General features: G+C 40.4%; 10 protein-coding genes across 20 annotated transcripts; 5 read left to right on the forward strand and 5 right to left on the reverse strand.

Annotated features, from left to right (window-relative positions):
- The first annotated feature begins 5067 nt into the window (after positions 1-5067).
- On the forward strand, positions 5068-8293 carry LOC131721842 (C-C motif chemokine 25-like). Its single transcript, XM_059014881.1, has 5 exons — positions 5068-5229; positions 6408-6519; positions 6945-7062; positions 7635-7734; positions 8015-8293. The coding sequence occupies exons 1-5, from the start codon at positions 5083-5085 to the stop codon at positions 8033-8035; spliced, it is 498 nt and encodes a 165-aa protein (XP_058870864.1). The 5' UTR covers positions 5068-5082; the 3' UTR covers positions 8036-8293.
- A 3891-nt stretch (positions 8294-12184) lies between these two features.
- LOC117401275 (DNA polymerase epsilon subunit 4) lies at positions 12185-27425 on the forward strand. Of its 4 annotated transcripts, none has more exons than XM_059014941.1 (5): positions 12185-12328; positions 25261-25513; positions 26496-26580; positions 26676-26717; positions 26975-27425. In XM_059014941.1, exons 2-5 carry the CDS (start codon positions 25262-25264, stop codon positions 26986-26988), a joined length of 393 nt encoding a protein of 130 aa, XP_058870924.1. In that variant the 5' UTR covers positions 12185-12328; position 25261; the 3' UTR covers positions 26989-27425. The 4 variants fall into 4 exon arrangements, 2 of the variants coding, with proteins under 2 accessions (XP_058870924.1, XP_058870923.1); XR_004661638.2 differs by lacking the exon at positions 12185-12328 and having other exon boundaries at positions 24672-25513; positions 26975-27056; positions 27245-27425; XR_004661639.2 differs by lacking the exon at positions 12185-12328 and having other exon boundaries at positions 24672-25513; positions 26975-27052; positions 27245-27425.
- Positions 17569-24649, reverse strand: LOC117966182 (serine/threonine-protein kinase NIM1-like). Of its 2 annotated transcripts, XM_059014939.1 has the most exons (6): positions 24264-24649; positions 22443-22526; positions 21824-22129; positions 21109-21377; positions 19834-20623; positions 17569-19719 (listed from the first exon to the last, which is right to left on the reverse strand). In XM_059014939.1, exons 1-5 carry the CDS (start codon positions 24283-24285, stop codon positions 19874-19876), a joined length of 1431 nt encoding a protein of 476 aa, XP_058870922.1. In that variant the 5' UTR covers positions 24286-24649; the 3' UTR covers positions 17569-19719; positions 19834-19873. The 2 variants fall into 2 exon arrangements, with proteins under 2 accessions (XP_058870922.1, XP_058870921.1); XM_059014938.1 differs by having other exon boundaries at positions 17569-20623.
- A 189-nt stretch (positions 27426-27614) lies between the features above and the next one.
- Positions 27615-32963, reverse strand: LOC117962629 (growth hormone receptor-like). The gene is made up of 8 exons (XM_034911739.2): positions 32744-32963; positions 32066-32195; positions 31325-31497; positions 30889-31064; positions 30544-30709; positions 30339-30426; positions 29474-29543; positions 27615-29022 (listed from the first exon to the last, which is right to left on the reverse strand). Exons 1-8 carry the CDS (start codon positions 32814-32816, stop codon positions 28324-28326), a joined length of 1575 nt encoding a protein of 524 aa, XP_034767630.2. The 5' UTR covers positions 32817-32963; the 3' UTR covers positions 27615-28323.
- Positions 32959-42173, forward strand: LOC117401276 (uncharacterized). The gene is made up of 7 exons (XM_034911744.2): positions 32959-36586; positions 36850-36945; positions 37399-37544; positions 38072-38342; positions 39182-39363; positions 40161-40219; positions 41227-42173. The coding sequence occupies exons 1-7, from the start codon at positions 36520-36522 to the stop codon at positions 41375-41377; spliced, it is 972 nt and encodes a 323-aa protein (XP_034767635.1). The 5' UTR covers positions 32959-36519; the 3' UTR covers positions 41378-42173.
- Positions 42174-46690: 4517 nt separating this feature from the next.
- On the forward strand, positions 46691-50421 carry LOC117401277 (bone morphogenetic protein 2). The gene is made up of 5 exons (XM_034001842.3): positions 46691-47243; positions 47581-47717; positions 48576-48698; positions 49067-49262; positions 49591-50421. The coding sequence occupies exons 1-5, from the start codon at positions 46943-46945 to the stop codon at positions 50007-50009; spliced, it is 1176 nt and encodes a 391-aa protein (XP_033857733.3). The 5' UTR covers positions 46691-46942; the 3' UTR covers positions 50010-50421.
- A 610-nt stretch (positions 50422-51031) lies between these two features.
- LOC117966181 (excitatory amino acid transporter 1-like) lies at positions 51032-65311 on the reverse strand. Of its 3 annotated transcripts, none has more exons than XM_059015157.1 (10): positions 65249-65311; positions 59597-59857; positions 59245-59382; positions 58359-58566; positions 57641-57683; positions 57238-57557; positions 56240-56473; positions 55526-55720; positions 54980-55114; positions 51032-54459 (listed from the first exon to the last, which is right to left on the reverse strand). In XM_059015157.1, the coding sequence occupies exons 2-10, from the start codon at positions 59811-59813 to the stop codon at positions 54261-54263; spliced, it is 1689 nt and encodes a 562-aa protein (XP_058871140.1). In that variant the 5' UTR covers positions 59814-59857; positions 65249-65311; the 3' UTR covers positions 51032-54260. The 3 variants fall into 3 exon arrangements, with proteins under 3 accessions (XP_058871140.1, XP_034767627.2, XP_034767626.2); XM_034911736.2 differs by lacking the exon at positions 65249-65311 and adding an exon at positions 63722-64270; XM_034911735.2 differs by lacking the exon at positions 65249-65311 and adding an exon at positions 61646-61750.
- Positions 65312-70365: 5054 nt separating this feature from the next.
- Positions 70366-81045, forward strand: LOC131696452 (ran-binding protein 3-like). Of its 4 annotated transcripts, none has more exons than XR_009319937.1 (18): positions 70435-70524; positions 74740-74795; positions 74966-75002; positions 75109-75195; positions 75353-75424; positions 75699-75764; positions 76386-76478; positions 77295-77416; positions 77598-77714; positions 77838-77941; positions 78162-78237; positions 78614-78713; positions 78845-78972; positions 79125-79245; positions 79480-79622; positions 79801-79987; positions 80276-80376; positions 80548-81045. XR_009319937.1 is itself a non-coding variant. In XM_059014896.1 (18 exons), exons 1-17 carry the CDS (start codon positions 70497-70499, stop codon positions 80317-80319), a joined length of 1581 nt encoding a protein of 526 aa, XP_058870879.1. In that variant the 5' UTR covers positions 70435-70496; the 3' UTR covers positions 80320-80346; positions 80548-81045. The 4 variants fall into 4 exon arrangements, 3 of the variants coding, with proteins under 3 accessions (XP_058870880.1, XP_058870879.1, XP_058870878.1); XM_059014896.1 differs by having other exon boundaries at positions 80276-80346; XM_059014897.1 differs by having other exon boundaries at positions 70366-70446; positions 80276-81045.
- Positions 81046-83505: 2460 nt separating this feature from the next.
- LOC117962991 (calcyphosin-like protein) lies at positions 83506-87557 on the reverse strand. Of its 2 annotated transcripts, none has more exons than XM_059014898.1 (6): positions 87438-87557; positions 86367-86527; positions 85774-85951; positions 85057-85266; positions 84419-84532; positions 83506-83863 (listed from the first exon to the last, which is right to left on the reverse strand). In XM_059014898.1, exons 2-5 carry the CDS (start codon positions 86501-86503, stop codon positions 84431-84433), a joined length of 627 nt encoding a protein of 208 aa, XP_058870881.1. In that variant the 5' UTR covers positions 86504-86527; positions 87438-87557; the 3' UTR covers positions 83506-83863; positions 84419-84430. The 2 variants fall into 2 exon arrangements, with proteins under 2 accessions (XP_058870881.1, XP_058870882.1); XM_059014899.1 differs by lacking the exon at positions 83506-83863 and adding an exon at positions 84054-84310.
- A 24055-nt stretch (positions 87558-111612) lies between these two features.
- On the reverse strand, positions 111613-134479 carry LOC117966293 (neurturin-like). Its single transcript, XM_059015197.1, has 3 exons — positions 133148-134479; positions 118958-119234; positions 111613-116036 (listed from the first exon to the last, which is right to left on the reverse strand). Exons 2-3 carry the CDS (start codon positions 119205-119207, stop codon positions 115624-115626), a joined length of 663 nt encoding a protein of 220 aa, XP_058871180.1. The 5' UTR covers positions 119208-119234; positions 133148-134479; the 3' UTR covers positions 111613-115623.
- Positions 134480-142521: the final 8042 nt, after the last annotated feature.

Here is a 142521-nt window from a genome sequence, read left to right on the forward strand (position 1 = left end):
TGAGATCTGTCCTCTAAATCACTGCAGGAAAAGCAATAATAAAATAATAATAAAAAAAAAACATAACAAGAGATATCATGGATTTGCTGTGTTATCTGTTTGACAATGTGGGCAATAATACACCTACACTATCAGTGCACTAGAGCAGACATCATTGTTTCTTTAGTTATGTTTTTTTTTTCGTTATAGTTATAGGTATGATTTTTTTATTTGTTATAGTTATTAGTTTAATTTGAGTTATAGTTATTATTACAGTTAACTAAACCGTTCTAATTGAAATAACATTTGGTCACAGCGGAGCTGTATGTATAGATAAAGATCCTACACACATTGAAAATGGTCTCAAATAAACACAGACTTTTATAGCATTCATTTACAGGTAAAAATAACATGCACAGAACAAAACTAGAGATAGTTGAACAGAACTAACTTGCAGTTATTATTGGGAGTCTGAGGTCCACCCCTCTCCTGCTTCAGGACAGCTGGACTCAGAGTTACTGGAAGGCAGGCGGGCCGCTTCGTCCTGCCGCGGAGACTTCAGCCGTCGGTCAGGGTATTGTGCACAATATTCATTAAGCAGGGGCGTAGCTAGGAATAGATTTTTACTGAGGCAAAAATCTAATTTTTGTCTGAAAAACACAACACCCCTGTTCATGAAGCCTAGAGATTATTATTAATTATTAACTAATTATTATTATTTAATTCTTAGCTGACGCCCTTATCCAGGGCAACTTACAATTGTTACAAGATATCACATTATTTTTACATACAATTACCCATTTATACAGTTGGGTTTTTACTGGAGCAATCTAGGTAAAGTACCTTGCTCAAGGGTACAGCAGCAGTGTCCCCACCGGGGATTGAACCCACGACCCTCCGGTCAAGAGTCCAGAGCCCTAACCACTACTCCACACTGCTGCCCAAATTAATGCAAAGTGACCCACCTTGGATGATGTTTGAAATTTCATGACACATATTTTTTTTAAACAAATCTCCCAGCAAAAACAACACCAACCTTGGTTTGCTGCTACTGAAGGTAATGCTGAGACTAGTGACACTGATGCTACTGCTGGGACTGGTAACACTGGTGCTGCTACTGCTGGAACTGGTGCTGTCACTGCTGGCAATAGAGTTTGCCAATCCTCCTATGGCCTGATCTATCTAAACACTGTAACACTTCCTCCAGGGACATGGCTCTGTGGACATATAGCAGGACAAGGCCGTTCAGTCTATGTTCACGCATACTTTTTTTGTTTGTTTGGGAAAATGGGGAAATGTGGCATTTCAAAATACTAGCTATACTACTATTATGGCTTCCGGTAGACTTTTGCGATATCATTTTGTAGTTTCTTTGATTGCATGATAAATAAAAAATCTAAATTATGTTCATATAGTTTTTTTTTGTTTTTTTTTCAATCCTAAAATTCTAGGTGATGCAAAACTTTTAGCCATAGCTGTAGGTCAAAGCACTGCATACCTGACCTGCATGTCCTAGGTTATTTAACCTGGAGAGTGACATTCTCTCCACTCTCAAAACCTTCCCTTCTGTGGTTAACAGCTAGCTGCCCACTTATCAAATCCTTTCTCGATAAAAGAAGGATTGCTCTGTGTTCACCACAACAGCAGCCAAGTCTTGTTATGATCTGCGCCGCACTTTCGTTTGCTTTATCAGATAAACATGCAAGTGTTCCGGTAAATTGAAGGCGCATTTTAAATTTATAGCCTTTTTGTTTCACGTCCGTAAACATTCTGCAAGTATCTAAAACAACAAAACACAAACCCGCAAAAGCAAACATGAAAACAAAACAAAGAACATTTTTTTTTCTGTTTTGACTTGAAAGCCTTATATTTCCAGAGAAGTGCAAGTGAAGCATACAGGAGCTGTCCGGGCAGGAGCTGTACACCTGAAACCAGTTTGGGGTCACCTCCAGGGGAAGCAAGCTGTCAAAATGAAATAGCGTCAGATAAAATGTGAGGAAAGCTCGCTCATGAAAAATGCGTATCAAAAATGATTGTTGTACAACTTCACATAAATCATTCCGGTTGCTGGGGTACGTTACAATTTGCCGAAAATACAACACAATAAGCGTTTGGTTTGGTCTTACTCCTTTATCTGTTACAGCAGGCTTATCTATTGTAAATAAACCACAGTCTCTTTTATTATTATTATTATTACTATGATAGCAAATTTCAATTTGAATGCGTCAGGTTGTGTTTAGAGATATATTCTTTATTCTTTATTTTTTTATTATTACATTTGACTGCAAAGATGATAATAATTTTGACATCCAACATCAGAATCGGGTTACAGATCTCAAGTGTGATAACTAGCATCAACATTCCATCCCACTTGTGCTGTTTAAACGGAGCCCAGATTCTGTTCAAGTCCTAGTTCCTCTTTTCTGTAAATGAAAGTACTGCCCTCAGACCCTTGGCTCGCTCTTTCATCTTTCATCAGGACTTTCATCTCCTAGTCTCTGAAGTTCCAGGAAAATGATTCCCTAAAGTATTTGTTTATTGGCTTTAATTGACAAGGTACAATTGGTGGTTTGGCTTTCCCTATGGTTCCATCCAAACAGCCCTGCTGGAAATAACCTCAAAAGTACTGACCCTTGTTACAATTTATTACTGTAAAAGCAAAGAAAAGTGAAGTAAAGCACAGTGATAGCAAAAAAACATAATTGTGGTAAAACTGTGAGCTTTGGGTAAATGGGAAAAGCATGGTAAACTGCTAGTCAATTTAGAGATTGCAATATACAGTGAGCATATGTTTTATAAGATCCTGTTACTGTCACTTCCTTGTAGTTCTGTTGCATTGTCCTGGGAAGATCCGGATAATTTCTTCAGGTTTCTTGTAGTTCTGTTGCATTGTCCTGGGATGATCCGGATAATTTCTTCAGGTTTCTTGTAGTTCTGTTGCATTGTCCTGGGAAGATCTTGAGAATTTCTTCAGGTTTCTTGTAGTTCTGTTGCATTGTCCTGGGAAGATCTGGAGAATTTCTTCAGGTTTCTTGTAGTTCTGTTGCATTGTCCTGGGAAGATCTGGAGAATTTCTTCAGGTTTCTTGTAGTTCTGTTGCATTGTCCTGGGAAGATCTGGAGAATTTCTTCAGGTTTCTTGTAGTTCTGTTGCATTGTCCTGGGAAGATCTGGAGAATTTCTTCAGGTTTCTTGTAGTTCTGTTGCATTGTCCTGGGAAGATCTGGAGAATTTCTTCAGGTTTCTTGTAGTTCTGTTGCATTGTCCTGGGAAGATCTGGAGAATTTCTTCAGGTTTCTTGTAGTTCTGTTGCATTGTCCTGGGAAGATCTTGAGAATTTCTTCAGGTTTCTTGTAGTTCTGTTGCATTGTCCTGGGAAGATCTGGAGAATTTCTTCAGGTTTCATGGAGTCTACCTGGAGCACAGGATATGGAAGGCTAAAGACATTTTGGTAAATACAAAAATTAGAGTCTATGAGACAACCATCGTTCCAGCTATGGGTCAGAATGCTGGAGCATGAGAAAATCTGATGAGCAAAAAATATTAAGTGTGGAAGAATACTGTGGAGAATACTTTTAAAATAAATAAACCTCCTGTTCCTTCTGTTCTACTTACCACTCGAGGCATGTCACTGGAATTCTGTTACAATGTTTGTATATATTGTGGATTACTTTGGAAGTGTGGGTTAAGCTTCATGTCTGGGTTTTTATATTTCCCATGGCTTTTTCTAACTTTGTTTTCAAGAGTTTCTTCATTGCATTGCACTAGGCGATAAACACTCATATAAAATATGTAACAAACAACTTTGGAATACCTTAGAGCAGGGGTCTCCAACCCTGGTCCTGGAGAGCTACTGGGTCTTCTGGTTTTCATTCAACCAAGCTCTCAGTTACTTAATTATTGACTTAATTAGTCACGATTAACAGGTGTTCCGGATCTTTAGCCATTGATGACATATACACCTATAAAACCTGAGGATTTGGGGCTCTCCGGGACCAGGTTTGGAGACCCCTGCTTTAGAGTCTTAGACCCTGCATCTACTCCAGCGTGCTTCCAGCACTCAGTACAGACTGGTTTTACATGGTAGCCTTGCAGCACAGGAATATAGAACCATTTCAAGTCCATAACAGCGACTCTCATGGAATAAAATTCACACCTGGTCATTCTGCATTGGAGATAAAGTTATAACTTTATACATGATTAACAGACGACTCAACAGAGTATGGAAAGATGCATGCTGGGAATAACAAGAAGAGACAGGAAAAGGAAGGAATCGATAAGAGTGCAAACAAAAGTATGCAATGTTATTATCAGAGAGAAAAAAATGAAATGGCAGCGTGGGACATGTAGCAAGAAGAACAGACCATCGCTGGACCAAGGAGATACTAGACTGGATCCCAAGAGATATAAAGCGACCAAGAAGAAGACCTCCAGGAAGATGGCAAGATGAAATTAGGAAACACGCTGGAGCAACGTGGATGAGGGACGTGGCAGACAGGCTTTTGTGGAAGAATCTTGGGGAGGCCTTCATCCAGCAGTGGATTGAAAAAAGGCTGAAGATGATGATGATGATGAAGATGATGATGATGATAATATATGATTATCTCTTCAGGGATAGATATTTAATAAGCAAGCTGTCAGGGTGGAGTAAAACAGGAAAGAAATGTCTCTGATCACCACAAACCAGTACGGGTGGCCCAACACATTTTTGCTGTATACACATATTATGTTTAAAAATACATGAGTTACTGTTTGGCAGCCCGTCTATGATCTAGCAGATGGATATTCAAAGCTGCAGTGTAATGTTTCATTTCTAACTGTTTATATATAAAAAATAAAAAAAAAACTTGTAAGTGCAGCTGCTGATGTTGTTTCTTACTAATTTTGCAACAATAATATTTAGTAAAAAGCTAACAAATCATTTTTTGGTGTGTGTGCGTGTGTGTGTGTGTGCGTGTGTGTGTGTGTGTGTGTGTGTGTGTGTGTGTGTGCGTGTGTGTGTGTGTGTGTGTGTGTGTGTGTGTGGATATAAACATGAAATCCAGGTGGGCTAACTGATAGTTTACCTGAGACAGATCACCATGGATACGGGGGTGGGGAAGTGATGGTGGGGGTGGAGAGAGCGGAGGTGAAGCTGTGCTTATATAATGGACTGGTGGAGCTTACAGAGTACTGCCACCGACTGACAGATAGACAAACCAGCTCACTACCAATCAGAGGCTTGTTGAAGCAGCATCCCCAGCTGAATATTGTAAGTATTTGTTATATTGCATGCTGTGCATTTCTTTATAAACTAAACCGCACTGAAATATGAAGCAATAGTCATTCACGTCTACAATACAAGCTAAAAATGACTCTGGTGTGATTAACACAGTAGCACATTGTTCACCACACAGCACCAATACTGAGAGTAGGCAATGCTGTAGTGCAGTATTCTGTACAGTGGAAATTACAGCTATGGACAAAAGTTTTGCATCACCCTGTGGAATGAACTAATTTTGCTTCATAAAGTCGAATTAAAATCTGCTGAATAATGTTAAGTTAACATATTGAATTACACACCGCTTTGTAGTTTTCCATATACTTTGAAATTGAAAAATGTGACATTTCAAAATCTAACATGAAATACTGTACTACTATTGTGGCTTCAGGTAGACTTTTGCAATATCATTTTGTGGTTTCTGTGATGCCATGATGTTAAATAAAAGATCTAAATTATGTTCATATATATATATATATATATATATATATATATATATATATATATATATATATATATATATATGGCCGTAGCTTTAGAGTGAGAACTAAGGGCTGGCACATTATTGTATTTATAAAGGAATATCTAGGTGTTTGACAGCTGCCTGTGATTGGTTATTAATGCACACATTCATAGCATTCACAGTCATAGTCACACTCCCAGTGCGTAGCAGTTGTAGCAGTTCACGTTTTATAATGAACTTTATGGTTAACTGTTATACAAGCATTTATCAATTACCCAAATGTGAAAATATGCTGTCTGCAAATGTTTGTGTTTGGAAGCAATCAGTGAATGCTATGTGTATACTGCACCAGCACTGCGGTATTGAGGTGAAGTGATTTAGCATATGGTCCATTCACTACTTTGAGTAGCGTTACCAAGTGCTGGAGGGCAGGGTACCTTATTTAAGTGCTGGAGGGCATGCAGTCATGTTGCCTGGCTTTAAACTACAGTACTGCCTTTTATTTAGCAACTTCAGAGTATATTTAGAGAAAGATGCAGGTTTTCTCCAGCTGTGTTTTCTTGAGAGCCTCTTTTTGTTACTCTAGTGCATGCTTCAAGGTAGTCAAGGTTCACAACAAATCTAAATCATTTTATTTTTATTTTTATTGCTATCTAGATAACGTTTACTGTTTCTGGGTTCTGAGTTTGCCTGTTTGGGTTCACAGTCCAACCGTGAAGCACCTGAGCCCTGGGAATCTCCCTCCAGCGCTGCAATGAAGTCCAGAGCTCTCTTCTTCTGCCTCCTCCTGGCATGCTTCTGTCTCAGCCTGGCGCAAGGTCAGTATCGCGAGAGCAGGCTGTGAAGCCACGTGAAATCAGAATATATACATTTCAGTACAAAGTCACGACACCACTTTTCACTTTGAGTAAAATAAAATAAAATTCTTAACCCAATTGAAGGATTCAGCTAATCAATATGTGTTCTGTATCCCTGTGAAAACTCTCTATATATGTATTATACAGCCCTAACAAAGCGTTCCTTATATAACAGTCCTTAAAGTATCTTCAATATGAACCGGAAATGCACACTTTTTAAATTGTTGACATACACCATCTATGTCAACAGTTTAAACAACTAACAATACACTATTATACTTTTTTTTTTCTTAAATAAATAAATAAAACAATTTAAGAACAGGTTTTTATAAAATCACAAAAAAAAGACGGAGGCGTAATATCTTGTTTTAATTCAATTTCCTCAGGTTCCTACGAGAACTGTTGCTTATCGTACGTCAAGAGTGTCAAACCGTCCGTGAAAAAGGCTGTTAGATCCTACAGGATGCAGGAAACTGACGGGGGCTGCAACATCCAAGCAATCGTGTAAGTATAAAAAGAGCACCCCCCACCTTTCCCTTTCTTATTCCTACCTGCTTTCGACTTTATTCACTTCAGCCTCTCTTACCTAGAGAACTTCCATATCTAGCTTTCACTGTATTTCTGGAGGCTCGTGGCTTGCTACCAGGAGGCTGCCGGTTCCCTGCCACTGACTCACTGTGTGTGTGACCATGAGCAAGTCACTTGTGCTCTGTCCTTTGGATGAGATGTAAAACTGAGGTCCTACTGCAAGTGACTCTGCAGCAGCAGTGGATGATGCATAGTTCACCCTCTAGTCTCTGTAAGTCGCTTTGGATAAAAGCGTCTGCTAAATGACTAAATAATAATTTCGCTGCCCTAGTTATTAGTTCTCTAAGTGCTTTATTTCCCCTGTCTACAGTAACTGTTTCCAGAGACTATTCCTAGTGACCCAGTAGGTTAACATAGAGCAGTGTTTTCTACTGAGGCTGGAGCAGGTTACTACAAAACACTTTATTGAAACCCTTTCTTTATTCACGTTTGCAGAGTTTAGAATCTTAAGTCTTTAAATTAATTAATAATGTGTTTCTTTTGACCAGGTTTAAGATGAGGAAAGGAAAGGTGTTTTGCGCCAATCCAGAAACATCTTGGGTGCAAATGTTGATGAAAAAACTCGATGCGAAAAACAACAAAGCTGAAGTACGTGCTTTTATACCACACAGGGCCCTAACGAAGTAGAGCGAAACTTTAAAAGCTATTTCTTTTATATAATATGGTAATCTGAGCTGTGAAAAACCTGCAGTTGTATTGTTTTTAAAAGTAGTAGAGGCAGAAAAGCTGTCCTCCCCTCACCTTATCAATGGCATTCAACTTTTAAAAGCTGATTGGAAGAATATGAGTTTTTACCCACCTCTGATTAAAACTGTTGCCGGAAGCTAATTTAATGCTTTATTGTTCTCTGTTTGTTCCGTGTATGCAGAACCCAAAGAAGTCTGACTGAATGGAACCCTTCCAGCCACTGGTTTCATAGCATGCAAGAAATGAGATCAGTCGTTTTCAAGCGTTCTGTATCAGCCTGTAACTGCCGGTAATTAACATGCTTGCAGTGATGCAGGCCCCCCAGGGCATGTTATCCTCCTTCTGTCCTGAGAAATGACATCACCGGGCTTCCACACTGCATCCTCTCTCTTGCTACACTGCCACAACCAAGCCAAAGAATCAGTCAACACTGGACAATCCTGATTGCTGTCACTAACTGCATACACACCGTTCCATAAAAAAAATGCTTATGTCCATTATGTAGCAATATTTTAATAATAATAATCTTTTTTTTCTTTAATGAAAATGTATAAGCAGAAATTGTGTGTTACGATTCGTGCAAATGCTTCTAATTATATAAAGATAATATAGACAGGATTGCATGACATCATATGTTTAATTTTTGTCAAATGTGGTAATTAAAGGCTAAATATGTGATACATGTGCATTTTGACTTCAAGCGCTCTGCCGCTAATGTAAATACAAGACCACTGAGAAATTGAGGAGAATTAAGATTTTTTCCCCTGGTACCCAAGCATTAAGCTTTAATCGAAGGAATGTATTTTTTTTATATCACGCTTTATTTTATCAATGGCTGCTATTCTATAACCAGTATGGGTTGGGGGGGGGGCACACATTGTTTTATATTGCTGAACTGAAATGTGAAATATACAATTGAAAAGAATGATGCATAGTTGTTCTGAAAACCATTATCATGCTATTTTTTATATCTTTTTGGATCGTCTGCTCTCGCATGTAATCTCCTTGTCCTTGTGGGGTTGTCTAATTTGGGAGGAGCGGGGTCCATTTTCATCAAAAGGGCTCCCAATGGAGACCAAGGATAAGGCAAAGCAAGTTGTAAATGTTTCCTGTGTGCCTGCGAGCCATGATTGTGCTCCTCTCGTTGTTTGTTATTTGTTTGTTTGTCCTTGTACAATTTTTAACGTCCTTGTTTAATCCCATACGCACTGTGAATGCATCTCTGTAATCGTAAAATGAAAATACATTTTGTTTTTTGGAAAAAAAAATGGTGTGACTTTATTTTTAGGGGGAGGGGAGGGATTTGAGGCTCCTTTGAAATGATTTCTTCTGATAAGACATGACACGACCGAAAATGGTTTGATTAAATTTGCCGGTACACAAAGGTGGTACTAAAAAGGTTTTACTCATTGCCCAAGATCAGTTACAGCTCAATACAACACCTGTAATGAATCTCCTCCCAGCGGCTGAGGAGTTCATAACACTGACATCAGCATGAGACCCGTTGAATGGTAAGATGTTCGTCTTTGAACCATGTGGTTTGTGGTTCACGTCCAGCCCTTGCATTTCCATTCAATTCAATGGGCTGAGATGCCAATTCATAACACACTTCGCTAACTGAGGGTAAGAACACTTAAACTATAACATGGAAGATAAAGACAGAACAATAACACTTATTGGAGCCACTCAGAAAGATTGAAACACCATAAATAACTCCAGTCCTTCGCGTTCCATTCGCTCCCACATTTTACTCAAGATCATACACGTCAAATCATATTGCAGCAGCAGTGAGGAAGCAATCCGCTTCTTCAGTATGACTGGATATGACATAGGTCAATAAACTGAGATCTGGCCGTGTGAACCCAATCCTTGCCAGGCAGTGCAGTGCAAGAGCGAACGCCCCAGAGCTGTGAAGAATTTAAATATCGGGACTTTCTTCCTATGCATCGGGACGCGGGACATTTGCTAGGAAATCAGGACTGTCTCGACCATATAGGGACTGCTGGCATGTATGTTAACCCCGAACAGGTTGGGCCGTCTTCAAAGACATGCTGAAAACGTACAGGCGTTTATTGGGGTTCAGTTTCTTACAAGCTAGCTGTCACGGGTGATCCCGAACCAGTTATTATGTGTAGTAAAACATTGGATCCCTTTGCATGGAGGATTTCAGTGGCTAGAGTTCACGGTTCATCGATTGATTCAGATTCAGTGGTATTAAGTCTGGCCACTGATGATGCAGAGCAGAGCAGATGCTGGGTGCCCGCTGATATGAAAAACAGTGAGTTTTGGCCTCCTACTGTGTTCTGGATGGATGGCATACCTCGTAAATGATCTCTATGTGAACAAAATGAAATGTATGAAAGAAACATGTACAGGTCCAGAATGATTGTGAAGGGTACAGAGCTAACTCTGAATCATCAAATGGGAAACAATTCTCTTGTTATGTGTGCCTGTGACAGGTGCAGAGGTGAATCACCCCTGGCAGGGCCCAAGCCATGTCCAGTCTGCAGTCACCTAGTCAAACACTGTCGAATCTTGTTTGAGTGTAAGGATGTTGAGGGGATATCTTTCTCTCACTTGAATGTACATCCAAGAGATGTAAAAGGAGTGGAATGCATGGATTGTGAACGCGGTCACCTTGTAAAATGGGCACATCTGGGCAAATTGGAATGTGAGGAAGGTGTCCCTATTAAGCGTGTACAAGTGTCTTGTAGGTACAAAGTCCGGACCATGGCAGCCCACACCTGTGCTGCGAGACGCTGGATTAAAGGGCCTGTGGTGGTGTTTGCAGAACCCACTCGAGCTGAACCTGACACAGACTTCGAAACCTGCTGGGAACGTGCGGATCTGCTGAACCTGACACAGACTTCGAAACCTGCTGGGAACGTGCGGATCTGCTGAACCTGACACAGACTTCGAAACCTGCTGGGAACGTGCGGATCTGCTGGACATGGACGGGATGATTTAAAAATGACATGTATTGATAAAATGATATGAAATGTAACCCGAAGTAGTGCTTAATAATCTTTAGTCTGTAAGAAATATTGTGAAAATACTGTGTATGCTTTCTGTGTAAAACCGTCTAGTAAGAAACCAGCACTGCCTGGTACACTACACTTGCTTTTAATAGTATAAACTGTTGTGACAACAAGGGTTAGAGGTTTCTTAAAAGTTAAAAAGAAAAAACCATAGGGACCTAAAAACAGCCAGTACACTGCCTTTTAAATAATAAAAAGAATGTGGTTAGGAAGTCTTAGTTGATAAAGAATAAAGAATACTTAAATCAAGCCCCGAGCTGAAAATAATGCAGAAAATAAGATGTTATATTTGAAATAACAATGAAAAGTAACTTTGAAAGCAAAAGATAGGTTTTAGAAAAGTAAACTCTATGTAACCTCTATTCCTGAACTTTTTATAAACCTGTCTTTGGAAAGACCGTTGCTTGGTACAGAGAGGTATTCCTGGCACAAGAGCAGGGATCCTCTTATCAATAAACTTATAGCGCTAAGGCCAGGATGGATGAGGAGAAATACCTTCTCGTCTTAGAGAGAGGGGGGTTAGGGTAGAAATGGACTTATTCCAATATATATTTAATTAGTTGCACTGGCAGAAAGAAGCACGTAAGACACAGGTGTAGAAATAGAGAAAGTTCTAGAAAACATTTATCAACGCTAAAATTGGCAAAAGGAGAGATGTCTCAAGCGAATTGGTTTTAGCCAGCTTGTGTGCAGCTAAGAAATAAGCAGTCATCTGAAGTTCAACTAAGTTCAGGCTACCAGGGACCCATAGGAGAAAGACACTACAGCCTTACAATTCAAATAGAAACAACTAGATTTTCCCTCAGGAGAAACTCTATACTAAAAAGACATGGAAGTTCCCTATAATACCTGCTAAACACACACCTGTAGAGAAAGAAGGAAACTAATTTGAAAAGATGATATGATATGAGGGAATATATTTTTAGAAGCCAGGCTCATGCAATCAATTATAACCATTATAACTATAACTGTTATATTATAATACAACTGTTGGTGTTGTATATATTCAAACAACACTCTTTTCTTTGTAATGCACATATATTAAAGTAGTGATTCAAGGTAGCAAGGATCTTGTGAACTCTGCTTCACCTAACTTTTCAGATGAAAGAGGGATTCAGAAATCAGTAGATGAGATCATGGGTTAGTGTGAAGAGTTGGTTGAATTTTTAGAGATTACTGTTTGCCAGAAAGATAAGAGCTGTCTAATAGATTGATGATTGGATTTAATTGGGGCTTCTCATTGCTTTCAATGGGACAAAAATCCTATAAAAACCCTAGGCAAATCATATTGAAACCACCACTCCACTACCACTTCTCCGCTTGGCAGGGTGACGTGGTCCTTCCTCTGCAGACTTCCGTATAGAGCTAATTGCTGTTTGATCAGAACCTAGAATTATCTGCCTTTTGAAGACAGTTCTTTTCTTTTGGTTCAAACCACATTTCCGTGTTACTGGAAGGTAAGGGAATATTTGATTATTATATCTCACATGTATTGAATGCATTGCTATAAAGTATGGAAACTATGTTTTAGTATTAAGAGGGTGATGTATTGAATGTGCTAAAATATAGCAGTGGGTGCTTGTAGGCTTTGTGCTTAGCTGGCCCGAGGGCTGCACATAATACATATAACTGTATTATTGTATTGAAGTATTAATGTTATGCTTGTAATACCTCTAGACTAGTTGTTATTACCTGCTGGGATTTTGGTGATATACGCAATTGACCAATCCATTATTAAAAAGCATTTTAATAAACCGAAGGAGCACTGAAGTCGCTCTGAGTCTGAGTGATTTTCCTGGTTAAACAAAGGTTTTATGGGCACACAGCTCGTCCAGTGCTCGAACATAAACCACTAGGAGTTTTAAACATCTCTGTCCTCCTCAACGTCTCCCCTGAGTTTAAGAGTGTGTACAGAGCAAATAATAAAATAAAAAGAGTACGTGAAAAGTGAAAACGTTACAGAGCAATCCAGATCTCAGCACAGCCTGTCTGTTCCTGTTCTTCCTATGATTGACAGTTTCCTACTGGCGGCAATTCATAAATTAACACTTTTGTTACTCAATCAGACTTTTAAAGAGGTTGGCAAGGCTTACTGATTTTGTGCGACTGCATGAGAAAACACAAAGGAGTATTTTAGCACCACTGTGCGATGTTGCAAAGACTGAGTCACTTTAATAAACCATGCCAACAAAGGAAAATAAAATAGAATTGACAGATCTGAACAGAATCGCATTGTTTATCCTAAAGACTATTCAAAACATCGGCTGCAGACCATTGCAACACCCCAGCATTTCTCATAATAAACGAGGAGTGCTGGTCACGGATGAAAAATATCTAATATAAACTCTGGAACATTAGTCAGATTTTGTCTGCAATATTATATTATATTACAAACGGATTCAGTGGGATAGTATCACTTGTGGAATTGTCACTGTGTGTCTCGGACCTGTTGTTTAATCAATGAAAACACTAAGCAGATTCAAACCAGCACTGTGTTTTTGCACTTGCATGTGATTCATAAGCCTTTGCTGCTTAGAGATTGCAAGAAGCTATTGCATTAATCATGTGGCCAAAAAGGGTACCAAATGATTATTAATCAGCCTTTTAAGTGCCTGATTCAAAAAAGCGTCAGGAGTGAGCCTGCCTGCATTCTGCAAATATAAGCCAGTGATTGTTTGGAGGCACAGACAGGTACAATGCTGGACTACCTCACCTAGGGTGTCAACAGATACTACTTAGGAGGCAAATCTCACCATCAGCGAGACGGAGGGCCAAATCTATACAAATCCCTCAAGTACAAAACCCCTCAAGTACAATCATATCTGACTTGTCCCTGACGTTGCTCCAGTCCAGTGAAACAGTCGCACTTAGTTTGCGTTGATGTACATACTGTGACAGGTCAGAGCTCCTGCACATTGTGGGGAATGTCTGTTTTGTGGCTCTTTTAAACAGCCACAGGTTTAATTGATTCATTGTTTTATTGAGCCAGGATCACCTGGCACTGATGTAATTAAGTACACCTGACTGTAATTAGCAGGCAGGTATTTAAACAGGTCTGGAAGGTGTGCCAGGTGTCTGTGTTAAGGCCTAAAAAAGAGACCTGGGTGCAAACCTTACGTAAAGTTCTGGCAATACTTGATACAGTATATGTATTGTGGTTGCCAGTAAACGGTTTAGCCATCTGGTTTTATCGGTTAAAAGCTTGTAAAAGTTTAGTTAGCACTCCTGGGTGGAGTTAGGCTTCTGTTTTGTTGATTTTGTTTTGTGAACCTCCCTGTTTTCCTCTCTATTTGTTGTGGCAGTCCAATACTTCTTTATACTCGAAAGACAGCGTGAACGGTCCCAAGAGGGGCAAAGAACGCCCCACTTTACACTCTTTGCAACCCAATGCAATCCACTATGAATAAAATGGAGGGGGGAAATCGTGTAAGGAATTATGCCTTGAAGCACTGAGGATTTATTTAATCAAAAGGATATCAAATAGGATTCAACATTAATCCCCGTGCACATCAACACAGCTCTTCAGTTCTGGTTGGCTGTGTTCCAAAAACAATTTCAGCATCTGCTTAGCCTAATGAAGCCTCAATAAAGGCTTCCCACAAATGCTGCAGTGTCCCACAACGACGTTGAAATATGATTTATTGCTGTCCGACTGTTTTATTATAGCTTGCTATGACCTTCTGGGCATTTAAGAGAGGTTTATAGTTCAATTTCTCGAAGGTCTAGCTGCAGTAGCTGGTGCTTTCCCCAGTTTCGCTCTGTGATCCAAACTGGCCTCCTGCACTGTGAAAAACAGCCCAGCAGTGACCTGCACCGCGTACCAGGGCTTGGTTTTTGAAGCAGAAGCAGAAACAGTTTATTTTTGCATTGGTAGCTGATGCCATGCACAGATCTGATTTAATACCACTGCCAAGCAGAGCATGTTTATGCTCACCCAGACAGCACTGGCTCTTTAGGATGCATGGGAATGTAATTAAGTACAACTAACTGGGCATGCATGCCCTGTAATTTTCCTGGCAGGCCTATGACATGTGATACAGTCGGTACTATAAATGTACAGTATGATGCCCATACTGATTACTTCTTCATGAAGTAGCATATTCTTAAAAGGTAAACAAGTTAAGATGCGTATTAATAATGCATTCTTCTTTTGCCAGCTACAGTAAACACCATAAGAAATGCTATCATTTATTGGGAGACCACAGGAATTTAAAAATGCATAAGATTTGCAAGCCTTGTGTTACAAAGCTGTGCTGAGCTCTGAAACACGCCTCCCATGTGGACAGGATGCTATGAAAGCACAGGTACACATTTGTCTTTCTTTGCATTCCAGCTGTGTTCATTCTGGCTAAGCAGGGGGAAGAAAAGCGAAATTGCGTGAGAGTTTTGCATTCTGTGTCTTTGCCAGTGCTTCATTCTTTGCTCGTTTGTCAGAAACACTTCCTAGCTTGCCTTTCGCTGGCTCCCACAACCTGAATCACATTTCTTAAATAGGTCATCCAGCCAGCATGCTGCCACTGCAGTTCTTATCTCCCATCTCCGTAAATACTCCCCTTGTTGAGACACTCAAGTTTACTTGGAAGAGGGAAACATATTGAGCAGGAACACTTGCTAACTATAGTGCAGTCCAAACTTGCACCCCCTTTGTCGTGCATCACGCTACAAACTTTAATGTCCTGTTTCCTAGGCAATCAGCCAGTAAAACCATTTATCAATAAACTCCCTCACCACGGCCAGACAAAATAAGTTCATAGAAGGAGAATAACAAGTATCTAGTGAAAGCATATGGTAATGCATAGTCATGCATGTTTTACGAACAAGCAATACTGTGGTTATTTTCACCTGGGAATGCACAGTACTGTTTGTACCTGGCACTGCAAAATAAGAAGTGACTAAACTTCAGGGGAATAAATATTTCATCCGTGATTGCGGATTTTATATCTGCTTGCTTTGTTGTTTACCTTTTCATGAAAAGTGTTTTTCTGATTACATGTTGTAGAATCTATCTACTGACGCATATGCCAGATCGGAAGAATTCTGAATCCATCCATGTGACAAACAAGCCAGCTGATACAGAGCAGCCCTGCTAGAATTACCAAGGGGTCCTGATCCTCTGCCCGCCTTGGAGGTGTAATGAATTCCCTTTATGGGGAATGGGTTTCAAACAAAGGGGTACATTTTCCAAACATCCATTAGCGCATTTTTTTTTTTTTTTTTCAGAAATGAAAACCAACTCCATTGAAGTTAGCAAATCAGATATAAACAATTTGGAGCACAGGAACTAGCTTTGACAACCTAGCCCAAGGGCTTTGAGGTTTGGGAATCCTGTCCTTTGCCCTGCAGCTCACAATCCAATGATCTACTGCCCACCATGCTTAGTTTCAGTGATAGTATATAATTACAAACGTAATCTTTACCGCAGGGTCGTAAAACAAATGATAGCGAAGGTGTCAAAGCTGTTCATTGCCCAGCACAGCATAAAAGACTATTGTGCCGCTCCTTAAGTAATCCTGAGATTTTTTTAAATTTCATTGCAGTTTTATTTTTATCTCATGCTGTACACCAATATTCTTAAGGGTTTTAAACCCTAACGAACACAGATTTACGACTTGATAAATAGACATCTGAAAATCCTTCACATGTAAATAGTGTTTATTCCACCAGCTACATAGCTCATATTTATATTTATTAATTTTGAGCCATAATAATCTCTTAATTTCCATGTGAGAATGCGGCTGGATTAGACCTGATTGGTAGAGAACATTATTATTATTATTATTATTATTATTATTATTATTATTATTATTATTATTAATCAGTCTTTTAGCAGACGCTGTTATCCAACGCAACTTACAGAGACTAAGGGGTGAATTATACATCACAGCTGCTGCTGCTGCAGAGTCATTTACAATAGGACCTCGGTTTTTTCCGTCTCATCCGAAAGATGGAGCACAAGGAGGTTAAGTGACTTTCTCAGGGTCACACACAGAGAGTCAGCGGCTGAGCTGGGATTAGAACCGGGGGCCTCCTGGTATCAAGCCCTTTTCTTTAACCACTAGACCACAGTGAGAACATTATATGATTATGTATGTGTCAGGCTGAATTGCTAAATTGATTGGCAATTTATCCTGGCCCATCTGTATTTCAGCACAGATCTTTGTGCTAGCAGTTAGTTCTGTTTTGGACTGCAGGGGGATGCTAGCTTTCTCTGCTACATAGAGCTATTTTGTAAGAAGCCTGTTCTGCAACCTTTGTTTTGTTGAATGATTGAAAAGTATTTTATTTTTTGATTGAATTAAATAAATGAAGTGCTGTTGTCGGAAGCTAGATTTAAGAGGGGGGTGGGGGGTGTGCTATCTGTGTCATAACAAGAATGGAAATGGCTGGGAACAAACGTCTTGGGGCACAAATGGAGACCAGATCATACTGCGGTATGAATGGGCCCCATGTGACAAAGTGCTGTATTATTGCAATTCAAATCATCCTGAAACCAAAAGTTACCTTTGGGCATAATCTTCCAGTTTATGAGCCATTCATTAATCTCACACTGTAATTTCTCTGTCAAGCGTTATCTCATTAACCTGTGCAACACTGTCCCAATGTTACAGACTCCAATGCATACTCAATAAACAGTCACTCCAGTAACAAAGCATAATACCTTCATGAATCATTCCTATCTTTTTTTTTTATCAGATTCACAGCTGCCTCAAGATAAAGGTGAGTTTATTAAAAAAGCTTTGCAAGCCCTGTCTCATCTCACACCAGTTTTGTTATTCACTGTTAAGGCAAGGTGTGCACACTGCATCCACAGCAAGAATGTTTTTTTTTTTTTTTTTCTGCTGGAAGTTCTATTGGAACCAGCTGAGGTTCTGAAGATTGTTGGAACCCTGTTGAAAATTCCATCTGAAAATCCCAGCATTCCGAATAGATAAGGCAGATTTCTCCAGCAATTAGATTCAATAAGGAGTGGAAGCAACAAGCAATTGGCTATACAATTTTACTGTAACTTTACAGTAGTTGACTGATTGTGTTCATCTGTCACACTGCCTGGCGAACACAATACTGCCTTGATTCTGCATTAATCTTAACCCAACTTTTTTTATCATACACTTCTATGCATTTGGTTATAATATGATAAACTCTAAGTCTTTTTATCCTTTCGAGTACAGTGTAACTATTAAGTTATTATGTATGTGTTTGAACTCCTTTTTGTGTTATCAGTATACTGTCTCTTAAAACCAGCATGTCACCAGATAAACCACTAGCAGTCATTGCTGGAATTATCAGCAGTAAATTATATATATAGATAAAGCAGCAAAAAAAAGTGTTGCAAAACGCAGATTGAAGTCTGTTGAAACACATTAAAGCGAGATTTATTTTCTTTTTGTTTTTAATGAAAATAGTAACTAGTAAAAACTTGCAAATACCTGTGAAGTATTTTTTTTTTTTATGGTACAGGATGTGCCAGGACGGGTTTCCATGATGTGCTGCCAAAGGTACAGCAATAGTAAAATAAAAGGGGGTTCTGCACTATCGCATGTAGGACCATTACAATTTATGACTCTAATTTCTCATGTGTAAGGTGGTAAAGTGTGGGTTGAGAATGAAACCAACGTAAGAGCCAGCGATTATGATAAGGGTTACTGGAAAAGGCGTTCATGGTGTATTGTTAACTTTTCAGTTATCTTCAAGAGGAAATGGCTTTAATATATATGTGATGTACTTATCTAACCTTAAACATCCGGTGAATATTCCTAGCAGTTTCACACGAGGTGTTCTGCTCCTGCCTTCCATTGTAATATAACTTGGAATCCACTGAAGAAAACTGGTAACACGGTTCCCCCTGCTGGTGACTTGATATTCCGCCTCAGTACTTTTCTCGTTCCAGATACTGTATTTAACAAGTGAAAAACAGGCCTGCTTCAGCACAATTGATATTGAATGCATTTGGAAATCGTGGTTCACTAAAGTCACATGTATAGAAAAAAAACCATATATATAAAAATCATATTGCACGTCACTCTTTGTTCTAAGTTATATACAAATAAACAAGTCCAGCAACAATTGTGGGACTATCTTACAATAAGACCCATGCTGTATCCATGTTGATAAAGGAAATCGTGTCTCTTTTATTAGATTGAAAAAAAAAACACAGAGAAAAACACAAACCAGAAAGACTAAAGATGTCTTCTCGTTAACATTTTAGTTTTTTTCTATTGGTCACTCAGTAAAGAAGCATTGCTATTTTGGCCGGCTATGTATTTACAGTATTGGCAAACAAAGAGAAAAAAACAGCATTTCTATTTACAATGAGAGAAAACCAAGGCTTTAAAATCCATGTTCTTCTTATTCGCATCATTATCACTCACTTATTTCTTGTTATGAAGGGCAACACTTTACATTAAGTGTCTCTGATTACTGTATGCTTATATAGCAGATACTTAGCAAATACATGTGGTACAATGTACTTAATGAGTAAATCATTTTGCATGATATAACCCTAACCCTAACCCTATTCCTAATCCCCCCTAACCCTAACCCCTTTCTGATACAATTGTGTACTTACATATATCGTACAAAAAGATTTACACTTTAAGTACATTGTAACTATGCATAAGAACATTGTAATTATGTGTAAGTACACATGTATTTTACTATGTGACTACTATGTAAATACACAGTAATTAGAGACACTTAATGTAAAGTGTTATCTTATGAAGATCTGTCTTCAACGCTATGAATTTCTAAACTGCAACTTCCAGGTAAGTATCACATCCTGTGCTGCAGGTCATGCTGATTAGAGGCAAGAACCCAGACAGCGAGGATGAAGCTGATTCAACTTAAGAACCTGTGAAAAAAAATTGTATTATTATAATTACTGGGATATGAACTTTATTATGCCTTGGCAAAACGTTCCTGATAAAATCTGCAAAATAAATGTTAAATAAATACATGCTATTACATTCTATTTATTCGCACGTGCAGCGTGCTGTAACGCGCATTCAGAGAATCACGCAGACGGTGGATGCAGTCAGCTTGTCCACTGCCAGGTTCTTGCTCCAGCCTTTCCTTGATCGGAAGTCGGGACACTCCGCAGCGAAGCCCACCGCCTCCACGAACCTCCTCTTCTGCACGCGGTACAGCAGGATGCGGTAGATACCGGTGATGGAGCTCTGGGAGTCTCTGAAGCCGTTGTTCTGGATGTGAGCGTCCGTGATCCCCAGCTCCAGCAGGGCGTTCTTCACCTCCTGCTCCTCCGTTTGCTTGGGCACGCAGTCTGCCAGGTGAGCCGGGGTGAGAAGGAAGGGCTGGTATGGCTGGGGGAACTCGATCCCCTTGAGCCAGGGGCTGGACATCACCTGAGCGATGGAGGAGCGGTCCACTGGCACGGGACGCAGGATGCCTTTGATCACCTGCTGGCACTGCTCCGGAACGTGGGCCGGGATGGTGTAGGAGCCCTGCAGGATGCAGCGTTTCAGCCTGCCCAGGTTGTCTGCATGGAAAGGCATGGTGGCAGTGACCATGAAGTAGAGGACTATGCCGAGTGCCCAGATGTCCACGTACCTCCCTAAGTAGCCCTTTTCCCGGAAGAGTTCAGGGGCCGCGTAAGGGGGGGAGCCGCAGAAGGTGTTGAGGAGGTCGTTGGGGCCGCAGGTCGTGCTGAAACCAAAATCTCCCACCTTGACGCAGTAGCTCGCAGTGTAGAGGATGTTCTCTGCTTTTAGGTCCCTGTGGATCACGTTGATGTCGTGCTGAAAACAGAAAGAATAAAGAAAATATATACAGGGTGATTAGACAGTAAGTTTAGCACATCAACGCACCATACCATTGATGTGATAAACTTACTTTCGAATGACCCTGTATTTGAACTATTTCAGAAACAGTTACAGTTTAGCCACAGAACAGTAAAAGTGGCAAAGTGAACATGAAAGAAAATCTCTTAAACGCTTCCCAATGTCCTTGAAAGATCAAGTCAAACTAGTATTTAAGACAACATGTAAGGAAAGACCATCCATCTATTATCCCTGTATAATACAATACGCACCAAAACGTTGTGTCTTCCCCATGCTAAATCACCTGTCTCTTAAGATTGTAATTGCCTGCTATTAACTTTGTCTGCTACTGCTGCTCTAAAAGATCCATGTTTCTTTCTACCACCCAACTCAGAGAGTACAGTCATGCAATAGGAAGCATCACCTTTCAACAGCCCCACCCCACCCCAGTCTCAGAAGCTCACCATGTGCTTGACTGCTGAGATGACTTGTGAAAAGACCAGCTTGCTCTCCAGGTCCGAGAGGCGCCCCCTGGTGCTGATCCTGGTGAAGAGCTCCCCGCCGCCCGCGTACTCCATGACAAGGTGCAGCCGGTTCAGAGTCTCCAGCACCTCGTACAGCCGGATGATGTTGGGGTGGGAGAGCTTCTCCATGCAGGCGATCTCGGAGTCAAACAGACTCTGGGACTTCTTATCCAGACGGGACTTATCCAAGATCTTGATAGCAACCTTTTCTGGGGTGAAAAGGAAGGCGAGTCGGTGTATGCATTCCTCATTAAATCATGCAGAAAACTACGCTGCCGGCACCCTATAGAATCAGCTAATCTCGCTTCATAAAGTCGAATGAAACCTGCTGAATAATGTTACGTTAACATATTGAATTACATACTGCGTTGTAGTTTTCCAGCTGCTTAACGAAAAACTGACAATTGAAAAATGTGACATTTCGAAACATGAAATACTGTACTACTATTATGGCATTGGGTAGACTTTTGCAATATCATTTTGTAGTGTCTTTGATTACATGATGTTAAACAAAAGATCTAAATTAGGTTCACATAGTTTTTCTTAAGATTCTTTTAGACACACATAAACACACACTCACACACACACACACACACACACACACACACACATACACACACACACACACACACACACACACACACACACAGCATACCCTTTATCAGCACGTGAATTCCCAGTTTGACCTGAGAGAAGTTCCCAGAGCCGATTTCTCCGCGGATCTGATAGAATCCCATTCGCCGGCCCAGCGTGATCTCCTCTACCACCTTCTCGTTGTGCACCATGTCAGAGGTCACCTTCTCGAAGGGGGTGAGCTTCACCTGCGGCTCCTCCCTCTCCTTATCCTGGTCCTTCCTGTCCTTGTGCTCCATCTCTTTCCTGCTTCGCCGCTCCTCCGTTTTCTTGCCTCGAGGAGACGGATCTCTGTTTCTCGTCCGCCCCCCTTTGGAGTCTTTGGTACCTGTTATCAGAGAACATTGTTATTTCGGGGGATCACAGAAGCAAACCTTTATATAACGGAACTGGTTGAGATTTGGTGGAGGAGCAGGCTAATTCTGTATCTTTTTATGTCGTTGAGACTTTGAATCTGGCTCGGCTGACAAGGAATATGAGTTTCCCCCAATTGACATGTCACAAAACCATTTCAGCTCATTTCACATTGAGAGTGTCCCCTTGGTTAAAAAAAAAAAAAAAACTGTACACTTAAATACTGATAGAACATACCATATTGTCAAAAAAACGACATTTGAATTAGAAAATACAGTCTTACTTACAGAGTACTTTTCTCCTCATCTGTTTCTGCATCCTGATCAGGGCAGTGTCGCTGAAAACCATTGCCTTCACCGTCTCCCCCTGAACTGAAGCAAGACAGAAATAAATATCTTCTAGTTTTATGATTTTCTTTAAAAAAGTTATATATTTGAAGACTAGGAGACTTCTACTGATCCATGGCCTGATGGAAAAATAATCTTGCACAGTCAGATCCAAACCTTGGAGAATGGCCAAAGGCTCTTTGAAGATTTTGTAAAGACTGCGATACAATGGATAACCATGCTATAAAACAGAGAGCTGTATAGAGAGCAGAACCTCAAGTCTCAGTGGTGTCTGGAGCAGCAGTGTTACAATGACAGGCTCAGGGATCACACCTGTGCTTGTCAGGTGTCTTATCAAGTGGTTTTATGCTTGTCTACCAGGAGGCTGAGTCTATCTAATCCCCTGAGCAGAGTGCCTACAGGGTCTAAATTAAGAAGCCATGGTTTACATTTGCATCCTTAGTCAAAAACAGAGAGGCACAACATTGAGATTAGCCTTCTTCCATGCTGCACGGTACTTAGTCATGTTCTTACAGTGAAAGCAGAACCAGAAGTAAAAAAAAAAAAAAAAAACAGAAAGGCTGTGGCGGTTCATGTTTCAAGTACAGTGCAACAGAAAAGAAAAGAGCTGTAGACAGGAATCAAATGATTATTTTCCATGAAGGGCATGTTGTCAGCTATCAATGGACAGAAACATGTTTCCACAATTGTCGTTTTTCATGCCGGATGAGAGTTCCGGCACTTTCCTTGCTCGTTCTGGTAGCTCTTCTTCAGCAATGTCGCAGGATCTTCAATCTGTATAGATCTGCAAAGTCACATAATTGCATCTCCACCAGATCTGATGCAGCAATCTGTTATTATGGCAGGCATCCAAGTTACACCAAGACTCAAGCAGATCAGTCCCTTATAACAGTTAGAGACTGACATCAAATTATTAAACCATAATTTTTTTTTTAAACACACTTTACCATACATCTGTGTTCTTTAAAATATGCTTGCTCTATGCGTTACCATGGTATACTGCAGTGAGCTTTTACAAAAGTGTATGTCCTTGAGATATTCCAATCCTGTACCCTGGCTCTCTTGCATAAAGCATTAAGCTGCAGGTTAATGCCGAGAAGCACCATTCCCTGACAATGTCATATTTGTCATACACTGATGATGAGTCATGGAGGTCCGATGATTTTTTTGCAAGCTCAACGTTTTTGGAGGTGATTGGTTTATCCTAATACAAATAAACATCTTCGGATAGTCTGATACTGAAGTAAGAAATGCTACATTGTAAAGGAGGATCCCACTGCAATGCACTTAGTGAATTTCTATACTTGTTATGTACTGTCCAGAGAGGAGTATTTTCAACGCAGTTTAATTAAACAGACAGTTTGACACTCCGAGGGTTCAGTTCATTCAAAGACACAGGCATGTTCTAACTATCGTGACACGTGCAATGTTAAGCGCATTGCCCTATTTTGAAGCGAGCGCAGTGTTCGCCCCCTATCATTGACGTATATAATCTTACAGCATGAACAAACATTTACCTGCTCCTGACCGCAACTTGTTACAAGCTGTTTGTTCCTGTCAGAAAACGTGTGCATCCCTGCAAAACGGGTTCACTGGGGTAATGTTTAGTTACAGTGTGACTAAGGCATGTCTGTATATCATTCATATTACTATATATATATAGGCTTTTTTCCCACCCAGTACTGGTAGATGGGTGAAAATGTGTTGAAACAATTAAATAATCTAACTGTAATTAGATCTAATAAAATAATTGTACACTACCTGCTATCTGTGGGCCTTTCATTCAGATGAGATCCAAAACTGAACAATCAGTTATGTCTGCTGTATGTACAATGTGATACAGGGCAACACTAAGCCTGTGTTCTGATACATAACCCTCAAGTCAATCCTATTAGCAGCAGTGTACAGATATTAATATCTTTTAGCCAAGGATTACAGTCCATAAGACAGCAGTTAGATCTGGAGGGCACAGTCCACTTTTCCTAATGTATGTTGAGCATGGTAATTTGTAACACCAGGAAAGCACGGTTTTTTTATGGCAATGCATACCAAACGACTTATATATTACACTGTATTGTAATTACACAAGTGTTCAGCAAATTAATTGAACACACAGGAAGGAAGCTGCTGCGCTCAATGTAAATGCTTCTAGAAAGAACTATGCCGAGCGGTTGTCACTCCATTGAGGCACCCGAGATTTGAGTGCAAGCTCAGTGTTACAGAGAGCTCAGTGCTGGCGAGGTCAGTCAGTCAAGTGCAGCTCATGGTCAACGTAAGTAATTGTAATGGGGTAATAATATCCCGTGCTTAATATTGCAATTCAACCTCTGATAAAGTCAGAGTACCTGAACTTTACAATGGTGCAAAGACCATTTCTTAAGCACTCAAGACCTCTGCTTTAAGCGGACACAGCTCCTTCTGATCGGTTAATGCAGGTTTCATATTAGTTTTAAAATGGTATATATATATATATATATATATATATATATATATATATAAATTAAAAAGTTTGTTGTTTCTCGCAGTATATAATGCAGCTTCAATGCTAATGCCTGAAAAGTACCGTTTACATCCCCCGCGCAAATAGATTGAGGAGGAGTTTTGCAGTCTGGGCGGGAGAAGACAACTTGCGCGTATTCCTGCAAGCAAGTTTCAAAGAATTTATAACGTAAGCGCCTGCATGACAACTGCGGGGTGCGTAGTTTACGTACTATCAAACCATCAGGATTATTTGTGTGTGTTGACTGCCTGTGTAAAGGATGGCGGCGGCAGGAGCAGCTCCGGCAGGTCCGGTCGAGTCAGAGCTGGACCGGAGTGGGACGGAGGAAGACCCCAGAGAAGCGGTGTCGGAAGAGGAAGGTTGTCCGCAGCAACAGGCCGGGGCTCCGAGCTCGGCCTCCCACAACCGCCTGGCGAAGCTGCCGCTGTCTCGGATAAAGACACTGATGAAGGCCGATCCAGATGTGACGCTGGCGAGTCAGGATTCAGTGTTTATCATCGCTAAAGCTACAGTAAGGGTTGTTTTGTTTTTTAAATAATGTAACGCACTGTAATATTGATAAACAAAACTAACGTTTACGTGACTCTGTCATCAAACGCATAACAACAAAAACATCAGTACTGTACTGTCTGCACTTACTGCTTGCATCCAAAACGCGGTGTTTTACTGTTATTTGTTAAGCGGTGTTTTTTGGCACTGTTATGTTGCTACTGTAGTACTTTAGTAACTGTGTTTTGTGACGCATTTTTCTCTATACATTATTACACAGCACGTTTGTCTATATAGTACGTGAAGCCTAATCATTTATGGTATACTGTTGGCAAGCTGCACAGTATTTTGGGATTTAAGAAGCAAGCAAGTCTTCTGAATTATTTGTTCAGATCAATGCATTTACTGTGTGCTTGTTTGCTAGTTGGTTGTTTTTGAGGGATGTATTTGGCATCCATGCACAGTTTATTAAAGTCTTTTTTTTATTATTTATCATTTTGATTTAGTAGAGGGATGGGAATAAAACACCCATTGCCTAGTAGTTTGATCCATTCCTGGTTTTACTTTTGAGTTCAATAAGACACACCTGAGCTTGTTCCCTATACGCTGTTTCTAATCAGACTTCTAGTAAAACCAGGAATGGGTGAAACTGCTATGCAGTAGGAGTCTTTGTATATAGACTTATGTGTTGTTCTCCACTTTTGACCTGTGAACCCTATTCATCCTCTCTTTTTACCACTCTGTTGATTCACTTCCAGTGCAACAGGTATTAAGACCCTGTTAAATTTGTGTTTTTTTACTAGTTAACATGAAAACAAAAAAAAAGTTTGAAAGAAATGAGGGTCTTGAAAGAATGTTGTATATGAAAATGTTCTTAGACTAGGTTAGCTACCCCTTAAAGATACCAACATTAGCAAGGCAGAAATGCAGTAAAAGTAGTACATCTCAAGTGATGCTTGCCTCATGTCCTAACAGTAAAACTGTGTTTGTATTTGTATTTACAGGAGTTGTTTGTTGAAACAATAGCCAAGGATGCTCTTGTTTATGCTCAGCAAGGCAAGAGGAAGACCCTGCAAAGGAAAGATCTAGGTAACCTTGCGTTCAATTTGCTTGATGCAAATACACGTGTTTTATCTTAATTATTAAAGGAATGAACTTTTCCGTGTTACATTTTGCTGTTTCAGATAATGCAATTGACGCTATTGACGAGTTTGCCTTTCTTGAAGGTAAGTTTCTTTTAAAAAAAAAAAAAAACAAAGCGCTTGTTTTTTAAATTGATTTCTGCAGGGATGGAAATGAGATTCCCTTTTCTAGTGTGATTGCAAGTTGGAACATTGTCTTCATTGCAAGTCAGAGGAGTGGGCTGAAAAATCATTAATCTGTCATAGGTACTCCCATGCAAAAATGAGAATTGGAATAGAATCATTGAAATTGTTTAACTGCAAGTTTTAATGTTGGGTATTCTGCTTTTATTTTATTTAAGGCACTTTGGACTGAAGTTTGGAAAACAATTCACAAAGAATGATGCGACTTTACCCCGAAGGAACCGTGGAATACATTTGCAAGTAGTTCATTTTTATAGTTTTGTACAAAGAAGGTTTTCTATGTAAAATGCTTTGTTTTGTGTGTATATATATCCCGAAGTGATTGTTTTTATAAACTTATGATTTATAAAGCACTCTTCCAGATTACAAACTAGTCGTCCGCCAGTATTGCACATGTTCAGTTTTCTGACCAAAATCATTATTTGCAGCATGAGGAAATCCTTCATTCATCTTCCCTGCTCAGCCCATAAAGACTTCTTTTGCAAAGTGCCTTCACTGCTGTATGTAGCTGACCCACCACATCAACATGACCGTTGCTCTCAGCTACTGGAAGTGTGTAAATGTCCACTCTTGTGTAATAAAACTGATATTTTGTTTTAAATATTGTAACATTTGTCATTTTTAGTTTTTTCATTTAAAAGTTCGAGTAATGCATAGAATTACTGCTCAGGCTTGGTGTGAATAAATGTAGGGGTGTATATTTAATAACCAACCAAATACACATTTATGTAGTGTAAGTAACTAAAATCATTTGTTTTATGAATCTTCTCAAAATACAGGAGCTGGTAGAGTGTTGAATCAAAAGAAATACTTCAGTCAATAATACAATACATCATTCTTTTATTTATTGACTCATTTCTATATACATTTCTATATTCTGAAGTGTTAGTAAAACATGATAGATACATAATTTGCATGCCACAGACAGTTTTCACTATGTCCACTCTTTAATTATTGTTTAAATTAAACACTTCTTGATTTTACACACATAACTACTACAGCTAACCCCACACTTCACTACAGTTCACAAAATTACATATTCCATAAGTCTACAGTGCTTGATAATGAATTCCAGATTTGCACAGGGATAAATAACTAAATATATTATACAGGTGAAATAATCTACATTATTGAATTTTGTGTTTGTTAAATTTTTTGCCTGTTTAGTCATAGTCAGTTCAGGGTAAAAAAAAAGAAAGAAAAAACATTACTTGCATTTCCAGTATCATGGATGAGTTTGCCTTATTACTGGTACACCCACTGCCAATTGGAAAATAAATATTTGCAGAATGATTGCAAAACGTACTGATGTGCTCCTCTGCTTTTCGGCTTGCACACTGACCTGATCGTCATGCCTCACTCTTGGGGGTTGCTTGCTCAGTATCTGAACTGACAATTTATGGGCAGAACTCTTGTGAAGGAATAGATCCATTTAGATTTCTCAATTAGGAACCACACAGAACTTTACAAACTCTACTCTTCAGTTATTTTGTCACAGTATGTGAGGTTATAGAGTAACGTAGTAGTTGACGTCGTTCTCTGGTAGCGTAATGCCTTCATGCGGCATGCCTTTCAGATATTCACTAGTGGCACAGCGTTGGCCCTGCCTCCCTGTGTGTGCATTACACTTGGCACAGCCTTGAATATAACCATTAGCAGCCACTGTGATGACTCCTCTTTGGGGTCTGATGTTGGCCACATAGGAATGAAAAGTAGTATTTCCACCGTCTTTGTAGAGTGCATTCGGGGAAGGTCCAGTCTTGAAGTTTTCTTTTCCAGTTTTGGTGAGCAGACAGGCGGAAGCGTACGTTGTGGTGCTGTGCTGGGAGATCTCCGCGCTCTTGATGGCCTCTGCTCCTAGACTTGTGCCCACCAGAAGCCCTGCTTTTGAAAGTAGTCCCGCGTCAAGAGACACGCTTTCGGTCTCGCTAGAAACCGAGTCGAGAGAGTCACGGATGAGGGATTTCCCGTTTTTTGGGCAGCAGTCTGTTTCAGCGCTGCCGATGCTCTCCCAGCCCGAGTCGCTGCCGTCGATGGAGCCGATGGTCAGGGGCCCCTTGGTGACGCTCTCTGGATCTCCCACCACCTTTGTGTCGTCTTGGAGGTCCAGCTCTGGGAAGTCTTCCCAGGGTTCCTCTTCAGGCTCCATTGTGCTGCTCACACTGAAGAAGCCAGAGAGTATGCCAAGCTCGGCTGGACTGCCGCTCTGTGCAGAGTTTCAGACGAGGAAATTAATTGAAATTGAGAAATTGTCTGTGATTAGCATTTTGGAAACCGATTATGAAACATACATGAAAACATGTACTAAATGGTGATACAGGGGTATTCAATAGGATACTGAAGCTATATATATATATATATATATATATATATATTTTTAAACCTTATTTAGTACTTGGCTTTTCAGGCATTATTTTTTTTAACCTTTCATTCCAGTGGGATTTATACAAGCCAATTCAGAAATCACTGAACAAATGGGATGAATAATCGTGTTTTGAATCAAAACACAAGTTTGAACCTTATCTGTAACTTGCCGTTTATACATTAGTCCAGTGACTTCTGATTCAGCCTGTATCGTATCAGGTTCACCTGTTTGCTCACTACCGGTCACCTGTTACCAGTCTCGAGCACAGGAAGCAGCCTCCGGTATTCTGTACCTGTAGCAGGTCTGTGTTAATCCCTGCAATCTTGGGAACAGGTATAGGAGGCAGCAGCATGGCTTTAATTCTGGAAGCACAAAACCAAACATAATGAACTAACAGCACCCCAGCATTTTTAACAAGGTCACTATTATTAGTCTTCCTGTACAGTGCTGCTCAGGGTGGTAAATTAACAAAGCACTGCAAATTCTGACAAGGCTCAATACGCCTAGCAGTAGTTTTAGAAGTCAATATGTGCTCTACATGTTTCTTTTTAAACCTCTGTACTATTTTAGGATTGACTATATGTTTCACAGACCCTGATTTAACACTACTGCCAGTCCAAGATTAGTGCTAATCGTGGTCTGTGAAACCAGCCACGAGTGTTTGACCTTCAGATACTGAATGCATCATTCACATTAGTTCTGCACTAGTATGTTTCTTGTACCAGGCCCTCACGGTACGGGCGGTTTTCCACCAGCTATTTCTCTGGAGCCGAGCAGGGCCAGGGGCGAGGTTAGTGATTTTCATCATCATGTCAGTATGTTGCTCGTTGGATCCAAATTACTGCTCTCTCCTCGAGAAGCGTTCTCCTCTTGGCGTAATTAGCCCGTTGCTGCATTTCATGTATACTCAGTAATATATGAAAACGAAGAACAACACAACCATAACCTCTGGATCTGCCATTCCTGACTCAAATACAACGCCTCTTAATACCCCATCATCTACACGCGACTCGCCACGTTCGTTGCGTGTGTCGTCAGCTGCACGACTCGGGCTCTGCAGTGGAAACAGCCAGGCTCCTCCTAAGCAGCCCTGGCTCTGCTCGGTTGGACAGCGGGAAAGAGGTATCGGAGAGCGTGTTGGGGGTCTCGCTACTTACCGAGCTGTACTGCAGAGAGTGTAAAGTAGAAAGAGGGACAGGGCCATGGTGAGAGGAGCGAGCATGACCCAAGCTAACGAGACCGCCTCTGAAAGAATTGAGAACAGGGTTATTATTTTATAAGTTGGTTTTTTTTTTTGCTGTGCTAGGCGGTGCTGCAGAAACTGTTACCACGCTGGCATGGTTTTACAGGCAGCGCGCTCACCGCTCGCAGGAGCTGATGGGTTCTTGCAGTCGAGAATAAACCCGAGGGTTTTGCTGAACTGGCTGAACTGCCCCTCGGACAGAGGCTTGCAGCGGACCTCCACTTCGTAGTAATGGAGAGTCTCCAGGGCGTAGAGCGGCAGCGAGTTCTGCGGCAACAGCTGGCTCTGTGGAAACAGAACACACTCTTAGTTTTAAGGAAAGGGTTGCATATTGATGTCAGACTGAGAGCTTTAGCTTGCAGCACAATATACTATGAGAAGTAAAGTTTGATAGTACCAGTGGGATACCATTTTTAATGTCAGGGTAACAGCATGACACAATCCAGTCTTTTCAAATGCCTTACCATTTTCCACTCGCTGTTGGAGGACCTATAGCGGAGCTGATACTGTAGGGATATCCAACCAGAGTCCACGTCTGCAGAGGGAGGCGGAGACCAGCTGATTATGACATCAGCGTAGTGGGTGGAGTCACTGCCATTCAGCAAGGTCCAGGTTAGTGACACCGGGGGGTCAGGTTGTACTATTGAACACAAAAATGGATCAGTCCATCAGTTCCATTATTCAATCATTGAAAACAGTTTTGCAGTCACCCTCTTAAAATTTTAAATTCGCCACAGAGTACCGTAGCTTTCAAATGACATGTTCTTAGTTTTACGCTTACCCTTTTTAAGAGATTTTTAAACGTACTGATTGAAAGGAAGTCTGTGTTAAGTTGCCAGTTGCCTGCCACTGGCACATATAATGCAGGCTAGGATCAGCCACAGTTTCTAAACGACTTACAGATATCAAGGAAATCAAAGTAGTGTGGCTGCGAGTTGACTGCTCCCCACTCTGTGTCGACACGAATCATGAAGCAGTATCCAGTCCAGACAGATGTGTACGTTTCGTTGAAGTAACAGCTGTTCTCTCCAGATGTGACATAATCTGGGCACTGCATTGGGTCCTGGCATCCTCTGAAGAACATAGCAGATGATCAAAGATGCACCGTATTAGTGAGTGAAGTTTTACAGATGTCCGGGAACAACGTGCATTCAACCAATAGGGAATTGTAGTCTTTTAAGGGATATCAAACTACAAAGAGTTGGAAAAACTCATGCCTGAAACTGTAATGATATAATTTAAAACACATATTGTAAAGCCAGAAATATTTGGCAAATCACACCCATAGAAAACTATTTTGCTCCAGAAATGCTGCCGCCCTGTTGCAATACACTGAGTATGTATTGTTAGTGGAATTTGATATTCGTGCCAAAAATGTTTGCATTGTTTTTTCATACGTGAAAAAAAGCTCCCAATATAATTATGGCTTTAGTATTCGCCGTGCCTCTGCAAAGTTTGATGGCACGTTGAACACAGTTGTAAGGCTAAGCCATTGAATTGCAAAATAGAACTGAATCCAGCGGGAATCCAACTCAGAATTGGAACAGTACCAGCTAATTGGAAGCAGATGAGGGGCATTGATGAGCATTGCCTGTTTGTAAAAGGTTTTTATGTTCCGAAAGAGTTAACACAGTTACTCACGATTTGGAGTAGAGAACCTTGAAGGCAGGGGTTCCAGTGAGGTTCCCATAAGCCCCCGGATCCCACCAACATGTGAAGGTCTCCTGCTCAGGCGACCGGCAGCCAGTGAAGAAAGGTCTGCCGTCACGACCTGAAATAACAAAAGCAGCATGTCTTCAAATACATAACAAGTAAATTGAGCGTCTCAGAAAAGAAAAAAAAAAAAAACAACGCTTCTTCCGCTAACCCATAGCGGCAAATGGCAACACAGTACATAATAATCGGAAATAAGGACCACATTACTTAAATCATTTGTTTCACTTTAGAGCAGCACTGAGTCATTTTCTGGTGAGAAGCATGTTGTGGTAATTGGGAGCACTCAGAAAATGGGGTTTGTTGAATAGAATCCATTTATATCTGATTGTGGTTGGCAGACAGGCTTTTTAGTGCTCTCGGCTGATTTATATGTTACTAGAACCAATTACATTTGCAACTTGGTGTATTAAGGGCTATTAATTATGCTAGTATTTGTCCATATACTTAAATATACCTATGCGTGTGTGTGTGTGTGTGTATATATACACACACACACACACACACACACACAGTAACAACAGTATAGACTGGCCCACTATCTCATATATGAGGCACGTATACCTGTTCTAAATGGGGGATCATATTATAAAGCGTTATACTTACTGTAGTTGGTGGATGCGGACAGACTGACCATTGCTGTAACCACCACAATGACCGCCGTGGTGCTCATGTTCATTGGTCAGCGAGGCTTTGCTTCTGAAGCTAATGTTTTTCCTGTTCTTGAGAAACAGATGAGACTGAATGCAAACAGAAGGGAGATCAGCATGGGGCGCTAAGACCTTTATGCTGTGGTCAGGAACTGACTTGTTCATCTTGGTAAAGAAAAGTTTTTACATGTGTCTGTGGAAACTCCCGGTGTACTGCTGTCTCTCTTATTGCAGCTAATAAAGGTAATTCCATTTAGGGGGTCTGATTTTCATGTGTTTGTTATTGTTTTTGGGTAAAAAACAACAACTTGGAATAGTGTGGCTAAAATCACTTCCCTTTAAGGTGTCATTGCTTGGTTTAAATAAATAGCGCCACCTGGTGGACGAGTCAAATGTGAATTTTAGTACAGTCCAGGCAGCATATATGATTGCGCTCACCTTTGTGTTTCTTTAGAATCCCGTTGATGAATGGCTCTGACTGTTTTTATTTCATGTGATAAAAAAAAAAATCGTAGTACCGGTTTTTATTTAATTTCAATAAAAAAAGAATATGCAGAAAATATATCATTATTTTTTGACATTGCGTGTAATATATCCTTATATGCCCATTCTTACATTCCCTGCATTATGAAAATGCTGAAATATGAATTAACGTACTACATTAACATTTGTATGTACACAATTGTATCTATAAAATCCAGTAAATTACATTAAGAATTCATAATCTTTCATATTTGAAAACATTCCCCTTTTTAATGTAAAACATGTTTACAAACAATTGCATATGAAAATACATGATGATATATTTATTACATTTTTTAAAAAAAATAATGGATGTGCAAAGTGCCATTTTTAACTATTACAAGAAAATCATTTTCTTAAATGTGTCTCGAATATGCACATCATAAGCAGCCCTAAAGTGGATAAAGACTTACCTTAGCTTGTAAAAGGATAGGTCTGCCTCTCTCCCTCCTGTCTCTCCCTATGAGATGTCAGCTCATCTGTGACAAATGGAGAATCTAGTCTATTGCAACTCTATCAGCTCACAGCTCAATGCAAAGGCTGTCCTGTTGCTAAGACGTTACCAGTTCTCTGCCTGCCTGGATATCTGTGTCTTTTGGTATGATGTCACTGGAGCTCTAAGCTCTCAATTTAGAAATGCTTTGTGCTCTGGTGTGCAATTTGCAAACTGTACTTTCTTGAGCTCCTATAAATTGGGTTTCACTACAAGCTGTGTCTCTCATCCAAAAAGATAAGGGATAAAGTGGCTTCACTCCAATCAAGACTTTAGTAAAACGATAAAGGCCTGGAGAATGCTCCAGTGCGTGGTTATGACCCTTGTACTGTTCTGTGCCCCGTGTTCTGTGGCAGTCTGTACACGAAGCAGGCTGTGAACTGCGCTGACCGCAGGTATTTTTATTTTACTCTAGTACAGCATGGGTCTTGTCTTTTGAAAACAATAAAAAAAATACTGGTGGTCTAGATGGCACTGGCTCTGGCTGCTGTGTTTTTGTTTAGTCTAGCCCTTATTAACTGTCTAGTAGTTGTTTTTCCGTTGTATCAAGCATTGTTTTGTACTCACATTTTGTCTTTAAAACATTTAAGCTAAAGTTTGTTCTCTTTCAGGCACAGTAGACAGAGGAAGACCAGTGGGAAATCGTTACAAGCGCAGCAAATAAAGACTTTTTAGTTTTTTGTTTGTTAGTTTTGTACCTCAGCTACGCTGGATGCATGCAAACTATCTAATCCTTTTACAGATTTCCCCAAATGTAGCACATGTTGAGTAAGTGTATCGACTCCACTGTTACAGGCAAGGCCAGAGCATGGCTGCAGTATTTCATTCTGAAGAAGCTGTTGTAATGAGATCTTCTGGGTTTGCATTGCCTGGCTGACCATTTCATTGCAAAGTCAACTGGCATTCACCCTATAGAATTAACTCATTTTGCTTTATAAAGTCAAATGTTGCGTTAACATATTGAATTGCATATTGCTTTGTAGTTTTCCATATACTGTACTGCCATTATGACTTTTGGTAGTAGATATCATTTTGTAGTTTCTTTGATTACATGATGTTAAATAAAAGATCAAAATTATGTTCATAGAGTTTTTTTTTTTTTAAGTTGTCTCAATTCTAAAATTCTAGGTGATGCAAAACTTTTGGCCAGAGCTGTATATGTAGGAAAGGAAACGTCCCCTTATCTTCGGCGCCGCTTGACCCAAAGTCAGACCAAAGCCCAGCATCCGGGGATAGGAACGGGTTTTGAAGCTCAAAGGTACATCCTTTGATCTGAGCTGCACAATCAATGTGAAAATGGGCGATTGTCAGAAACAGCCACAACAAGAGAGACTTCAAAGACAACAGACTTAATCCACAAAGGAAAACTATTGCAGTGTCTACCACTAGGAGTTTAGCAGGGATATACTTTGATAAATTAGGATTTATTATGAGATGCAGTACACAGCCACTTCAAGTGCAAATCTACAAAGGCACTGTATACATGACTACGATTTCACAACCATGAAATCTTTGGGGGGAAATAAATAAGATTTTTATCTATATGTACATCCAATACATGTGCCCGTTAAAATGTACTGTTTTCTAAAACATACTGTAGATACATTTTATTAAGATTAATTAACATAAGCAACATCTGATAACTTTGCTGAAGTTGCATTTACAGTGATCACAGTGGAAAGTTTAAAACCACCCTTTGTTATTGAATTTTAACCCACGTGTATCATTATTCTGTAACTATGTGGCTCGCAAAATCCGCTACTTTCATCCTTCTAACTTCTAAGCAGTCCTCCTTAGACTCTTTTAGACAGACGAGGAAAGATCCGAGCAACTCGCCCAAATCACTGCTGCATATTATTTTCAATACCCTGAAAGGACCAGCAAGTACACTACCTATTTTTACAACTTTTGCAACTAAATAGCTGTCTACTCTGCAATATGGATCTTAAAAGATAGAAACAGCATGCTACCTGCAGAACAAAAAGCTGGTTCTCATCTATAATAGTGCTGCAAGATTTATACAGAATGCAGATTACAAGGAAGGTACCCCATCCTCAAGGATTATATCCTGGTTAAATAAACACATTTGACATTTGAAAAAAAAAACATTGTCCTTACAAGTTTAAGATATTTAGTCAGTTGTTTTTTGGGTTTTTTTGCTGCAAGGCTTCAATAATCTTAAGCACTGGCCGGTTATCTAAACTTTATTCCTAAACTCTCAAGTAGGACAGCGTGAAATGAAAAGCCATTTGTTGCTGCGTTGAATAAACAAAAGGAGGATCGTTTTCTTTAACCCTGAACCCCAGCTGCTGCTGTTTACATTGGCCTGAATAGCTTTCGTTTCAAGTCCAGGTGCCAAATACTTTATCTCCCACATGAAAGATGATTAATGCAATGATTGCTGTGCCAAAGTGCCTTGACCCCCTTAAAACCGCCAGCGCTTAAGCTGCTTAAGCAGTTAATTAAGTTGAAGTGGGACTGTAAGCAAACAGAGTCAGGAGAATTCCCAGCCCAGGTGAGAACTTGATTCTTGGAGATTCCCTTTGAAGTGCAGCCCCCCTCCGAAACTCGATTAACCCTTTGGCTTTGAATCCCGCTGGTGTTTATCAGGCTTATCCAGTGGCATTTTGTGAGGAATATACAAGCCCAAGCAAGGCTGGACATAAATATCAGCAGCACTCAGGAGCTTTGCAATCACAGCGCAGCATCACTGGAACATGAGGAGCCTAGCAGTGAAGATGCTCTCTCCCTGCCTTGTCATTGCACTTTCCTTCAGCCTTGCCTGTAAGTACCACATGCTTTCAAATCATATCTAGCAATGTCTTTCACTGAATTACAGCGTACCATTACTGTGGAAATGTAGATAGAAGGTTTTTTTTTAGATCAAATAAATGCATGTTTGTGTATTAGTAATGTGGAATATTAAAATGACTTGTATAGTGACACAGATTGACGAGGCATATAGAGAAGTTGGAGATGTCCAGTAAGCCTGTAAACCCTGTGCTGCAGGGGTGTTTAATTATGGCTTTCTTTCCTGTGTGTTTTAGTTGCTGCGGTGCTCAACAGGCAAGGGGACCGGAGGAATCTCTTCACTGACAGAGGCTGCTGTAAGAGACACAGCCACTTCATTTATGTGGGCCAAGGTATGTTTAACAGCAGACAGCTAGGTGTGTTCTTTTTGAAGAAGACAATGCCTGAGCTATCATTGGCTTGCACAGTAGTGTTTGGCCCTGATGATATTTTCATATAAATAGTTTTTGTTCAAAAGAACCAACTTCCCAAGTTTCGGTATGTTTTTGTCGTGGGAAAGTGTTTGAAAACAAACAGCGGAGGTACTTGTAGGCTTTTGATACCATGGTAACTGCACTCGCTTATTTCTCTTTAAATCTTTAAATGTGTTTATGATGTAATGTACTGCATAGTTAATGATGTAAGAGTCTACTGTTCTGTTCTATTGAAACCTTCAGGCATCCTGGTATTGAGTCTATTCATCCATACAATGCAATGAAACATTAGCAAGGTTTATACCTTGTGTCGTGCTTTTGAGTGTGTTGCTACTCTGTACTGAATTTAATCTTTATTTTTCTCTCCAATAGATATCTCCGGCAGTCCTGTGAGTGTGGATGTCGGGGTGTGCAGGTCACACTGTGGGGGCTCCCAGAGAAACCACGCCCCCTATGGGTCAGGATATTCAGGATACTCCAAACACACATCTATGCTGGATTTCCTCAGGACCAAGAAGGTAAAGCAAAAAGAGTCACTTCCCCCTGATACCACTAGGTGGTGCTAATGCACATGCTGTCATGTCATTTTCCATCTTTTCAATAGTGCCCTCCAGAGGCTGTGGGATCAATTGTAATACAGTGAATTGCTAAGATTTTTGGAATTACTAAGACAGTTCTTGGAAGGCAGAAATTTATGACTAAGAAAAAACGCATTTATTTTTTCATAAAAAGTAGTAAAATGCTCTTAAAAATGCACATATGCATTTATATATGTGTCTGTGTCTACATTCATTGGGTATTAAAAACTGTAATAATTTTTGTGCCTCCTTCCTGCCCCCTTGTGGTGAAAATAATTGTTTCTTTCAACTCATCAGTAGTACTCAATCGTACCAGTCAGGTGGTGTTGTGGATTTCAGGAGGAAAAAAAAAAAAAAGCCTACAATGTTTTTTAATAATAATAAAACACATTCATGTTACGAAACTATAAATGATCAAAGTCTTACAAGTTCAACACTGAATACGCCTCTCTGTTTCTCTTCCCCAGCTGCGTGAACGCCCTGCCCCCGAGCTGTCCGCGGCTGCGGGTCTGGAGCCGTCCTGCCCGGCAGGGTCTGTGTGCGAGCCGACAGCAGTGCGAGTGGAGCGCGTCCTGCTGTTCGAGGGGCTGCGGGAGGTGGAGGTGATTGATGAGTGCCGGTGCGAGGCGAGTCCCGTGCAGTGCGTCCGCATGCCAGCTCTCAAGACCTTCTTCTTTGAGACGCCCTATGAAACCGTCATCGACACGGGCAAGTGCTCTAGCCCTGCCGTAACCACAGGTATGCGTCGCTGCAGACACCAAAGCAATTCTACCCTTATAAAAACAATACAGCATCGGCGGTGTGCTGTTACTTTGTGGTACGCTTTAAAAAGTGGTACGCCATGAACCAAATGATTTTACCTCAGAGAACAAGGAAACGCTCATCTGAACTGGGTACGATGTACTCAGTTTGGCTATTAAGCTGAGGGAACACGAAGCCACTTTGCAGCTTGGAAGTTCAGGAGACTGGGTTTCAGGCCACTGCACGGCACACCATGGGAGACTTGGGTTTTGATACAGCAAAGGTTGTCTCAAACTAGGTCTCCTGAAACCAGGTTTCAAGACACTGTACCTGAAAAACTGGCTTTGTGTTCCCTCAACTTTTTTTTTTTTTGACAATTCATTACATTTATGTGACCTTAACTGATGAGCAACAAATTGGGTTCTCTAAAATTATAAACCTATACGATTTTATGGTTTAACGACAGGTTGTCTTGTTCATAGTGATTTGTGCAGCCGTCAATCACAGCTCTGGCGATGTACCACTTTCTGGCCCTTCATATTGCAACATTACTGCTTCCAAAATAAAGCTGTACTTTTTTTTTTTTTTTTTTTTGTAAGGCCAGTTCATATAACCCTTAGCAAAACAATTGTAAATGAGCAATCTAAATTAACTATCAAAATAAAAACTATGCTTATTTGATGTCGTTCACAGCTTGTGTTTTCACATTCCAAATTCAGTATGTATGTCGCACTCAGTTTGACCTGCAAAACAAATGGTACTGTGCTATTTATTGGAATGACATTCTGACAGTACAACCTTGTTTTTTTTCTCTCTCATGGTTATTTTCTGATCAGACGGCTTCTCGTGTGTTCCCACGAAGTTCCAGTCTGTGCTGGTGGAAACCCCCAACAAGGTGGAGCTGGTGCAGGCAGTGGAGACGTGTGAGCTGAAGGAGAGGTGCTACAGGGTGCCCTATCTGGAATATTACTACGAGACTGTCTACAGCGCCAACGGAGTCAAGGAAGAGAAGCTCAAGGTGAGCTACGCTGCACATGGCCTCTGCTGCCTGGGTACCAAGCTGTGCGATGCCCTAGCAGGTCAAAAAAACCCAGGCGTCCGCCGAAACATTTGTCTTGCATGACCTGGGGTGGGAGATTTTAGGAGAAGCCACCCCCTGACACTGTGGAATCTCCCTGGATTACCGCAACCCCCTATTTGGGTTATACCAGGGTTATCCCAAAAATAGGGGGGGCAATGCAACCCAGGGATACAGGTCGATCAAATTAACCCCTTTGTTTCTTACAGGGGAGACTGATACAGCAAAGTTGCTACAAACGAGGTCTCCTGAAGCCAGGTTTCAAGCCACTGTTCCTGAAAAAGCGGCTTCATTTTTCCCTGTACAGCTATGTTGTCCTGTATATTTTATAACATCCACAGTGGGTCAACCAGTTCAACAGGAACTTTCCCTGCCATTTAAAAAGAATGAAGTGATTCCCTATAAATATGTTGCACTAGTATGACCATACAGAAAATAATTCCTTACTGTTAGTATCAAAAATAAGGATAACTTTTCATTATACCAGTACGCTATTTGTTACAGCATGTGATTAATCTGCTGCCTTGGGTGGCATCAGTAATTTTGCAAATTGCTGTATGTTTACCACACACAACATGTGCTAGGGAGTGTATTCACAAACAGACTCCTCAGAAACCAAACCAAAGCACTTAAAATGCTAACTAACTGGCCCCTAACTCCCCCAGCTGGGTGGGGTCTCTGCATATTCACCACATGCTGGGTCGTAATCGTCTCTTTGTTTTGTTAATTTTCTCCAGGAAATTGACGTGGGCAGATGCTTGGGAGCCTGTTCCCCAGGAAATCGCTGCCTGCTCAGGTAAGTACAGCTGGGGCAACATCCCCACCCTCCTCTCCACCTCACCCCTGCAAACCTGCCAGTTTACTTTAACACCCGAACCTCGTGTGTAAACCTCACAGGGAGGGTGCGAAGTGCTTTTCTAACAAGACCTTAGAGCCAGCTTGCACCACCTCATGTTTAAACGACACCCCTATATTAGACACGGCTTCTAAACACAGCTTTGAATTTTAGGGGTCGATGTTACACAAGGAAGCCTTTTGGGAGCTGTTAACTTGCAGCTGACACTTGGAAGCAATTGGCCACCATGTGCAGCAGTCAGGGATTGGAATACACATTAAAGGGGCTTTTTGTTGGTTAATAACCCTAGCACAGGTTTACAGCTGCCAGATTGATCCGTCCCTTTAAACACCTGCATACAATACATGGTCTTAACCCCCTTTGCTCATTGTGCAACTGTGCATGTACCACATTTCATATCCATGCTATACTTTTTAATGCATGCAGTTTTGGCAGGGTAACGTCTCATACCCCATAGAAGTGGATATAGTAATACTGGTGCAGCAACTAGAAAAAAAGCACCACCAACTAACACAACAAGCAGTTCATAGAGAAGTTTGTTCAAGTTTGACATTCAAATCATTCGCCAGTCACAGGTTAACTGTCTAGCTTTCTAAAATGTATTTTTTATAAGTGCCCCAGTGCTTGGTGAAGGATAGGGTTTATTTATTCTCACAGGATAGCGAATAGCCAAGGTATAGCATCCTATTGTATCCTGCAACCCTGGTCCAGGAGAGCCACAATCCTGCAGGTTTTCTGGGTATCATTAATGGCTAAAGACCTGGAAAAAAATGTTGACCAGTTTAAAAAAACATGTGGTTCAGTTAATTCATTCATAAGTCAGGTGGAATGAAAACCAGAAGACCCTGCGGCTCTCCAGGACCAGGGTTGTCCACCCCTGTCCCACAGTGTCCTGTTTTGTGGTTTTGAGGAGTCATTTTCCGTGTTTTCTTTCTCGTGTGCTCCAGGGATTCCCGTCACAGTGATCAGTGTCTGGTGTGGGCGGAGGGATCTTCCAGCTCCTGCTCGCCGCAGGAATACGAGAGCTACACTTTCCGCAGTCGGAATGGCCTCATCCGCACCGTGCTGGCCATCAGCTCCTGCAAGTGCCAGTCATGAAGACATCCACCCGCTCGGGGGGTTACAGCACAGCCTTCACCAGGACTCCTGCAGCAGCCGCTCAGCACATAGACAGCAACCAGAGAAGAAACTGCTGCCACTCAATTCTAAAGACTTTTAAGAACCATGCACACACGACACTGGCCTGTATATACATGTGATGTGTGGGAATGTGTAGGGGGGGTTCATCTTCAAAACGCTGTAGGAATCATGATTGCAGTCAAGGTGAAATGGAACAGCGTGGATGAAGGCGTGGATTGTTGTATGCTCTGTACAGGTGATCCATCAAAACGGGTTTCGAGTATAACTCAAACTCCTTTCATACGTGTATGCTGGGTATATATGTCAAGGGGAGCAGAGAACTGCAACGTGACGTATTACATGGCAAGAAACGCTGAAATTGGCTTTTTGAATAAGGTGCACGTTTATGTTCAGCCCACCAGGTGGTGCTGTGCTGCAGTTAATTATGGAATTGGGTGCTGTACCCGTCTGTTAAAATATGATTCGGTAAACTTCACTGACGCCGGGTGCCGTGGATCTGGTGCACGCATTTCCTTGGTTGTGCCTCTGTAATAATAAATAATACTGACAAAACTATTTAAAGTACAGTTTTGGGCAGAAACATTGAATACAATTTCAAGAGACGATCAGATTTCAGTAATGTAGCCTAAATCAGTTACACGCAGCGTAAGGACGTGCTTTCCCCGAACTAGAAGAATCTAGTTGTATAATATGTATAATATGGTGAAAAAGTAAAAAACAATATTTTGTAAATAAAATGTATTTGAAAATGGAATGACGTCTCCGTGATGGAATTTAGAATGTGTGAGTTATTGCGTTTTCGATTAAAAATAAAATAATTGCTAGGTTTTGACGAGAATAAGGGTTATTCCTGATGTGGTAAACATGTCTGAAAAACGACATTTACAAAATGTACACTCTATAATATTCTAGTGGCGTCTCTAATAAATAAGAGACATAGGGCTTGATTGTTAAAGCTATGCCAAAGTTTTATTAGGAGGAAAAACAACGTAAGGCTGAAGCGCCAAAGTCTGAGGGGTGTGTTTCTGCTTGAGTAGCTTTATAGGGAGGTTTTCCCAATTCTGCGACTTCTAATTCTTTGTCTGTTTGTGAATGAATATGTAACAACACCAAAAGAAACGTTTACAATTCTATAAGAAATGTTTCGACTGGTAATCTTTCTCAGTTTCTTCAATGTTAATGCATTCCTAAGTGAATGTTTTATTAGTGAAGGGATCTTCCACAGCAAACTACAGTGCACTTTACTGTCAAAATAGCCAAACAGAGAACTAACCTAGAAATGCAACTTATTTTTAATAAGAACATAAACACATAAGAAAGTTTACAAACGAGAGGAGGCCATTCAGCCCATCTTGCTCGTTTGGTTGTTAGTAGCTTATTGATCCCAGAATCTCATCAAACAGCTTCTTGAATGATCCCAGGGTGTCAGCTTCAACAACATTACTGGAATTAATGATGAACATTAATGATGAAGCACTGTACACTGCCGCTTTACCATTAAATAAAATCGTCCCAAAATGTTCAGTATTCATAAAAAAATATTCGGGACAGATTTACTGAGAGCAGAGCAGACTCCGGCAATGTTGGATGGGATAAAAACACAGGGTCCCGGATCACGGTGTCTGTTTTGCTGGTACCGAATCTGTTTTTATTAACGAATTTGAAAAATAAATAAATAAATAATAATAAAAGAATACAATCTCAAAGGGAGTTTTCTCTTCGTGATATATAGGTTTGAAAGGAGGTATGACTACAGTGTACAAAAACGAAATAAAAATAAAAGGTATTTTATTGAATTGAATAAAAAACAATAACACGTTTAGTGCAGTGTGTTTTGCTTTTCTTTCTACATAGCTGACGCTGAAGGTTAATTTTCCCTAGATAATAATCAATTACCACATTCCTGATTGATTGATTTCATTTTTCCTCATCGGCATACATTGAGGTGAACAGGGCGTGGCTTGTTTCGATGTGCAATTTAGCAGCTTGGAAAAGTTGAAAGGCAGGAGCTGGGTGTGATTCTAAGGGCGGCTTGCCAGGATTTAAAATGATGAAAATCACCCCAGTAAATCATCATCAATCAAAAACCAGAGAAGCTAATCTAATTAAACGGAGATATACAGCAACAATATGACACATGCAAATATATAAAGGCAGGTCTTGTGAACCCCTTAAATGCTGAAGAATAAAGATTTAGCGCTGCATTGTATTGCACTGAAACACTTTACACGCCCATTCAATATTATCAAAGACCTTGATCACTGCATACACTAAATAATCTATTCGTACTGATCAATCCGTAATAGTATGTATACCACTGGTAAATAATCAATGGGCTATACTGTTGTATTTCTAAGTCTAAGATCATCAATATTATATACCGAATGCTGTGTAACGCACATTTACAATCCCCAGTTAACGAAGCTGATAAAGTCGAATGTAAATGACATCAACTTGATGTTTATCTGGATTATTAAAAGATAACTCCGCTGCGGCCGATGAGATGTGGATGCTTTGGCAAACACTCCTCCCTTAATGACAGTGCATGCAGCTAGCGTTTATCCTTCTACTAATTGCATTAAGAGTTAACAAGCTTTGCCGCTCCCCAAAACTCCCTGCATTGAATAAACACGGTGCACATTTGGCTGCTGTTCTCCAATCCGTTTCTAACAGTTTCAGCTTCTATTTGCACTGCTTATCTGTGGCGTTGTTCTCATTAATTCTGAGATCGACGATAACACAAAGTCAACCCAACGGTACATCGGTGCAGAATCACTGTATGCAAGGCTGTAGTCATTGCTGTGTAAGGTAAACGGCAAGCCGTACTGTATGCGCATCGCTGTTGTGTATAAATAAACCATTTATGTGCATGCATGAGCCCTTACATTTTTTTTTCATGGTGCAGTTTCCAGTCCCAGATTTTTAGCTTCTGGCTCCACTCCCCTATGTCTAGCTCAGATGCTTTCATATTTTGTCACTAGCTTCCGTATTTCCATCGATCAAAAGTTGATCTGAATTATAGAAAAGCCGCAGAAGCGCATCGTGCTTTCTGCTTTACATCATTATGTTTCATGACTCGCGGTGACGTGTAATATGTTTTATGGATTGCTTTCCATATTGCTCTGTGTCATTATGATTCGTATGGAGAAGTACTGTTTTAATTTGGCTGTGTCTGGTTCCCATGTAGGAGTCGGGGTTTCATATGAAAAGGTGTGTTTTTAGTTGACTGCTATTATATAAATCAGGTTTCATTACATTATTCACAGGTTGATTAAGATCATACATAAAAGCACGACGTTTAAAGAAGCGTGATACATTTCTCAAGTAGACTTTGTGATTACAAAGATATTAGATAGCGTACTTAACCAAAAAGCGTCTGAATAAAATCTATAGCATCCCTTTATCTGCGCACCACGTTACTGGATCCTCAGCTGATGCCCTATCCTTGCACTATTGCACAGTCTTTGTAGATATAACTTGTTGTAATCCTAACTTGTTGCATCCTAGTTCATATTGTATTAACAGTATTATTTGCACTTACTGTAAACCACACTGTATTATATCTGAATCTTGCATTGTAACCCTGTACTGCCCTGTAACACCTGCAAGTCGACTTGGATAAAGGCATCTGCCAATTATTTATTTATATATATATATATATATATATATATATATATATATATATATATATATATATATATATATATATATATATATATTCTCCGAACACATTTACAGATCTCCATTTTAAATTAGAACACCGTATATTTTAAATATGTTTTGTGGTTGTAGCCTACCGAGGCTATTTTGTATTTATAGTCTAAAACTAGATAGTATTAGTTCTGATAGAAAGTTACAAATAGCTCTTTGGTGTGGGGAAACTCAAAGCTCGTTTCAAAGGGACAGTACCTGAACAAAAGAAAGCTATTAGGCTACTATAGGGATCTCATAACAAGTCTTTATTCTTCCTAACCGAGACTCGCTGAGGAACATTTTTATTGGTTTCAATTCAATGTATTGTTTTATTGCTGCAGACAATACCGAGTTAGAATTTTAATTTAATCATTCTTATTGCTCGTTATGAAAAATTGTTGTAGACCAATTGTAATTTTTCTTTTCATATTTTATTATTATTATTATTATTATTATTATTATTATTATTATTATTATTATTATTATTATTATTATTTATTTATTTATTTATTTATTTATTTATTTATTTATTTCTTAGCAGACGCCCTTATCCAGGGCGACTTACAATCGTAAGCAAATACATTTCAAGTGTTACAATACAAGTAATACAATAAGAGCAAGAAATACAATAACTTTTGTTCAAGCAAAGTACAAGTGTGACAAACCACAATTCAATAATACAGCAGATTAGTCAAATGAATGGATGACACCTATTTTAAACAGAATAGTTTCTATGGTTTTCACAGCCTAGTTTCGTCTTTTGCATATTTTTGTAATGCAACAACAATTATTTACCAATACCATAACAATTGTATTATTATTATTATTATTATTATTATTATTATTATTATTATTATTATTATTCTTTTAAAATAGCTGTTATTTCATTCAAATATTATTTCATTCAATTACACAGAGAATTGTGAGGGTCTGGAACCAACTCCCCAGTAATGTTGTTGAAGCTGACACCCTGGGATCCTTCAAGAAGCTGCTTGATGAGATTCTAGGATCAATAAGCTACTAACAACCAAACGAGCAAGATGGGCCGAATGGCCTCCTCACGTTTGTAAACTTTCTTATGTTCTTATATATATATATATATATGTTGTTTTAGTATGCAATGCTATGCACCCATGACACGCAGTCCTATTTACACAGTGACCATTTCTGCATCAAACCGAGGTCGCAGTGTATTTATAGAGACCTTCAGCCTAACTTTGTTTGACCAGCTGACCAATTCATTTATTAATAGCAACCTATATATTAGAAGGGCCTCTCTGCCGAGACAGTTAGCAGGTGATTTTCCGTATTTAATTCTTAAGGTAATTGGCATTCCTGTAAGACATTATTCTGTTATTTGTCAAGTTAATCGATCCATTAATAAGAAGTTCGCCTCCCGCGGAGCGTAAACTTCCCTCACTGAGATCTCAACAATGGGTCTTATTTTTCACGTTCGCTGTAGAGAAATGGTTCCAAAACCTCCCCTCCCGTTCCTAAAATCGCTCGTAATCGAATGTGTTGAAAACCAACGACTTTAACCCTGCAATTATAATAGGCCCATCCTTAGTTGCTTATTGGACAGTGCAATTATCTCTTACGGGGCCGAAGAGTCGGGTTTCACACCTTGTTAACGCCATATAATCTTTTCTTTACATTCGCTGATTACTGATTTGCATACACGAGTTAATGTCATCTTTACTGTTGTTGTCCTTGGGTCTCAGAGTTGTGGCTTAGATATAAAACAGAGTGGCCGGAGAGGCTTGCAAATCACTTCAAGTCTGGATTTCACGGGAGTATCACCAACATTAGACGGTTATTTTTGTAGGCACCATGTTTTCAGCGGTCTTGTTGTTGTCCTTTTCCTTGGTCAGCGTCTGTCTCACGAGGCCGTCCGCCAGTGTCTTGGAAAACGACTCTCTGCTGGCGCACGAGTCCGAAGAAGTAAGGTATGCGGCCATCAAGCGGCTACTGGAAGTGTTCGGCATGGAGGACCCGCCGCACTCCCCGGGGCTCATGAAGCAGCCGCCCCAGTACATGCTCGACCTCTACAACACCGTGGCTGATGTGGACGGAGTTACCAAGGACCCCGACCTGCTCGAAGGAAACACGGTCCGCAGTTTCTTCAATAAAAGTAAGATATGTTTCATTGGACAGTTTACACTTAAATAAGCAACCAAACAAACAAACCGAAGATAATTGTGTTATGGGTGCGTAAATCATACCTTGGATGTATTATTATTATTATTATTATTATTATTATTATTATTATTATTATTTATTTATTTATTTATTTATTTATTTATTTATTTATTTATTTATTTCTTAGCAGACGCCCTTATCGAGTTCTTATCTCTTACGGGGCATTTTCTTACAGGTATTATATAGATACCTGCAGGGAAATGTTTGACTGTTCTCCTGTCTTGGTGCGCATTTAATCACACTGGCCCCTGCTTTCGTTTTTTCTGTAGTTCACGATGAACAGGTTCAGTATCTCTTCAACCTCTCCACTGTGGCTAAGAAAGAGAAGGTTCTGACTGCGGAGCTCCACCTCTTCAAGATGAAACCCCGCGCGACAGCGACATTCAATAGACATCACTTTTGCCAGGTACAAAACTTACATCAATATACAGTACTGCCGTCTCAGGTACTTAAAACAAACCCAAAACACTTCTTTCAGTGTTCATTAAATGCAGTCATATTTATATGGATTCAACTATTACACTGTACTATGCTTTTTTTAGTTTAAAACATTTTGTTAAAAATATAATATGTGAGATTGTGCTGGGAAGATATGTTGGCTATTTTGAACCCATATATCAAGGAATAGAGTTTATTTTGTTTGCATTCCTATATTTGTGGGGACTTCTCATTTGAATCTCACTATATTTTTATTTACTATTTCTAAGTCCAGTCAGACAAAACTCCACACAGGGTGAAAGTCGACAACAAAATAAATATTTTGGCCATTTCATTATTTTTCTTTTTTTTTTTTTTTTTTTGAAAGACATATTTAGTTCTTAAAAACGTGTTTTAAAAAGTGGGGACCTCCCCACAACGTCTTTTTTTTTCAGGAGTTACCATCTTTGTGGGGACATTTTCTCAAATTTTGTCCGCACATTGATAGTAATACCTGACCCCCCCCAAACACACACATATTGTAGCTAATTATTTAAACAATACGTTTTCAGTTTATCAAGTACTTGTGTTCTTTTATATACCTATGTAACTGCAAAAAAAATGAATCTTATCCCAGTTGCATAGAATTTAAATGAGTTTAAATGACCTTTTTTGTGTTCATGTCCTATTATCAACAACCAGAGCACAGTGGGAGTGTGATTTAAGTATTCTCATTCCTTATCACATCCCAATTATGCTGAGCAGCGCTCATGAATAACACTATACCCAGGTGTCCTGGCTGCTGGATGTGTACTAGATGTTAATAAGAGCCTCTTTCCTTTGGTAGGTGAGTATCTATCAGGTCCTTGATGTGAACAGCATGAACACCTCCCAGGGCAGGAAGCTGCTGTCTTCCAGGCTCATCCCGATCCATTCCTCTGGGTGGGAAGTCTTCTCCATTACACAAGCGGTAAGCCCAGGATCCTTCCTATAATATTTACATTGACCCATAAGCCATTCCAGCTTGAATGTGAGCCCTTAGCTTCCAGCAAAACTCCTGGATGGGGTCTTGCTGTGTTCTCCCTCCCAATGTAGTAAGAGATGTTTCCATCTGTGTCCCACCCACCTTTTTGATAGGTGGTACATTCCACACATATATATTAAAATTATGTCTCCATCCTAAAATTCTAGGTGATTGCAAATTTTTGTCCATAGCTGTAGTTAATTATATCATTTTACCTGTTTCACCTGGAGTGGACGAGCCCTCCAGGACTGTGATTGATTGGACCCCTACGCTTGATCAAATCTAATTGGGAGTCCCCTGGCTTATTCCTGCAGGTGCGCTCGTGGGCTGTCGATGAGCACAGTAACCATGGCCTCTTGGTGAAGATACGCAACCTGGGGGGCAGCCAGGTGGAGCCCAGCCCGGTCCGCTTCGCCTCAGGCAGGGATCACCACCAGAGCAAGCAGCCCATGCTGGTGCTGTTCACTGACGATGGCCGCAGGACTGCTGCCCTGGAGAGCACTTTGAACGGTAAGAGAGCTTCAGCGTTTTACCAGACTTCAGTAGAAATATTACCAACAGATTATAAGATTGACATCCGTCCTTCAGATGAGACATACAGCCGAGGTCCTATCGCAAGTGACTCTGCAGCAGCAGTTGTGATGCATAGTTCACCCCCAAGTCTGTAAGTTGCTTTGGATAAAAGCGTCTGCTAAATGACTAATTAATAATTAAAATTAGAGCCCTGCTGTAATTGGAACCAATGATGATAGTTTTCTGTAGAAATAATAAGTGGTAAGTTATTGTATTTCTGAAATGTTTTGGCTCGGTTTTCTAACCCTTCTGTTTCCTTTGACAGATCTCAATAACGATGACCCAAGTGTCCCAAGCTCCCCCCAGGGACTGAAGCCTCCTAACTCCCGAAGCGTACGCTCCCTGGAATACTCTGAAGAGGACCGACTCCCCTGCCAGCGTGACCCTCTCTACGTGGACTTCGAGGAGATCGGCTGGTCCGGCTGGATAATCTCTCCCCGGGGTTACAATGCCTACCACTGCAAAGGTTCCTGCCCATTCCCCCTGGGTCAGAACATGAGACCGACCAACCATGCCACGGTGCAGTCCATTATCAACGCGCTCAAGCTGACCAAGGGCATCGAGACCCCCTGCTGCGTCCCAGACAAGCTCTTCTCAATCAACCTGCTCTATTTCGACGACGACGAGAACGTGGTGTTGAAACAGTACGACGACATGGTGGCCGGGAGCTGTGGCTGCCACTGAGACCTCACAGTACCTTTCAGTAGGTAGACAGGTCCCATACAGAGTCAAGCTGCAGTGAGAGGACAGTGAACTTGTAGAAACAACAGCAGGAGTTTCCAAACGCATAGTGACTGCTCCTTCATATCAATTCACTGCACTCCCTAAGGGGCGGAAAATATACATACACTTGCTGTGTATTTATTACATATTGCATATAAAATGGCCCATACATACATGAATGCACAGGGTTTTACCTTCACCTGTGTTCATAGAAGCCAATATCATATAGAAATATATGTATATGCAATGGACAATTGGCCATTGTGTGGCTAGCCAGATATTATGGCAATCAGCCCTTCAAAGCACATTGGAAGTGGAGAGCATAGCTAGCCTGTCAGGGCAGGATTGCAGTTTAAGTTATAATGTTAGAGGGCTGGGGGGGGGGGGGGTGGGGTGGGGGGCAGCTGTTTCCTGGTCGTGTTTTTTGTTGCTATGTAAGATATATGTAAATAGGTATTAAAATAATAATATATGATGGGATGGTGAGATATCCTTTTAAAATTCTGTAAATGTGTACATTTGTAAATGTAATGACTGGATATTTTTATGGTTAATAAAATAAGCCATAAGGAAACTGAATGCTGCTGTGTGTATATTCCTTCAAACTCAGGGGAAAGGGACACAGCCTTCATGAATGCATGACAGCAAATCTTTCTCGTACTTCTCAGCTGTGATAACTGGCATCTGTTGTGGTTTTGTGGTTTTTTTTTTGTCTACTTACACCTTGACTGGATGCAGGTGGAACATATGCTTTGCATGTTTCCTTAGCTACTCCCTTGAGCGAAATAGAAGCTCTGCCCTGGTGTTTTCTGTCTGTATGTGGTTCACATTAATGTCTCTATAAGTACCACTGCAGCCGCCCACAATAATCATCATTTTTTATAAAGCAGTGTCTTAATTGGTTTACTACATTCTTCTATAGCCGTCGTGTGCATTTTGACAGAAAGCAGGACTTGTTGAAAGTCCAGTTGGTTTACATCGGACAGCAATAAGTTCAAAGCCATTTATTGTCATTTATTTTCACTCCACATAGTAACATTGACACTTAATAATACAATTTAAAACTCAAAGTCATATAGACCCGTGTGGAACCCCAAAATAGTAAAACCAACAAAACAAATAGTCAATACCCTCCTCTAATGTCTAGCTTCAGAACACTTCTGAAACAAAGAAACCTTTTTTCAAAACATGCCAACTGGTTATAAACACAAATGTGCCACATATATCATGTATTTATTAAGCTTCCTCAAAACAGACAGCTCAGGTGTGGAGATCGGGAGAACCCAGGCAAGTGAACCTTGTAGATCCAAATCCTGAAGGTCTTTCAGCTCTAAACAGTAACCCTGGTGTGCAAGAGAGAACTACCATACTGCCTGCTACTGCAGACGAATTAAATCAGGAAGACATTTTAAAAAATGGTGTTTTTATAATCGAGGTGCAGCAGCCTTTGTTGCCATAGTTACAGAAACAGGTTCAATATTCTCATTCCATAAATGTATTTTAAAACAAATATGGATGTAATGTTCTCTGCTGGTTGCGCTTAACCCACGCTAAAGTGTCCCTTTTGATAAATAATTAATAAGGCAATTTACTACAATTTAAATGGGAAACGTTCGCATCAGGAATTTGAAATGTTGGTTTTGGTCACTGTAGATACTGGGTAGACAGTCACTGCATGCCACTGGCCATATTTAGCAGTTTGTTACAAAGTTGATATGTTTGTTTTCTATGATGTTATTTCCTCAGGGAGTGTATTGCTTTTACGCCCATAGCTAGTCTGCACAGGATGCAGCCCCTGTACTATGTATACTGTAGGAACCCCCACCCTACTGAGTAAATAAGTGGATTAGGAAAAATAATCCACTCATGACTAGGAGCATTGCCCATCAGCCTTCTTTATAGCCCACATAATCCCTTCATTAGTACAGGCTACCCTCGATTTCATTACTACATCCACGCACCCCCACACAACTAAACCACGAGTCTGCTTTGCAACACCTTGCCCAGTGTCTCCACAAACAAGCCCCATGTCACATCCTGGCTGCTAGTCATCCTTGTGCTGTGAAACTGAAAACAGTGACAGACGTTGCACATCACAAACAATCAACGACTGGTGAAATGCAATCACATGCTGACACGTGTAACTGCAATGCCATTTCACTCAAAATAAGTTAAACACTCACACAAATAAATAAATAAATAAATAAATAAATAAATAAATAACAGTAGTTTATATGTATGATTTTGGTCCTGTGCTGGTAGAAGGAAAATATTGAAAAAAAATGTGTAGTAATTTACTTTTTCAAAATCAAACAGATGTCTGTTCATCAATTAAATAATCAAACGGTTTGCAGATGACCCTGTAAACAGGATGCGGAGACGAGAAACCCAAAGCAGAGCATGTTTTAAGTTGCTAATCCTGGGACTGGAGAAATGACTTTTGTAGGTAAACAGCCCTCTTTATACAGCAGTAAGCATGCCATTTAAAAGAAGCCTAATTGATAAGCAGGTATATATGATCAACAGCAATACAAGCTGCCCTTGGTGCCTTAAATAGAACGCATCTACAACATGTCTTTGTGCTATATACAATGTATATAGATATATACACGTAGATATTCAACCATACATCCAAAACTACTTCAGGAAATTGTTACACAATACCAATACAAATCTATTAAAATTACTAAATAGGATCTGTCGAAAACACAAGTGCCGTCAATCATGCAATTCAGGAAAACATTGCAGGCCTGATAAGATAGGACTGCAGCATCGCCTTCGTCATGTAAGAGAAGGAACAAGGACATTCACTGAAACAATGACTCTAGTCTTAAACTTAGCGGTTCAAAAAAGCAAAACGCTCCTTTTAACAAAACCACTTCAAAGAGAGGCTCAAACCAGCACTTAAAGTAACAGATAAAAGGCTCTATTACTCTTCAGATAGAGGCAGAGCAGTAATGCACAGAATGCAACATTCAGCTTCAGTAATGCACAGAATGCAACATTCAGCTTCAAACACAGCATTGCAACCTCACTTCTGCAATGTAAAAGCAATAGATATATTTTTCTTAATGGAACAGAACAGTAATGAATTAGGAGTCATGTAACACTTCATTTTGAAGAGATCGTTTTAAAATATATCAAGGGCAATAGAATAAACTTTTTAGACACTACAGAAGTACAGTTTTTTTTTTCTATTACAGTAAACCATATAGAGTACATTGTAAAGAAAACATCTGAAAAACCACAGGAAGAAATCCAATGTATCAAGTAAAATTGTGTGATTTTAGTTAATTCTTCCCTCGGCTCAAAAAGTCAAATATTTTGGGTTTTATAAAGATATAAAGTGATGAACTAAAGCAGAAGTAATATATTCGTCCTCTTTTGCAGTGTTTTTGACAAAACAAACTGCTGCACACAAAATCATTACAATACCTTTGAATGTCCACTAGATGGCAAACTTGCTCTAACTTATTTTAACAGTGCGTCTACTACAGTAAAGAGATACTTCTAAATAGAAAAAAAAAACAAAATAATTCACCATGACCATGGCCAGGTACTCCATTGGTCTCACGGTAAATTCCCCCATTCGACCCTTGGAGCCTCTAACCACGGTCGAGGGAGTATCATTTTCATCACTTGTTTAAAACGCTATTGTCAGATGATTCTGGTATGTGCCGTCTAAACATCTCAGCAGTAAAAGCATTTTTTAAAATCAAGGCAGCCAAGCAAATATACAAAAAGGAACACTTTGAATATTTACGAGGTAGATCCACAATAATGATGTTTGTGTCGGGGTGCACTAGAAAGACCAGCGAATGAAACAGGGACAGAAACAGGACGGCAACGCCTGGATCCCATTTAAAACACAGCCCTTCCCTTTGCAGGAGGTTCATTTCCTTGAGTACAGCAAGGATATAAAAACACCGGACCAGGGACACTAGCTTGCAGGTTTCAATCCATTCCAGTCTCTTTCTACCCGGGTCCTTCGTTATGTTATTTAAGACGTTGAGAACGGATTTTAATTTTACTGCAGTTTTAAAATGCGTACGCAACAATGATTTTAATACTTAAGGACATGGAGCAGAATGATCAGCCACAGGCCAGCCCCTGTGGGGAATCCGGGATCTGTCGGACAGGCACAGTGTGTTGGCTGTTGTTCTGCTTGTTTCTGACAGGGGCTGGGTGTTGCTGCTCCCCGGAGACAGAGCATCACATCATGGTCTCGCTGTTGCGGTGTTTCTGGGTGTCGCTGTCCTGGCAGATCAGCTGGTAAGGCTTCTCGTTCTCCTCGATGACCGAGTTGCCGATCTCGATGTCCTGGGTCTGCAGTTCTTCCCGGGAGAGGTGCTCTACGATACCGGCTCCGAGCGAGTCCCCCAGGACGTTAGTGGTGGTCCTCAGGCGGTCCCTGCAGTCCCAATGGAAACACCTTCAGGGCTGAAGCACTTTATATTGTATTAATATATATTCATAATGCATATCACTGCTGTGCCTTCATTAGGGTCCTTTTGTGTGAAACAGGGAACTGTGTGAAACTAGCTGTTTTTTGATAGTGTAAAAATCGTCTGAATATGGATTAAGTTTGGTGAAAATAAACATGTTTAAAACAAGATTCTTGTTTTTTTTTTATAGTACCCAGCACAATTAACCCAGCAGTGTTAGAGGGCTTTGGTAAAAACACAGTGTGTCAGCTCTAAGTATTTTACACAGTATTGAACTGTTCCCTGCAAGCAGGATTCTAAGGAGCTTTTAAATAATTCAATCTATCTATTCGGGTTGGGTGCTATATACCTGGTAGGGAGAATATTTGCTGATGTAAAACTGCTGAAGTATTTAAAATCAAAAAGCTCACATGGGCATCCTTAACCTTTAAGAGTGTGTGTCGACCAGCAGCAAGCTGAGGCCACAGTGACATCACGAGAACTTACAGGAACCAATCCACCGCGAGGATCAGGGTGATGTCCTCAGTCGGCAGCCCCACCGATGTCAATACGATCACCATGGTTACCAGACCAGCTTGAGGGATCCCCGCGGCCCCAATGCTGGCTGCTGTTGCCGTGATACTAAAAGAAAAACAAACACAAGCACAGTCAGAACAATGCTCAGTCAGAATAACCCTTTTAAAAAAATCTGCTGAATGTAATACACTGGTGATGAAATGCACTAGACTCTCCCCACTGGAGGCTACGATATGAACAAAGCTTTAAAATTTAGCTTTTTTTCATCTAAAAACAACCGGCAATCTTTCCGGTGGCCTGATCAACTCGTAGAATATTTTTTCTGGTGATGTCATATTGAAGAGTGATGTCATATTGAAGAGCGATCGCCTCATTGGACGGTTGAGGGGGTACCCAGTAGAGCTACAGGCTACAGCTATGGCCAAAAGTTCTGTAATGTAACATTTCAAAATCTAACATGAAATACTGAAATACTATTGTGGCTTCCGGTAGACTTTTGCGATGCCTCCGGGTTACCTGATGGTTATGATCTGTCCGAAGTTGAGCTCCATGTGGTTGACCTGAGCGATGAAGATGGCGGCCACAGCCTCATAGAGCGCTGTGCCGTCCATGTTGATGGTCGCGCCCACGGGCAGGACGAACCTCGTCACGCGCTTGTCCACTTTGTTATTCTCCTCCAGGCAGCGGAAAGTGATGGGGAGCGTCGCTGAGCTGAAACACACAACAAACCCGAGTTTACAAGGGGCCCATCACTTCATTCGACAGATCGGACTGGTTAAAAGAGGGCTGAAAACAGCTTTTAAAAAGCCAGTGTCGAATGCACTCAGAAATGTGTCGTTTGGTGTGAGCCTCCAACGCATTTCAGGAACACGTTGGGTGTCACTTTTAGCAGTCTCCCTCCTGAAAGACAGAAAGTTTAAATGGAGTATTCCCAAATCTCACTCATTCGGACCCTCTGACCTCTCTGGCATCTCTGTGTACTGCAATGTGTTTAAATTATAAACAGTCGCTTGCACAAAAGGATCTCAATGAACAGTCTTATTTTCATCATTGCACGGACCTGTATGTCTCTCTGGGTACAAGACAAGAAAGAATCAAGTGTTTGCCGATAAGAAGCTGAATGAACTTCGAAATGAGTCGAGGAGTATACAGCTATGGCGAAAAGCTTTGCATCATCCTATAGAATGAACTAATCTTGCTTCATGAAGTCAAAGTTTAGGGCTGTTTTACCTTGATGATGTCCCCAGGGCAGTGATGAGGGCTTGCAGCAGCCCCCCGATGAACAGGTAGGGGTTCTTGCGCGTGACGATGAAGTAGAGCAGTGGAAGCACAAACAAGGCGTGGATCAGCAGCCCCACGATCACCGTGACGGTGTACATCCCCAGCTGCCCGCCCATCTGAGCCAAATCCTTCATCTCCAGGACCTTCCCAGAGATCAGGAACATGATCCCCACAGGAGCGTACCTGAGAGGGGCCATGCAAGGCACAACCACATCAAAAGCAATTCCACCGTTACAATCGCTGTAACTTTTAAACCTAAACTGTTTTTTTTTTTCACGGTCGTACAGGATGTACAGCTTTGGCCAAAAGTTTTGCATCACCTAGAATTTTAGGATTGAGACTTTGTTTAAAAAACCAAAAACTATATGAACAATATCTTTTGTTTGACATCAGGCAATCAAAGAAACTACAAAATGATATCGTAAAAGTCATAATAGCAGTACAGTAATATTTCCTGTTAGATTTCGAAATGACACATTTTTTTCAATTTCTGTATATGGAAAACTACAAAGCTGTATGTAATTCAACATGTTAACTTAACATTATTCAGCAGGTTTTCATTCGACTTTATGAAGTAAAACTAGTTCATTCTATAGGGTGATGCTAAACTTTTGTCCAGAGCTGTGCTTTGTTAAACCTTGTTTCAACCTAAATACCTGTTAACCAGGTAGAGCTCATTGAAATGTAACATCTCACTTGTTAACATTCTCCCACAAACAGCTTCATTCTGCTCAGTTGGGCCGTACGATCTTTAATTAACTCCTATGTTTTGAAACAGATAAAAAAAAAAACATCTGCTAACTTCTAACTTTACAAAACTACAACCAAACAAGTCAAATAATCCGTAGCAGGAGTTTCATAAGTAAAGAGTGGAAGGGAACGCTTTGAACGTACGTCCCAGCGGACTCTGCTGTTTCTAGGTAGATGATAAGCTGAAGAAGGCTTACCATATGATGATTGCCACCAGTCTCATAATGGCCTCATTGAGACAGTCAAAGAACTCCAGCAGCGCCTGGCCTTTCTGTTTCATTTTCCCAATTACCAGGCCGAAGCACATGGAGAACGCCACCAGCCCCAGCGCATTCACCCCATTGGAGGAGCCTGGCCCAGGCACCGCCTCCTCCATTGTGATGGTCTCCTGCAGGGTCTGGATGGCCTGGGTGACATTGGCCAGGATGGGTGACTCGGTGGCGTTTGTGGCATCGGTGAAATTCACGGCTGTCCTGACGTTCCTCTTGACAAGCCTCTTGATATACTGGGTCTTGTACTGAAACAGACACAGAGATATAGTTTAGCTTTCTTCTAGACGCGGCAAACTGGGGCTTCTGCAGACGTGTTTAAGATTCTTACCTGCTTGAAACAAGCTTCCACCAGGTTTGGAGGGAACATATTCCTGTAGGGGGAGACAGGGGATGTGGGACGAGGGACGGGGGACAGGTGGATGGGGACAGAAACATCGTCAAATAGCAGTCTGTGTTTACATTGTACTGTTAATATTTAATCTCTATAGCACCAAACGAATTAGCTGTAGCTTAAATAGGACTTTGCACATGTACTGCGCAACATTAAAACAAGTAAAGATTTATAACCAACCTGGGTTATTCTGTTCATCATTGTGATTTATATAGAGTGGCTGCTTTGAAACTCTGGAAACTCTGGCTATCCTTGGCAAAACCCCAAATGACCTTAATAAATTGTTAATTATCTGTAATAGTATTTCTAATCTTAGATCTCAGACTGTTCTAAGTGTTTCCGTTTCTAGTATTCATATTTGGAAAAAAAGGCATTCAGTTGACATCTATGTAGTTTTAAACATGTTTTTGTTTTGGCCGATGCTCCTAAATAATTTCTTGCAATTTGATGATCTTGTTTATATTAGTTGTGCTCATTTGAATTTATGTGTGTGTGGGGGAGGGTGTGTTTTTTTGTGTACTATATGCCACCTTCTTGACCAGGTCTCCCTTGAAAAATCTCGCAGCACTTTCCTGGTTAAATAAAGGTTAAATAAAGGGGTACATTGCGACTGCAAAGAACATGTCTTAAAAGAATGCACGAAGCCATTGCTGACCGGATGAGGTCCAGGAAGGCGTCCACAGCTTGGATCTGCTCTATCTTGCTCTCCGTCGGGACGGAGCTGTCCCTGTGCCCCCTGCCAGGCCGGATAATCATCACCATGACGATGCCAATGAACACGGCGATGAAGGTGGTCACCATGTAATAAACCACGGCTCGCACCCCCATCTTCCCCGACGCTCTGCTGTCCAGAGAAGACATCCCTGGAGGACAGACAGACAGTTTAACAGGGTCAAATGAGATGACCATCTACTTCAGGGTCCGGGTGGAGGTTTAACCTTTTAAGGTACAAGGGACATATGTGTCCCACAAATAAAAACGATGCCAACTTTCTTATTTTTGCAACGGGGCGCATGCGAAACAGGGTTTCAAATTTGGATCTGGTCATCCAAATTGTCCGTTTCCTCCTCGTGATGTTTGAGTCACTCTCAAATGCATTGTAAGAAGGAAAACGTTTCAACCACCACTCAATTCCTTGTGTACCTTAAGGGGTTCATTGATTCAATGAAACAGTTTAGAACAGGGCTGGAACAAAGACCAGGGCCAAGGGCCAACTTTGGCCATCCCTGAATTAGAGGAACCAGAAGTGTCCCATTAACATGACACCTAAAGGCAACTTTAAAATTCATATTAAATACAAGGTTTACTGCATTAAAAATGACACGCCTCTGTAGACAACTACATAGCTATAGCAATGTCATAAATTTAGATTGCACCCAGACTGTGCTTATGGCTTTATTAACTGCTTCTTGCAGCATAATGTGGGGATCCTATTCTCTATTCAGTTACTGAGATCCCGTCTCCACTTTCTCTCTGTGGTCTGCCCAGTGCCCAGCAACCCAATGACTTAAATAATGAGCCTATAATAATTCCGGCCTCACCGCTCACAAGACTGGAAACAATGAGAGGCAGGACCAGCATCTGCAGCATCCTCATCAGCAGCTCTCCGGGGAAGGAGAAATACTTAATCTCCCGCAGGGACATGTCGTACCGGCGCAGACCGAAGCCTAATATGATGCCTGAAAAAAATAAAATAAATAAATCAAACATAGTCCAGTTACTTCATTGATTTGTCATTGGTGATCCGATAAGGCTGTTGTGCCTGATACATGAATTTTTTTTTTTTTTTTTTTAAAGATTTTGTTTGGGGCTACAAATAAAGGTTCCTGACATTTCTTCTGCTCTTATGACGAGCTTTGTAACCACCACGAACGCCACACAGGCTCCCATTACCCAGCACGACGGCCGCCACAGTGAGGAGCACGAAGGCGTTCCTCTTGAGGAAGTTCCTGACGCTCTCTCTCGTGATGGAGCTCATCCTCTTCTGAGCTCGGGTCGCCTGCTTCTGCATGGCCTTCTGGAAGCGCTGCACACGGCTCTCAGGGATCCGGCACTTGTCTGCGTCTTCGTTCAGGAAAAGGCTGTTGGAGTGGGTCTGACTCTCGCTCATAATCAGATCCAGCACCTGGTCCAGCAGACACGACTCATGCGAGACTGAGGAGAGAGGAGCAGAGAGTCAGGGTTTTCAACAGAGGGTGGATTTATACAGCTCTGGCCAAAGGTTTTGCATCACCTAGAATTTTAGGATTGTGACACAATAAAATAACAAAACTATATGAACATAATTTAGATCTTTTTATTTAACATCATGGGTTTTGGGAATATCTTTGTTCAGGATAGCTTCATACAGTACCCATTATAATACATACGAGAGCCAGAGGCTTATAAAACAGATTACCAATATTCAGAGAATACCGTATTCCTTCGAATTTAAGATGCACTTTTTAACCATTTTTTGCTTCTCAAAAATAGCCTGCATTTTAAATTCATATTGACATCGCCAACAAAAGACGTGACTACCCGAGTACATAAAACACTAACGTGACTGACTGCCGAGAAAAAACGAAAAAGACTTCACTGCCTGATCTCGAATCATCCATGATATACAGGCAGCCATTTTCAAAGAAGAGTCATTCGCTTCCTGAGGAATTCAAAGACAAATTTTTACAATTTCAGTGTTTCTAACAAACAGTACCAGCTTAGACAGATCGGATATGATGATCAGACCCCCATATTTTTCGACATGCCAAGCAATACCACAAATTGGGAGAAAAACAGGTGTGAGTAATCTCGACTGGAAATGAGAAGCTACTGGAGGTTATTTTGATGTCGTAGTTAGTGGCGCACAGTCACATGCCGTCAAAAATTACGGCCTTTGTTAATTAAAAAAGCTTTGAAATTTGGTCGAGTTCTGGTGATTTTTTTGTGGTGACAAGACTAGGTTGTGAACTGACTTCTCTGCAACCCATGGAAATGATCTAGCTGATCACTGCTTCGAGCACCTCAATGCAAGAAAAGACACCATTTATAATAACTGCAGCGGCACTTGGAATCAAAAACCATTCCCAACCAATTATAAAATATTTCATGCAGCTCGATAGCTTATCTAGCACTGATGGGGGTCCAATTAAAAATTCAGTAAGGTACATTGTGTTCCTATAGGGGAGAAAAGGCACACTGACAGTCATTCGAAATTCTGTTTCATGCATTCAAGGATGGTATTAAATATGCATCAATATCTCAGCCACACACACGCTGGTGATATGGCAGAAAATGCGTTGAAAATGAATTCAAAACAGAACAAAATGTCGAGACCACCAAATTCATGTCACCTATGACCTGAGACAGGTTGTCGCCCAGGCTGTGGGAGCATAGTGGTTTGAGATGCCAGGTGGTGGCTGGCAAACACAGGCAGATGAGCGTTTCATTGTGACCCTTTGCAGATAACAAGCGTTGACCTGCCAGTGCTCCAAATGGGGTTCCTACCTGTTGGCAACAGGTGGCCTGTGAGGGTGTTCTCCAGCAATGTGGCTGGAACAGTATTTGGGTTACATTTAGCAGCTCTGCCATGATAGGTTAAGATGATGGTCTACAGTTTTCATACATTTATTTCTGACGGTCGGCTGTGCTTGTGATTCCAGTTCCTTTGAACCACTGAATGAGCGTTGAGCCATCCCCGAACCTGATTTAATGAATCAAAATGGGCTTAACAAAATTCCTTAAAAAAAATCCTTAAAACATCGATTGATAGATAGATAGATAGATAGATAGATAGATAGATAGATAGACAGATAGATAGGTAGAGAGATAGATAGATAGTATATAAATGATGTAGTCTGTGCCAGATTTTAATTAAATGATTCAATATCCACTGCACAAAATAGTGTCTTCATTAAGAAAGCTTACTACAGTGGTGCCAGCTCCCAAGCCCTGGGTACTCACCACTCATGGTCCCAGTTTCCTGTGCTCCCCAGTTCCCACTGAACTCTAATAATCCTGCAGTGGTTTCCTTCAGTCAGAGGGACTTGAGCCAAACTGAGACCTGGCGCCTCTGCTCAGCCCTGATAGCCCACCAGACATGAAAGGACTCTCGCATCGCCCTCCCCTGACCTTCAAGAGCACCATCCAATTCCTCTCCCGGAGAGCACACGCTGGGCACACGACAACAAAGTAACTGCCCAGACACCGCTGTGTCGTGTCCCCCCCCCCAAACATCCAGCTCTGCAGCCCTGCGGCTCACCCAGCACCTCCCGACTCTACCACACTGGAATAAGAAGTGTGCTGCTGTATATTTAATACAGCTATTCAGATAAAGAATATAGAGCCATTGAATGTGTTATTTCCCAGTTTTGGGCAGCATTGAATCAGGTTTTGTCTGGAAATTGGGCGCCATAGACTCACGCTACAAAGGACATATTGTGTGCAATATTTACCCACAGCGCTCAACCACAGCACTCAAGCATTTGAAATGTCCAGACGTTTTTCGGGACAGATCACGTGGGGAACAGCTTCAAAACATTTCTGATTAGGAATCGATAAGCAATATTAATTAAGGAAGATCAAAATCACGAATAGTGCTCTAAATCATTGTTAAAGAAGCCACTGACAGTCTAGACCGTTTTCACGAATATCAAAAATGAAATACTTCCTGCGTTAACGTTTTGCGAATGAGGTCTGTCATGTAAGCATTGGACACTGTCAGGGTCAAACACACCAAATCTCACAAATCTGCCAAATAGATGGAGGCAAGTCTGCTTCAGATACAGAACAACAGCCCCCATCAGTGAATCAGAGGGACAGTCTTCTGAACCCAGACAGCAAAGGAACTGAAACCGTCACCTTAGGAGGATTTTGCGGCGAGATGAAGGGGAATGAGGGATTACACAAAAAGCTGCAAGAGAAATTCCTACTGACCACAACAACAAAACAGCAGCCGTTCACAGAGGAGCTGCAACGCAGGGAAATCAATGCTCGCTTGATTATTTATTTTGATGTATTCATTTATCTCTGGTATTATTTGTAAAGGAAAGGGTACCACTACCAGTGAGCGAACCACAAGCATAGGAAGCATTCCACTTTACATTTTATGCACTAAGTACTATACAGTAAATTCAATTTAGTGACCTTTTTATGAGTTTATTGCACAAGAAGTATGAAAGACCTCTGTTTCAGACTACAGACAGGAATGGTTAACGGCAGAAATAGTACATGGCAAATCACAGATTAACACACACACACACACACACACACACACACACACACACACACACACACACACACACACACACACACACACACACACACACACACACACTCACACAATACAGCCCTGTAAATGTTCACAAACTGTAAAGGCAGGTAGTGCAGATGGCCAGGTATCCCAATCACAAACGCTACATAGGGACCTACTGTGCATTAAGCAGTGCGTAGCTCTCTGGGAATGAATAGGAACCCTGCTGGGTTGTTGACTGGAGGGAAGTCCCTCAGTGTGGGCTCCTCACTCTGTGACTAATGGTACAAGGACTGGTGAGGTGGCAATGTGCTGAACATTGCATTCCCAACACTTTAGATTGCTCAGGCGTTCTTTGGAGTTTGCTGTCTGTCAACATATGGTTGCACTGTTACAATAAGGGAATTAAGAAGTTATTTCACATGCAAGTTCACCTTAATAAAGCTGACTGTGGTAAAAGCATGGTAAAGTGTAATAAAGCACAGTAAAGCATGGAGAAGGCAAGCATGGTAAATAATAATAATAATAATAATAATAATAATAATAATAATAATAATAATAATCATCATCATCATCATCATCATCATCATCATGGCAAACCTTGGTAAATGCATAACTTAAGAAAGGGAAACTGCAAAATTAACGTGCAAATTATAGTAAACTGTCCAAAAAGGTTCAATTACATTATCAGCATTTCAATAGACAGCAGTTTACTTTTAGATCAATCACCGCAGCGTTACCTTGTTGGTTGAATAAAAATTTAAAAAAAGATTTTTGTATTTACTTACCGTCTCTGTATCAAAACGTTGCAGAAGCAGTCTGACAGGATCTGGTTTTGTTCTGTTTTTTTTTTTTTCTTAGAAAATTCTTCTCCAACTCCCCCAAAAACTCCCTGCCAGCTAAAAGGAAACGTCCAGTAATTGCTTATATTAATATTACAAATAAACTCTTTTTGATTTTTTTTGTATCTTTTTTTAAAGAAGATAAGTATTGCTCTCCCTCCTCTAACTGCGTTAGTACCCCAGCTCTCGACAGAAAACGCCTCGTAAAGGAAGGGCGCATGCGAAGGAAGAGGATTTGAAGAAACGCTTCTTCAGAATCTCCGCGCAGGGAAAGGACGGAGACACCCGCCGTTTATCCGCGTGCGCGCTGCAGACATACCAACAGCATAGCAATGAGCTGTGTTAACGCTGTTTCAATCGTGTAGGAGGTTAGCATGCGATAATGACGGGAGAACCGCCAGTGTGATACGAAGCAGCAATTTACAATTACATATTCAAATTCCCACTTCACTCTGGTCCATTACATATATGCGTGTATAGACTATATCAGTCTGTTTTCATAAATAAAATGCAGTTTGCCATTCATGAAACGACTGGCTAGACAAGCTTTATGAATACTATAGTTTATTAACAACATTTTCTTTTAATAAGAAGGAAAGCCGCCCTGTAGTAATATTAGGAACCCATTCATTTGATGCCACAATCAATTCAAACCCTTACACGACTTTTTTTGAACGCTATATAAAAGCTGCATCTCCCTGCTGCAAATCAGTTATAGTCAAGATAGCAAATCTGAGGCGATTGCATGGCAATTGACTCAACCAATTACTATACTTATTCTTGAATAAATAGTAATTCTAGAAAACTTTGCTGCAGCCTCTAGCTAGGTGGACACCTAGAATCAGAGCTGGCCTGGCCGCTCAGGATGGTACAACAACCGATTGACAGTGATGTGGCAGGTGTTTCTAATTTGATCTCCCGCTTACATTATGCCAACAGCATGGATGAACTGAGTGGGAAGTGAGCCGGGGGCCAGGAGGTGGGAGGCTCCATGTTCCATTCCCATTACCATGGCAACCTCAGGCACACATGTATTTTTTGCGTGGAATGGTTCAAGCCATGGCTTTGCCGTTAGTTCTCTGGGGGAAACGGTATTGCTTTTTCTATGTATATCTGCCCACGCATCCTCCTACAAATCTTCTCCAAATCGTGATTGACCGTGATCAATTTGCATAACAGGTTGGTACATTATCTCCCATTAAAGTTCTGAAAGCGTTTCCAACTGCGTTCCTCGAGAACAAAGACGCGTTGCGTTTCCGTCCAAGTTCACTAGAAGTTGGATTGGATTTTCCCAAGCAGTGTTATATTAAACATTAACACAACGTTAAAATGATGACCTGGCTCTAACTTTTCATACAGTTTTATAATGGGATAATATCCAGCATCTATATTAATAATCCAAACAGGTGCGCTCTGTGTATTAATCTGGCATATGTTGGTATTGATATTAACATCGCTACATGCATTACAAACCTGTAGAGGAAGCAAGCCTGCAATGTTGCAAGCTAACCAGTTGGAGGGTGGCATTATTCAGACTATTCCCATCCTGACCTGAGTTTGAATTTGTATTCAGTGTTTCCCATTCATTCCTCAGGCTGTGTATAAACTGTTAAAGTGATGTCGCTGTTTCTTAGCGACAGGTGTCTCTCCCACAGCAGGTGGCCTTTTAATGAAGCGTGCTGCGTGGGTACCTAACGAGGCACTGTCAATTAAACCCGCAGCCCTTCATTTAAGAGAACAAGACTGATTAACACAGAACACCCACACACAAAAACGCATTCACCAAACCTGCTGGATAATTGCATTTAATATGCTCTCCTCGTTCTGCCTGTCGATCTGCTAATCTCAGTCTATCTGTCTATATCGAATCCCTTAATCCCATGCTTTTACTATATGATTGTACAGTAGTTATCTATCACTCTGTCCATCTAAATGTCACCTTCATTGACACTGACTGCCTACGTGTTTATTTTCAACGCTCCTACTAATACCGAAATACCTGCCCCGTTCTGGATGAAGCTGCTCCTGATCCGCTCCACTGCACGGCACCGCTTGGTTAAGCGATACCCAGCAGAATGCACTGAGGGTCGGGCAAAGTTCTGTGCTGACAGTGGGAAGCCAGTTTCTGATAGAAGCTCGGAGCTCCACATGTTGCAATTGGCGCGCTGCATAGTTTATTGCCTGGCGGTATAGTTTGCGAGTCTGGCTGCCTACCAACGAATAAGACATTTGCTATTCGCTTGAACTAATGGCAAACCTGGGGCGCATGTTAATTAGGCTCAACAGTACCGGTATATGGTGAATGTCCATCAACAGCTCATGCTGTACAACGCCTAGTCTTAAGTTTAGTCATAAACATCATCTACTGTTCCTTAAGGGGTTTCTGGCATGCCCGAAATAACGATTCTGTAATTTTATTTATAGAATTGCATGCTGTAGCCTAAGACAATAAGCACAAGGGCAAAAGGGGAGGTGAGGGAGGAGGCACTAGCTGGGGTTATCAACAGTCATCTTCTTGTGCTAATTAGGCTGTGCAAACAACATCTTGCCATTGTGGCTTTTTTTAGACAATGGCTTTGCAGGCAGTCTGTAGGGGTGGAAAGACTGTGCAACTGGGTTTCAGGTCTGGGCGTTAGGCTACTGTCTGCTGTATCCCTTTGAACAAGTCGTTATAGAGCTAAATCGTATTACCTCATCTGACCACCAGGGGTCAGCAGTTCCCCCTAGAGATTTGTTACACAACATCTGTATTAACGGACACCCTGAGCAGAGCCAAAATCTGCGTTTACCAGCCAGTGAGTTCGGGTATTGAAGGATGGCCCTTGAATAAGCAGCCACATATCTGTGTGCACCGCAGAGTCAGGGCACTATACTTTTAACCCAGTTAGCCAGGACATCAACAGCACTGACGTCGTTGTATGTCACATGAGGCAGTGAAAAGAATACTTATATTGGCCAATAGTACTGTAGCAGCGTTTACAGCCTAATAAAATAAGCATCTACAATACCAGAATTAGCTTCCTATCTTGACTATCATTACCCTGTTGTGTGCATTAGTTTAGATAATCTATACAAGGTGGGTTTATTTAAGGCAGCGGTGTTCAGAACAGTCTATTTCAGATTAATCTTGGAATACAACTCCCCTCCACACTCAATTAAAAAAATATTAATTATGACAGCAAAAGGCCAAGGATAGGGTGAGTCTAAAGTGAGCCGCTGTTTGGTTTTCAATTTTTGAATGGCTGTAATTAGGCAGCTAACACCAAGATAAAAGAGACTCCATTAAGGTATTCAGTAGGGATCGCGTCTAATTAAATGTCTCCCTAATTAAAGACGCCACAGAGAAACTCTTCCGCTCCTTTCATTCCAGCTGTTCGTGTCTTGAAAAGGTGAGGAAGAGGGTTTAAATATGAAACGTCATTCCAGCAATAGATATGAAGACATTTAACCAATTCAAACCGCCTCTCGGAATTGGAAGCTCTTTCTTGTCCATTCCATTGTTGGCTTGACGGCTGACAGGATAAAGACTGTAATCACAGCAGCCTCATTCATTCATCTGACTACTTCAGGGATGTCATGTGATGAGTCTCTTCATGCCACTGTTCCCTGTGATTATACACCTGCTTGGGTAGGGCTGTGGGTGCCTAACACTGACTGTGTATCATTCTGAAGGCACTGCATGGCCAGGGGTCGTCCGACAGAGCCTATAAATATGCATTAGTAGCCCTATTCACCAAACTTGTGAGCTATTTAAAGAAAGTTTGAATAAAATATACAGTTTCATGAATATCAAACTGTATTTCATTCACAACAACAGACTGTGAATTTTTTACTAACCCATACAGTTATAACTTTGTGAACAGGGCCCTATACCACAAAACACTGATACAGGTAGATCATCTTCTTATAAATACACAGACAGACAGGCTCACAGACAGACAGTCAGAGCTCTGGTGTAATTGACCTGACGGTAGGTAAGGTTTATAAACACACACAGCCAGACAGGCAGACACACAGGCAGGCACCAGATTGCTGGTGTTACTGACCTTGTAATGATGCTGATGAACACAGACACCAAAAAGACAGTCAGGCAGAGAGATGGACAGACCCCTGGTATAATAATAATACACACCGGCACACCTGTGACCTTTCTGTTGATCCGCTCTGAAATCCTCCACCTCCCCCCCCCCCCCCCCCCCCCCGCCCCCCCGCCCCCCCACGCATAGTCTCCCTGATCCGACCAGCTTCAAAGGGAATTCTTCCAATAAAGAAACACACACACACACACACACACTCAAACTAGCACATTGGAGGAAAGGTCACTTTATTTTTTTAGGTGAGACATTTGACAAAGTACAGGAATATATATATATATATATATATATATATATATATATATATATATATATATATATATATATAGCCTTATTAATTATTTATCAAAAGGGACACTTTAGCGTGGGTTAGGCGCAACCAGCAGAGAACACTACATCCATATTTGTTTTAAAATACATTTATGGAATGAGAATATTGTACCTGTTGTCTCTGTAACTATGGCAACAAAGGCTGCTGCATCTCGATTATAAAAACACTATTTTTTTACATGTCTTCCTGATTTAATTCGTCTGCAGTAGCAGGCAGTATGGTAGTTCTCTCTTGCACACCAGGGTTACTGTTTAGAGCTGAAAGACCTTCAGGATTTGGATCTACAAGGTTCACTTGCCTGGGTTCTCCCGATCTCCACACCTGAGCTGTCTGTTTTGAGGAAGCTTAATAAATACATGAAAGCCAAGAATTTATTTAAACAAGAATCACTGAAGCACAAAACAAGAAGGTCAAGTAATAGATTCTCCAGGCTTTGATATTTGACCTGATTATTAGTTTAAAGGCAACGAGAGAAATGTCACTTTATCTGAAATGTAAATAATAAATTCGTAGATTTCTGTTTTTCAACTAGCATACCGTAAACAAAATAAAAAGAGGCCATTCGGACCATCCTATTACTACAACTATTACTACTAAGAAGAAGAAGAAGAAGAAGAAGAAGAAGAAGAAGAAGAAGAAGAAGAAGAAGAAGAAGAAGAAGGAACTCCACTATTCCAATACAGGATTATCAGTTTTAGCAGAATATGGATCTGCCGCATTTTGAAAGATCACTGTGTGAAGAGTTTTATTGCTGGTCTATGACCCCCATTGCACGTCGGATTGTGGGACTTTGTTATCTTTCCCAGAATAAAGTCCATTTAGCTGATTACAGTGTGATGTCATGTTCTCACGTTGCCGTCTCTCTTTGAATGTGATTAGCAGCTCAGAATCTGTGATCAGCACCTGCTCTGGCAGGGTTCCTTATACAGTGCCTGTTTTTTGGAAGTAATGTGAGAAGTGCGTCATCCTCACAGTGCATCTGTTCACTCTCACTTCATTCTTCAAGCTTGCGTTTTAAGTAACTATTGGGAATAAATACTTGAAATGAAAAATTTAAAATAAATAAATAAATAAAACATTCAGTTTTATGCTTAAACAGAATTGCTTTGTGTCTCTGTACAGGACTGCGATCAAGAGTCCCGTTGCGTTGTTGTGTTTTACCAGATTCATGCTTCTATGCCCCTATGCTTTAACATGACTAGCATTGCCATATCAGACATGGAATCACTGTGTGTGCGTGTGCGTATGTGCGTGTGCGTGTGCGTGTATGTGTGAATGGTTTTTCAGAGTTGTGTAGGCGGACACTGCCAAGTTCTTTCATTATGTAACCTACAGTAAGTCAGACCGTAGGTAAACAGCTACTGCATTATCCTTACAGTGGCTCCCAACAGGTTAGTTCCAGCCCGCCTAATGGTTGATGTAGGTATAATATGGAATGCTTCTGGGTTCATGGTTGCCAGCCAGGAGAAATCGGGTCGGTTCTTAATAGTAAACCACCAAGATGATGAAAGAGAACCCAATCTCTAGACATTTGTACCTGACCACCCTCATGTACTATACTATAGCGCCACCCTGAGGCATACTGAAGACGTTCAACTCCCTAACAGCGTTATTCCATATTCTTCCTTATAAATTACATTAATGATCTATTATTAAGTCAAACAGACACATTGTAACTTGACAGCAATTTCCGTTTCTGCAATATCCATCACTTAAAAGGAATGTGTATGGCATTCGTTAGCATTAGGGTTTGGATGACAGGCAACACAAGGATTTTAATTACAGGTACAGAAATACACTCCTAAAAGAGTATGCTGAACGAGGCGAGGCTTCCTGACAAAATCACCTTGCCTCTGTGAGGCGTTTGTGAAATTAAAAGCATGATAGTCCCGGTTGAAATTTATCAACCGGGTGCAAACGTAAAAACAAATTATAAAATAATTAGAAGTCAAATATCCAAAAAAAAAGCGAGAGACGAGGCTGGTGCGCTATGTACGCAGAACCCATTTAGAATGTAAATAATCAAAAATATAAGTTTGGATACCAGCGTCAAACTCAACTCTCACAAGCATGTTTACTGCCCTAACGACGCAGCAGTATTGATATTGATATTGATATTTGTGACACATGTTACGCAGGGTGTGTATACCGCCACAGCCAGTCCCTCTTGAAATAACACGCATGCGCGGCGCGGGGGGTTGTGGGGGGTGAGCGAGGAAGTAAAATGGCGGACCTGGCAAACGAAGGTAAGGACTCTCGGAGAAGTGACGAAAACAAAGCCAATTAATGGGGAGAAATGCATAACTTAACGTGTGATAACCGAGGTAGGGAGAGTGCGGCGCCCGGGGTTGGTGGGGAGGCGATTCCCAGGGCTAGAAAGAGCCAGAGCGGGCGATGGGAGGGAAGGATGCGGAGCCGAAGGTTCCCGGCCTTTCTAATCTCCTCCCGAAGAGGAGGAGGGGGGCCAAGCCGAGGCCCAGCCGAAAGGGAGCGGGACGAATTGGGTTCGTAAATCGAGCACATCAGCAGTGCCGCTGTGTGCGTTAACGAAAAGCGACGTACCTGGCTTGAAACATCTTCATGTTTTTGTTTTTTAGGGCTTGTGAGGTAAACCGCCCAGACACAGTACATGTTGAACGATTTACAATCGCACCGTGCCAGACAGCGAGGGCGAGGTGCCATGCATCATCACTGTCTGACTGCTACAATGCGCGTTGCGTTGGTGACACGCATTTTGAAATAACTATATACCGCTAATATTTCCATCAAACTGACGTTGACGTTTCGAGTCCAGATTCTCTAACCAGCCATCGTTAATAATAATAGAAACAGTGGCAGGCGCTGTGCCAGTCCACGGCAGTGACGCCTGATCTTTGCCTTGGCTTTATATTAAGCAGTGTTCTGTATTTTTAAATCGCCCCAATAATGTACCGGGTAGCATGTGGAAGTCGTTTACGTGTTTGTTCATTACTCCATACCTGTTTTACAAACTGTATATCATCCATAATAATTCAACTGATGTGGAAGATTGTCATAACTAGTTTATGAAACCAGTACATTGAGTTATAACTAAGGGCCATTCGGGTATTGTTATGTGGGGAGGTAACGCTTTGTTCTCGGTGCTACAGGTTTCCATTGTGGGGAAAGCGATTTGAATACCCATTTTTTTGCAGCCAGGTATATGCTGAATAGACCTGATTTGCTTACAGACAGTAAACAGATCTAAAGTGAATGTTGTAAATAAATAAAATTAGACAAACAACATTTTCATTATAAACCAAATATAAACCAGTTGCAAACACACTGCTTTTTTTTTGAGAGTGTAAGTTTAAAAGGCCAAGATGATTTTAGCAACAAAGGTCCTACATGGTCCAGTTTCCTTATTATTATTATTTTTTTAAGGCAGCTACATTTCATTTCAGAAATGGGAACAAACTGGACTGTTAGTCTTGTAAATGATGTCTGTTTAAGTGTGCAGAAAGTCAAATTGTGATGGAATAGAAAACATACACCAGGCAATTATATTTTAGTGTGAAGTGTAACATTATTTTGGGATTCTGTAACGTTTAAGTTGTGTTGGATTTTTAACTCTTCATCAGCAGGAATAATTGAGGTCACACAGAAGGCAGATAGAGGGGCAAATGCAGCCCACATACAGCAGTGTGGTTCACTTCTAATTTAAAGCCAAAAATAAATAAGTAAACAACACACAACTGTTTTATATTATTATTATTTAAACATTTCTTTATTGAAAGAAGTATTTTATTTATCTATTTTAAAAAATGCTACATACACATAACTACAAAATTAAATACAAACTACAAAAAAAATATGACATAGTACTTAAACTTTAACATGTACAAAAATCTAGTTTTAAAAACAAAAAAAAAAGCTGTTTGTCACATCACACTTATGCAGGCACATTTACGCTAAACTATATCGTCTCCCTCAGGCATGGGCTGAGTATTATCGGTAGCCTAGTGGAAGATATATTTTTTGCAACCTGCAAAATAAAATCATATTTTAGCAACAATACCTTTGGATGTAATAAGCAGGGTACTATAAAGAATGCAGAAATCAAATACACACTGGGGCGCTCATTCTAAGATAGGAAACTGAAATAAATCAATCTGTAGGGCTTAATCAATAAGTTTAGAGGCGCTGCGTCTTTTCTACATCTATCCAAGCGCCCCGCAACTCTCAGTACTCTGCTCTGCAAATAAACAGGAGTTGTGATTGTGGTATGTGAGGATTTTCCCTCGGAACCATGTGCACTTTGAAGAAGGATTGCTCCTGTAAGTTGGACAGGACATGTAAGGATATCCGGCGATCTTCAATGAGATATGTTCGTTTTAATCACACAGCTTTGCATTTGCAGCCCTTGCTGCTGACGAAGGGTTAATTGTAGTTTCATCACTCACCCATCAATCATTTGAGTCACTGTTGCTTCAGGCCTTTTTTTGCAAAACCAAAATTTACAAAACCTTTATTGAGGAAACCCTGTGTCGTCACTGGTTAAAATATAAGCTGTTTGTTCTAAAGAAATGAATGCTTAGAAGTTAGTCAGTGATTATCTTAACAAATATTCCAAGGCCGTTTTTAAAGTAGCAACTGTATTTGGCTGCAGTTCTAGTGCTGCTAAAAATAAACTGAAGCCAGCTAAAATTATCTTCTGTACTTCTGTGTTTATAAACACAAGTCAGTGATGCGGTTTTAGAGTCTAGCACCATCTATCTGTTCTAACCAGTACTTGCAATGGAATAATAGCTGTGACTTACAATGTAGTAAATTCTGTGAACTAAGTTTGTCACAACTTCAAACACTCAAAGATAAAACAGGGATGGAAATAATTGCTAGCAGTTTCACTCATTCCAGGTTTTACTACAAGCTTGATTAGCCACAGTGTCTAGGTAACAAGCTCAGGTGTGTCAACTCAGTGTTTTGAGACATTTTGTGTCCCCCTCGTTTGCAAGCATTAGTTTTGAGTGGGTTAAAATGAACACTGAGAGATTTAAAAACATCCAGTTTTGGTCTTGAAGTCTTTCCTTGCACATATAAGCTTTTCATTCTACTAAGTACAAAATTCATTCAGAACGCAAAGCACATTGAAGCCGCTCCACGTTGAGTCCTCCTGATCTGCAGAGCACATAGCACCCATTACAGAAACATGAGGCTAGAAGCATGGCATCCTCCACGTGTCAGCTGGATGACAGTCAAGAATAACAGCCGGGTAGCATGATGTAGAGCCTGTCTTTAACGACTAGGGCTGAGAGTGGGTGACAGTGTTGAATGTTCCCAAAACAGCTTGGAATTCCATCCCTGGTGGATAGCAGTCATTTTTGGAATTGGAAATCTTAGAACTTGGGATAGACCAAGACTATTAAATTTAAAAAAAAGTAGTCTACAGCCATGGCGGGCTGCAAGATCTTGAGTTGTAAACCCCAGTCAATGACTGTCTTTCTAACCTACTATGGAATGAAATTTAACTGGAGAATGAATCCGAGTTGCATGCTCTCATGTTACTGTAAGTCAGAGCAAGCAATGTCCACGTGGACACTGAAATCTAAGACAATGTCAACACGTCTTGTATTAGTAAGTTGAAGCACAGGCATGCTAAAAATAGAAGCAAAGAAAATCCTAGCAGTGCTTCTGTTGGAAGTTTACTGTATCCGTCTGTTAAGAGGGTCTTTCATTCCTCTCCCTTCAGCAGCAGCGGTGCCAGGTAGGATTTGGCTGAAGCAAGTGTTTGATTTGTAACTCCCTATTGGGTCAGTATGACTTGCAGCCAGTGGTAACCCAGGGTTAAATAATAAACAATAGTTCTTTTAAAGAGAAATAGACTTGCTTTTAAATATGATGCAGATATTTCATTATTTCAACTTCTACACACTACTCTAATAAAAAATAGTTCAATTAACAACTGAATAGAATGTGCGTCCTCACCGTATGTCCCTTTTTAAGACATATATTTATAATAATAAAATTAAAACTTTTTTAACAGAATTCATTTCGATCTGAAATATGTTTAATTAACATTACTGTTACCGTTTTATTTCAAAAGCATTTGCCATCTACCCAAAATCCAGTGCGTTGCCAAACAATGCTTTTCCGTCCTCCCTTTTCTGTACCCCCTGATTCTTTCATTATTTTTTTTTTTTAAAAGGTTCAGTTTTAAAACGGGGTAAATGAAAATAAATAATTAACTGATGTGAATCCAGCGGAGAGCTGAGGTTAGCTACCTACCGTACTAGCACTAATATAAGCACACAACTACATAATCAATGTTTTAATGCAAACTGTTAGACTTCAAACCAGGCTCTAATTTGATGCATCAGTTCACCAGCGCAGAGTATTTAAGGATGGATGATCAGTAATCGAGGCATCGATTTAATTGTTGCATCTCGAATTATAACCTTGTCCTGATTTAATTTCAGAGCTAACTGAATAAAAGCTTGCCCATACTGGATTTCAGAACGTTTGGAAACTGCAGCTGTGTCAGTCTACAAAAATGCAGAAGCTTCTTGTTTTGTGTTTTACAGAGAAACCTGCCATAGCTCCACCCGTGTTTGTGTTCCAGAAAGATAAAGCACAGAAGGTAGGAACCACTCCTGCAGATGATTTTATGTTTTGTATAGAGCAATAAGAATTGAAATGTAACCTCAAGCTTCTTTGTGGTTTAAATGACATACATTTAAGCTATATTGCTTCAATTACCATGACTTGGCACAGTTACTTTGACTGGAAAATGTACTTGTTTTGTTTCAGAGATCAGCTGAGGGTTCCAGCCCAGAAGGTGGAGAAGGTGATATGCAAGAATTATATTTGGAATTATTTTATTTTAGTTATACCTGTATTCATGGCATGTGTGTGCTGTTGTGGAGCCTAATTCAGAGTATTGTATGTTACAGATTCAGACAAGGATGATGGCAGTTACTGTCCCCCTGTGAAACGAGAGAGAGCGTCATCTCTAACGCAGTTTCCCCCCTCACATTCAGGTACAGATTCTGCTTACTTAAGAAGGAATGGGTTTGAGATTCAGGGATGGGAGATTCTGTGCCAGGTTTATCATGTGCTTTCATTTGTTGCTGCTTTTTTTTCTGAGTTCGTTGGGCTCATGTTGTTAAGTGTCCGTTGCTGTTTTGTTTTTTGCAGTATCAAAGAACAATGTGTTTATGCCCTCGAGTTTCTGCCAGTCCCCAACAGGAAACTCTGACTCGGAACCTGGTAAGATCACGTCATTTATCTGGGAACGCTCCATAACTGGAGTCGGTAACTTGGTTAAAATTTAAAACCTGCTGTCTCAAAAAATATCCTTCTTGTTGTGAGTCGCCATTTATTGTCTCACAGTTTAGCTACTCACTTGGTACCTACCCCAGGCAAAGCAGGGGGTGATGGTTTCCATTTCAGATAATTTCTCCCGAGTCCTAAGCACTAAACATGGTAAAACTAATGATGGGGAGAGTTCATGTTCAAATTTGAGTTTTTGTTGTGTTTGTAGAGGAGAAGACTGTTGGGTTTCGTCTGAAACCGCCTACCTTGATCCATGGCCAGGCACCAAGTACAGGTTGGTACTGCAAACTGGTATTGCATTGAGATTGAGCTGGTAACTGTTAAAAGCACTGGTGGGATTCTGGGTATAGTGGGATACTCTTATCTAATTTGCTGTGCTTCTAGTATCCTTTTACAAGTGGTGGTGGTTTATTTGCTGTAGTGTTGGACAACAGATTGAACTTTGGATGTCCTGATGGGCACCTGACATCATAAAAAGTGGGGCAGGGCATATGTTTTGGAGATTTAATGCACACTACAGTGTGAATCACAACCTGCCAAACCTGTTAACATGAAAGAAACCCCTGCCAACTGGTAACTTCGTTCTGATCACACCAGAACTTTGCAATGCAACGTACTGACGGAGCAGCACAGCTGTGAGATGGATATGGGTGGGCTTTCACTGCGTACCAAATCGAAAAGGAAGCTGAAGAAATATACACATGGTGTCCAGCGAAGCATCCTTGGACTAAGCGCTGAAAATTCCAATTGACCTACAATACTCTTGTTTTAAAGCAGTCCCCTGCATTTCGTGTTAACAGGTTTCCACTGTATTTTGTGCCACGCTGGTAACTGCTCAGTCAGCCAGGCAGGCTTGTTGCTTCAGAACCAGGCTGTTATACAGATTGTCTTCCAGGTGTCCCAAACCAGAAGCCTAAGGAGCAGCATCGCAGTGTCCTTCGCCCAGCACTCTTGCAGGCCCCACAGCCCAAGGCTTTCTCACATTCTAGTAAGTAAAACACTTTTCTGTTCATTGAGTTGGTTTCCACTAACTTAATAAACAGGGGGTAAAAACGCTCTGGTGTAGTCAGCTGCAGGCCTGCCAGTTGTTGTCATGTCTTGTGAAACTGAACTACCTGCCTTCCTGCATGTTGTTGGCTGAGTAAGTAACACGCATGTCAGTAGACTAGAGAGGTGTCACAGAAGTTCATAATTTGCATGGGAATAAAACTGCATGCAAATCGCAGGTTTTTAGCTGGAACCAGTTTTAGCTAAATAATTTGAGTCTTATACTAATTGTATCCCAGGATTCCAGTGCTTGGTTGAACTGTGATAGCTTCTGAATTTTTAAATTTAGTTACTCTGCTGATAAATGGCAAAGACTGATGCTTTTAACATTTTCCATAAAATCAAAATGTATGCAAATTGGTTTGTAGTAATGGAAAATTATCCTGTTCACTTATTTTAAACTGTGTAATACTGATGTCATAATACTGTGATTGGATGAGGCGTAAAACCAAGGTCCTATTGTAAGTGACTCTGCAGCAGAAGCAACAGCAGTTGTTGATGATGCATAGTTCACCCATTAGTCTCTGTAAGTCGCTTTGGATAAAATTCAATTACAGTTACAATTCTGTTTATATTTTATTTTAAGTGGATTTGGTTAGTTCATGTTGGCATGCGAGTAGCCTAAACAAATACCAGGACATAAGTAAGAGTTATCATAGGCCATCAGGGTTGATTTGCTTAGGCATGTGAGTATCCATTTTATACTGTGAGTTTGGAATTTGATCTGATTTACATGTTTTTTTGTTTCATCTTGTAGGTTCCAGCAGTGGAACCAATGGTGTAAAAAAGCCCCCAGATTCCTCATCTGAAGGTTTGTCTGCATCCCAGAATAACACTGAGGCCTCAGAAAGTGCAACAAAGGAGGCATCAGGAACCGCAGTAAGTACTGTGAATATACAATGGGGTAGAAACTGCAGGGAAGCCCTGGTTTTTATAAACCACCTCTTAACCAATTTTATTTTAAAATCCAAGACTCTGCCAAGCAGGCACCCATATATTTTTACTGTTAAGTTGCATTAGACAGGGCAGCAAACCAAAATCACCCCTTCCTTTTTCCTAGGAGAACGAAAAGGATGCGGCTGGCATGAGCAGCACCAACGAGGATCAGGTAGAGGAGAAGCAGCAGCCAGCTGAATCGGACTTTGTGTTTGGGCAGAATGTGGAAGAACGAGCAAAGGTTTTGCTTTTTAAAAATTAAACGGCAAAAATAAAATTGCGTTTTTGGTTAAGTAAAATACAGTATGTTAACGGCTTAGTCTGACACAAAAATACCGTTTTGATTTGATTTGTTTTTTGTTAGGTTGAAAGCGGAGCTCCCTCTGTAAATACAGGTGGTGGTTCCTCTGGTTCTAAAACAGCGTCAGGAGCAACAAACTACTTCCTGCATTACAGCAGCACCTCCAGGTCAGTCCCTAGAGTATACACCTCACCCGGTCTCTGACATTGCTATTATAATGCTATTTTATTCAATTACAGTTACAATTCTGCTGCAATAATTGCAATTCTACTAAAAAGTTACATAAACGACTACACACATTGATGTATTTTTGAAATTCCTGCTCTATACTTGTGTTAAATAACAATACAGGCGATTTTTATTTAAACTGTCCATTTGCTCTTCCAGCTCGCTGGGTCCTGCAAACAACAAAGACACAGAAGCAAAGTTTGTTTTTGGACAGAACATGTACGAGAGAGTATTGGTGAGTGCTGGATGGCATTTTACACACGCGTTGTAACCTGTGTTAATGGCTAGATGAGAGGTGAGACCTACAGCTGTGGCCGTAAGCTTAGCATCACCCTAAAGCTGAACGAAGCCTGCTGAACAATGCTACGTTGACATATTGAATTACACCCCGCTTTGTAGTTTTCTAAAAACCTGGTAAATTAAAAAGTGTGACATTTCAAAATCTAACATTAAATACTGTACTACTATTATGGCTTCCGGTAGATTTCTGCAATTATAACTTTGTAGTTTCTTTGATTACATGATGTTAAATAAAATATCTAAATGATGTTCATTTTTAGTATGTCTCAACCCTTACAATTCAAGGAAATGTGCATTGATTGTTTGTACAGAGTCCCCCGAAGAGTAGTGACTCGGTTACGGAGGGTAGCAAGGAGAGTGCTGCTGGATCGACCTCGGAGCCTTCCTCACTGGACGCCACTCCAGAGAAGCGTATGTATCCACAGGCTCTGTCAAATCTTTTTGGGGATAGGATCTATTTTTTTTCTTTATACTCTCTTGGCAAAAAACACGAGTGGCTTTGCACTTATGTCCTTTTTTTTTTTATTTTTTTTTTTTTACAGCTAGCAGTGCTGTGATCGAGTCTTTGGAAGAGTCGGCAGCAGCTTACACCAAGGCGACAGCAAAGAAGTGTTTGTTGGAGAAGGTCGAGGTTATAACAGGAGAGGAGGCGGAGAGCAACGTGCTGCAGGTACACACGCAGACTTTATTGAGAGATTTCAAAGCTGAGGCAAGCCTGTGGGTTAATCGGGTCTCATTTGGTTGCCACGTACCCAACGCTGTGTATAATAATCATCCCAATCTTGATTTTGCTTTTTGTTATGTGATATTTTCACAATGTAGATCCAATGCAAGCTGTTTGTTTTTGACAAGATCACCCAGACCTGGGTGGAAAGAGGCAGAGGGCTGCTGAGATTAAATGATATGGCATCTACAGAGGATGGGACTTTACAATCAAGATTGGGTATGGAATAGGATTTCAGTACCTAATATCAATATATAGGGGGTATACATTTGTGCCCTACACCTTCAACATTGTAAGGCTGGAGTCTTTGTCGAATACTTTAAATTCCTATTTTCATGATGTATACAGAACATTTATCAAAGCTGGTGTTTCTTCCTGGTGAGGGTCAGGGGGAAAAGGTACAAGTCCTTAAAAACTGAAAGCCTTGAGCTGTTTGTTTTGGTTTTATTGTAGTTATGCGGACACAGGGCAGCCTGAGACTAATTCTCAACACCAAGCTTTGGTCTCAGATGCAGATCGACAAAGCCAGTGAAAAGAGCATTCGAATCACAGCCATGGACACAGAGGACCAGGGGGTGAAGGTCTTTCTGATATCGGTAAGTCTGTTTGGAAACAGGATATTGGCTGTATGCTTAAAATAAGTCGCAGTGTTGTGGCACATCGTTATCCTCACACCTCGTATTCAGACTGCTTTGCAGAGGTGACACAAAAAGCTTGCATCTTCTTACCCGTCCCCTGGGTTTAACACTCGCCTGCGTGTCTCCACCCACACAGGCAAGCTCGAACGACACGGGCCAGCTGTATGCAGCCCTGCACCACCGAATCCAGGCGCTGAGGAGCCGGGCGGAGCAGGAGCAGGAAACCAAGAGCATTCCGGCTGAGCCCGAAGTGCCCCAGTCTAACGAGGAGGACAGCGACGAGGATGAGATCCTCGCCCCGGCGGGCTCCGCCACAGCCAGCGGTGAGTCGCTGCTTCTGCTTTCTCCTGCAGCCCACGCACATCCCCTAGGCCAGGGGGTGGTTTTCGTTCCAACCATTGATTTCCGCTGAAAACCTGCAGGATCGTGGCTGTCCAGGAACAGGGTTGGCCAGCCCTGCCCTAGGCAGTGGTGGGCAGTTGAATGTAAATTGTGTTGCACCGGCCGCGTAGCGAAATAGATGGCGTCTGAAATATGCTGTGTTCCTATTTCTCTGTGTGTAAGTGGCAGAGCAGGGCTGATCATCTTCCTTCATCTTCTTTCCTCTGCAGGTTCTACAGATCCAGGAGAATCCCAGGCTACCGGAAGCACATAGCGCCCCCTTCACCAGTCTGCTTGCAAGGTGGCTGCTGCTGTGGCATCTTCCTTGCAGGCACCTCATTTTTTTATTTTATTCTTTTTTTGGAGGGGGAGGGGGGATAATTTAGAAGTCCAGCTCCAGGACAGACCCAGCACAGATGGTTATCATTCAATCTGTGCAACTCAGTTCTCTACATTAAAGAATCTGGAGTAGGTTACTTTTTTTTTTTTTTTTTCCCCACAGCAAAACTACGAAGACTTTACGGCTTTGGTTTGGGACTTGGAAGCTCATCATATTGATGAGTGAGAGAGGCGACGCGGTTTCCTCCTCTCCAGTAGACATGGCACATTTAAGACTACAGTTTTACAACGGGACCTTTATATTCAGTGCAAACCTCTGGGATTTCCAAGAGGGCTTTTAAGTTTTTCTAGGAATCTAGTCTCCTGACTAGCAGCTTGTACACACAATTGGGACTCTCTCTTTTTGTTTTTCTTTGTTACTCCTTTGTTAAAGGTTCTAATATTCCGTCCCATTGTCTGCGGAATCAGTCTCTCCACTGAACTGCATACAGACACACACTAGCCACCGCTGTCTGTCTGTCAGACAGTTCAGTTGGCAGCAGTAGAAATATACCCTGTCTTATGTCCTGTTACATACAAGTGTGCTCTGCTCTGATGGGTCTACCACAGAGGTTTAGCATAAGTGACTCCAGAAAAAAAAAAAAAAAAAACGTTTACAAAAGCTCAAGAGACTGGTATCCAATAGCTGAGTTTTTGATTGTGTGTGTGTGTGTGTGTGTTTTTTAAGAAACAAATTCTTGAAACTAAAGCATTCTACAACGTACAATTCTGTTTCCATTTGTTTTGGGGGTTTGTATTGTGCTGAAATATTTTTTTTTATTCATTTTTTTTTTTTTTTTGTTCATTTCTTTGGATAATAAACTCTGGAATGATAAGAGTTTTTGAAAGAGAAAAAAAAAGTTTTTTTTGTACACTTCTATTGTAATTGTATTTGCTTTCTCAGAAGGGCAGATAGACTTGACTTGAAGGATCAACAGGCTAGTGTATCAAATTCCACAAATCTCCAAACTCAAAAGTTTGGTGCAATCTGTGACTCCTGTATCAAAAAGCCTTGCAACATTTTGCTAATATTATTAAAAACATTGTAAACCCGTAGCTGGCAGTTCATGAAGGTCTGTTGCAGAACCTCAGAAGTTGATTATGCTTTCTATGCAAACAGCAGGATTGTTGAGCTCTCTGATGCAAATTTGAAAAGGAACCCGGTGTTAACCACATTTAAGAGCAGTCAAAAGAGCTGCATCAAAATGATTGCCCTGTACCATCGGCATCGTCACATGCTTATGCCTTCTCCTGTCCTTCCGGTGAAATTGAGCTTATGTTCCAAATGTCAACTCTGGGGTGGGAGACTTTTTTTTTTTGTGTGTCTTTTTAAAAACAAACGGAGCAGGAAGACCAGCTGAATTGATAATCTGTTGTCTTACTCCAAAATCGGTTTGCTTAGTTAAAAAAAAAAAGATTTCACCTGTTATCCAGTCAAGTTTAGCAGCCCTTTTAACTTTGTGTGTGTCCCGTTCCGCCCCCCCCCCAGTTGGATTAGTAAACTATATACTGTTCTATAGTAGTGTGCTCTTCCTCCTCCTCCTCTTGTACTGCAGGAAGCCTTGGAATTGGAAATATGTGTTAAAAAAACAAACAAACGTCAAGTGTGATATATTGTTTGAAACTATAAAAAGCCCAATTAATATGTATATTCTTGAACAGCGCAGCGCCTTGTCAAAAATGTATCTCCCGTTCTTTTTTATTATTATTTTTTTTTTATAATTTTACATTTTTGTATTTTTCACTGCATTTTTGCGCTGGAGTTTTAGTGGTTCGTTTTCCCATACTGCTAAGTAGCAAAATGCATAAGAGCACTTGAGCAGTCGCAGGGTTCACAGATGAAGGTATGACCTTTCTCGCCTTGTCCTGGGCATGTTCGTTCGGCGCTTCTGTCATGGATTTGGATGTGAAGTAAAAAAATATATATATAATTCAAATACCAAACTGGGATAGTGTTACGATGACCAAATAGCTAATTTAGGATCGCAGTATCATATATATGTATATGCTCTGTTTTACTGGGCTTTCCTAAACCTAGCCCGAGTGAGGAGTAGCATCTGTGTGTTTGGATGGGAGGGGAGGTGGGCTGCTGACCTGCTTACCATCCAGTGTTCTAGCAGGGTGGGACCAAAGTGTAACGAGGGGAAAAGTGATGCAGGTGGTCACACAGCAAGCGACTTGTGGCTGACATGGGGTTCAACACCAGGATCAAATGGTTAGAAGCTCATTGCAGTTACCTAGCAGGTTGTAACGTGAATTCTGTGCAATTGCAGTACTACCAGCTTTATAACACATTTCTGGGTTCGTCGGGGTGAATATAACACAATAATAAAATCTGGTTACCTGTGACTGAATACTTTTTTTTTCTGTTTCATGCTCTTTTTGTTTCTTTTTTTTTTGTTTTCTTCTAATGTCTAATTTTCCCGAAAGATCGATTTGGGATTATGATAAAAATTTCTGTCTTCTTTTTAGGAAAGGCAACATTTTAAAGTAATTTCAGTTCACATATTTCAAGGCATTTGTACAAGTGTAATTCAGACTAGATCTGTTTTGGGGGGGGGGGGGAGTAGGGATAAGGAGTATGTCATTGCAATGCATTTTGAGCCCTGTCTAGCTGGATCAAGGTGGAGCCTGGAAGAGCTAAAGACCTGTTAATTTCTGCTTTCAGCTTTAGTACAAAAACAAAAAGAAATATATAATAAAAATAATTTGAAAAGAAAAAAGGAAGTGAAAAATATCACTTGTGTTTCAAGAAGGTTGATGTAAGATTTGTCATATCAAATGTATCTGAGAATTACATTAAAACTTTAACAGAAAGCATTACTGGTGGTTTGCATTTGTATGAAAATGAACCTGGCCACTCGTTTTACAGAATGACGGAGCGCAATCTTCTTCAGCACCACTGTTTCTTCAGATGTGTGTTTGTGTGTCATTTAAATTTCTTTATTATTATTATTAGCTGCAAAGCCTCTTACTATTCACCACAAAGTTGTTGCTTCGTGCCTCTTAAGTTGCAGGTTTCTTATCCAACAAGAAGAAAAATATATTGGAAATGTTCAGAGGGTCTGTGCTTCTGAAGACACAAAAAAAACAAGGTCTTCTCTCGCATGCTTTAACATTTTATTTTTACATTTCATTAATCGCCTGTGTTGACACGTCAGTTATATCTAGTCTAAACAAACAAATACTGATCATGAGTGCAGTCACTCCATAACATACTCTTCAGTATTCCCAGCAGGTGGCGCAATTGGACAAAAGGAGAACAAATGGTTATGAGTAACATTGCTTAAAATAATACAATAAATACTGCAGATGAGTTGGGGGTGGTTGTTTTTCACCCTAGTCTCCAGCTGTTTTTCATGATCAGAAAAAAAATAGGCGTCACTGTCCACCAAGGCACTAACTCCTGAATAGTAATTAAAAAACTCATCCTTTGACACCTAGAAAAGAAACAACAGAAAATAAAATGTGTACATTTAAACCATCTCAAAAGATTTATTTCTGTCTTTAGACTCAACTTTCCTGTATGCAATTATGCTTGTTTTTTATGTGTGTGTGTATGTATGTATATATATATATATATATATATATATATATATATATATATATATATATATATATATATATATATATTAGATTCTGCTATCTCAATGCACACAGATAGGAACATGTTCTGCTAGACGTTTTCTGAAATTAATCCCTGTAAAAACAAAGCAAGAAAGAGAAAGGAGGTGGTGGAAAGAAGATGCAAGTATTTCAGATTTCAGATCCAGCCAAGGACTGTCATCATCAAACGTCATTTTGATCTAGCGGGTGTGTGAAATGAGTTTTGGTGTCCTCAGACCAATTTCTTGTGAACAGTTGTGCACGTTGCAAAAACCAGCAATCTAAAATTTGGCTAAATAAGGAAAAATAAAAAAAACACGTGGGTTCATCTGCCACTCCGAAAGAGGAGGTTATTTCTGTAAAGAAGAAAGCAAACTTGCTTGCATTACCCTGTCAGCTGCCTACAGCTTCCATGCATTTCTCATCATCACTACAAAGTAGGCGTCACTGTCGATGGAGGCGCTCACTCCGCTGTAGTAATTTATAAACTCCTCCAATGTAACCTGCAGGCAGAGACAAGCTGAGTCACTTAAAAAAAGAAATAAGGGAGACCTACTATTGAGGTGATATGGACCAATCGGATGGATTCACATTAAGCTGTTTTTACTAGGGGGGAGACTACGAGAAATGATTAAAATTGCAATTAAATGCTGCAAAAGAATCAAAGTTGATTCGATTGTTTTGGCACAGTGGACTTCTGTTAGGAATTGCGGATCTTTCTGTCTGGTACATGAGAATAAGAAACATTGTGAAGCTTTGTGCTTCAAGGCAAATTAGGTGACCATTGCAGCGTTTCCTTTGCTTTCTCTGTTAGGAATCAGTACTGTCACACAAAGAAGCACCTGTAATTTCAATGAAAACATTCCTGCACATAGCTAAAGAATTATATACAATTTGGCACTGAAAACAAATGGTGAGCAACTTGTGCACAAAACATGGGACACTATGGGAAGCGATAGCAGCTGCAAAGAACGTGCATGGGGCAAAGCAAATTTGCAGTTAGGACTTTCCACAGACAATTTGCTACCTTCCCATCTTTGTCGTAAGGCGAATCAAAGTTGTCGAGGAAGGCTCTGAAGACCTGGTCCTCGCTCCACTCTCCGTTCCTGTATTTCGGATGGTGTTTGACGTTGTAAACGTTCTGCAGGTCTTCAATCGTCACGACGCCGTCCCCGGTCTTATCCAGCTTCCGAAACGCCTCCGAGATGACCTGCTTCCTGGCGTTGGACATGGGAGGCTGCATCGCAAAACATGCAGTGTGATATCAGAGCCACACAAGGACAATTAACACGTTCCTTTTGTTCAGCACAAAATGCTGCTCAGTAAGACATACCTGATTGAAAATGGGATACAAAGCCGGCCGTTCATGATTTAAAGATTAAAGTGATAATAAATGCCTGTGCAAAGCTCCATTCAAATTCAGGGGGTATAGGCTGAAGTACAATGACGTTATTAACCCATTAAGTGCCATTATCCTCATTAGAGGACAGGCAACTTTGTAATTTATTAGAGCATTTTTAACTGGCATCTACCTGTTATTAAAATGTTCTCTTTAAATATTGTTATAACTTACTCTAATTGTGCTAACCACAAAAGTCTAAATGTAATGTATCAAATTACATAAATACAGCTTGTGTTGTGATTTTTTCAAAGAAAAATGTATTTGGTACTTAATGTTTTACTCATATCCCAAAGAACTTAATGGAGGGTGGTTCCCAAAGGCTTGTCAAAGTGTTTCACCCACCCTGAGAGCTGTGAGAAACTCGTCGAAGTCGATCGTTCCCCCCCCATCCTGATCCAGGAGGCTGAAGATTTTCAAGGCTTCCTCCTTCTCAACCGCCACGCCAAAGTCGTTCAGCCCTTTCTGAAACTCTTTGAAATCCAGCGTTTTGCTTTCATCGTCGTCCATGATGCGGAACATCCTGGAACACAATCCCAAGTTTCGACAAAAAGAAAAAAAAAGTTTAGTGGAGTTTCCACAGAGCGCCTCTACAGACTCTCCATAGAGCTGTCTCATTTCCCTATGGAAGTGCTCCGTAGAGATTCTATCGATTTTTGTTATGGAATTCTAGAATAGAATTTCTACAGAAGGATAGCCACTGCACTGTTCTGTAGTCGTGGATCATTGCTATTATAAAAAATGCATTCATAGTTTGTTATGGCAGGAGTTCTATTTCTGGCTGTAGCTTCAACTTTCCTGTACATATACAAAGTCATCATTTATTTATTACACGTAAAGAAGTTTTTTTTATATATATATATATATATATATATATATATAATATTTCTTTCTTTCTCTTAAATTAAGCACAGAGTAATGGATTCAGAGTTGCTTGCCTTCCCAATCCCTTGATGCCGGAGGAGCCCCTGGCGAGACACTGGAGCCTCAGCTTCTCAATGGGATCTGTGCACTGCGACAGCTCCTGCTTGACTTTCATTGCCATCTCGGTATCATGCCTCACTGTCCCTGCCATGACTACAATCTGCAATGCAACAGGCTGCAAAGGAAGCAGAAGCAATGTAGCATATACTCTGTACCAGGCAGTGTTACCATTCAAAGCAGCAGGACAGGTAGGTGTGACTCAGGGTTGACTCTGCTGCATAGCAGACCTGGAGCACTTAGCTGCTGTGTAACTCTTAATGCAAAATATCAGTGTCCATCTTGTGAACGCACCCTATGAAACAGTACTTTGCCAGCCTGTGAAGCATATTGTGTTTACAATCCAGCCTCAAAGTCCAACATGTGTATTAGAACTCATTTTGGAAGACCGTGTTTGAATTTAGGTAAGGTAGTTCAAGATTAGTCCTAATCAGGGTCAGTGAAACCAGCCGAATTTGTTGCCTGCAATGCAAAACAACTTGGGAATTACTGAGTTAAACAGTGCGTACTTCAACACAAGACGAGGCAAGTGTGCTTGTTTAATATGGGACTGAACGCACTAAGTAAGCAATGATGTAACAGCCAGTGTGTACATGGAAGGTATTACTCCATAGCAACTCAGTCGACAGTTTAACATTGTGAATGACTCACCACACGCTTGCCTTGTTTGTTTTAACTTTGCCCTCCGTCTGTCGCCTCCCCGCGTTTATTTATTGAAAAAAAAAACCCTTTCTTTTTAGAACACAAGTGACTATTATTCACAGTAGGCCTATACCGGTTATTCTCTATTTTTTAAACACATGTTGTACTGCGTGTGCGTGCGTGCGTGTGTGCGTGTGTGTGTATATATATATATATATATATATATATATATATATATATATATATATATATATATATATATATATATATATACACACAGAGTACAAAATGTGTTAAAAATTATTATTTTATTTACTGTAGGCTAATTTCTCTCTAAGGCTTCGTTTGACCAGAAGTTCAGTATAACGTATTGCAATTGCATTTACCTGAGATGTAGTCCAGGGAATGGTCCGCTTGACTCTGTTGCATCTGTCACTTTGTGGTTGCTTCCTACCTGTAGGATGTTACCGTTTAGTTGCCCTAGCAACACTGACGCCGTTGCGTTTCCTGCACTGCAATAAAGCAGACTGGTGTCGTTCGTTGTTGTATTTCTCACTTGAAGAAGAGGCCTTTCTGGTCTAAACAGTTAGTGTATTTACATGCATATCCAGCTGATCTTATTAAACGTATCACAAAAAAAAAAAAAACCTTTACTCGTCTTACCCTATTGGAAAGAATTTCCATAGTCATTCCTGTTTTGAACAAGAGGTACGGCCAAAAGTTTTGCATTACCTAGAATTTTAAGATTGAGATACTATTTAAAAAAAAAAAAAAAATCTCCGAACATAATTTAGATCTTTTATTTTACAAGTCAGTTTTAAATTATTAAATGTAGCGCTTGAGTCAATAACACTTTCCTACCAGCAGATGGGGCTATTACTTCAGTGTGTAAACGAGAAGGTGTTTATATATATATATATATATATATATATATATATATATATATATATATATATATATATATATATATATATATATATATATATATATATATATAGAACTGAAGGTCTTACATTACAATTAGCGAACGTGCACATAACATGCAGTTAAAAACGCCCTGGCAGACCCAGCTAATGGGTCGCAGCCCTGGACCACCTTCAGAGATCCAGCAGTCCAGTTGACTCACCTCATTGGTACCTTCCTGATCCTCATGGAAAGAGAGGAGGGAACAGATGATTTAAATCCGTACGCTCCGGAACGCCGGGCTTCAGTGCGTTTGTCTGTGTGTTCACTCTATTTCTACATCTCTCAAGGGTGCGTTTGTAAACACATTTGGTTACAATCAAAATGAACAAATCCATCTGCAAAAAAAAAAAAAAAAAAAAAAAAAACTGTGGTCTAACCGCCTCAACTTAACAGGCTTTTCTGTGACGCCGACGTGTTAAAGTACTGTAAGTAGAAGCGAATTGAACCCGTCGTTTGTAGATCAGCATCTTCAGCTTGTATTGAATGTATTTATTTATTTTGCTTTGGAATCTGTTTATTTTGCTAACTCTTAAACAACTGCTGATTAAAAGAAATCCACAGGATTATGTTGCAACATGTGAACAAAAACTTAGCCGTCGTGACTTTTCTCGTAAATGTGAAGAGACAGACCAATATTTTACAAAGCTTCAAATGCAAGTTGCATTGCAATAGCAGTTTCTGCAATGCACATTGGAAAGAATGAGGTTGAGATACAAGCTGCTATATACAAAAGTGGCGCCGATACACACATACTGCACTCTCTGTTCCACATTGTCCACGGATACATTGTGTATAGACTCCGAATTAACAAGGCTTTCGCCTTCCCCACCTTTGGCAATAACTGCTAATTAGAACAACATGTGTCTGTCAACGGCCAGTTTTCCAGCACTAACTATTATTCATCATGTATTTGCGCCTGGTCAAAGGCTATCACCCTTGAACAGCGTTTTAATGGGATATGGCTTTCATTTCAGGTTCGAGGAATGGCCCAAGAGTTTTATCCCACACACTCTCAAAGAAAAGGCTTCCTGCCTTGGTGTTCTTTTAGATCCTTTGGGGTTCTAAAGGGCTTTGTCTGGAACCCTGATTGGTCAAGGTTCTATAAAGAACCATTCCGATTCAGAACAGAGAGCCAGACACAGCTTCTCAATGCAATCAGCCTGGGGTTCCATATGCGAAGCATTGCAACACTGGCGACTCCCACAGCAAGTCACAAATTTTCTATTGTAAAATATGATATTCTGAATTAGTTTCCATGTCTAACATGACCTTTGATGACATAACTTAATTTCAGTGGAGATACTGTACAGCAGTAGACAGAAAAGACACAGATAGAAAGTTTTATTACTCAATGAAACTACACTAATGGACAGGCTAGCGAACAAGTATGTTATAAACTCTAGTCAATGTAAGCCATACTGTATTCTCAGTCCATACCAAACCATTAATGAGATGCCTCTTCGGGATCACATGACTGCCCTGCTTTCCTGTTACCTGCCTGTGCGCTGGACTGATGACAGACAGGACCTCCACCGCACAGGAAACAACTGTTAGCCTTTCCCAGGTGAGTCTGATTTATGGGTTTAAGGATCCAAAGTAGAAACACATTCACCCATTTGGTCCAATTTGACTGTGTCCGAAGAAACGTGTGAGTTTATTTTATGGAACTGATGAGATCAAATAAACATTACCTTGAGCGTGACAGGTAGATAGTTAGGTGGTAATTGCATGAAAGCCAGCCCCACTAATGGTCTGATATATTAGACGGGTAATAAAAACAGGTTGTATAAAATAAACAGAAATAATGAATTGCGGGTGTGAAAGAACTCACAGTAACAGTGGTGGATTTGCACCAATGATTGATTGGACCTTACTGGCTTCTAATCCTGGTAATCAGTCCTGGAGCGTTTATTGGTGCTTATCTGTTACAACACTGCGGTGAACTGAAGCGTTTTGTGTGTGTGTGTTTTGGAGGCTAATTTCATCTGCTTTTCTCAGAGCCACATATAACCATAAAACTAATTTATCAAAATGTGTTTTCATGTCTGATCTATAACTTTTGCTATGTCAAAAAATCTATAGATTTTTTTTTCTAAAATATTATAATGTTTGCTATGTCAGAAATCTATCAAATTATTATTATTATTATTATTTTAAACCTGTAGGATAACATTTTAATTATGGTGCCACTATCGTTATAGAGGCTTTTGGTACCAAAATAACACCTGCGACGCAGATGCTTTTGGGGTGTTTTGTGCAGTGTTAGCATACCTGCACATAGTTATCATAATTGCTGTTTATTCTATACTCTTTAGAAGACGCTATAAGGATAGCACTGCCATAATTAAAGTTTAATCACAGTGTTATGACAGCTAAAACTACCTTAGGGAGTTTTAAACAAAACTGCGCACCTCTCTCACAAGCTGGTCTGACTCCTACTCTTCCAGGATGGGAACTATGGCAGAATGGCTGGCAGAGGCAAATACTGCAGCAGTTTGAAAATTAAACACAGGAAATTAGGTTATTTGAGAGCACACTATTGCGTACTGGCCCTCGGGCTCTATTTACACTCGCGCTTGGGCAAACGCCACCTGTCTGAGCGGAGGTTTACGAGGGAAGCAATGCATGACGTGAAGGATGCCAGACTTAATCAGGGATGATGCAGCGTTTACAATAGCCGTGCACGTTAACCTGAACCGCATGCATGTTAACCCCATCTGCACTCCGGTCATCCCTCTGACCCTGCCTGAGAGGCAGCTCTCCAACAGGTTAAAGAGTGACCATTTAGAGGCCGTTCGGCTTTTTACACCACTTCTTTACCCACGTTGCTGATTTGTAGTTCATTAAAGTCATTTTCTATTAGAGATGCTACTTCAGTCAATGTTTTTAAGTCAAGATTAAAGATTTACTTTTATAGTTTAGCCTTTTTAATCCGACTTACAAATATAATCGTTTTCATCTATTTTGTTTGCTTGTTTTAATAATTTTAATCATTCTTATAGATTTCCTGTTGTTTTCTTCAATAGTTTTTTTTAATTATTATTATTATTATTATTATTATTTCTTTTTGATAATGCATACTGTTTTAACAGACATGTAAAGCACTGTGCAATACTGTGGTATGAAGGCGCTGTATAAATAAAATAATTTGAAATTGAAATTAAGGTAGGAAAATGTGACCTTCAGTTCTCCGTTGCAATTGGAAATACAATACAAGTTAAATAAACGCAAAAATAACTTTGGTCAACCTCACGGAGGGTCTAGAACTGTGAAGGGATAAAGAACGAGAAATAGAAATCAGTGATCTGTGTTTACATCTTCAGATTCATTTCATGTTGCCCAAAGGCTGTTTCTGTCCAGCAGCTCTTAGATCTGTTTTAATAAAACCCAGAGAAAGTCTAAATATTTATGTGTTGTTTAATACCGTAAGGGGGATACCTTTGAAACGTGAGGATCTTGTGATGACTTTAATTCGGGGTCCAGTTGCAACCCCTCAGTGGCTCATCAGTGGGGCTCGGTGTTAGTGTGTGGAATCTGGAGCAGCATCAGAGAACGGCAGTCATGGACTCCAGTGAAACTGCCAGCTGTAATGAGATCAATTAGGATGAGGTGCCAAAATGGGGATGTTATCCTATACAGCACGGGCTAACAGACAATGAGAGACAAGGGAGCCCAAATTCACAGTTTCCTATCTGATATGTTGGAGAAAAGAGTTATTAGACATATTATTATTTGTTTATTTAGCAGACGCCTTTATCCAAGTGGACTTACAGAGACTAGGGTGTCTGAACTATGCATCAGCTGCAGAGTTACTTACAACAACGTCTCAACCGAAAGGAGGTTAAGTGACTTGCTCAGGTTAAGTGACTTGCTCATTAACCACTGGACCACACTGCCTCCTCATACTGTCAGCTTTCAATAGTGCTGGGCTGGATCACTTATAGCTGGACAGCACTTGGCCCCCATGCATTTATGAGGCATTGTTTCAAAGAGCAATTTGAACATGAAAATCACACCATCTATAAAACCACAACCACAATATTCAACAGCCAGGACCCCCACACATCATGATGCTACAAGACTATCACATACTGTAGGTGGAAGCAAATGCCCAGGTAAAGTTTCATGAAATGCAGACGAGTCAAATGGATGCCATGCAAAAGCAGTTCACTATGCCCTAGAATAACAAATTCAATCAAATGTAAACTTTTCAGACCGTTGGTTTATTAAAACTGAAACGCAGATTAAACACTGTTTGCACCAGATTAAACTAACACACTGCTGCTTTTTTAAACAAACGTCTTATTTTTGCAGAATGTTTACTGTGCCTTCTAACAAAGACAACTACTTGTCCTTGTAGTCAAACCGATTTGAATCCATATAGTTTACCTGTAAATCAAGAGATATAGTTTGGTGTTCAATAAGCTATAGATGACTCATGAGCCCTTGCCTAGATCATGATAGACCCTCATTAAATGTAAAACATTTAAAATCCTTTTTTTTTTTTGCTTTGGTCTTTGTGAAAGACATGTGTGTGTTTTTAAAATTCTTTACAGCGCAGCATTGCAGATGGTTATCGTTGTGTCAGTCTATCCTTGGGAACTGCAAGAGTCAACAATGATTAAGAGCTTCCTTCTGGCACTTTTTAAGATATACAGACATGAAAGGAGGGCAAGAGGGCAAAGGTTAATGATGCTGACAGGAGAGACACGTTGAAATTAGAGGACAAGGCAACTGGGATTAGATATGATTACTAACTACAGGGTCCCTTATAAAATATACCATAGTAAAAGCATAGAAAAGAGTGAAACGTCATAGTGAAAGCATGGTAAAGCATGGTAAAGCACGGTAAAGCATAGGTAAGCATTGCAAAGCCCAGAGAGGAACGGTAAAGCGTTTTGAAAGACATGGCGCAACATGATAAATGCATGGTGTAAACATGGGAAAAAACATGCTGCAAAAATGCAATGCAGATGTACCATGGTAAACCTTTTCAAGGGGTAGATGTACACAGTGAAATGCTATGTCACAAAATCTGTCTTTATCAGGATCTGTGCTGTATAATTGAAATCCAGACTACCTCTTAATTGCCTAGGGATGCATGACTTTCTGAAACATGACAGGGATTTCTGCACACTCCAGACGCGTCCATCACAGCCTGACAGCTCCCAAAACAGAACAAAACACTGACGGCAAAATATTCCCATTGAACACAAAGATAATAACGTTTTGTTATATTTCCAGGGTGCAAAAATATACAAAAATATTCACTATTTCAGCTTTGATTGAATGAAAGAACGAAGCGTTTATTGTGACGAGCTCTGATTCAATAAATGCACAGTGTATTAAAAATATACATGAAATCAACTTCTCGCTGCACTTGTAAACCTCTTGATTTACCCCTCCTACTACTGTATGCGCTGGATTCGCCTGACCTCCGCACCACGTTACTGGATCCTCAGCTGATACACTATCCTTGCACTATTGCACTACCGTCATGTCATTGTAGATATACATTATTGTAGTCCTAACTTGATGCATCTTATTTGATATTGTACTTTAGTAGGGTCATTTGCACTTACTGTAATCTACACTGTATTTAAATATTGACCTTGCGTTGTAACCCTGTACTGCCCTGTAACATCTGTAAGTCGCCTTGGATAAAGGTGGCTGCCAAATAAATAAATAATTTAGAGACTTACGTTTCATTTCTCAACTAATTCCTATCCTACCCAGGCAGTTATTAACTCACGGCTAAGTTGGTGCTGCTCATCATGAGACAGTGGTTAACTTTTGTTATAGGAGCTAAGATGAGTTGTAGCATATAGTGCAGCACGGGTCATCCTTTGAAAGGAATTAAAGGAAAGAAATGGTCTAAATCTTATTACAGTTACAAAACCATTTCCAGCTGTGTCTGTATTGCTACTGATTAAAGTATTATCATTGCCAAACAGGTTCCTTCATGGTCCAGGCTCGCTACACGGAGCTCAGTCCCACAAGTGCTGTGTTCATATTGCACACATTGAGTCTGCAGCGTTTGCCAGTAAATGAAATCAACATGGTTTCGAGTTTTACGTAACGCGTGGTGACATTACTACATGCGGTTCATCCTTATGCACTTTCAGTGAGAGGTTCTGGAGCCCACTGAAACTCCCTGGAGCCAGAGCAGGTCATGTTAGTAATCCGTTAGAGACTGACTGAGAGGCAGGCACGGGGGGGTCCGGTCCCTGGGAGTCATGAGAAACAGGGCAATTCCTCGATTGAAAACAGACATCCTCCCGGGCCCAGTCCAGAATGGGTAACGAGGGGAGGGGAGGGGGTACAGCTTTGGGAAGGCTGGGAAGCCGTGATCCACACAAAGACAGCAGCCAGCAGTCTCTCCCAGACAGGTTCTAAAGCAGCTCTTGAATGGATTGCTTTTGTCTTATTTTATGCACAGTCATGTGTGTTTTCTAGGATTGTGTTTTGCATGAATCCCACCACGTACGCAAATGTCCCTCACTCATTACATGCTTCGTGCATCGTGGCTCTGACCGCATACCTGTTGTGATTTTTACAACCGTATTAAAACAGCTTACCTATTTGTAAAAACCTGAATAAGAAACACCAAGCAGGAAAGGACATGTGGTATAAACACATGGTGTTTAGGATAGTGTGGGATTTCATGAGCCACCTTTCTATCATCTACAATGAAAGCTATGACCTTTCCTTCAACTGGGCCAATAGAATCGATGGCCCTGCAGTACAAGCATTGCCTCATACACTCATGAGAGTCACTCCCCCCTTAACGCGTGCCAGCATTTCGACCTGCACTTTCTTATACATGAATGCCAGGACGTGCTTCTGGAACGCTAAAGATGTGAATGGATTTATTAATGTTGGAGAGTGCCGTAAGAAAATAAAATGGCAAACGACACACAGGAGCACAATAATAATAATAATAATAATAATAATAATAATAATAATAATAATAATAAAAAGTTTGGTATATTGAAATATTTATTTAACAAGGGATGTATTATTATTATTTTTTTGTATAGGACCTGGCTGTAAAACTCAGCATTCCCTTTATTGAAAACGTAATGATTTGACAGAAGATCTGTGAAATTGATGAACTGGCTTTACATTCGAGGTGTCTTAACTACATTGTAACACTTGCATGAGTGTTTGTCTTGCAACAATGTAACTACATGTTTGATTACATAACTCCTAGCAGAGCTTTGGTCTGATATAAAACAGAACCCACAGCAGCCTGGCTCTGTGCTGCTGCGCAGTGTCACATGCAGATGGAACAGAGGCCCAAGGTGTAAAAGCTGTTTGCTCAGGACATTTGTGGTTTGAGGTGAAGACTGCTCTTTATTTAATCCATGAACAGGATTTCACGTAGGAGGAAAAGAAAATCTCAGTTGAAGCCAATGGAGTTCCTGCATACTGAAAGGTCACCGTCCTCCTCCATCTCATTTAGATAATCGCTCTGAAGAGCCTCACCAAACATGAATTCCTGGCCGAAAACCAAGACACTTGAAATATCACAACCACATGCATCCCTCTTCCCATCAGGAAGCGGAGAAGTTTACCATTTCATTTCTGAGTGCAAGTTCACATCGATTACTTATTTCAAGTGACCCAGCGCTGTATTTAGAAGACATGTCCACCACAGGCCTTGCTGATGCTGAGCAGAGTTTGCCTGACTGTAAACACTCACTCTTGCAATTCTTCTCAGACATAACCCACATTTCTATTTCTCGAATCAGCGTGTGTCCAAGCTTTAGGAATACGTTTCTAGCTAAGACGCTGCCCTTTACATCTTGAAATGTTTCCTACAAGTTGCACAGTAATGTGTAATGTTCTACTGACAGCATGTTGCTGTGGATTTATCTCACTTCTATTCCAATCCAGCCCAGTCCAGTAATTACTGGAATATAATGTGCACTCTGTGTATAACGAGCACCCACATCCCATGTATAATACACACTAGCTCCCAGGGGGTGGATACATATTGTTTTAACTTATATAACTTATACCGGCGGTGTGTATAACTCTGATAAACCTGGCGCTCTGATGTGGGCAGAATAAGCAGGGCCAGGTGGAAGCCATCTCCATTCTCTTACGTGGCCTCTGAAACTGAATCAGTTGCCTGATTAGCAACATAATGGAAATCTTACATCACAGACATCCCCTCTGCTGATTAAATAAACAATAAAGGAGAGAAAAGATTGATGCACGCTGAGGATAAACTCGATACCGGAGTGGGGTGTCCAAGTGCTTTCCCATCAAAAACTGCTTTCAACTTCCACAATCGAATTGATGCCACACCAGCAGTGATGTTACTTCCCATGCCTCAAGTTTCAACCTGCATGCAGCCTACTGTAGGAAACTAGATGGAACCTTATGTTTCCCCAATGTGTGCAATGCTTTTAATTTAAAATGCATGCCTGTCAGCTCTAATATTGAATGTATGAAATATGTCTGCACCTATCTCTCTGATCTGAGGCTGAAATCCTGGCATATGCCTTTCGTTTAAACCACCACCGAACCACTACGTCACAGCAGATCCTCTCCTCATCTTTCAATCCCCCCCAAAATAGATAAATGTAATATTGATATACCAATGTGCAATCCATATGCATGTTCACTGAATGAAACAAAGTAGGGAGCTGGGTCAGCATGCAAAGAAATACATGTAATAGGTTACATAAAGTACTGCTTTTCACACTTACCTATTGTCAGTTCGAAATGTACAAATTATAGATGCTGTTGATCGCCCCAGACTTGGTTGCACTGCCAGCTCTGCCACGGTTGATGAGATGGTCCACAAGTGTTGCTAGGATTTCATTTCTTACAGCAATATGCTGTGGTCTCACCTGGGGCTGGGCTGTCTCTTGTGTGGAATGCCACGACCCTGACCACAATCGTGACCATGATCACCCCTCTGTCCACGTCCATGTTCACGTCCACGTCCACGTCCACGTCCACGTCCATGTCCACGTCCACGTCCACCAACTTGCCCACCTTCTCCTGCCTGCTCCATGTTTCAGCACAATTTGTAACATCAACCTTGTATGCGTGAGTGACATTTGATTATAGATTGATACGTTGTGAAATTTGCATTTTCATGTGTGGAATGTGTATTTAAAGTAATTGTGAGCAACGGCATAGTGTTTTGAAAACTCACATATCAAAACTTGCATTAAAGTGATGGAATTGCATTGAGTGAACCATACAGACGGTTTAGAATTGAGCATTTTGTGTGCTAACCAGAGAAATGTGTTTGTAGTTTTTCAAATGAGGAGTCGGGTTCGCTGTTTGTGTTAACTGTTTTGGAATTGTGCTAATAGTTTCAGGAATTTTGCTTTGGAATTTGAGAAAAAACATATTTGCTGTAACACGTTGTTCTTTCAAAACTGCACACGTGAGACCTACTTAGAGAAGGGTTAAAAGGTCACACCTTGCTGCGTCTAATAAGCTCTGCCAAAAAAAAAAAATAGTATAATGTTATTTGGCCTGATGCAAATCAATGTAAGCAGAGAAAAACCTAAAAGCCTGAAAAACAACTGAAAGATTTCGAAGACATTGTCTGCGGTGTAAATGGTGTGAACACGTAACGAAGGCTCTTTATAACTCTGTACTGGGACCAGCCTGGAAAAGCGCGGTGTGCGTGTGGGAAGCAGATCCAGGCCAGCTTGTAAAAAGAATCCCAGGACCTGCAAAAGTTCCACGAGCATGTCCCTTAGATACCAGTGTAGCCCTTAATAGAAGTCTGTTTCACAGCAGCTGTCAGTTCTGGCTTGATGTTAATGTCTGGCTTGAACAGTGGACCTATCCACTCCCACTCATTTCAATACCTCTAGTTCAGTTTGATTTTAAGTCACAAACTGCCACAGTATTTAGTGAAGCCAGCCATGTAAAACATTGATAATTGTTGATCACAAAGGTGTGTAATTCTCACCACTTACACTAGATGGCAGCCTCTGGTGGACCCTGAGCTGCAGATCCTTAACCCTGCAGGCTGTGTTAAAAGCTGTAAAACTGCTCGTGTATCCTAGCCTGGCTCTTTTGTGTAGTGGTGAAGGTGCTTGCCGTGCAGTGCATGCTAGCTGACTAGTTTCCCAGCCTCTGCCTAGATTTAGCAATGGAAATGTCACAACTATTATTATTTGTTTATTTAGCAGACGCCTTTATCCAAGGCGACTTACAGAGACTAGGTTGTGTGAACTGTGCATCAGCTGCAGAGTCACTTACAAATACGTCTCACCCGAAAGACGGAGCACAAGGAGGTTAAGTGACTTGCTCAGGGTCACACAATGAGTCAATGGCTGAGGTGGGATTTGAACCGCGGACCTCCTGGATACAAACCCTTTTCTTTAACCACTGGACCACACTGCCTCCTCATACTGTCAGCTTTCAATAGTGCTGGGCTGGATCACTTATAGCTGGACAGCACTTGGCCCCCGTCTTGCATTTATGAGGCATTGTTTCAAAGAGCAATTTGAACATGAAAATCACACCATCTATTGCAGTCTGTCTTAAAATAGCAGTGCTTACTGTAACCCATAAAACAGATGTCAAACAGAAATATACCCACTGACAAATACACCCTTAAGCAGTTAAACAAGCCTTAACATTGCTAAATTATGCACCAGAGTTTTTTTTTTTGGTTTTTTTTAATAATGACTAAGTGGAGACTTACAAAAGCCAGGAAATTGGTCATTTAGTTTGTTTCCTACATTACAGTTCCCCAGACAGATGTAATTGAGTAAATAGCTCAGTCAATTACAGTAATTACTGATCTAGTGTCATCGGGCTACTGTCAGAAACATGGAATTTACACACGGGTCACTGAAATCAGCTCAAAAATGTGTTTAGTTTTGCATCAGAAAAGGACCTATAATTTACCTGTCCTTTCCCCTGGTAATCTTATACATTGGAAAAAATACCATGGGGACACATGATTATAGCAGTAGATTGATGCCATGCCAAAATATTATAATCTAGGCACTAGTGGTCATGCTATTGAAGATTCGCTTTCCCTTTATACCTTAGAACTGAACCAAAACATTATCACTGCAGGGCCAAAACTGCATTCACCTGAAGATTATTTGATCAGTGAAATTTGACAGACTTTGCCAGAACAGCCAGACACCAAACAGCAACCCTTTTCTTGGACTAACAGTAATTTCTGAATTTAACACGCAGTCCCTGTATATGCCACTCAGAGAAGCCTCCCGTTTATTCAGCATTTCTTGCAGAAGACTCAACTTTTGTACGCTACTGTACGCTATCAAAGACACTACGTTATATTATTGAGAATACAGTTACCTGAGAATACTATGTAGCTCTTAGAATCTGTATATAACACCCAGAAATTCACCCAGTATAAAGAGTGTTTTTTATATTCTGTTTGGTGTTAGCCACTCCGTTTACCCCGGTGCTGATGATGTGGGTCACACTCCACAGAGATTTATAGCCGGCCTCTTTGCTCAATTTCTTCAATTACGGTCGAAAAAGAAAAATGAGCACAGTCACAGCTTCTAAAGAAAAGCTTGGAACTCTGTCCAGACAATTTTTTTTTTTTTTTTTTTCTTGAATCTCCATAAATTTAAGGAAGCGGGGGTGGTAAATTACTCAGGTAATTTAAAACAGATCTTTTCTTGCTCGGACTCTATAGGGTTTGAATGTGCTGTCCTCATTAGGGTTCGGATTGTATCATGCAAAGAGACACATTAAGTGCATTATAACTATGCATAATAACATTGTAATGATGTGTCAGTGCACGTGTATTTACTATGTAACTATTCTGTAAATACACAGCAATTAGAGACACTTCATGTAAAGTGTTAACAAAGTTTATATGGTTTGTGGCTTTTGCTTGTCCACTGGATAAGGAAGCTGAAGAAATTCTCAGTGAAATAAAAGCACTATCTTCACTGACAGTGAACCACAATGCATACGTATCAACTGTAGCAACAGACCGCACAAGAATGTAATATTAAGTAATGGTTTCATTACAAGAAACAAACATCAATTCAGAAATGACATCGAATCTCTACTAACATTTCCTCAGCGGTGGTTAGCATAACCAGTAGCATGTGAGCGGAGTATGGATCATTTCTGGGCCTCGCCCCATCAAATCTCCTCCAGTAATCTAATGGCTTTGTGAAATCTTCAAGAGCGGTTCAATAGTGAAACGTGAAATTGCACCACACAGATGCTGCTTATTACAAATTGGCTAAACCAATGGGCTGGAAATCTGAAGCACATGGTAGCTGTCGTACACTGACTGCACATGAAGCAGAACGACCTAGGAATTTAGGCTACTGAATGGCATCAAACCTTGTCACAGTGACAAAGCACGATGGAATGCTCATTAGATCCGCGATAGGAATTCTGCAGGTTTGTAGCGCCTGGCTTCAGATAAGACACATGCTGAAAATGATTTTAAAAAGGTGACACACTGAATGCTTACGGGTACATGAGATGCTGAATTGACAGGACAGGAGCCTGCAGACTGTTGTTCTACCCGTACAGCATGCAGATCATTGAGGATTTCATGGAGCTGGTGCATAGCGGCATGACGTCAAGATTCTCATAAAAGGAACCTGGTTCTGCTATACAGTGCTTGAGTAAAAAGAAACCCTCAGCTTGTGTATCGGGCAGTGTTGTGTGATACAGATTCGGTCCTGTGCCCTGTCGTGAGATCAGATTGAGCTTAAAAGCTCTCAAACCACGAATGCAGACGGGCAAGGCTCTTTTTGCATTGTGGTTAAGACTCTCACTTGCGGTGTGTGCGGTTGCCGGTTCGAGCCCAGCCCCTATCCTGTTACACTTTGAAAGCTGTAGCAGTTGTTGGAATAAAATATCAGAATGAGGGTCATTGCTTTTGCCCTTTGTAGGATACCTTGCATCGGCCAGCTGTTTCTGGTATGTTGCACAACCACTTAATACTGGCTCTCTACTGCTCTGTATAACAAAGTGTTGGGAGTCATTGTTTTTCAATGAAATGAAAAGCGTTTAATGGTCTTATGCAGCCAGGAACTCGTGCCAAAATGAGTCATTAGCGACCTAATGCTAATTCTGTTCTTCTAAACACAGATGCAGACACACACACAGAAATAAATAGCTAACTTTACACAGACTTTGCACTTGTATTAAGAGTGATTCTAACCCAACATGGCCATGGATGGACACTGTTTTAGAAGCTGAGGCTAAACTAATCCCTCCTGCGTTCAAAGTTTTATTTTACATCAAAAGAGGAACGGGGTCATGCACGATAACAGACCTTTGAAATAATCATTTGTTTACGTGCAATTGATTAGGGCACCTCTATCATTGTAGAGGCTGATAAAAAATACCAAATAATAGAACAGGCAATAACTGTGATAAAGGTTCTCCTTTGGCTGGCGGTTAGATGACCTGCAAACATGGAATGCTAGTCTAGTTCATCTAGAAGTTTAGCCTGTCCATAATAGGCAGCGCTGCTTACCGTTACCCTCGTCGTTGAGATGAGGTTAACAGCGGTTGAGGTGCAGTGTGCATGGTCTCTTCTGTGCATAAAACCATCCTCTCTCCTACACTGTGGGTGCTCAGCTACCACTTTGTAGTCCTCGTGTTCACCCAAAGTGCTCACTGCCTAATCTCCCCTTTCAAAAGCAGGTAAGTGAAGTATTTTGGGTGGGGGCGAAGAGCACAGCACAAGCACTTTCTTTTAAAGACTTTCCTGCATGTCTGATCCTAAAGCAAATACTGTTTCCGAACATGTGTTGAAATAGCAGGAGATTGTTAATAGTTTCTTTTGCATCAGTATAAGCTCCTAACCACAGCCACTGGGAGGGATTGTGTATGTACTGTTCAGAGTATACATAACCCAAGGGAAGGGTACTGTCATTAGGCAGGGTTGTCATGTGCTTGTATACATGTGCCTGTCAGCACATCAGCTTTCTTATCCCAGATGTATTGCTCTGTAATGTCATCAGTAAACAGTGGTTTTCAAGAGCAGTCAGCATGCAGGTGGGGGTGAGTCGGATCACTGTTGCACTGTTTTGGTCTCAAGCTACTGTTCCTAAGCAACCGTAACAAAATGAAACTTTCTCCTCGGATGATGTTTTCATTGAGAAAAAAACATAAAAAAAAAACAAGGGAAATTGGCGTTGTGTGAGAAATTCGGTAAAAAAATTTTTTACAAAAATGAGCAAACGGTGTTTTCAGTGTTGGCAAACCATACTTACCGTATGTTAGTTTGGAACAGAACGTACGGTGTATGTTACACGCTGAATTCAATCTCAAGCTATTTACAATATCTTTCGGGTGAGCATTAAACAGTTTGCTGGCAACTGTGTGGGTTTAAAATCTATCAGACAGTTCAGGTCAAAACTCTTTGGCTGTTTTCTTTCTTTCTTTTCACAGAAAATCATAATCTATTTCAAATAGTTCTAGTTTCCTCAAGATTTAGTCTTTTTTAAACCCTTTTTCTGCATATTGTGTATAGAAACACATGCTATGCATTACACATCGTGCACTGGCCCATCACTCCACCTGCACCAAGCTACGGCTCTGGGCACAAGTTTTCCAGCACCTAGAAGTTTAAAAAAAAAAAACCCCGTTATGATCATATTAGATCTTTTGTTTATCATCATGTAATCAAAAAAAACATGTCACAGTTTTTCGTTAAGCATATGGAAAACTACAAAGCAGTGTGTAATTCAATATGTTAACGTAACATTATTCAGCAGGTTTCATTCGACTTTATGAAGCAGCATTATTTAACCCTATAGGGTGATGCAAACCCTTTGGCCATGGCTGTAGGTACAGTATCGCATGAAGTGTGTGAGACTTTGCCTTGCTGCCTTGCCACCCACTCAGTGCTAGAGTCACCCTGCCAAACAATGCAATAACAAATCTAACATTATTATTATTTATTTCTTAGCAGACGCCCTTATCCAGGGCGACTTACAATTGTTACAAGATATCACATTATTTTTACATACAATTACCCATTTATACAGTTGGGTTTTTACTGGAGCAACCTAGGTAAAGTACCTTGCTCAAGGGTACAGCAGCAGTGTCCTCCACCGGGGATTGAACCCACGACCCTCCGGTCAAGAGTCCAGAGCCCTAACCACTACTCCACACTGCTGCCCGTGAAAGGGAGTGTTCTGTCACTGGCCTGGGGTGATATCTAGACCCAGATAGCTGTGTTTGTGGTTGGGTAGGCTGTTTCATAATAAACACTTAGTGCTCCGTGTTCATGTCAGTCAACGTGCCGCCACCAGCATGGGTTTCTATCCCCTTAGTTGAAGTCTTTAAGGCGCTATTCAGGAACGCTTTCAGTCGTTTGTTGTGTACTGAAGGTTCAAGTGTTTGGTCTAAAGAAAATGAAAACCAGATCTTTGTTTGAAGATAGTGAGGAAACAAGATAGCTGCAACTTAATCCAACAGAAACGCCGACAAATTTCTCCCAAGCTCAGCATTCCACTAGACACACAGCTGCTGCTGCTGTAATTGGCTGCTTTTCAATGGGATTTCTAATTATTACAAAGGATACTGGTTAGCTACAGTCAGGGCTTGAACTTTAGGGGGTAGAGGGTTTCCAAATCTCTACCTCTCTTTACATGTTAGTCGTTAATAAGATGTCACTGCATCGTAGTAAAGAGAAAACTATTAATTAAAAACTGGATTTAACATGATTTTTTTTTCTTTGCTACAAATCCAGGAGATTTTAAATGATGGACTTGCTATCAGTGTACACTCCGTCCTGGGTATTTTATGCTGAAAAGAAAATCTGCCAGCACTGTAAGCGACTTAAAATAACAAAAACACAATGATAAACTAGGCGACTGCAAGAATAAAATGCAATTAGGATCAACGATGAGCAGTTGACTTAATTTGTCACGTCTGTTTGTAAAAATTAAGCGAAACACAATCATGCTCAGTCAAGATATGAAGGTACAAACAAATCACACTGTTTTGTAATTAACAGTTTTTTTAGTTTAATTAAGAAACAGGATTGGCTCAAAATAAGTTTCAAGCCATATCTACAGTATACCGCTATGGCCAAATGTTTTGCATCCTATAGAATGAACTAATTTTGCTTCAGAAAGTCGAATGAAACCTGCTGAATAATGTGACGTTAACATATTGAATTACGTACCGCTTTGCAGTTTTCCATATACTTAAAGAAAAACTGACAAACATGACATTTCCAACTTTAACATGAAATAATACTATTTCGGTAGACTTCTGCAATATAATTTTGGAGTTTCTTTGATGACATGATGTTAAATAAAATATCTAAATTCTGTTCATTTTTTTTTTAATATCATGTCTCAATCCTAAAATCCAAGTGATTGCAAAACTTTTGGCCATAGCTGTAGTATTGTGTCTTAAATAATAATCTAGAGCATGAGTTTCCTGACTGAAGATAAGAGCAGAAGAAAACGTAGGTACGAGAAGAGCCGCTTCCCTGACTGGCTCCAGATGCACGATTGATCTCAAGACTTTGTCAAGCTAGGTCTTAAAGGACCCCAACGATTCAACCAAAAGAGATGTTTAGCATTGTAAATTACTTCATGCCAATCATTCTGGAGTCATGGACAACCACGTTATTATAGTCTGGCACGGCTGCAAAATAGTGTTCTCTAGATTATTGAGTGGGAATGTGGAACCTGTGCTTAGGAAGATCAGGCTATCTGCTTGGGTTTACAGCTTAACCTGGCATGCAGGTCCAGCTGCCCCAAAACATGATCAAGAATATCAGTTAGCATTCTCACCTCCTCAGCAATAGTAATTAGATCTTGGAGCACTGCACTAGGGTTTATTGTTTTTTTTTTCAGTTTCAGTAAAACTCTGTTCACATCCCAAAATAGAGCTACTTTGTCCCGCTTCCCAAAACAAAAAATAAAAAGGGTTTAAACGATTAAAAAGCCACAATGGTTAAAAGGCATCTCAGTGCTAACAGCTGTCGGGTCTCAGAGGAAAGTCTGTTTTGAGTTCTGGCAGATTTTTCAAGGATGATCACGGTGGTGACAAAGGGAACCAAGCTATGGAAGAAAAGGGGAGCAGACAGCCAAACGAAACGAGAATCGCTGCCCGATTCACTCGCCAATGTTTAGTTTGGAGCACTAAACCCCTGTACTGTATATCAGACAACTCTACGTCGATACGCAGGAGCAAAAACTGGCCAAAGCAACTGTCGAGATGGAAGCTTGTGGATATCCCTTTGCTTTTAACATGTGTAATGCAATTCTGTTCTCTTTGAATGGCAGCAGTGACCCCCTGCACGTGCCCAGGTTTCCGAGAGCTAAATGAACGACAGTTCTTGATGACAGCTACACAGGGCACTAATGAAATAATCCTCTTTGGGCAGGTTCATACACTCGCAGCACTGGTATGTGGAGTTTTTTACCAGTGCAATCAGGTATGAACAACAGAGACATGTTACAAATCTGTGACGCTTTCCTTCAGTGTTCTTTGGTTAAGTCAAGGTACGACTTAACCAATAAAGGAAACCTCCACCCTGTGCTTCAATAAAAAAAGCCAAGAAAAGGTCCTAATTAACCAAAGAGCAGGCTTGCATTATATTCCAGTAACTGCTGGGTATGTAATAGTAAGCTAAGTAAATGAAAGTGGTAGGGAAAGAAAAACACAAGTGCTGAACATAAATAAGTAGCTCGGAGAGTAAACAGAACTGTTCTAGTTGGAACATGCAGGCCGGATGCTGCAGCGGGGGCTCCTCCCTGGCTGGTGAGAGAAGCTCAGGGTTACCAGTCATACTGCCCCGTACCGCTTAACCACTCCGGGCAGAGCTGCGTTTCAACAGCTGGGGCTCCTGTCAGCAAGACTCGTCTTATCTGCATTGACGGGAGAATGTGTGAACGACACAGATAGAATCATACCCCCGCCACACACACACACACACACACACACACACATGCACGCATGCACGCACACACACACACACACACACACACACGCACACACACACACTCTCTGTCCTTCATCTACTTTTTGGGGAAATGCTATCAAATAACAGCTGGTGTCAGCAGCTGTTTGAGTTCCCAACAAAGGAACGTACAGGACTGCAGGTGACAGATGCTGCCATTTTAACTTCATTTCCAAGAGGCTGTCTGAAAATGTCAGTTTTTTTTTTTCAGGTGTGAACTTGTAGATCTAGTAAATGGAAGCAGACCAATAAAAGAATTTGAAAAGGTCTGAAATATAAACCAAAGGGGAAAAAAAAGAAAATGATTAAGGTTTCCTATAGATTACAGAGCAGGGATAGCCAAGTAATTACATTGTAATAAATGGTTAATTGCCAACGATTGCTGCTCTTGCTAGATAGTTAATGTCAAAGGAAATGGTTTTTATTACTTTTCCACTACTTACCCATGATGTGTGCCGGTTGCTGGTTCAAATTATTTTTAAATCCCATTTTGTCCTGGGATTGTTTTGATGTTTGTATGTATGGCAATGGCTCATACGTTAACTTGTTTTCCACATTTGCACAGGACGAACTGTACTATACAATAAGAGAAGAATGCAGCACACTGTATTCACTTAAATGAACCAGCTGGGGGGATTGCTCCTGCATGAATTCCACTGACCTCCTTTTAACCAGTCTTCGGAGAGCAGCGTTTGGTTTCTGAACTGTCTTGCAGCTACAGCAGGTCAATATCCCTCCTGGTCCCTCGATACCACTGCTGGAACCTGCTTGCCAGAACACCAAGGGACCCGGGGCTACCTTCCTTCCTGCTCTGGAAGGCCTCAGTGCCAGAGTCAGGCATGACAAGCTCTTAGCACGGTCTCAGTCAGCTCAGATTTAACTGATATTACATTTTACACTGATGTACAGTATATATTAAAGAGCTTTTAAACGCTCTACTCTACCAGAGCCAACCTCCTGTCCTATTTTCTTCAGCTGAACCATGCACTCTAAGAGCTGCCAAGATGTAGCATTTGATTGCTGTAAGGATTGCATATACACACAGTCAATTATAACTGGGCTAGCTATGCAGACTAAGCCATCACTATGCAGAGAAGTTTATCATTGCTGCACCAGTTAACCAGAGACAAAATATATATATCGCTATTCAAAAAATGTATTTTCAGCAATGCTATCACTACTGTTATATAAAGTTCAGTCGGACTCATTGCATATGAATGCATTAATCCCTTTGCAGTCATGTTTTTTACTTACATGACTGCAAACGTTACCACCGCTGTGTGGTTGATTTTGTGATGAGTTTTACAGATTAAGAAGGCCTGATCACCCGGTGCTTCTGTTTCATGTTTAGACTGTGCTCCTAAGGCAATTTATCAACTTGCAATGTAAAACAAACATTCTTCAGAGACATTTCAAACACGTTTAACAAATTTGTTTTTTTACAGGTATGTGGATAATGAAGTTCTCCTGCACATATGTCACGCGGTCCCTGTACATTATGGCATGCATATATTCCATTCAGAACGTGTAACTTAATTTAAGAAATGACTACTCAGACTCGGCATCAGCCACCCAGAGCAGATTTAACAGAATGATCTCTAAATATTTAGAAAGATCTCAAGCTTCTACCATGAGCGATTTGTTAATATTTCAGGATGGTGTACTGAAGATGACAGCCTTTGTACCATTTACAAAAAAAAACAAAACACTTTGTACGTTTCATACAAGCTTCTGAGTTACTGTGTAGAAAGAACTGCTTTTCAATTGTTTATACTGATCTTATGTTCTGGATGGAAAAAAAAAACTCATTTTTAGGTTTTATTTTTACTTTGGTGACTGAGAGTCAGGCATGTATGTATTAAACAAGTATTAATGATATCGCTATAGGCAATACATTTCAATAGAATACCTTACTAATACATTTTAATGCGTTAAGCTTCTGTGCTAATGCCATATCTATTGCCTTTTGTGGTGTTGTTAAACCTGTAGTGTTATATCGCCTTCAGTCCCAATCTTTTTATAAGAATTAAAAAAATATAGGCTAAATAAACGAGTTACTTTAAAGCACTCATCAACATTATTCGTAAGACTTTTTATATGTTTAGCACAGGATTTTAAGTCCACAATGGACCCGAGACCTGAAGGGGATATACAAAATTCTAAGCGACGCCATTGGCTCTAAAATATAACAAACCCAGTGCTATGTCAAAATGAGTTGCAGTTTTCATCTTCCATGCCCATGTACGGAGTCCATGTGATAAGGTGCATCCTTGTGTCTGATGTAAATATTGCATGAGAGTCTGGTAAACATCATTTGAAAACACTGCACCATCTAAATGAAAAACAGAACCATTTCTAATGGAATTAGCCTCTTTCTTCTTCTTCTTATTATCGAGTTCTTATTTCATTTAATAGGAACCCGCGTGCTGTTCCTTGTTTTTATTTGAGGTTATTTAAAGATTCACTGCTTATACCGTGTCTGCCAAGTGTGCACAGCCTTGGAATTGTACACTTTGTAGAAGTTACTGGAATGGTTACGTTTCAGCTGCCGTCAACACTGACAGCACACGGAGCAGAGCCCCTCTTAAAGGCTGCTCCAGGATGATGATACAGAGAAAATATCTGAACATAATGCTGCACAGCCCGGCTTAGGTGACCAGCAATCCTGCTAACTAACTCCTGAGCCCTGAATTTAACCCTCATCAGCCGATTCCTTACCGTAGTACATTTCTAGCTTAATAACTTGCATGGATCTGGATTTGGCTATTCCTCACCAGAACATTTGCATTGACTTTAAGGAGTGCACTGGATCATCACAATATCATCTTTTATATGTCATGTGATGATGCTTGAGAAAACTGCAGAAGAAAAAAGGATGCAAAATGGGGTCTGGTTGTGCTTTAAATGAGAAAGAGAATATCTTCAGGTGAAGGGCTTCATTATCTGATAATAGAAGTTGCAATAACTCTTGCTTCCATACCAAGTGACCCTTTTATAGAGAAATTCTCAATGTTTCTAACAACTAGTTCAGTGTATTTTCCACTACTGTAGCAAACTGTTTTTTTCAAAATTGAAGTTCTACTGGTGGTACAATAGCCGCTAATGCTTTTTTGTGTAGTGCTGCTTGTGTCATTTGATGAATTAGCCCCAAAGTGTTTATAGGACCTTGCTTGTGATTTGTTACCAGTTGGTTCCAGCTGTGCTACGCCGGTGTACAGATGTGTCAGCACAGACAGATAGCCCCCCTTTGAATAAACTTGTTCAGCTTAAAAGTAAGCAGAATCATCATCTCTATAAACACAGCAAAGTGATTGATATGAGGAGTTCACGGTGGCAGCCAGGAAACAGCCAGGAGTCACACATTCCTGCTGTGCAGCCAAGTCTGTTTAGACCGCTGGCATATTTCATCAAAATAGCCAAAACGCTGCTGATAAATTCGGTTCCCGCTCTTCAGCTTTAAGGAGCGCAAGGAACAGACTGGGGGCACCGCAATGAAGTGAGGTGCGACACAGTAAACTTACACATGCTCCTGGTTTCAGCCAACATCAGCAGCAGCAGCCCGTGTGCTAATGCAGGGCCTGTGGAAACGCTCAGTAACAGCACAGATACAGCTTTCTGATTGCAGGGGAATCTGGTTGTTCCACCCTGCAGAATACACGTCTCTCCAAACAGACTCATTTGGGTTGTGTCTGTTTTCGTTCCTTTAATTAAATCAAACTCTGCGGTTCGCTTTTTAATTAATTAATTTATTTAATTTGTTTTACTGAAATCGTTTGTATTCCATTCAACATGTGGCGCTGCCAGGCATACTTGATAGTTGAGTACTTCATAAAAACCTGCTTCTGATGTCACAAGCCCTGCCAGGAACTCACTCTTAGACACAAAGCCAACATTAAATAAGTTTCCAGTAATCAAATAAAATACAATAAAAAAGTCTTTATCCAGCCTCTCCCAAATGTAACTGCTGTTAGTGCCCTTCTCCTTTAGATCTCTAACCCATTACCTTCCATAAAAGCTGGCTGTGAGGTGAAGGGGATGAAGACCCAATCTGAGCCACAGTTAAATCAAAGAAAATGCGATCATCAGACAGCTCTTGTCTAGCTTTGGCACTGTGCAAGGCACTGTGCATAGTTATTAAATAACAGTAAATGTGGAAATCTCAAGCAAAACTTGATATGCCTTCAGCATTGTTAAATTTCATGCTTGCCTGAGATTGTTACCCTGAATAATCCAGCTGCATTCGCCTCATTCGTTTCTACTGGTCTGGCGAAAAGCGATTCAAAGTGGAACATAAACAAATAAAGGTTGGCAGAGGTTTAGTTTCTGAATTATCAGATGACAGATGTGTGGCTCGCAATCAGCTGCTGTTTCGCATAGATGGAAGATGTGTCTCTGAGCGATGACATGTAATACCGGTACTTGATCTGCTTAATATGGAAATACTTCCCAGAATCAAGCATTGAAGGTGAAAATCCAGCAATTAAAAGTGCCTGGACAGGATTCTCTTTCTCTGACAGCTTAGCGTTGGCACACGGTCTACAAGATGACAGATAAGAGTCTCTGTGCCATTTCTATAAGCTGGGGGTTGAGGGACGAGATGAGATGTGTGAACTTGGTTATCTAGGAGTGTTTTGAGATACATCATCTGTGGTCCAACCTGTGGAGAGTGCACTTTGTTCTAATGTAGAGTTTTAAATATGGTAACAGGAATATTGAGAAATCTGCACTTTATGGATTTTGAGTAGTACTTTACACACACATCTGCAGCTATCATGTAACCAAAGTCACGCCCCCATTGCAAACTATTAGTAACAGCAACTACACATAGAATTTCACTGAGAGAGTAGATCTCACACTCAGAATGTCAATGACAAAGCATTGTAAATGTTTAAGCCACAACATGTTGTATACAAATAGTCCATTAATATCAGGATTCCTTCTGATTTTTAATTAGATTTAAATACTTATGTGTTTCTAAATGACCGGTGGCTACCTCAAATCCAATTGAAAGCGTACTCTGGCACTCCCGTGAGCGACAGGCCCGTGAGCGAAGTGAGTCGTGCGAGAGTGTGCGAGAAATATACCAACCAGGTAACCACCGAACCCTTAGAAACATACAACAGAAGAAAGATGTAGTAAGTTATTGGAGAAAAAAAAATAACAGGGCTAATCAGCACTAAAAGTTTCTGATATCGAATTGTAGTTTTGCTGCATATCCCAGTTACGCTGTTTATACAGCCTGGGTGCCTCGGGTCTAATTATTGCTCTGCATCAATATCTCAGAGTTGAACTGTCTCTGGAAACTGTTCTTTCTACGTGCTTCTGTGTTAAATAAAAGCCTGTCACCCACAGTCTGTGAGAGGACCTTTAATTGTCTGGTTTTCGGTTCTGAACTTGCGTCACGCTAGTGGTAGTTAGGAGTGGATCACATTATTCATATCCCTCTGGAGTTTCACAAGCCTTGATCTAAGCACAAACACAGGCTGGCAAGTTCAAAAACCTGAACCTTCTCAGATTGTATTACCGCAGTGGCAAAATAATTACCGAAATCCTTTAAAAGTTCTCAAATTGCGCATTTGAAATGCCCTCCCCACCCCTTGTTGTTTTGCAGGACATGCCTAGAGAGAAACAGGAATCCAACAACCCAACGTTCAGTCTTTGAAGTCGATACATTTTATTCAACAGTTAAGTATAGGGTGTAGAATATAATACATGTAAACAGTTTGGCACCGATAGTTAAATAAATAAACGTGTTCTTTTTCTTTATCAATGACGATATACCTAAATAAATAAACATAACTTACTTTTGAATAAATAGAGAGTATCCATAATACAGATGCATTGCATCAACTTGCTCCAGTTGGTCAAACAGTCCAACGATGCCAGAACAGAACTCTAACATGTGTTACTGACAAGTCATATGTGCCACATATATGACATACATATTTAACAATTTTGCATATATATATATATATATATATATATATATATATATATATATATATATATATATATATATATATTCTTGAAATGTATTTTTGTTTACGACTGTAAGTCTCCCTGGATAAGGGAGTCAGCTAAGAAATAAATAATAATAATAATATTTAGTAATATATGTTTCATATAAAAGGGCCCTTACATACATACTTTTTTAAATGCAGATATGATAAGGGCCGCTTTCATGTACATATAAAGTTAAATGTATGATATTTATACAACCAGCATTTAGAGAGAAAAGGAAACAAACAACATTTTATATTCAATGCAGTTGAGTATTTTTTTCTTTTTTTAGCAGAGCTGATATTTCTATAGGGTTTAGACCAAATTCAATGCATGGCAGGAGTGGCACTCAATTCCCGACTCAACGGCCATACCAGTACAGGTTAATGATTGGAACAGGCTCTAGAAATAACTGCATACAAGATACAAGATATTTACACATGAAGTACATTGTAATTATGTGTAAGCACACGTGTATTTACTAAGTAACTACTATGTAACTACACAGTATTAGAGACACTTCATGTAAAAGTGTAATAATGATGTTGCTGGTGCTGACAGAAAGTAAGAAAAATGTCTTGCTTTTCTCTCCTTTATCCAACAGGGGAGCAAGTCTTATTTACAGCAATTGTCAGGTTATACCATTCTATGGCGCTAAACATTTTCTTGTGCATCACTTTACATTATCAACATATGTTACTGTAGTGTACAGTAAAAGGATGCTGGATTCAGTATTTAGTCGGGGGAGTTTAACTTGAGTTTATTACAGACCTGCATTGCTTGATTTGATTTTAAAATGGTCTACCAGGCAAGCCCAGGACCATTGGCGTTTGTGGAGACATATAGGATTGAACAGCACACATCCCTGCTTTGTTTTTTCCCCTGTGTGCTCCCAACATGCAATGAACAATTCTGTCTCTAGCCACCCCAGTTACAACACAGGAAGCAGAGCCTGTGGAGCATGTGACAGCTTTCCTGGTTGATTGACGCTTCGCTGCGTACCACAAACAGGAAGCAAAGTCGCACTTGACTGCAAGCATATTTTCTAAATGATTAAAATAAAAAGCCACATGAAACCAGCCCCCAGCCCATGCAGATAATGTTATGGTTTCAGCTGAAATTCATTAGAAACTGCAGTCTGTTTAGGGACATTTTTTCCTCGAGTCGTAAACAAAAAAGCAAAGAAAATACTTCTGAGAGCGCAGTCCAGTGGAATGCTTGGATAAGGAAATTATTATTTTTTTTGTCAGCTCTGAATCATGTAGAAGCTATGAGGGAACCAATATGGTAACGCTTCAGTTTAAGGATTTTTCATAAACATAATTCATCTATAAATGTTTTTGGTCTTTTTAACATTGTACAGTTATTAATAATGACCACAGACACTACAGTGTAAGCAAACCTTATTTTAAACCATAAGCTTGACACTAGTAACAGTGGTGATGCATCGCATAGGAAACCATTTTACTGTGTTATTTCAATTTTGATGAGAAAGCGATTATGAAACAATGCATGGTGTCCATACTGGATTAAAGCCATGAAGTAAACAGTAACTGATTGTAAATTCAGAAATATGTAATGCATTTAATGACAAACGTTTCGACAAGTCTTTTTCATTGGCTTTAACTCCTTAAGGTGCACAAGGAACTGAGTGCTTGTTTTTTTTTTGAGAGTGACTCAAGTATTTGGATGACCTTTCTTATTTGTTCACCTCATTGCAGCAATAAATAAGCTGGCATCATTTTTGTTTGTGGGACACATATGCCCCTTGTATCTTAAAGGGTTCATTGAAGTATTTCTTAATATAACACTATTGTATGATAGTCATGTAATTATAAATTCAGAAATCCTCAAAGAACTGTAATGCATTCAAGGACAAACATTTCGACTTGCAGTCCTTTTCAGTGGCATTAATTGAAGTATTTAATTTAGCATTCTTCAGTTTTTCCTAGTTATGGATGTAATTGTAAATTCAGCACTTGCTTATATGACAATGCTTCCACATAAAGCAGCAGTTAACATGCATAATTTTTTTTTTAGGGCCTGGGACGTTAACAAATGTTTATGAATCTTAAAGAGTTAAAACTACGCAGCAATTTCTGTGCGTTAAACTGTTATTACCGGGATTTAAAATAAAGCATTTCAGAAAAAACAAAAACAAACAAAAAAAAAAACGGGACATCTTTGTTTTGAAAATTATTTTTTTTTAAAAAAGGCTTTTAAAAAAAAAAAATCAGAAATGCAGAAAACTTTATCCACATCCTGATCTCTTATCTACAGCAGCGTATGACAACATCTACGGATGCTTCCCATACTATTTGCACGTGCCACGAATCACACCATAAATCAAAATATAAAAAAAATAAATACATAAAAAACACACACTGCCTGGGAAAGCTTCCCCGTCACTATTGATTGAATCGATTGGTACTGGACTGTGGTGGATTGTATGGCTCTGGACAGCTGTTGCCTGATCATTCACAATTACACATCTACAAGCTATTACACAGCAGGGAAGGTGAGGCTTGGAGCACAGTGTTATAAATATAAATTATGCAATGCTTAACATTCGTTTCCTTGTTTAATTTTGTCCACCATGGGTAACGAGACATATATACAAATACATATAGTGTGTTTCACTGTAACCCCGTCTTTGTTGGTCTTTGATATCAAGCCTCGATGATTTGGTGGCTGTTCTTTACTGCTGAATGAGAATCCTCAGTCCAAGCAGGCTTCCCTTTGCTTCGATTCCATTCTGGGGGGCCTCCCTGCAGCTAGAGAGCATGGTCAGTGACTTCCTGGTTTCCGATGGCTGTCATTCAGTTGTGTTCAACTGAAATGAGGTAGATTGTCAGAGCTGATTCATTGGACAGTTTGAGTTAAAAAAAACAAAAAAAAGTGGTATTGTAGACACACACACACACACACGTATGTATAGAGATACATGACAAACGTTTGTATTCACTCCCCATCAACACAGAGGACGACATTCTCAAACCTTCTACTCCAAACAGGCAGCAATTGCAATAATAAAACTGATGAGACAACTTGGGACTTCTAAAAAGTGCCTCAATTACATTTACAGTAACTTTATTGGGTGTGTTCTTTTTTTCTTTTCTGAACAGATCATAGGAATGCCAATGTGAAGCTTTGAGAATCTAGCCCCGTTTCCCTTACTAATTTGACTACAATGTTTTGTCAAGCAAAGTATCTATGTATACAGTCTTTTCCATCAGTATGCGAGTGCTTGTTACTGTATCAGAGAATGTTTTTGGGCTGACACTTTCTCTTGCTGGGACATTTGCACTGAAGATGACAGCAGTCTGTATGCAGTCAGCTCTCACGCACTTATGGGAGAAACTCTTTAGAGTCTACCTTCTAACTATGACTGGCACAATACAGTGAAAGCTTGTGTCAATAGAGCTTCACACACAGCTCTTTATCTGGGACAGGCTTATATGAGTCACTGCGTTAACATGCAAGTAGGTTTCTGCTTCAACCAAGATTCTACACTCCAGGAATAATCTGGATACTGGATTATCCAGATAAGAATAGGAATACATTTTCAATGTCTTGCACGTCAATCCAAAATGAAAAAATAATGCAAATCCTGGTTCTGTCTAGAGGCTCGGGCTGAGGCTGCCCGTTCTAGCGTTATCTCCACCGCCCTAGATGCAGCCACACTCCTTGGCGGACACCTCTTTGATGGTGCGATACTCGTAGTTGTTGTCCAAGAAGGAAAAGTCGTCATCATAGGTGGTGGGCCGGCAGCAGGGCTTGTGCCTGGCCTTGCCCTTCTTCACCTGGCCGCTCCGCTTCATGTGCTCTAGGGTCAGGTCGTAGTTGCGGCGGCCCGCGTTGCACTTCCCGCTGCAGTAGCGGAAGAGAAGCGTCTCGTCGCTCTGGTAGCCCAGGCCCAGCTCGCTCACGCTCACCTCCAGCTCCTTCAGTGAGCACGGCTTCAGGCCCTTTTTGGCCCTCTTAGTCCTCTTGCCTGCACCAGCCGGTTGGTGTCTGTCGATGAGGGTGTTGATCAGCTGCTGGACCTCCCCTTTTGTGTAGCTTTGAAACAAAGCTGTAACTAGGAGAGAAATCATAATCATAGTCATAATCATAATCATAATCATAGTCATAATCATAATCATAATCATAATCATAATCATAATCATAATCATAATCATAGTCATAATCATAATCAGAATCAGAATCATAATCATAGTCATAATCATAATCATAATCATAATCATAATCATAATCATCATAATAAAGATAGAAAAGCTTGAATAATTTGTTGACATATATAATATAATATTTTGAATTAGTCCCCTAAAAATATTACACCGCCCCCTGCTGGATGGAAGTCCATCTTTCCTGGCATACAAAAGGTGATAGAGAATTTACACAGGGCAACGGTGAGGAACCCTGGAGAGAAAAAAAGATCAGCAAAAAACGAGACAAAAAAATCTATTTCTGTGAAAGGGCGGGTGGAATTTAATGGCATAGTTTTAAAACTTATCATTTGCTGTGGGCTGGGCTTTCTCAGGGTCAGGGGTTGTCATTTACGTGGTCCATCCCAGCAGTGTTAATGTACCAACCGACAACAGCAAAAACATTTAGAAACAGAGGGAGTATATGGGTTTTACTGTATGCATATTTCATAATTATATATATACATATATATAAAATTACATTTTGTGAATTATGCCAGTCTTGCACAGAGTATGCATATAGACGCTCATAATATTGATTGTAAATAAAATATTGTATTCCTATTGTTGTTGATTGTGTATTATGGAATTCTTTTGAACTAAAAAAAAAACATTATAATAATTAAAACAGAACACTAAGCACAAAGATAAAGTTGGAAGGCGGTTTGTGTCGACAGGAATTTGACTAAAAACAACTACATCATGCTAATCTGGGTCTGTTTCGTGGAGTGTTTTGACCCTGTTCTGCAGCCAGCAGGACAAATAAACACTGTCAAGGTAGGAAATACCTGTTGCCCGAATGATTAAGCTGCAAACATATATGCTTGTTGACACAGCATCAGGAAAGCATTGATGTTCCACAGCGAGGGAGAGGCTATGCTTGGCTGAGAACAGAATACCCAGGCGGCTGCTTAGCACAGGTGACTTTGAACTGAACCAAAGATTCTACCCTCAAAAATTCTACCTTCAGGAATTCCAAGAGTGTGGCGATATGTAAGGGTTTAACTGCAAGCAGGGTTCAGTTATTATATCATTCAACCCTGATCCAAGCTATTCGAGAATGCATTCTCGCCAGTATTTAAGTTTTGCTTTATTTATTTTACGACAAGGAAAGTCAAAACATTAGCCAAAACATGCGTATGATTGACTGCGTTTCGTATTTATACCTCAGAAGAATGCATTTAAATGCTTTGTTATGAACGCTTTGTTATGAATGATACCGTACTTCTTTATTTAAAGGTGCTTTTAAAACATTTTCCACCCGCAAGGATGATTGCTGTAACCCAGTGTTTAGGAAAAAAAAGGGATTCCTATAATAATTTTAACTGTTGAGAAATACAGTAACTCTTTTTGCGAGTCATCTGTAATTAAACCAGCTCTGGGATTTATGAAAGAAAATGTTAAAGCCGTGAGCGATACAGGGGGAAGGTTATTTCTTTTGTAAAACGTTCTGGGACTATACAACTAAAGCCTATTCTTGCAGTACTGTATATTTCTGTCAGGGTAGTAAAACTGAACACCGGTTTCAAATGGAATTCAGTGTATTTATTTACAGCACCTGCTTCTAATTTGTACAGTGGCATCGAAACACTTTCGGTCCATTTTCCTGTAATCAACATGTAAACTGGTCTTGGCAGGTTCTGGAAAACATCTGTTTGCGTTTTTCCTTTGTATTCTAATGCTGTTCATTGTCTTTCAGCAAGGCTGTGTAACTTTGCGTGTAATGGGCCCATGGCAAGACCAGAGCAAACATCTTGAGCATAACTCAATTTGGAGGGCTTGTATACTTCCCTGTTGTTGTTTCAATTCTTTATTGTTTCCAGCAAAGGAAGGAGGAGTGTGGGAGAACAAGTCATCCCTGTTGTTCCCAGGCATCACATTCAACTACAACAGGCTATATTGAAATCCTCCTGTTATCAGCAATGCATATACAGCTATGGCCAAACGTTTTGCATCACCCTATAGAATTCACTAATCTTGCTTCATAAAGTCAAACTAAGCCTGCTGAATAACGTTACGTTAACATATTGAATTACACACCACTTTGTGGTTTTCCATATACTTAACAAAAAACTTCAAAATCCAAACATGAAATACTGTACTACTATTATGACTTCCAGTAGATTTTTCTATCTTTATCATTTTTTAGTTTCTTAAATTACATGATGTTAAATAAAATATCTACATTATGATCTGTTTTTAAAAATTATGTCTCAATCCTAAAATACTAGGTGATGCAAAACTTTTGTCCAGATCTATATGGCAATTAAAGGTAGGGTAAAACTACACTAAAAGTACGCTTTCATTTGAAAAACACCACGAGAAACTAAGAGGGGTGCTTCCAAGAGTATCACTAACTCTTAAAGATTTCGGGTGGTAGGATGCATGCTGTCATACACATATAGGCTGACTTGCATACCTATTCTGTGTAATGTATACATATTTAATGTTAAATATGTTAATAAGGAACAGTTGTAAACTGATACTAGTACAGATTTTAGGTAATAAGGAGCCATCTCTGTTTAGGTATAGTCCTAGCCCCACACACCTCATATAAAATTGACCATGCTTCCACTGCACTGCAGTTTGTCTATGCTTTTCCAATGGATATGCTATGCATTTACCATGTAGCTTACAATGTTTTTGAATAAGCTTTGCCATAACTCAGTACAATGCTTACCTTTGCTTTCGCATGCTTTCTGTATGCCTTACAACACTTTGCTACGCTTTTAATATTGTAAACTTGTTTAAGGGTCTCTGCACAGTAGTTGCTGTTAGGAACACTTGCGCTTACATTCTCTCAGGAGGGAGCTGGGTTTGTTTGTGTCTCTGGCTGATCTTCGAAGGCCCGTCGTTGAGGATGATGGTGACAACGATGATGATGATGATGATGATGATGATGATGATGATGATGATGATGATGATGATGATGAAGAGTTGGCTCTGGGTCCCTCTCCTCCAGAAATCATGTCTCTACTGAGTAAAGCTGACAGCACGACACCGAAGAGCATCAAGGAGATGGCTGCAAACTTCCATAACTTCATCTTAGAGCAAGTGAGAGCATTGAAACCCTGCAAGAGAGGAGAGGCGTGAGTAAGCGTGCTCTGCAAAGAAGATGTTGCCCTGCCTGCAAAATGAATCGCCAGAGCATGCGACGCACACTGTGGAAGTGAATCCATGCAGTACACCACTTGAACAAGTTATAATTGCATACAAAACCTGAACTAACCGTTTTCAGAAGGTGTGTATATGATGCTCCTCTGCCTCATATTTTTTGTTCACCGGGATGAACACATCGCTTAGAGTTATTATTTTATTGTTTGTTTTTTAGCAGGCGCCACTGTGATGTTCTGAAGGATAAAGGCTGTGCTCCAACTATTTTTTACTCTACTTATTTTTCTTCAACCATGGTTTAGGTTTGATGTTTTTGGAAGTCTTGTGTTCTAATAAAGGTGGTACTTTAACGCAAGAGTGTCCTGAAATACTAATAAATTCAACGACCAGCGTTATCACTAGAAGTCTTCATTAGAGCCGAATGTCGAAGGCATTAAATAAGACTTCTAGTCGAAACGTTGGTCACTGATAGTATTCAGTTTCTTTTAGTATTTCTCAAATGTAATCTGTGTGCTCTTTCCTGGACCCAGTCTGAACCGGATAACTCATTTCAAGGTTCCAAACCAGAACCTAAATCCATATTTCCCAACAGAAAGAAGAATTCCTCTGGCTCCAAACAGGCCTCCAAACATGTGTATCTTTAAACCACACCTATTTACGAGAATGTGCTGGGCCTCTCAGATTTTCCATATGTGTTGTTGAGTTTCAAGCTAGCTTCCTCTGTGGGGTTGTAGTCCTTGCATCTATTTCGTTATTTTCTTTTAGACTTTTACAAACATTTGCACACAAGTGGCTTTATTGTTTTGGATGGGGGGGGGGGGATTTTAAAATACTTATCCAGGACAGGAAATAGTAAACTGTCAGGGACTGAAGACTTAACCAGATAAAGATTTAAAAGTGTTTTGCCAGATTGAAGGTGAATGCAGCCTTGGGTTAGATTGTACTGAAGGCTTTGCAGATCCTCCTGCAAAAGCAAAGTCGCAGACAGGGGAGTCAGAGGGGTTTGAATCGGGAGTATTCAAAGCCTTCCTCTCTCCAGCTACGATCTGTCTGTCAGTCTGCGTCCCTCTTCCTATCCGTCAGTCAGTCTGGTGGTGTTTATGATTATTAAAACCCTAGAAGAAAACAAAGTCCATACATACGGAAACATTTGAAGGAAGGATTTCAAATACAGAAGTAAATCTGAGTCGGATGCCATAGTGCAGTGTAGGTACTGCAAAAGGTTTTTGGAGTTCATCTGCGATTGGTTTTCTCTGATCAGCTGTATACTTGTAGTTCAACCAGTATTTAAACAAAAAAAAAACAATCAATCCTACAACATATAGAAGCTACAAGTAACAACAAAGGATCTGTATCATTGACGTAATATTACATGAAGACGTTGGTCATGAGTTCTCATCAAAAGCTACTAAACAAAATATTCCCTTCCCAGAAGCTTGCCATTTGACCGGCCTGAATTCCTCTATACACCTGGCAATTCATTCCAGCCAAAAAATAAATAAAAAAAACACTCTTCAAAAAGCACACCCAGCTCTTTGATCTTAGCCTCTTTATTCCTGCCAGCTGCCAGCACAATTCTCCCAACAGCCCATGCTTTCTAACAATGGGCTGCAGCGCTCCTGCTCTAGATAATGCACCTACTGGTACCAACAGGGCGGCACTATTGTACTTGGCAACTAAGGTATTTATTTAGTTGCTTCTCCCAGTGAACTTCTGCTTGTCATGTGACAGAGGAGGGCTGCTGGTAACCCGACCTCAGCGTGCTTCAGTCGCACCCCACTTCAGTCTGTCTTCGGTGAATTAGAAAGGCATTTTGTTTCAATGGCTTTTAATGCTTACTTGTTAACTGGGTATAGCACTCTTTGTGTGCATGTGGGTCTCTTGAGGGTGTTTTTAATAAAGGGGTGTCTAAATCCTTTGCTGCCACAGGCAGTATTCTCCAGTGTTTCCATTATTATTTAGAAGTGGTTTTCTAATTCAAATAATGGTCTGCTCATCTTTCCCTGTGACCCCAGCCTGCAGCACACTACGCTACACTCCGTAGAACCGAAAACACTAAGGTTTCCGACAGCTGGCTTCAAAACATTTTCCCCGTATTGTTTAAGGGAAAGATGTGTAAACGAACATGACTTGTTTTGGGCACATCCTTAATCGTATTGCCATGACGACTCCTAAGTAGACAATCAAATACCACTATGCACATTGTTAGCACCTATTAAATGATTCATAGTTACAGTATACCGTTCATGGCTCAGTGATCGTCTTTGGAATATATTCGTAAGAGACTCACCTGTGCAGGCTTTGTATTTCTCTGTCCTCTTTTCTGCTATATTGTTTGTTGACAGGTTTATTCTGGATTGTACAAGCGTGACAGTGAATGGATGTATTGTATCTTTAGTTTTATTTATCTGATACAAAAGACTCAAAGCTTGTACTCCAAATTGTCATTAGCAATTTCTTTTTGTTTAGAAAAGGAAAAAAAAACACACACCCAATAAAGTTACGTACGCAGCCCTGTCATTAAGGGGACTCGAAGCCACTTCAAGCTCAGAAGTTTTAACATTGGTTTTGTCTTTCAGTAATTTTTTACAGGTGATGATTTGGAGAAAAAAAAAAACCCTTTGAGAAGGTGTCTAGTACATATTGCTGAAGCGGATTTTATTTTTGCTAAAATAAATGATTCAGAAATGGCCGAACTGATTTTGCTGTGTTTTTAAAGGGACTATTCAATTCATTTATTCAATAATGGTACATCTCAATTACGACCATTTTACTTACTTTTATAGACAACACCTTAAAGTGACTGTTAACGAACTACTTAAATAACGGTGGTCTTTATATCTGCCATCATTTACATAATTGCATATTATGTTTAACTTGCTTAAGAACAAGTATATTTTAGAGGCCTAAAGCAAGGTGCGTGCTATTTTTTATAAACATACAAGAAATAGCCCTATTGAGCAAGGTTGACCAAAATAAATAGCAGCTCACTTCTTAACAAACAATGGAAAAATGGAATTAAACAAATGATTTGGGGCAGGGCAGGTCCCTCCCTGCTGATCAATTTAGACCCCGTCAAAGAGCTCTGAAGAGCTTTGAAGTGGCGTTGCATAAGAGAGCCTAAATGGAAGTGCAGGTTGCAGGCCTCTTTGGTCTTCGCAGTGACAAAGGCCGAACAGATGAAGACTCACAATTCTAATTTGCACAAATGTTTTTGAACACAATGAGGGCCACGATGGCGTCACCAGATCTGACTGCCTGCACACACAGGTGCTGGGAAGCCGGGGGCGTGCACCGAGCACACACACAGACCACAGTTCGACAAGGATCGGAACAGGGTGTGGGTTCCGAAACGCACCCTCCTCTCCCGCCCCTTCCTCTGCTTCCAGTCCAGCATGGGACTTGCTGTTTATATACAGTCCGCAGTTCCAGAAACAACCCTGCAGAATCAGGGCGCCAAACTAGCCAACCAAAACATACTGGCTGCTTTTTACTGAAGAGAGAGTCCCTGAAGCCATTACATTTAAAATAACACACTGCATTACATTGCATTACTCTCATTATCAAGCCAGCTGTTATACTTTATCATCCAGAGGAATGCTGTTATGAATGGGTTTGGTTTCATAGTGTACCTGCAGAGTTGCACACAGCTGGAAGCCAGTTAACTTCATCTGATTAATCCAACTAGTCTCTGTCTGTAAGAGGATGTAACTTGGATCATGTTGGCAGAGCACCTAGCAAGGTGTAGTGAAGCACAGTAGAAACATAAAACTCTGAGATGTTCGTGTGCATTTTAGGAATCAAATGCAAAGGGCAGGACCAAAGGACTGCGGCTGCCAAGTGAATAAAGAGATCTCCTCCTTCAGTCTTTATGCCTACATTGGTATGACTAGCTCTGCTAGTATCTGTGCTTTTCAAGCCTCGGTCATAATGGGTGGGAGGGTTGCTTACTCCAAACTGCAAATTAAATAAAGAAAGTACTAACAAAGCTACTTAGAAGGTTCATTTCAGGGATGGAAATAAGACTCCCGTTGCATAGCAGTTTGATCCATTCTTGGTTTTTACTATGCATTTAAATAGACACACCTGAGCTTGTTACCTATACACTAGGGCTAATCAAGCACATATTAAAACCTGGAACGGGTGAAACTGCTATGCAATAGGAGTCTTATTTCCATCCCTGCATTTATAACCTTTGTGAGTGCTTTCATCCGAGACGTTTTACATGGGTCCTAGAAACTTTTCTCTTCAATATTTCCAATTCTACCTTCTCAGGTTTGTAGAGAGCTGATGGTTCGAGCCCTTTCTTGTATATAAAGTACATCTGATCAATGCCCACCTTTCCCTGCTATGAAATCTGTAGCTTTGTGTAAACAGTCCTGATGTGACCATATAAATGGTTCACCAAACCGTCTTACAGGCAGGCAACAGCAAGATCGTCCAGAGAGGATTGTTCTTTTTAAGCTCTGAGTCTGTGGAAAACAGCAGAGGAGAGATGCGTCTTTATAAATAGCCATTCTCAAGGAAGTTTGCAATCTTAAAAATGTCGTGTTTTATGTGTTTCATTCCCACCAAAAGGAAAGGAACGGGTAAACAATGGGTTATTTTTAGCATACAGTAAACACATTCAAGTGTTTATGAAATGTTCAAGTAGGGGCTTGAAACCCATTCTCGACAATTCCAAGGGGCACTTTGTCTTCATTTTCCTAAACATAGTTTCTCAGGCTCATGTTAAATAAAAACATGTTCTCATAATTGACCGTGAACCTTCAAATATGGTAAACATCTCGTGGGAGACTGCAGGTAATTGACAGTTATTTTAATAACCAGTTGATTTTTTAAATCTTAAAACTCTATTGGTCTTGCAAACAAGGCTGGCTTTTGTTAGGATGGAAGGCATTTGCCAAAATGTTTGTCTACTTCCTTTACAATACAATTTGGATTGGATGAACACCAAACTTGCTATTATTTCAAAAGAAAGTTACAATGATGAAACAGACCACACAGTGAAGTGCTAGCACGGGAAAGCCAGGATTAGAAAGCCTTATTTAAATCATCACAACAGTCGTTTAATCAGGAAGCAGTTAAGGTTAATACAGCACTGATACGGGCATTAGCGTACACATTTTTCAACTTAGCTTTAGTTCTGCAGGAACTCGGTATGAGTGAGTGTGTAAGGAAGGCTCTATGTTTGAACCATGCTGTAAGATTAAAGGGTAATCATGCTTTAAGGATCAAGTGCAGATTAACGTTGATACCCTACTGCTTACTGCACCTCAAACTCAAATCCTCAACCGGCATAAGCGTGCCAGTGAGTTATGCTGGTGTCTTCTCAACGCTGAACACAACTGCCAATCCTCACTGGCACAGAACTAGTATTGTGTTTGGCACATGACTACCGTTTACTCCATTCCCTGCGTCTGTTACTATCTTTTATTTTCTGCTGGTGATTTTTAGCACGGTTAAGGCTGAAGGGTTGACAGAGCTGTAGACTGAACTCCTGTATTTACTCAAAGGCAGCTGTAGTTCACACTGTCAGTATTAAATGTCACGTGAGTCAATGTCAGAACTGTACATAAGACATCTTTTTTTTTTGTTACAGCATACACCATAAATGTGTGAATAAGGCTTTCGCTCTTGTGGTTTTTCTTGTCTCACCAGAACCCCTTGATGGAATTACAGCCAGTTGGGTGACCATATTTCCTTATGTAATAATAATAATAATGTTTCAGCATATAATATAACACATCATGGTGATACATTATTATTATTATTATTATTATTATTATTATTATTATTATTATTATTATCATAATTTTGTTTTAGAAATAAAAACCGGCAGCACTGTTAAATCAAAAAGGGTGAGGCTTTGTTTTGTGAAACCACTTGAGATGTTTAACACAAAAGAAAACTAAAATGGTTGCAGAAATTCCCTCCCACGGAACATTAAGCAACCACCAAAACCCCCGGCAGATCATTCTGTATATTTGAACTAGTCAAGTGTGCATTCTTTGGTCAAATAAAGAATCGCTAGAGTCTGGCATTCATTTCAGAACAGCCTTGAATGCCCAGTCAAATGTATCCGTATGCCTCAGAACTAGCTTTCAACAGCAAAAGTTACACAGCCTCAGCACTCACTCTCTCAGAGCTGCAGGATTAACAAGCAGATCAGATTTGGCCATTGTTCAGTTCTTATTTGTTTTGGCTGCGAGGCATTTATCTTCACACATTGATGCTGGCACTCAATCATCCGCTGGGTTGTGTGCAGCAGGAGAGGACTAGGAGCCTCTGGATGTCATTAACAGCCCAGTGTGTGTGTGGGGGGGGGGGGGGGGGCAGCTCTCTGGAGATGCCCAGGAGTCGTGCCGGCCAGGTGAAAGGTCAAAGGACACCTTGCATGTGTTTTATTAGCCCCTGCATCCAGATCTGGTGTTCGTATGTACCAGAGGACAGTGAAAAGAGTTCAGCGGAGAGTTCACTTCTTTGGCTCAGAAATCAACCTGCTGAAGGTCATGGGTTTGTGTTAAAGAACTAGCTCTGGGTTCAAATCTGGTTTGCCGGTCTCTGTTAGCACTTTGCGTACAGTAGAGCACATCACAGATCTTAGAGATTGTACAAGGAGAGAGAAGCAGGGGATTGGGTCAGTAAGGACGCTGGGGAAGCTCGGGGTTCACAAGCAGGGAACTATGGAGAAGCTCACATCGCTTTTGCAAAAAAAGCCAAAATAGCAGCTTGCATGAGTTGAGAAATGCACAATTGTAATTGTTATTTTCTGGTAGAATCACGGTATAATGTAATACACAGGTTGTGCGTGATTGTGTCTTTCTGAATATTTATGACATATTGTTCCAGAAAGTCACATTGATATGATTTCTAATGGAAGGGTTAAAGATCAGAGGAGACGAGTGATAACTAGTTCCACGTTTTCTCTTGAGCTCCAGGCTCCTGCTTTCAGCCAACAATAATATTTCTTATTTTATTCTGCAAAAAAAAAAAACATTGCACAACCTCCATTGACAATAAAGAGCTGGCTTACAGTGGGGGGATTACATATTGAAAGTTTGGTGGCGTTCGAATCAACCAGTTTTATTGAGGGAGCAGGTGAGTACACAGACTACAGCCATTATTATTATTTATTATTTATTTATTTAGCAGACGCCTTTATCCAAGGCGACTTACAGAGACTAGGGTGTGTGAACTATGCATCAGCTGCAGAGTCACTTACAATTACGTCTCACCCGAAAGACGGAGCACAAGGAGGTTAAGTGACTTGCTCAGGGTCACACAATGAGTCAGTAGCTGAGGTGGGATTTGAACCGGGGACCTCCTGGTTACAAGGCTGTTTCTTTAACCACTGGACCACACTGCCTCCTGCTCATTAGCATGCATAGAGCACTCAACAAAGTAAAAACAGGCTCTCCATAGATCCTCTGGTAACCCACAGTCCCTCTAAGCTCTCTCCAAATATGAAAGAAGTCATCACCTAGTGAATGGGTGATCTGCATGTAAACCAATACACTTCTGCCCTGCTGAAGGGAGTGCCTTATACCAGAAATGGTCAGTAACGTTTTAGAGGTTTCACATTATCACCACATTGAGTGTATTTATCAGTGTGAACCCGCACGTTGTAACTGAGTTATAATGCAGTCCGACAGAGTTTGCTCTTGTGCATGAAACACAATGACAAAATGCTTTTGGTTTATCTATATACATTTCCATCCAGAGTTCTGTTTAGGGTTATCTAGTGTATTCTGCTTACTATCCCCATAGAGGAGAGTGGTGCCCCCTACTGGTAACCTCCCATACAGGCACGTATCATGCCCATCTCCGATTAGCTTCTGACAGCAGGATTCGAGGTGGTATGCAATTGGGCTTAAGCAGATTTGCTAAAGGACAGTTCACACAAGCGCAGTAGGTTGGCACACCCAGTGGAAAACTAGATCTGTTTCCGGTGGCTGACCCCTTTCAGCAGCAGAGTGTTTGTGATTGCACTTAGACTGTCAGTGGGAGCACAGCAGGAGTACTGAACTAGAGAGATACGCCAGCAAAACCTAGGGCAGAACATAAAAATATATATATAAATTGAAATAGATCCAGAAAAAAAATAGCAAGATAGTTTCAAGGGACCAATAATAGAAAACACTGAACTTATTGTTTGGAGCAGAGATGGAGATGTACAATTCCATCCCTGAAGTCATAAAAAATGATGTGCTTTTCTTCTGAGGTCACACTGTAACCACTGTCAGCTTGCAGGATTATCAGAAGGTAGAGTTACCAGTAACCACGTCACACAGAGAGCAAATGCAGGACTAATTACAGAAGTCGTGGTTTGAGAGGTTGTTATTCAAGGGTTTTTGCACCCCATTTTAACAACTAAATGAACTATCGAGGGAGAGACGTGTGTGCTGGTTTCAAACCTTGGGATCTTCCATGCATACAAGTAGGGGTACCATGTGACTCCGTGTTCACTGGGACAGTTCAGGCTTTTTAACTCACACCGCAGTGCATTCTGGTAAGTGTAGTCCTGCTTCTCTTAAAGAAAAGAGATAAGTGAAAGTGAGAATGTGAGCTGAAAAGCCTGAACTGTCCCAAACTGTCCCAGTGAACATGGAGTTACAGGGTTACCCTACATACAAGACCCCTCTTTGGTTTGTTGTTTAATGCCTCATTTTCATGCTTCTCCCTCCCTCACTATTTATTTTTTGAGATCAGCAATATTCAGGTGAACTATTTTACAAAACTTTTTTAAGCGTTTTCGAGTTACCTGTATAAGCGGAGCTTTTTTTGGCTTCAGCACTGTGATCATAAAACCTGTTTATAACCTGACCTTGAAGACGTCTGGACTAGTTAGTTTTTAGACATTTAATTCAAAAGGGAAAGTAAAACCATTGTATTAAACAAAGGATTTAAAATAGCAGCTAATGTTAAAAAAAGCACCTTGCCACATTTGGCTAATTTGACTCGCTTCTAGATTAAAACCAGATGGCATCATCGACCCAGCCAGGAAACTTAGTACTTCAAAACCAGTGTACCTGCTCCAGAACTGCACTCTCCAAATGATTGACAACTTGTTTAACGAACCTCTGAATTTGACTTGGCTGTACGTGATCTTTTTAATGACTATTAATACTATCAATGTCAGAATGATTAAACAAGCAAAAAATAAATCACATTTTTTTAATTCTGTACTTTTTCAATCGAGAGTTTTACTATGCTGAGACTCCAGCTGTATGTTAAATGCCTGGACACTATCAAACTAATTAAACCCATTAGGAACAAGAACGTTAAACAAATTGTTCACTATTAACTCTTAAATGAAACATGTCTTTTAAAAACCTTTGGTGGTTTAAATAATGCTTATTATCTGATTATCTGCCAGATGACCTTGTCTACCCCCTTCTCCCATCACAGTAATTCAATAGAAAATCACATTCACAGCAAAGGCCTAATACTGATGCAATTAGTTTTGTGACGCGATTTTCCGTTGAGTTACTTTTGTGATTGACCATGTTCCTGGTTTAGATTACATTTTAACTAAGATCAGTTACCAGGCCAGCGTTAACACTGGTACACTGGCCCTGAATATCAAAAGTTTCTTAAAGGTGGCGGAATAACTATTCATTATTTAAACGAGAAACCAATATGTTAATGACGCAAACGACAGTTTTTAGGGTCATTTCAGGATTTCAGTCAGTGGACCGTAAAGGCGGAGAAAAACAAAACAGACGGGTGTTTCAGGAGATAGGGAGAAACAAGAGAAGATACATTCAATAGAACACAATAATAAAACAAGTGTGTCAGGACAGAGAGAAAAAAAAAGGTTAGAGCTCATTTTGTAAATGTGTGTTTTGTATTAATTAAATTCTAGTTTCAGGTACACCCGGTTATAGCGGCTATTTGATGCCAAAATGAAAAATAAATCAATACATAAATACACATAGAGATACATAAATATAGAGAGACATGTGTTCATTTATTTGTTTATTTTTTCATTTTGGCATAAAATATCCTGCATACCCGGTTCCACTTTATGAAAATGAATAACACGCGGGTGTATGATAGGGTATCAAACACACACAGAACGACAGCGCTGTGATACTGGCAGTGCATGACCCCTCAGGGTGCTTGACTCTAAATGATCTTTAAGTTCATCACATAAATACAAGATCGCTGCTTTATCCATTCGATATCTCCGTATCACTTGCTCTTCTGTAAGGTTCAAACAGGTGGCCCTTTGACGATACACCGGTGGGGTGTAACTTCATCTTCGATTCCATACTGGAGGGCGGCGGGCAGCTATCCTTTTCATCCTCTAAAATCGCAATACAGTCAAAGAGTTCCTCCACCCACAGCAGGACTTTTTTTCTTGTAGCAGGGAGAAAGAGATTCCCACATCCATTAGGACTCTTTGAAACAGGTGGAATCAACCATATACGGGCAGCAGTGTGGAGTAGTGGTTAGGGCTCTGGACTCTTGACCGGATGGTTGTGGGTTCAATCCCCAGTGGGGGACACTGCTGTTGTACCCTTGAGCAAGGTACTTTACCTAGATTGCTCCAGTAAAAACCCAACTGTATAAATGGGTAATTGTATGTAAAATAATGTGATATCTGTATAATGTGAAATAATGTATAATGTGATATCTTGTAACAATTGTAAGTCGCCCTGGATAAGGGCGTCTGCTAAGAAATAAATAATAATAATAGTAATATTCTACCACATCAACCCTTTAGATTTCTGCACGGGGGGGGGGGGGGGGGATGTTGATTAGCTACCCACTTCATTTGCATAACATTCCTCATGCTGTCGGAATTGGGGTTAGAGACTGTTCTCATCCTTCCTGGCCATTGCCTTTGTTTGGAACAGGAAAGACAGTCGGAAATTTAAAACCCACAAAAGCCCTCCCCGATGGTCGGAAAAGCTTTCAGGGCCACGGTGTCTGCAGTATGTGCCAGCTGTCTGGAAATGAGCTTGGCATGAATTGGCATTTCATTATCCTTTTTCCACACCATAAATGCACTTCCTGTGCAGCAGGTATGAGGTCCCCCCCACCCCGTCACCCAACACACACCTATAGAGTTCTATGTGCTGCACAGGAAACAAGTGTGAGAGGAAAGACGCAGAGGACAAGAAGTGATCTTAATGGTGTTATGGGCTTAAGAAAAAGCGTCTGCGTGTTGCGCTAATGAGAGTGAAGCTTCGGTTGTTACTGTGCTGCAGACACCAGCTGGTAAAGCTCAGAGAGAGCCATGAGTTCTCTTGTTGATATGGGTGCCTAAATATCATCATAACTCACGTCTCTTTAGTTTATGCCCGCAGAGTTGACCTGAAGTAGTTCTGACTGAGCTGCTCCATACTTAGTCTGGCTCAGTGTCTGTTTCTAAAGTTAGGTCCTTCATTATAGAATTGATTATCTCCGTAAAACATTACAATGAGTCCATAATTCATGTAATTTAAAGTAAAGGTTATTTTACTAGTTTTGCTTAACCTATTTAAAGGGAACCGTTCGTTAGAATGCAAAGGCAAATATATGCGGCACTATCCGAGCAGTGTTGTGTTGAGTTTTTAAATTTTAAACTATTTTTAAACGTTGAATGTATTTGCTGTGGGTGCACTCAGGAGATTTTCCATCGTATATCCTACCCTGTGTTAAAATGTACTTTTGTTAGTGTTACAAAATCGGAAATCATCCATCAAAGATGTTAAGCTTGTAAGAATGAGGGCGAGGTTTGAAGACATGGAATTTGTGTAAACAGCACCTGATGAAACTGGGAACTCACGCTTCCTAGTGGAGGATACCGGGTACTGCAGCTGGTTCCGTTTTGTATTTGTGTTGTGTATACTGTATATATATATATATATATATATATATATATATATATATATATATATATATATATATATATATATATATACTGTATATCGTTGAATAGTTTGCCTTTGATAGATTGCTTATGGTCTGTGTATTTTGTATCATTAACCCTTTAAAGTACAAGGGACACAAATATAAAATGATGCAAACTTTTTATTTTTGCAATGGGATGTGCACGAAACAGGGTTTCAAATCTATTGTCAGTTTCCTCCTTGTGATACTTGCGTTACTCTCAAAAGTATTTTAAGAAAAAACTTTGGAAACTTTGGATAAGAAGCGCTCAATTCCTTGTGTACCTGAAGGGATTAACGTTCACTATATGACACGCTTCTTTATGTAATGTTTATACTGTATTGAAGACTGATGAAAAAAAATACAATTTGTTCAGGATTTTTCAGCCATAAAAGTCCTTCATCAGCTCGACGCTGTGCAGTGAAGAATTTGTCGTAAAAAAAATGTATTCGATTTGGAATCATGCCATGTTTTGATCGCCACGGTAAAATGTTCATTCCAAAAGATTGTAAGGCACCCTGTTTGAATATTATGCTATTCTGGCTTCCGAGAAGTGAGTCTTCTAAAGTAGCATTCACGGATTCTACAAACAGTGATGTCATCAACAGAATGTCCCTCTAAAATATTTAGCTAAATATAAAAATATCTGTAAATAAATGATTTAAAAAAACAGCTCTTCATATATCACTTGTGTAATCCTTTTTACTCAAATTTGCAGTATGTGTGTTTTCTGTAAAGTGCTGTGGGAATAGTTTAAGAGCTGTAAATGCTGACTACTGGCGCTCTATCCCATCCTACAACATAACCTGCATTACCCTCATTAAAACAGAGTCCTGCACCTTTTAATAGATTTAAACCATTTGCTTAGAGTATGAACTCAATCGCGGCCAATACTGAAGTTAGAAATGTAACAGTGTATGTGGTCGAGTCGGTAAATGGATCTCTTTTCATTCGACGAAACTGCTTCTAAAGCAGAAGGCAGAAATCCTTTTTTAACAGGCGCTTGCTGAGATAAGGAAAGTCCGAATTTCATCCTTCGGTGGCAAATTCATTCCCAGGAGAAGCTTTAATGCTGAGTGTGTGTAACCCTTCAATCCAGTACTTGTATCTACAGTAAGAGCTCCTAGGTATGTCTGATTCCTTTCTTGCGAGTTCTGGGAAATCACAGCATGTCAGATATTTTTTTTCCTTTACCTTTGCACTGGAGAAAAGACACCGCCAGTTTGACCTTTAACATCAAGAGACGCAATAAATAACGTGCTCATAAAGAACAGCTTACCAGCTCAGCTGCGGTTCCTAACACACTGCAAATGGAAAAGCCATGGATAGGGATCACATTATCTGATCCTGGTACCTTTCTTGTGCTTCCCAAAAACATTCCAAAACCTCATCATCGATTTTTCTTTTTAACGTCTCTGAAGAAGCAGATTAATAGTGACAGGGATTGGATTTTTTTTAAAAATGTAGCTCAGCTGATCAAACTACATTTCACTATATGGTATACTAGCTTCCTAGTTACTGGACTTGCCCGTAAATTCATTTAAATGATTTGTTCTGTAATGCTTCAGATAACATTCACGTCTGTGTCAATCGATCAATCAATCAATCAATCAATCAATCAATCACATTTATTTTGTACAGCGCCTTTCCTGCCAAGGCACCCCACAGCGCTTGTCAATTCTTACTGTTCTGTGCTCAGTAGCATTTTTTTAACTTAAGGTTTCCAGGTTTATAATAGAAATAATCTCAATTGCTTCATAGGTAGCGTCCTTTCATTCACCTGTTCCATTAACTAACTGAGTGGGTATTACATAGTGAGAATCTGCACTGTCAGGTATGGATTCTTAAATAAACATATTTTACTATACACATAAAGAAGTTGATAACATGTTGGGGGTCATCGGTATGTAAATGACCTTTAAAAAAAGGCGATGGTTTATACAATCTCGGTACAGTTTAATATTTAAGAAGCACAGGGTGTCCTTACCTTTAGCCCGGATAATCCAGACTTCTCTGTATCAAACTTTAATTGACCTCCAGGTAAAAGCAATGTCGATATTCCAATACCATGACAGGAAATAATAAACTGAGATTGATTCGGCTGCCCCACAGATCATCCATAGATCAAGCCGGGATGGGGAATTGTCTTGCAGGGTGAGCAATGCGAGTTTAACACTTGCAGCTAAAACACCGCAGCGTCTTAAAACCGGAGAGATGGGGGGTACCTGCGCACAGAAACAACCCAGAAATCCCCATCTTGCCTGGAAGGAAATGTCCACAGCGACCACCCAGAAAAGAAAAAAAAGATACAGGCTGCTTTAAATCATATTAACACTCCATCAAGCAGCAATAGAAAACTGAGATTCCCTCAAGCCCGGACCCTTGCCTTGCTAAGCACCAGGCAGGAGCTCAAAGGGGTTTGCAGAATACAAAAATTAAAAATAAAAAAATATACAGAGATTCCTCGATCACTTTGACAAATCACTTGTCATTAGGATCTTTTCAATTAGGCACCCAATGGTAAGAATAAGGTTTTTTTTTATCTCTTAATAAGAGCCTCTTTTCTCTCACAGTGAAAAGTCCTGATGCTTCTGTCTGTTCGACTGCACAGATCAGGGTCTGAATCTATATTCTGACAAAGGCAAAGGGTGAGAGAATGTAAATCCCTTCTTAACCTTAGATCCCTCTAGCTTGAATCCTGGTTTAAATGTATCCGTGGTATAAGTTATTTAAAGCAGCTGCATAAGACCGGTCAAGTAACTGTTTTTATATATAGCGTTTTGTCACTAGACAGGTAAAGTCTGTTAATATCACAGCTGCCAAAAACATCTTCCTAGAAAAAAACACAAATGATCCTCCTTCTTCTGCTCAGCCTCTGAGCTCTAGCACGTTCCCCTAAAGTTATATGTAGCCTTTGCTGTTCCCCACTGTTTTCCACTGGTTCATTCCGCAAATACCTCCAGTAAGGTTCATCTACGCCTGGTGTTCATATTTTTTAAGGGATCGGCAGAGATGTTTTGTCTTCTTGAAGAAGAAATTCTCTGTGTTGTTTTTTGACAGCGTAGCGGCAGAAGAAGAGGCAAGCTGTCTTTATTTAGAAAGAAAAATATGTTTTGAAGAGATGATTCTTTTTTCCTTAGAGAGCTCTGCCTGTCTGTATCCTCCTGTTATGAATTCTCTCCAGTGCCCTTTACAAAGTCCTCAAGCTTCCTGCGATTCTGTTGAGCTGAGCTGTGCTGAGCTGTACGGGGGTCTGTTCTACTGGAGGTGCTGGGTGGCTGAGATATCAGAACTTGGAGATTTTTTTGGGAGGCAAGAAAAAAATAGGTATGGATTTACACACACAGAAGGAGAGAGGAGAGGAGGGGATGAGGGAGGAGTGGAGGAGGGAGGAGGGAGGCGGGAGGCGGTAGGCTGCTACAGCCTGATCACTATTTTCCCTCCCCAGCTCCTCCTTGAAAGCTTCTGGTGTCAGTTTACTTCTAACATGCAAATAAGTTTTAAAGCTGCAGTTTCTCAGCACAGGCGCGGGATACAGGGAGACAGGGAGGTAGGGACGCAGGGAGCAGGGCAACAGGGAGGCAGGGAAGCAAGGAGGCAGACAGGCAGGCAGGGAGCAGGGAGGCAGGCAGCAGGGAGGCAGGCAGGGATGGAGGCAGGGAGGCAGGCAGCAGTGATATGCTGGCTTAAATACAAACAGTGCTTCTCAACCAGCAACCCTGAACTGCATGGAGGCTGTGGAACAAATATGTGCACCCACTGTCCAACATGCAGCTGCAACTTGTAGCTTATATAACTCTGAATGGAGAATGCATATAAGCAAAAGCTGTCATAACAAGGGTATTAACTGTTTGGATAACATGGGGATTGTTGAGGTCCATGCTGAAGGTCAAGGTTTGAGGAATCGGACAACTAGAAGTCTTCTCAATGTCTGGCTTTGAGCTTTGGGAGGACTCCCAGGGCACAGCTACTGAAATAGTGCAAGATAACCAGCAGATTAGTTTGCGAGTCCTATGGTGGTTGTAAGCAAAATCTCTGGGGACTAGGAGGTGCAGAGGTTAGGTGCGCTAACTGTTCTGCTGTGGTAGGGTTGGGCTCGAATCCAGTTTGAGAAATATACACAATGCATTTGGTGTTCTCAGCTCAGTCCTTAGTAGATAATTCAACACACAGGTTGCTTAAGAGGATTTGTCTAGTCAGGGTGACATAGCCCCATTAAACTTCAAGCATGCCTTTTTCCATTTCACAAAGGTGACACCCTCGCTTTCCCCTTGGAATATATTGAGATCTTCATCATTCTTTCAACAGACTTTTTGCAACAATACCGTTTACTCCTGCAGATCTGAATAGCATGCGTTCATGTGGAATCAAAGCAATAACCTGAAAGATGAAATGATTCTCCCTACAATACTCTATCTGTAAACATGAATAGGGTTTAATGTATGTATTGAATATTTGCACAAAGGGACTTGTGATCCCTGTGTCCTGTGCAAGCCCATTGTTAACCTTGCATTCCGGATTGAACCACAGAATCCTGCAGCACTTGATTGAAGCTCATTTTGGTTTCCACAAATATATTTACTCTTTCACTCTAAAATAGAAACAAGACTGCAAACACAGTGTGTACATAAAGAGAGAACAGGAAAATCTCGAGCAGAGGCTACTAATATGCAAAGCAATACATTGGAGAAAGAATGGGAGGCTAATTCAAGTACAATGGCATGTTTTATGTGGTTGAGAATCAAAGGACTTTTACACAGTTTCCTAAATGCTTTTAAAATGAAGTTACAATACTTAACATTTCATCTTCTATTTATAACTGCAAACACAAGATCACATTTGCCTACGTGTACAAGGGAATTCTGAAATTACAGTAAGAAATACCATATGGAACAAACATGTTCATCAGCTGTACTGAGAGAGATATTTGAGCACTTTGTAGATGCCACACGGATCCTTTTAAAAAAGGATGTGATGGCCAAAACAGAAAATGATATACAAGATCATAAAAAAAAACAGAACAATTCTAAACAAGTTGCAACTGCCCTTTCTACATTGCCTTTTATTAGAGAGCAGAAAGGTGACAAGAAATATTGCTCCAGATGGCAGTGCTATCCTGTACTCTGCAGGTCAATCCAACGAAACACATATTAAATCTGTTCTGTCCCTCACAGCTGCTTCCTTGCTCTACTGTCTGTAGCATTGAGCTCAATGCCAAGTCCTTGACCCTACACCGTGGGCTGCTGCGTGACACTAAAACTCACTTTTATTCAGAGTCTTTCTGGAGGCCTACACACACCCACACATACACACATACCAAAAACTGTGAAAAGGGTCTGTGTATTGATAATACTGTACAGAACGTCATTGACTCAAGGTTGGGATACAATCAAAGAAGTGCGAAAAGACGTCATAAAAAAATTCTCTTGCAATCCAGGCATCTATTGTGCTGGAGGATATGGAAGACAGGGAGTGGGAGGGAACAGCTGCCTGGAAAAAAGAGACATCGATGAGAATTGTATCTCTCCAAAAAATGAAAAGGCCAGCGACGTAAGGAGGATAAATGCTCTATGTGAAGAAAGGAAGGGAGGAAATGAAGGTTATGAAACAGGATGATAGCAAGGAAAGTTTGCAGGTAAAGTTTACACAGCCGTTTCCAGCAACACTTTACATTAAGTGTCTCTAATTACTGTGTATTTACATAGTTGTTACTTAGTAAATACATGTGCACTTACACATGATTACAATGTTAATATGCATAGTTACAATGTACTTAACGTGTACATCTTTTTGCACCATATATGTAAGTACACAGTTGTATCAGAAAAGGGTTAGGGTTAGAGTTAGGGTAAGTCTGGGCACACTTATAAGTTAACAGCAAAATCTTAGAAATCCACCGTACCCTGCTATCAGGGTCGGATGTTCAGAAGTGACTTGTCTTTCTCATTCATCTCCTTGTAGTAGAGTCACCATAACCATAGACTAGAGCAACTGAATGCTCTGCCTCATGCACTCTACAACACACTTGGTTGGTCTAGCTTTTGTGATATCTCTATGGTACTAGGAAACAGGGAAATAATCAGGAAAGGCAGCTTCAACTGAACGTAGCGCTTCCAAGTCGGTCTGATTGGCTCACAAATTGAAAAGAAAACAGAATAATGACCTCTGTGCAGGCTCCCAAAACGTGTGTGTGTGTGTGTCTTGTTATTGGATGATAATAAACGATTAAGACCATGGCAGCAGTTAAGGGGTTAAACCCGCAGTTGTGAGCGGCAGTTTACCACTGACTTTCCGAATGTCTGCAAACAGACTCGTCTTTATCTCAGATCTGGCACGCATGAACCCAGCAAATCCGAAGCAGATGTCCATCCCAGTACCTGCATTTTGTAATTTTGAAAATATGCAGCGTTGAAAATGCACTATTCCTACCCCACACTCGCACAGTCGTTTGCAATGAAGACCAAACTTTGCCAGCCAGGAAAAAAAATTACATTTTTGTTTCCGTGCAAATGTATATGTGTTGGTTAGGGCTATATAAACTTGAGAAATGGTCAAGGATGCAGTAGGACCCAGCAGGTTGATTCCTCCCAGCCAAGGTAACGACTTGAAGACCACATTGGATTGCTGCAAATGGGGCATACTAAATATCTTGCTATCCCTGATTAGATAATTGTCCGTTGTTCACAATCGGTTTTTAATAAGATTTTAACACGCAAGTGCGTTGGTACTCCAAATGCTATGCCTTACGACCAATGAAAAACACATGCATGGGTTTTTTTTTGTAGATGACTGCCAGGACTGGTATGACACTGAATGTCAAGACTGCAAGAACCCACTTGTGGGGTAGAAAGAAAAAGACATGCCCCACCTTGTGACACTGCCGTTGTTAAATACAGCATTTAAAATACCTCCCCTTGGCCCTGGCTCCTGGTCAAGTTGAGTTTTACTTGAGTTTTTATGATGGCCCTTTAAAGGTTTAGTGTCAGGATTGTAGGCGACTATTCCGTGCTGGGTAAGATGATGAACTGCAATGAAACTAAACCTTCTTGTAAAACCCATTCGAACACTGGGGTAGTTTTCAACAAGAGGTGCACGCACGCAAGCCAAGGGACTGTAACATGAGAATAACCTTGTGCCATATCGCATTGTACCCAACCCAATACATCTTCTCCCATGGAAGTCTAAGAGCCCATAAGTGCAAAAAGGCAATTTCCTGGGAAGTCTAGAATAATTACTAAGAGTATACATTTGGCAGGAACAATTTACATGAAGGAGCAGCCAGATTATTCTGGGGGGTGGTTTCTTCCTATAAAACAATGCAATTGACTTCACACTTGATTCAAAATTGAAGACAAAATCTTTGAACTATTATGGCATCTGGTCTATTCTCTGACGTTAATCTCCCTTAAATTCTTGGTGGGGCTGCTCTAAGCCTCTTACGTAGCCAAAGTAATGGAAACAAACAGTGTAGTTGTGTTTCGTAGAGAACGAAACCTGGTCTTAATCACAGCATTTTAAAACTGCATTAATAAAAAAAAGCTTTTGTGTGTATGTTAAGAAGAAATTACTGAGGCAAGCCGGCAACGGGCATTAGAAAAGGTTACAAATAATACATCTTAATGCAAACAAGAAACAAATCTGCTTGCACAATTAAATGGTATCCTTTTGTCCCACTCAGAACCCTTAATCACTAAATATCTCGGTATCCCTGAATAGTTAACGACCTCCTCTTTAAATAGAGGCAAAAGATTTTAATGATCACGCCATCTCATGAAGTAGTCATCGCCATCGGGGTACAAGCGCAGCATTGTTGGATGGGCTTAATTTGCAATGACGCTTACATCATTCATTCGTCCATCCAGAGAAATCAAGGGCCCCGGGGTATATCAGGAGGGCATGCCAAATCCAACTGGGCAGCCAGCTAGCCAGGCAGTGTGTATATTTGTAATGGAATTCCAAGTATTTTTATTTATTTTTTTTCTATGGGAGTGGTGTTCGTCATTTATAAATAATGGAAGAAACAAAAAAGCTGAAGCTGTTTTGCTTCGATAATAAGAATCTTTTAGAGGAAAGAAACGAAGCCAAAAGATAATTCAAAACAGAAAACAACAGCAGCCGCGAGAAGGGAAAAAAAAGTCTTTATATTGGACATGGTCGGTGTTAAACCACCACTGCAAGGGTCTGGAAGCAAAACCGGCAACCCAGAGTTTTATTTCACTGGCATCTTGTGAGAAACATATAACAATTAACAGGTAATCCTACAAACAGACTGGCACGTAGGCTAACAGGTGCATTTCAGAAACACAAATTCCATTTGGTTGTTTTATGGTCGTAAATAATATTTTAATACAAGCGTTTTCAATGCTTTAACGCCTATGGGTCAAAGGTTCTAGTGTTACCAGGACGGTATATTTTTGATATTATTACTAATAGCGCTCGTGTTTTGTTTTTTGTGTTTTGACCGCTCAAGGATGCAGTGTGAGTCTGTAAAATTGTGTCTTTATTTTGCTATTTGTAGGTTGAAAAAAATCAGAAGATAAAACCAGACAATGGCAATGGTTCAGGGATAAGGGGCAATTGTAGAACGAGGGTAGATTTAACGGTACAATCCATCAGTAGAATGGCTCCGCAGTAGTACATTTCCTAGTTTGACACATTGTATTTGGACTATTGTGCGCTGTTGGTTCCAAATCCATTGTTGCTGCCATTGGTGGGAGTGATGTGGTTTGTCAATGGTTCTGCTAGGTTTTCTTCATGGTAATTTACCATGGTATTATAATGGGATCCCACTGGGGGGTCGGCACTGTAAGACGAGGCATTAGCTCTCCTTACCGCTCCACTGCAATAGTCAATTGAACGCAAGTGAAACTCTTTATTGAGAGTAACTCTTACTGCCAGATGTGGTTCACAGACAGGTCCTGCTTGTGCTCAATGCTTTGAGCTTGGTGGGTCTGCTTCACGTGTGCTTGGCAAACCCGAAGATTAGTGCTGAATATATAGAAGCTTCATGGTAACTGGCTGCTTGTGTCATTGTTAAAGTGAGAACATCCTGTCAAATGCCAGCACCTCGTTTCCATGGACATTGAAATTGTCATCTCATTTCGCAATTGACGTGTTTCTTTTTCCAAAACTGGAAGTTCTATATAGGTCTGTGTGCTTCTTTAATTAGCAAAAAAAAATCAGGGCAAAATTCATTCATAAAACACGGAAATGATTTATTCCAGGTTTTGACGATTCTAAACAAACACCAGTTTCAACAATAACAATTAAATGACACATAAATCTTTCATTTTTCTACAGTAAAGTAGTTACATGTTCTTATGACACTGTATTGCCTATTATTACTGTCACAAAAATTGCTTATAACATCCTTTATAACACATGTATTGATGCATTATTGCTTGTTTATAATAGTTCTTTAAAATAAAGTGTTTCCCTTCTCCCTATTATTTTGCACATTGTATCCGGCACAAATGAACCCCTGACCGTCCGAACTAAAAGATCTTGAAGAGAAAAAGACAGAGCAGCGATTGCGTGTTCTCTTTTAAAGGTTATGTAACTTCTTCATGCGAGGGATATGGTTTTAGTCCAACTCTTGTATTTTACCTGTTACTGTAGCGCAGTGATGTTTGAAGCGTTTCCATGCTTTTCATTGCCAGCTGTTATTTCAAAGAAGGGTTCTTCTTTACTCCTGCTGTATATGCGATGCACACAATAAACACCATTTTATGTTACGATCATGGGCATGTTTTTTGTCCGGATCTTTGCAAATGGAGTCGGACATTTCCATGAACCAGAGAGTGTTTTTTTTTTTCCTTTATTGCTTTATTTTGATCTTACAGCGTTTTGGGTTTTTTTGTATTTATTGAACCTCTGAGACACACTGTGAAATTATTAGAATATCGCAGAGAGATTATTTTACAACAGAAAGCAAGAGGGCGACCGCTGGGCACATGGCACACTTATAAAATGTGGTGCTTGAGCATGTGGTTTACATTTCTGCTGTTCATGGTGTAGCTTGTAGTGTGTGTATAAAGGCACGGTCATATAACACACAGGCAGGGGGCTGGCAGTGGTGCATTGCTTCATGCAGACAGTAAAAAAAAAAGTGCTGTTCCTCTAAGCATGTGTTTAATAATCATTGCAATTAAAGTCATTAACAGATCATGATTCTACTTTTTAACCTGCAGTATTTTTTTAATTGTATTTTCTAGCAAAAATGTGTGCCTGGAACAAATTCTTTTTTTTAATCAAGTCATTTTGAGGATATTAACCTTTTAAATCCTATTTACTTCCTTTGGTTGGGATTTGGTTTGATTGATTGTGCTTTATTTCACACTATATGTAGCATTGATAACACAAAGGCGACATAATCCATACGAATCACTTTGAAAAAACGACAGTGTCCCGCGCCTCTAATAATCATTACATCATGAACTGCAATCGAAAACACAGCCTGCATATCTGGCATTGCAGACATCTACACTTCATCTGAAATTGTTGTGATCTTAAAAATAACGTTTACAACATTATACTGCAGTACCAAATGTCATTGCAACAGTGTTACACATGCATATTGAGTCCTTTATCAGCGATGATTATACCTGTTCTGTTTATGATGCTGTGTTAAATGTTTCATAGCATCCATTTCAAATGTTTAAGGAGTTTGTGTCAATACAGTGCAGGGAGGGACAGAGGCAGTGTATTGCAGTTCTATTGATAATAAACTAGCAGTCTCAGTAGGGGGTTGGTTTGACAGCTCCTCCCTATCCTGTGTGTTCTTCGGTCCAGCGTCGCCACTCCCCCCTTTTCTTTACAATAATATACATTCATTAAAGCACGTCTGTCTGTTGAATGTCAGAGCGTGGCGCCTCACATCTGTTCCGGTTTCACAGAACAAGCTCATCTCATGCATTTCAGTACAGCATTCTGCCTGGGTTCCCTTTAAAGGGCGACACTTAACAAACCATGACTGCAGATCTGTTTCGTCTATAACAGGAGTTCTCAAAAGGACCATGTTGTGGTTAAACCCAACTGACAAACGTATGTATTATAAAGAGCAGTGTGGAGTAGTGGTTAGGGCTCTGGACTCTTGACCGGAGGGTTGTGGGTTCAATCCCCAGTGGGGGACACTGCTGTTGTACCCTTGAGCAAGGTACTTTACCTAGATTGCTCCAGTAAAAAAAAAAAAAAAACCAACTGTATAAATGGGTAATTGTATGTAAAAATAATGTGATATCTGTATAATGTGAAATAATGTATAATGTGATATGTTGTAACAATTGTAAGTCGCCCTGGATAAGGGCGTCTGCTAAGAAATAAATAATAATAATAATAATAAAAGATGTTCTGTGCTCTTAT

This window comes from Acipenser ruthenus, chromosome 49, assembly GCF_902713425.1.
Source record: "Acipenser ruthenus chromosome 49, fAciRut3.2 maternal haplotype, whole genome shotgun sequence".
NCBI classification, from domain to species: domain Eukaryota; kingdom Metazoa; phylum Chordata; class Actinopteri; order Acipenseriformes; family Acipenseridae; genus Acipenser; species Acipenser ruthenus.

Bases quoted from the DNA above. Each gene is read 5' to 3' on its own strand.
- LOC117966181 (XM_034911735.2), bottom strand. The intron at 59,383-59,596 runs GTAATGGGAGCC...TATTTTTTTCAG, and splicing joins TGTGGCGGCCGTCGTGCTGG to GCATCATATTAGGCTTCGGT. The intron at 57,684-58,358 runs GTCAGCAATGGC...CTCCCCCTACAG, and splicing joins GCCTTCCTGGACCTCATCCG to GAATATGTTCCCTCCAAACC.
- LOC117962991 (XM_059014898.1), bottom strand. From the start codon at position 86,503: ATGGCAGGGACAGTGAGGCATGATACCGAGATGGCAATGAAAGTCAAG. The intron at 85,952-86,366 runs GCAAGCAACTCT...ATTGTGTTCCAG, and splicing joins GGCATCAAGGGATTGGGAAG to GATGTTCCGCATCATGGACG. The intron at 84,533-85,056 runs GTAGCAAATTGT...CTCTGCCTGCAG, and splicing joins CTTACGACAAAGATGGGAAG to GTTACATTGGAGGAGTTTAT.
- LOC131696452 (XM_059014895.1), top strand. From the start codon at position 70,497: ATGCATAACTTAACGTGTGATAACCGAG. The intron at 76,479-77,294 runs GTAAGTAAAACA...TTCATCTTGTAG, and splicing joins CAAGGCTTTCTCACATTCTA to GTTCCAGCAGTGGAACCAAT. The intron at 79,623-79,800 runs GTAAGTCTGTTT...CCACCCACACAG, and splicing joins TGAAGGTCTTTCTGATATCG to GCAAGCTCGAACGACACGGG.
- LOC117962629 (XM_034911739.2), bottom strand. From the start codon at position 32,816: ATGAACATGAGCACCACGGCGGTCATTGTGGTGGTTACAGCAATGGTC. The intron at 31,498-32,065 runs GTGAGTAACTGT...TATGTTCTTCAG, and splicing joins AAGGTTCTCTACTCCAAATC to AGGATGCCAGGACCCAATGC. The intron at 29,544-30,338 runs GTAAGTAGCGAG...TTGTGCTTCCAG, and splicing joins ACTCTCTGCAGTACAGCTCG to AATTAAAGCCATGCTGCTGC.
- LOC117401276 (XM_034911744.2), top strand. From the start codon at position 36,520: ATGAGGAGCCTAGCAGTGAAGATGCTCTCTCCCTGCCTTGTCATTGCA. The intron at 36,587-36,849 runs GTAAGTACCACA...TGTGTGTTTTAG, and splicing joins ACTTTCCTTCAGCCTTGCCT to TTGCTGCGGTGCTCAACAGG. The intron at 36,946-37,398 runs GTATGTTTAACA...TCTCTCCAATAG, and splicing joins CTTCATTTATGTGGGCCAAG to ATATCTCCGGCAGTCCTGTG.
- LOC117401275 (XM_059014941.1), top strand. From the start codon at position 25,262: ATGGCGGCGGCAGGAGCAGCTCCGGCAGGTCCGGTCGAGTCAGAGCTG. The intron at 25,514-26,495 runs GTAAGGGTTGTT...TTGTATTTACAG, and splicing joins TTATCATCGCTAAAGCTACA to GAGTTGTTTGTTGAAACAAT. The intron at 26,581-26,675 runs GTAACCTTGCGT...TTGCTGTTTCAG, and splicing joins CCTGCAAAGGAAAGATCTAG to ATAATGCAATTGACGCTATT.
- LOC131721842 (XM_059014881.1), top strand. From the start codon at position 5,083: ATGGTGGGGGTGGAGAGAGCGGAGGTGAAGCTGTGCTTATATAATGGA. The intron at 7,063-7,634 runs GTAAGTATAAAA...TCTTTTGACCAG, and splicing joins TGCAACATCCAAGCAATCGT to GTTTAAGATGAGGAAAGGAA. The intron at 7,735-8,014 runs GTACGTGCTTTT...CCGTGTATGCAG, and splicing joins CGAAAAACAACAAAGCTGAA to AACCCAAAGAAGTCTGACTG.
- LOC117401277 (XM_034001842.3), top strand. From the start codon at position 46,943: ATGTTTTCAGCGGTCTTGTTGTTGTCCTTTTCCTTGGTCAGCGTCTGT. The intron at 47,244-47,580 runs GTAAGATATGTT...TTTTTTCTGTAG, and splicing joins CCGCAGTTTCTTCAATAAAA to TTCACGATGAACAGGTTCAG. The intron at 48,699-49,066 runs GTAAGCCCAGGA...TTATTCCTGCAG, and splicing joins TCTTCTCCATTACACAAGCG to GTGCGCTCGTGGGCTGTCGA.
- LOC117966293 (XM_059015197.1), bottom strand. From the start codon at position 119,207: ATGAAGTTATGGAAGTTTGCAGCCATCTCCTTGATGCTCTTCGGTGTC. The intron at 116,037-118,957 runs GTAAGCGCAAGT...TTTCTCTCCTAG, and splicing joins CAGCTCCCTCCTGAGAGAAT to TTACAGCTTTGTTTCAAAGC.
- LOC117966182 (XM_059014939.1), bottom strand. From the start codon at position 24,285: ATGAAAGGCCCACAGATAGCAG. The intron at 22,527-24,263 runs GTAGTGTACAAT...GTCTTGCTTCAG, and splicing joins GAAAGGCCCACAGATAGCAG to TTCAGGGGGAGACGGTGAAG. The intron at 20,624-21,108 runs GTGAGCTTCTGA...TTCTGTTTTCAG, and splicing joins TCTCAGCAGTCAAGCACATG to CACGACATCAACGTGATCCA.